General features: G+C 42.2%; 1 protein-coding gene across 13 annotated transcripts; it reads right to left on the bottom strand.

Moving 5' to 3' along the window:
• Positions 1-13,612: 13,612 nt before the first annotated feature.
• CD44 (CD44 molecule (Indian blood group)) lies at positions 13,613-111,388 on the bottom strand. 13 transcript variants are annotated; one of them, XM_049889396.1, is made up of 18 exons: positions 111,142-111,388; positions 72,481-72,646; positions 67,519-67,652; positions 61,480-61,551; positions 58,382-58,615; positions 54,298-54,417; positions 49,963-50,088; positions 46,923-47,036; positions 45,978-46,094; positions 42,971-43,099; positions 41,396-41,536; positions 38,364-38,465; positions 36,678-36,767; positions 35,280-35,471; positions 31,806-31,865; positions 28,028-28,099; positions 24,379-24,457; positions 13,613-17,229 (listed from the first exon to the last, which is right to left on the bottom strand). In XM_049889396.1, the coding sequence occupies exons 1-18, from the start codon at positions 111,209-111,211 to the stop codon at positions 17,025-17,027; spliced, it is 2,223 nt and encodes a 740-aa protein (XP_049745353.1). In that variant the 5' UTR covers positions 111,212-111,388; the 3' UTR covers positions 13,613-17,024. The 13 variants fall into 13 exon arrangements, with proteins under 13 accessions (XP_049745353.1, XP_049745354.1, XP_049745355.1 ...); XM_049889397.1 differs by lacking the exon at positions 45,978-46,094 and having other exon boundaries at positions 111,142-111,386; XM_049889398.1 differs by lacking the exon at positions 54,298-54,417 and having other exon boundaries at positions 111,142-111,386.
• Between the last annotated feature and the right edge of the window lie 10,508 nt (positions 111,389-121,896).

The following is a 121,896-nucleotide window of genomic DNA, read 5'->3' as shown; positions in this document are numbered from 1 at the left end:
ATGGGAGAAGCCATGGAATTTTCAAATAGCCTTTTGAATGAAAAGTTCAGTTGGAGCAGCCTCCCTTCTCCAGTTGCTTACTCTCCTGATCCTAAATTTTCCTCTCAGTTTATTGAAGAGGACAACTATTATTCCAAATTATAAGACTAGAAGGAAGGATCCAAGAAGGAGGTTATCTGAAGCTTGTTGTGTTCTAGTTGTTATTGTTAGCCACCATTAATCTGGCTCCGATTCATGGCAACCTAATGCACAATGGAACAAAACAAGGCCCAGTCCTGCACCATCCTTAAGATTGGTTGTGGACTGAACCATTGTGATCCACAGGGTTTTCACTGGCTGATCTTTGGAAGTAGATCTCCAGGCCTTTCTTTTTATTCCGTCTTAGTCTGGAAGCTCCACTGGAACCTGTTCAGCTTCATAGCAACACACGAGCCTCCAGTGACAGATAGGTGGTGGCTGTACACGAGGCACGTTGGCTAGGAGTTGAAGGGGAGAATTCTACAACCAAACCATCCACACCCTCGTGTCTGAAGCCTATCCAAGTCAACTGATATCCTCATATAAAATGAATTAGAGGTAAAACAGTGGCAAACCAAAGTTAATCCTGGTTCTGTCCTTTTCCCGGCTATGGGCCATTGGATTATTTACATAGCCTCAATTTCCTCATCTATCGAATAGGACTAATAGTGCCTATGATATAGGAGATTTGACAAGAGACCATCTACAAAGTAGTTAACAAAGTACTTGGCACACAGCAAGGGCTCAGTCAGTGGTGGCTATCATCACCACCATCATCATCACTATTATTATCCTTAGCATTATCAGTGACAAGTTCCTTGTGACTAAGCTGGAAGAAGGCAGGCCTCTTCTCCCCCAGTTTGGACTTTTTTCCCAATTGTACCACGTGGGCCCCAGCATGTTACTCAGAGCTCAGCTGACCCCCTGAGAATCCGAGCTGTGTTAATACACCATGACCTCCCCTGACCTAGCCTGGGGTGACCACTTCTTTAATCCTAGAGAAACTCCTTGGGCATCACGTGCTTATGCTAGTTAATGTTCCAGGTGCCCCGCTATACTTTCTTCTGTTTTTTGCCAAGGACCTGATGTTTGGCAGTGAGGAAAGGCACTGATTTCTTCAGGGAAAAGAAGTGAATCTCAGCCTGGCCAAAGTGGCCTCTTACTGGGATGGGAGCCTAGCTGTCCCTTCCAACAGGCAACAGAACATCCAGACATGAAGCAATTCTTTTCTTCACTTGAGAATTCCCCTCGGGGAGTCCCCAGCTCACAGCATTTTATGTACCAGGGACAGATATCACGAGAAAGGCTGGTTCTGTGGAATGTGCTCAGCCCACTAGGACCCTCCAGAGCTCCTTGGGTAGGTCTATTTCCAGTATCTTCCCTTCCCATCATCCCTTTCTCTTTTGCCCTGTCTTCATTCACAAATGAAGTTAGGTTTCTCACTCAACAGTTCCAAGAACACAACTTGTGAAAAACTTCGTCTAGCTTTTTGGTTTAGGGATCTTACCCATTGCTATATTAGAATCATCCCCAAATGATGTCCCTTCTTGGTTTTCAGTAGCCTCAGGGCACTACTGCTTTCTTAAAAAAAAAAAACTCATTGCCGTTGAGTTGATTCTGACTCATAGCAACCCTATAGGACAGAGTAGAACTGCCTCATAGGATTTCCAAGGAGCACCTGGTGGACTCGAACTGCTGACCTTTTGGTTAGCAGCCACAGCTCTTAACCTCTATTGCCACCGGGTTTCCAGTGCCATCTTAGGAGCCTGCTATTTATTATTAATAGTAGCTGTAGGGTTGCTATGAGTCAGAATCGACTCAACAGCAGTGGGTTTATTGTCTTAGATGGGGATTCTTAGAAACAGAGCCTGAGACAGGATTTAGGTTCATGTGGTTTTTTGAAGGAATACTTTTAGGGAACCCCATAAGGTCTTGAAGAAAACAGGATAGAGAAGAAGAAAAGCTGAGCAAGAACATAGTTTTAGGGAAATTCTAACTTTGAGTTGTCCCCCTTGAGGTAAGAGGACTTGCCTTGGAGGACTCATGTCAATCAATCATTGGCTGTGGGTCACTCGTGGGAGAAAGGCATAATCTCTGGAGAAGGAGATCAGTTATGGGCTGTTAGCCATAGATCCAACAGTTGAGGATGGGTGCATCAACCCAAGGAGGGGATTGAGCAGAACACCAAAAACATCTGCTAAAGCTTCCATTCACCACATGTCTACTATGTGCCAAGCTCTTATGTACCTTAGGTCATTCAGTTCTCACAACAACCCTGTGAGATAAGGGCTATTACCAACCCTATTTTATGGATAAGGAAATTGAGATTCAAAAAGGAAAGCTACATGTCTAGGAAAGAAGTATATTGCTTCATTATCATATTCTTGTGTTTTCGAACCTCTGTGCTGAGTATAACACCCCTTGATGTCTTATCTTGAAGTCCAATCATGCAGGAGATTTTAGGGTATTTGAAAGAGAGTGGCCATGCTTGTCATTCAATAAAGTAATGCATTACCTCCTTAACTGCCACCAGGAATCATGAAACTCATGTTTGGTGAAGAGGGGATCTCAAAGGGTACCTGACTCCGCTAGGCATACCTGTAATAGCTGGCCTAGCTAGTTGGCATAGATAATTCTCTTTCCTAAAACATTTCTAAATTAGGAGTGTCAACTGTGATTAAGTGAGAGTGAGGAAGTTTCTCAGACACTATCTGGGCTCACTAGAAAAGCATCCCAATTGATTATCAATGATTGTAAGGATGAGGGAAGGAAGAGTGACTTATGTTTGTCTTATATCACCATTCTTAATTGTATCAGTCAGGATGGGCTGAGTTCTCCTATAGTGACAACTCTCAAATCTCAATAACCCCAACAAAATTAGTTTATCATTTGCTCACATGATAGTTCTACTGCAGGTCTACAGAGGGGTTCTGCCCATTGAAGTCACTTAAGGACCCTAGAGGATGAAACAGCCTCTATGGTAAATAGGCTGATTGCCATGCCAGAGGGAAGAGAGTTTTAGAATGGTCCACACATGCTCAGTTAAATGTCATCTCAGCTCACAACCAGTTGGTGGCTTGCGTTCATTTTGAGAATTTAACAGCTACAGAATTTTTAGTCGAGATCCATGGTCTCTTTGGCAGTACAATTCTTAAAATCTTTGCTGGCTTTTATCTATTTGGATCCAATCAACCTCATATGTATGTATATACCACTTTTACACACTCTTGTATACACCACTGCTCCTCTAGCTAGGTCCACTTGGACAACTTGGTGACATTCTGGGGAATATATTCTCAGCTTCATTCTAGGTTTGGACTTGGTTCAGAAGTAACTAGACATCATGCTCCATTCAAATGCCCTGGATGAGCCCTCAAAATGTACCCTGTAGTTATGGTACTCTTTTTCTGCTACTCAGGATGCATCTCTTGGTATTATTTATTCGAGCATTTATTCAGTATACATAATTGAGCACCTACAATATGCCAGGCACTCTTCTAGGTGCAGAGGACACTGCAGGAAAGATGAAGCTTAGCAAGAAGGTTATATTTCTAGCTACTGGTGGTTTGACGGCCTTACATAATAGTAAGGGTGGATTGGGGGAAGGAGGATCAGGCATGGTGGACCTGATCCAGCTTCCTTATCCCCAAACCATAAGAGCTGGTGTGTGTGTGTGTGTGTGTGTGTGTGTGTGTGCATGTACCTCAGTGTATGTGCTTGCATGCTTGTGTGTGTTTACATGTTTGTGTATTTGCACATGTGTGTGTGTATATAATGTTTCCCTCTGGATTGGGCAAGTGTGAGTAGCACTGTTCCAAGAAAAGTTCATCTCCTTCTAATTCCTGCCCTTAATCTCTTTCTTTAATTGCATTCATCTTGAGTGTCCCCACAAACCTTCTTTTCTCCTAGTAGCCACCATCCCTTCCCACAGAAATAATCAAATATGGGACTATTGCAGCTCTTTCTGGAGGGCTCAAATTTCCCCACCTTCAATGTTGAATGTCTCTTGCTTTTCTCCTCCTCAAGTTAGAGTCATTTCCCAGAGAAGAGGGTGGGTTCTGTTTCAGTGTCCTCTGAATTCCCAAGGGTGAGCGCTTGTCTCTGGGACCTGGAACGATGGGAAGAGAAACATGGTGGGGAGATTGCAACCCTGCGTAGTGGCTTGGCTTGGGCTGGATTACCTGAAATCAAACATACCTCATCACTGCCAGGAATAATTTCTTTCAGAAATTCTCTGCTCTGATCTATATGACAAATACAATTTCTCTCACTAATCTTGATGCTCTTCCTAACAGAATTAATACCCTGGGCTTATTATGCTAAAAGAGCATTCACTCTTGCCTTGCCTCTGAGGTAATTCATCAGACCCACCAAAACCTCACTGCCGTTGCATTGACTCCGACTCACAGCGACCCTCTCGGACAGAGTAGAACTGCCTCATAGGCTCCCAAGGCTATAATCTTTATGGGAGCAGACTGCCACATCTTTCTTCTGCCCAATGGCTGGTGGGTTTGAACCAATGACCTTTAGATTAGCAGCTGAGTGATTTACCACTGCACCATCAATTGTCTCTAAACTCTGGAGGCTGGGGAGTTCATCCAGTCATACTGATATTTTTTGAAAATTAACTCATTTACGTACTGGTCAACAAGCTTAGAGGATATGTTTGGGAACAGAAAACGTTTCCTACCTCAATTTTCTAAGTATAAAGACTTTTCCAGAAAACAGATATTTAGTTGTCTATCTTTCTATAGAAATGAAGGCCATTGTTTTTAAATTATTAGTGTCGAATTCTTTTCAAGGAGCAATAAGAGACAGCAAATAAGCCAAAATCTTCTTTAAGTAACACTCGATTCTTTTACCAAGTTCATTAGCCAAAAGAATAATTCCAAAACTAAAACTGAGAGCCAAAAATTTTGGCGGAGAATCAGACTTTTCCCAAAACACCAAATGAACAAGTAATCTGTGTTTCATTTAGAAGAGGCTAAAAAATCCAAAAATGTTTGAGCATCCCAGATGACTTCAAAATTCATTTAATAGCTCATCAAGGCTGATGCCAGCTTCCTTTAGAAACCGTAATGAAAATCATTCCTGTTAAAAGTGATTTTCTTGAAATCGTTCCTGTTGAAAGGATCAGTATGTTCTCTGAAAATAGGCCAGTGAAAACCCTATAGATCACAATGGTTTAATCTGCAATTGATCATGGGGATGGCACAGGACCGGGCAGAGTTTTGTTCTGTTGTGCATGGTCACCATGACTCAGGGGCTGACTCAATGGCAGCTAACAACAACATGTTCAAGCAAAAGTATGGCCTAGGAGTTAACAGAGTGGGTTTTGATGTTGGGCTGCCCATGTTGACATCCTGGTTCTGCCATTTGCTAGCTCAGTGACTTGAGGGCAAGTTACTTAGTTCCCTGTGCCTTAGTTTTTCCATCTGTAAAATGAAAATAATAATGGTACTTCATTTCACAAGGTTGTGGTGAGGCACCCTCGTTTTTCTTATTTTAGTGCACACTTCCATAGTACTCTGGATCATGTACCGTTCTAAAGCCTTTCTAAAAATTAACTCATTTAGTTCAGATAATAACTCCATAACCTGCTGTTATTATTGTTAGGTACCGTCAAGTTGGTTCCAACTCATAGCTGTGTTCTATTATTATGCCCATTTTATAGATGAGGAACCTGGGGAATGGCAAGAGTAAACATTTAATTGAGTTAATACAGAGAACATATTTAAAGCAGTGCCTGTTAGGTAAGCCAATGTTAGCCCTCTCAAATAAACAGCCGCCTTTAATCCCTCCCTCACAGGACATACCCCTCTGCAGCTGTCTGTCCCCTCAGACAAAGGCGTGTAGCCTAACCACTTAACACAGCGCCTGGCACACAGTAGGTATTCAATAAATTATGATTGAATGACAACTAATTAATGTTTCCTTCTCCTCATGATCTTTGAATCCTTCTCACACAAGATATTGACTAGAAAGAAAATATGAACCATCAGTTGTACTCTGACCCTTTGTCACACCAGACGGACAACCCAGTTCCACTTTCACTCCACACTAAGCCTTTAGTGCAAGGATACCCACGTTCACCCTCTTCTTCCTGGTCTTATCTCTAGCATTCAAGGACTGAAGGCAGGCAGCAGGACCAATGGGATGTTCTGAAACATCCACTAGGGGGCCCATTATCAATCAATCAAGCAGAGAAGCCTTCAGGTTAGTTGCAAGTAATAGAAAACATTGGTTTCCGGAAAGGATATGAACCTTGATTTGCCAGATGAACCGATAGGTCTTTTCTTATTTAGTTCTACGCAGAGCTCTAAATTTTGTTCAAGGAGAAAGCGATCTCAATCAGGGGATGAGGTCCCAGTCTGGTACTCCGCCAAGAGAGAGCCTACTATTGCGCTGACTTCAGCCCAGCCAGACTTAGTGTTTCTGAAGCTGCTTTGCCTCAGAGCCCAATCAAAGTGACTTCAGAGGTATAAAGCATAAAGAAGGTGGGAGGGAAGGGAGGCTGAGCACAGCCTGTCCTAGAAATGCAGCCACTAAATCTCACTCCGAATTAGAGAAGAGGCATTGTCCTTATTATGACTTTTGTTAGATGATTTTATAACTATTAGGATTTCTATGCAGCCCTGGTGGCTCAGTGGTTAAGAGTTTGGCTGCTAATCAAAAGGTTGGCAGTCCGAATCCACCAGCCACTCCTTGGAAGCTGTATAGGGTAGTTCTACTCTGTCCTAGAGGGTGGCCATGAGTAGGAATCTACTCAACGGCAGCAGATTTATGGTTTTTATTCCTGCTGTCTGCATAGGAGAATCTCAATAAATAATGACTAATTTTATCTTTTTAGAATAATTGTTTAAGTCTTGCTCATCTTTGCATTCCTCTAACTCTATTCTTCTAACCCTCCTGACAGCTTTTTCCTAATGTTTCTTTCTTTGTCTCTTAGTGAGATTTAGAGAATCCTGGGAGAAGGAGAAGATAAAAAGTGAAGCTCTTACTGAACTCCAGTAACCTAGCCTGAAGTTTGGATTGCTCTTAAACCTTTATTGCTGAAAACCTGTCTTTCCACTTCTGCTGGAATAAGTTTGTGTCAGCTGAGGATCTCTGGAGTCAGGCCTGTGGATTTTGAACCCTCTTTCCTTTCTCCCTACATCCAGGAGCCACTTGGCTCTGGAAGGACCTTTGTGTAGTAGGGAGTTGGCAATAACAGGCCTGCCTATTCTACCTTTCTCCAGAGAACAAGAGAGGGAAGCTCTTTTCCTTATTGATGGCTATCTGGAAATCTTGGGACAGGAAGGGGTAGGTTTTTAGGACCCCGGCTCTTGAAAGGGTGTGAGAGGGGCTCAGAAATTCTTGGAATGCCTCTGACTTGCCCTGAACCATGGTACATATTCTATCTAGGCCCCTGCTATGTACTCAAACCAGAAAAGCATTGAAGATGGCAAGAACAAGGGAGGGAAAACTGTGTCTATAAGCTATGTTCTACGCATTTTATAAACACTATCTATTTTTTTAATCTTGTTTAGGCCCTCAGCAGTCTTTCTGGTAGAAATTATTATCCCCATTTTACAGATGAGGAAACTGAGGCACAGAACCATTACATAACTTTTATAAGGTCATACAGGTAGTAGGTGGCCATAGTGGAATTTGAATTCAGAGTCTTAGTTTAAAGACCACTCTTCTGGCTAAACTTTAGTTGCCTTTCTTGAGGTTTTTGCCATTCTTCTTTAGGGAGTAAACAAGGAGGAAGTGGTTTGGATTTGACTTCTGGAAAACAGTAGTCACCACATCATGAGGCAAACAGTCTGGAAGCCTAAGGGGGTGGGATTGTGGAGACAGTATGGGAGCCCTGACGGGCAAAATACTGGTGTTGCAGACACGATTTCAACAGAGGCAAGGAAGGGGACTTGAGGCTGGGGCTGCTGTTTATTGTGAGAGAAGAATGGATCAGCCAGACGTCCTGTTGCCCTGACCCTTTGCCAGTGGCAGCATGCAAAAATCATATTTACACATATGTCTACTTCTTCCTCTTCCAGCAAACACAACATGTATGAGGTTGTTTCTGGTTTCCTAAATTAATTCTGCAGAGCCCTGATGGTGCAGTGTTAAAGCACTTGGCTGCGCACTAAAAGGTGGGTGGAGTTCAAACCCACTAGCTGTTCCATGGAAGAGAGATGTGGCAGTCTGTTCCCATAAAGATTACAGCCTTCAAAGCCCTGTGCGGCAGTTCTATTCTGTTCTATAGTGTTGCTGTGAGTTGGAATTGACTCGATGGCAACGGATTTGTTTTTTTTTTTTTTTTTTTTTAAATTAATTCTATTGCCCATATGGTCTAAATGGTACCTTCACTTAGTCATCCCCAAACTCTTTCAGTGTTTTCTGGAACACCCAAAAGGCCAAAGGGCCCCACCAGACACAGATAGCTCAGGTATGATGATCTGGTTTGCAGCGTTTATAGATAATCCCTTAACCTCAACAAATTTAATTCTTCAAACTTGTGACAATAGGCAATAAAGTACAGAAGGCCAGAGACTTTGGACAGAGCTGAGCTCCGTTCCAGGTTCTACCACTAACTACCTGTATGGTTTAAGGGTCATAATTAATGTCTCTACACCCCCAGGTGCCTCATCTGTTAAAAATTGGATAAGAATACCCTCCTCATAGGGCATAAGGAAGGTTCCTGGCACCAGTAAGTGCTCAGTAGCTGGTAGCTTTTGAGGCCATTATTGAGCTGGGCCCTATGTGGGCATTGGAGAGACAACGCCAGACCTTGCCCCCAAGAGGAAGAAACAGACCCTTCTAGTGGAAGAGACAGACCCCATGGGCAAATGAATAAAACTGCAGAGTAAGCCCTACATCAATGACACATGGACAAGGTCAAGAGGTAGCATCAAGAAGGGGAAAACAAGCCTTATCTGGATGGGGTGTGATGGGACAATTTTCTGGAGATGGTGATCAAAACCACTGGTGAATCCCCAACCTTGGTCGAGCTGCATGCACAGTTTGGATGGCCAAGATTTACCAAAGGATGCCAGCTAATCTGTTTTCTGGACCCTTACTCTTTAGCCTTGCTTTGAAGCAAAGACCCTTAAAACAAAAGGCTTCTCTCATAAGAAGCTTTGGATTCTGAAATATTGTGGTTCATGTCACCCTAAGTTAATAACAATACACACTTAAGCTGGTTAGGAAATGTAAGTTCAGGAAACTGGAAGGGATGGTGAAGGGGGAAGTAAAGTACTTACTCTGTATATGTGAAAGATAGCAGGCAGGAATTAATATTTTTGATTTATATGAGGTGGTATAAACTGTTTATACTAGGTGGTATAAACAGTTAACACACTCAGCAGCTAACCAGGAGTTGGACTTGAACTCAGAGGATGGACTTGGACCTTAGAAGAAAGACCTGACAATCTACTTCTGAAAAATCAGCCATTGTAAACCCTATGGAGCTCTGTTCTACTGTGACACACATAGATTGCCATGAGTTGCTGGTGACATGAATGCAACTGGTTAATATATATCAGGCATTGCCATGTACTTAATAACTCATTAAATCCTCATAGCAACCTCATGAGGATTTTATTGCCCCTCTTTCACAGATAAGAAAACCGACACTCAAAGTAGCTATGTGACCAAGGTTGCACAGTTAAGTAAACGGTAGAGTCAGGACTGAAATCCAGGTTTGTCTGGTTCCAAATCTCATGCTCTTTCTACCATCTCATGCAATCTCCCAAGCATATATTTAAGCTTGGAAATATAAATGACTCTGTTCCTTCCTTTTCAAATAAACATAACATCTATGAAGTTGTTTATGGTTGTCTAAATTAATGCTATTGCCAACACGGCCAAAATGGTACCGCTTAAGCATAACATGAGAGGCACCTCTGAGCGCAAGAATCTTTCAACACGTCTCTTATAAATTTATTGCATTAATCCCTTCAATGATTGGCTTCTGTGTATCCAGATTATTTCCAGTGTTTCTCCCACCAGTGTTCCTCCATCAAGAGGTGGAATTATTTCTCTTCCCTTACACCTGAGCTAGTCTTTAGACTTGCTTTGGCCAATAGAACATGATGGAATGATGGTATGCAACTTCTGGATCTACACCTCAAGAAGCCCCGTGTGCATTTGTTCTCACTTGGAACTCTACCAGGGCTGGACTAGACAGCTGGGGACATGTGAATGATACATAGAAAGAGGTCCCAGTTACCCAGGCCATCTCAGATGAAGCTATCGTATATCAGCTAGTTTCTGGCTGAACTGTCTGCTGACCACAGGCACATGAATGAGTCCATCCATGATCAGCCTAGCCCTGCTCACATCAGCAGAAGTGCCTGGCCAACCTGTGGACTCATGTGAAATAATAAATGTTTGTTGTTTTAAGCTACTAAGTTTCAGGATAATTTTTAATGTATCAGTAGTTAGCTGATATAACTAAAAAGTAATTTTATTTTAAATTAGAAGTCAACAAAGCTAAAACATTTATTTGAATTATTAGTCACTACTTCAATCCGGACCAATTGTTCCCTAGACTTGCCATACAGTTGTCATCTTGGGATTTCCCTTTATCATTATTTTAGGAATTCCCTTTATTTTGTTTCATGACTCTCATGTCTTCCTCTTTCTTGGTAATTCCCTTTTTTTTATTTTATTTGTTGGAGCACATCCTTCAGGAGTTGCCTGAGAACAGGTGAATAGGTTTTGAGACCATGCATATCTGAAATATCTTCAGTCTACCCTTACATTTAACTTGTGGTTTAGCTAAAATTAGAGCTCTAGCTTGGAAACATTTCCCTCTGAATTTTTAAATATTGTTATTGTTTTTAAAATAGACCTTATTTCTTAGAGCAGTTTTAGGTTTACAGAAAGAATTTTCAGAAAGTACAGAGTTTCCATATACTCCCTCTTCACCCTGTTTACTGTTTCTCCTATTCTTAACATCTTACATTTACATAGTACATTTATTACAATTGATGAACAGTATTGATACATTATCATTAACTAAAGTCCATACTTTACATAAGGGTTCACTCCTTGTGTTGTATAGTCCTGTAGGTTTCGACAAATGCATAATGTCATGTGTCCACCATTACAATATCATACAAAACAGTTTTGTGCCCTAAAAGTGCCCTGAGCACCACCTATTCTTCCCCCCTTCTTCCTCCTGAACTCAGGATTTTGAAGGTACTGTTTCATGGTCTTCTATCTTCCAACATGGCTGTTGAGAAGTTCAATTCTGTTCTGATTCTTGATTCAATATATGATACCCATTTTTCCTCTTTAGACGTTTATAGGTTTATATTATGAATTGTTAAGATAAAACGCCTTAGTGTGGGTCTGTTTTAATTCACTGTGCTAAGCATTCTCTTGGTTCTTTTACTCTAGATATCTGTGTTCTTCAGCCCTGGGAAATTTTCTTGATTTGTTTCTTAGATGACTTCTTGCTTTCCATTTTCTCTTTCTGTGACTCCTATTATTTGTATGTTTGGTTTCCTATCTGGTTCTCTACATTTTTTCTCTTTTCCCCTCCATTTTGATTTGTCTTTATTTTCTGGGATATTCCTTCAACTTTATCCTTCAAGCTTTCTATTGAGTTTATTTTTTACTTTATGCTTTCCTCTTTAAATTTTAAAGAGCACCCTTTTTCATGTGTTCTCTGCATGTTCTTTTTTATCCTAGCATTGTATTCTTGCTTCATAAACACAGTTTCCTCTTATCTCACCGATGCTATGAGTGATCACTTTAAAAAAAATTTTCATCTCCCTGAATAGCCTCTCTTCCAAGTTGCTTTTTTCTGATTATTTTAGTCCCTGTCTTTAAAATCAGATAGTTTCATCAAATGTCTGGTGCTCCTTGGCTGCCATTCATGTTTGAGAGTGAGCCACAGAAAGCTAAGAGCTCTGTGTGCACGGTGGGACTTGAGATGTAACCTTCACTGAATCTTGATTTGCCATTTCTTTGGGGAACTACCATGTTAGTATCTGTTATGGTTTGAATCATGTCTCACAAAAAGATATGCTGAAGTTCTAACGTCCAATATGTAAGAGTGTGACTTTGTTTGGAAATAAGGTCTTAGCAGATATGATTAGTTAAGATGAGGTCACACTGAAGTAAGGTAGACTATAATCAAATATGACTGGTGTCCTTATAAAAAAGAAGCAGAGACACAGACTCAGGGTGAAGATGGCCATGTGAAGATGAAGTCGGAGACTAGAGTGATGCAGCTACCAGCCAAGAAACGCCAAGGATTGCCAGGAACCACCAGAAGCAAGGAAAAGGCAAGGGAGGTTCTTCTCCTAGAGCCTTCAGAGGGAACATGGCCCTGCCCACACCTTGATCTCAGACACCTAGGCTCCTGTCCATGAGACAATAGATTTCTGTTGTTTTAAGTCACTCAGTTTGTGGTACTTTGTTAGGGCAACTAACACAGGAAATTAATACAGTACCTTTAGGGTTTTCTCTCATGCTTCTCAGATTCCACAGAAAGACTGAACTTATGTCTGGAGGACATATGCTTGGCTGCCAGCATTCTGGAAGCTAGCCTGGGGAGAAAATCTAGGGGGTTTCAACATTCCTTATGTAAAATTTCACTTTTTCAGTCTTGTATTTATACTGTTAACTGTGTGTATCTTATGGCCAACTACAGGTTCCCTGTTTCACTCTCTCCAGAGAATAAACTTCCAATCCTTTGCCAAGGCTGGGAAAGGATAGTCACCTAGCTATGTAGAGTGTGGGAGGAGGTCTAGGGTTCTAACTGCTTCTTAAACAGACCTTTCAACCCATTCTTCTAATTTTGGCACAGTGGTTAAGCGCTCGGCTTCTAACCAAAGGGTCAGTGGTTTGAACAACCACCCATTCCATGGGAGAAAGACGTGGCAGTCTGCTTTTGTAAAGGTCTACAGGCTTGGAAACCCCATGGGGTAGTTCTACTCCATCTTACAGGGCCATTGTGAGTTGGAATGGACTCAACAGCAGTGTGTGTGTGTGTGTGTGTGTGTGTGTGTGTGTTTAATTCCACTTCCAGAGGTAGCTCATCCTGCCAATTCCTGAGCCTTTGGATGTTCTGCCCCATAAATCTGGTTGCTTCTTAATTGTCCCAACTGCTGGCTTAGGATTCAGCTTTTCCAAATTTGCTTAATCAATTACCAATTAACCATCACGTTCCAGTTTCACAATGTCGTTGTTATGTCACTTCTTCCATTCCCTTCGATCCCATTCATTTATGCCTTTTTGGAATATCTCTTTTACTGTCTTTTTAGAGGGCTTGCATGAAAGAATGGAGGTGAGTATGTTCATTCAAGTAGTTCAGCTACCTAGCTCCTGATTTTAAGAAACTAACACTTTCTGGTATCTCACTTAGTTTGAAAAATGTGGAGCACAAACCGCCTATGAAAAATCAAATTTTCTCCAAAGAAAGACTTTCAAGTGATGTAAACCCATGTAATTTTTCCTGTCAGAAAAAAAAATGAGTGTAAGGCTTCAGTCATTTCAGAAAACTTTGACCTCATGCTTCTAAATTACACAGAAAGTCAGATAATCACAGCTCTGCCCTTCCCAGTCTGCCATCTCCCTTAAATTAGAGACTCATCAATCCATTTCCATTAACCTTTTAATATTTTCCAATAAGTGCGTTCAACCTGGCAGTATACATATTATGCTTTCTTCATTGTTACTAGTCAATCAATAAATATACAAAAATCAGAGGGTGTGGTATAAAAAGGCAAAGTAACAGTGGTCATTGTACATGCATAAACTATAAGCTATTCTTTTAAAAGTCAACACAAGTGATTTGCAAAAAGACCTTCCTATGACACAAAGGTGAATGGACCATGTTATTTCTATTCTTAAGTACATTTTACTCTTCCAGAGAACATGGGGGCTTCTTCTCTTCCAGTCCTCTGTTTCAATATACTGGATGAACCTTGGCTACAGAATCAATTTTTGGTGTTATGGAGCTCAACATAAAAACTTTTTTGTAAGTTTCTGCTGGAGAAACCCATTCTGCCAGGCTGAAAATATGGAACGGACACAAAGGTGTCCTTTGTTCCGCTTGATTTTTCACCCAATGCTTATTTAAGGAACGTCCTCAGGAGTCAGAAATTATTTATAATTGCAGAAAAAATTACATCTTAAGCTCTCAGGTTGCTTTGCAAAACAGTTAAATGCTGAACCCTTACTTTTACAAACAAGGCCCAGGTGGTATAAATGGTTGGATAACTTGTTTGGCTCCTAACCAAAATGTTGTAGGTTTGAGTCTACCTAGAGGTGCCTTGGAAAGCCTGGTGGCGTAGCGGTTAAGAGATATGACTGCTAACCAGGAGGTCTGGCCGTTTGAACCTACCAGGTGTCCCTCGGAAACCCTTTGAGTCAGTTCTACTCTGTCCTATAGGGTCGCTATGAGTTGGAATCAGGTTTGGTTTTTTGGTTAGAGGTGCTTTGGAAAAAGGCCTTTGAAAACCCTATGGAGCATAGTTCTACTTTGACACACATGGGATCACGATGAATCAGAGTTGACGCAACAGCACCTGACTACTGATTAATGCCTAAGCCCAGGTTACCTGGCAAGTCACTGGTAGGAATGACATATAGTCAAGCTGTGCTTCCATAGCTATGCCATTATGTTACATGGGTGAGAATACACTAAATTCCCTGAACTTCATGGAATATTGCTGGGGTATTGCAAAGACTTGGGCAGTTCTCCACTAGAGGGTCAGAAGCTCTCCCCCTCCCTTATTCCTATCCTGTAAACACAAAAGTATATCCAAGTAAAAGATAACAATAACAACAAAAAGAAAGATCACATTCAATTTAAAAATAAAACCGAAAATAATCTCCTATCTTAATCTATTTCTTGGGGGATGCCTGGAAGGGGTGGAAAAGCATCCCTATTTGTGAGACTTATATATCCACGGCCCCAGAGAGAATTTAGGGGACAGGTAGAAAAGCCTCATGCAACCCTCCTGAACCTGGTCCTAGAGCAGCGTGTTGTATCTGGACCTACGAGCCAGAGTGAGCCTATCTGGTCTGCCAAAGACCCAGTAAAGCTCTTGGAAAGCTGGGGAGGGGGAGAGTTTTAACACTAATAGTAGTAACACAATTTAAGAATCAGAGGGACCTGATGTCTGTTTTCTTTTCATTCAGCCTGGGAAACAAAATAAGAAAGAGCTAGACAGATGATTATGAAATTGGTCACTAATGTTCACAGAGGAACAGATAGGAGTTTTTTCAAAGCCAGTGGAGTAGGTTAGAGAGGAGATAGGGGAGAGCAGATGTTGGGAGAAGGCAGAAAGGGAGCAGCTCTTCTTTAGATTGTGTCTTTCAGAATCAACTCTTTGTATAAGCCCTGCCCTAAGTTAGGGGTAGCTTTTTCTTCTTCTTCTCCTTCTCTTCCTTTTTTTCTTTTCTGGTCTGAGAAACAACTATCAGTTAATCGAATCAGTTTAGGCAACAGGTGGCGGCCTAAAGAAGAAGGTTCAGTTTTATCAGAACACTTTCTTTATAGATTCAACCTCCATAATCTCCAGAACCAATGGAGTCTGTTGACTGATGCGTGAAGACTACAAAGGACTTACCAAATGGGAGAAAATATGAGGTCAGAACATAAAGCTTTTATTCTCTTGTTTCGCCATAAAGCTGTCTATCTGGTGATAAGATTCCAATTGTGGGAAGCCCTGTAACGTTCTGAGGGATTCTTCAGGTACTTCATGTATCCTAAGTAGCAACTGCATCAGGGAGAGTGGAGACAACTGGCTTGTAAGTATAAATAAATAAATAGAGCCATACAAATACTTGAACAGGACCTACACTCCCCCCACCTCGCCCACCCATGCCAATCCGCTTGCCACCGACTACACTCTTTCATTTCCATTGGCTTCTACTTTTATTATAAGAGGTCCAAAGGCACTTTTGTTATTATTCTTGGACATGGCTAATAGGCCATCTTCTATGAAATGGGACCCTACAAATGGTAGGTCACGCAAATTTAATTTGATTTTTCAAATCCCTTCTGGGGGAGGCAACAGGTGGCCATTAAAACACAAAAGTGGCTTAAGCTCCTCCTCTCACAATGCTGGTTTTAGGGCGGGACAGAAAGTCTTTGGACAGCCTCAGAAATAAAATAGTGCTGTCTTGCTTCATCTTCTGTGAGATTTGGCTGAGCGAGCCTGAGTGGGGGCCTAGGGTCCCCAAGATGAAGACTTTCAAGAAGGATCATGCTTATATCTCTTTGATTGGCTGTGGGGCCCTAGACCTTGCTGGCTTAGAAACTGAAGGATCACAGCACAAAGAGTTAAGGTGGCAGAAGTACAGATGTTTATTATGAATCAGCTTAAGCCCTTTTATGCCTCTGACAAACTAATTAAAAAAAAAAACATACTGATCAAAGGACCTCCAGGGTTTAATATTTCAAAAACACAGATAAATAGCTTACTGCAGATAAATAGCTTCACCCTTTGGGTGTCTCCCAGAAGCATCTGAAAATTTTCCAGGGGGTCTATAGAAAGGGATGTGAAACCAGTATATCCCAATCTCCCAACCCAGTGGAAAGCAATGCCCAAGGATTGGACTAGTGGAAGGGCAATAGGGTCCCATTCAAATTTCTTCCCAGAGACTAATCCCTCTTAGACCTGGGGAATGTTCTTAGCAGGTAGCTGCTACCCGGAAGGTGGAGTGGGGGGGAAGGTTGGGGATCAGGAAGATGTATTTGTGGCTTTTGTTAGAAGCCATCCATTGAGGTGAGAGGCCTCTGGGTGGGAACTGGAACCATCAAATTCATACCAATTTTTAAATGGACCCTCATTTCAGAAAGCAATGCTGATTTTATAAATTGGACTTGTCTTTAAAAAAAACCCACAAAAACCAAAAAGGAGTAGAAAATTTTATGCTAAAAAAAAATCCCAAATAGAACAATCAGTAGCACACTGCATCTGTTAAGTGTCAGTCCCAGCTCCTTGTAATAGTGATATCTCTGATGGTTGTTTCTTTCCAAGATAGTGGGGTAGGTGTTACATTCCAATCTTCATGTCCACATTCTGTAGGTTCCGTGTCTCATCGGCTGTCATGAACTGGTCTGGGGTCTCTGATGGCTCCTTGTTCACCAAATGCACCATTTCCTGAGACTTGCTGGCTTCTCCGTTGAGTCCACTTGGCTTTCTGTCCTCCACAGCGCCGTTGCCATTGTTGATCACCAACTTTTTCTTCTGCCCACACCTAATAATAATAACAAAAATAATAAATCATATGAGAAAAGGGTGCAAAGACACAGTTATCATCATTGTCATCATCATTATCACCAATCACCATCATCTTCACTAAGGTTTATGATGGTCTTATTATCTGATCAGTGCTTTCTCTACTTCATCTTACTGATGTTTAAAAACCAGTGTTTCTCAAAGTAAGGCCCATGGACCAGCCACAAAAGCACCACCTGGAAACTTGTTAGACATGCAGATTCTCAGCCACACCCCAGATCTACTGAAGCAGAAAACTCTAGGGGTAGGGACCAGGATCTGCGTGTAACAAGCTCTCAGGAGGATTCTAAAGCACACTTAAGTTAGAGACTCGGTGATCACAACAACATTGGGAAGCCAGTGCTATTACTATTCACCTATTATAGGTGAGGAAACCCTGGTGGCATAGTGGTTAAGTGCTATAGCTGCTAACCATAAGGTTGGCAGTTCAAATCCACCAGGCGCTCCTTGGAAATTCTATGAGGCAGTTCTACTCTGTCCTACAGGATCGCTAGGAGCTGGAATCAACTTCATGGCAATGGGTATTACAGGTTAAAGGAGCCCAGGTGGCACAGTGCTTAAAGTGATTGTCTGCTAACTGAAAGCTCTGCGGTTTGAAACTACCAGGGGCTCTGTGGGAGAAAGACGTGGCAGTCTGCTTCCACAGGGATTTACAGCCTTGGAAACCCTATGGGGTTGCTATGAGTCAGAATCAACTCCACAGCAGTGGGTGGGATTATAGGTGAGGAAACCCCAGTGCTCAGAAAATTCAGTGACTTGCCCCAGGTCACTTAGTAAGAAATAAAAGAGTTGGGAATCAAGTCCTGGTCTGTCCGACTCCCAAGATCTAATTCTCCTTCCACCATACTAGGTAACAGAAATTTCCCTGCTTGTAAGAGCCTTAGCAGTTTCCACAGGTTTATTATATAAACCATCAACCCAATGACTATAAATCATTCTGATTTGTGCATTCAAGGAAGTCACAGTACTTCCTCTCCCAGTCAACACTTTGTTGGCCTGGTCAGGGTTATTACTCCACATAAAAAAAAAAAAAAAGGAGGAGAATAAACATCATTTTTCTACACGTATAAGGCCATATTGATTTTCCCCTAACATTGATTAACTTCCATGTCACCCCAAATAGGAGGTTTGAGTACATAAGACAGATTGCTCACTGTTACTTTAAGGCTTCTCAGTAACATTACTTAAGATTCAAATGCGGAAGAAAGTCTTCTCTGGAAGAGCACGACCTTGATCTTACTCCTGGGCACCATCTTGGCATTGCCTCATTCCACCCAGCCTGATGCAATGCTTCCTCTTTCCTGTAACATGATCACTGCTACACATACAGGGGTCAGACTGCTTTACGGAAGCAAAGTTGCAGAACCTTACAATTACAAAGCGGTGGGAGAGTGGAGAAATGAACAAGCATTTATTGGACATCTCCTGCATACCAGACACTTTACGTGTATTTTCACGCAATCCTTCCAATAATCCCAGAAAGCAGCGACTATCCCCATTGTACAGCAGTGGAAACTTGCTTGAGGTCACACAGCTAGTAAGAGTGACAGACTCAATATTCAGATTTAGGCTTTTATGACCAAGGCCTGGGTTCTGCTCAGCTCTATCAAAGCTGCCAACCATCTGGAGATTTAGAAACAGTATGAAGTCGGAATTGCTCACTTAGCTGCTGGATATTTGGAGCTGTTGAGACAAAGCCTGTATTATTCATGACCATGGGCCATTTCCTCTAGAACTGCCAAGGCCATAAACTTAATCTCTTGTTTGGGGAAATCGAAATTATACCTCCTTAACAGAAGGCATAAACTTTCTCCTCTGGCATGATGCTTGGTGAAGGGTGGAGAAGGATTCTTAAACCATGGAGCAGATTCAGGGGGGCTGGGAGTATGGATGGAGTCCACGTAGACAGTAGAACACACCAGGAAAACAGAGGCTTGAAAGGGCTGGTTGGAGTCCTGATTGCACACTTTACCTGCTGTGTGACCAGTGAAAACTCACTTAACCTCTCTGAGCCTTGGTTTTCTTATGTGTAACATTGGGTATTTAAGAGTATCAATCTCACAGGATTATGGAAAGTCCTTGAAACAGAGCCTGGCATTCAATAAATGAGTCTATTATTGTTATTATTTGGTTATTCTTATAAATGGTGTGGGGTGAGGAAACTAAGGCCTTGGACAGGCATCTAGGACAGTATCTGGAACATACTAAATGTTCAAGATGTGCTAGCTGTACTTGTTAATGCAAGAGCCATAGAAGATGGGTTTTCTTGTTTCTTCCAACTGCCCCACCTACCTTGCTATAATTATTATGAAGATGATTTAAAAGGCCAAAGGTGGAATGATGCTTGTATTATTACAAATTCTCAGGTGGTATCCTGTGTTCTTTGGAGAAAAGGTGTCTTACTAAAGTTAATCCTCATTTGCCTACCTAATAGGTGGTTGAGAGGTTAAATGAGATTTTGTGGGTAAGTGATTTATAATCATTAAAAAAAAATGTGCATGGGGAGGGGTGGGTAATTAACGTTATTAATCTAAATGAAGCTAGTTTTGCAAATGGGTAACGTTCAGCTTGTATTAAAGAGGAATATTGTACTTGGGCTTAGTCTTCTCCCCACTTCTCTTTGGATTTATTATCTGTGTTTTTTTTTTTTTTTTTTTCCAGGAGGGAAGGGTTATTTTCATAAATTACCCAGTGCCATGATTAGTGAGTGCTCCAGGCATTTAATAAGCACTTTTGAAAAACAAGTTGTAATTTTTTCATTCTTCTTAGTTATAGGAATTAAGAAAAGAATATCAGAACTAAAGGGATTTAGGAGATCATCCAGCTCAACCTCCTCATTATATAAACAGACACTGAGTGCCAAGGGGCCAATAGTCTGGTCTGAAGCCACACACCTACTCATGGCAGCGCCTCAACTACAACGGACTTTCTGACTGTTAGCATCACAGGTCTGGCCGAGCCACGTCCTGCCTTAATCTCTTTCCCCAGAAATCCCAGGCACACAGTGACCCACAATGTGGAAGAAGGCAGACTGGAGCCTCACTAGTACAAGGTGGGCAGTCTGGGTGGAGTTTAGGAACCGGGCAACATACATTTAGGACATGGAGGATTTATCTTGAAAGACTTAGCAGAGGAAGGAAACAACTGACCTTGTATCTCTTCTACCCGACAGTTCTTAGAGATATTTGGAGATTTATTTTACTTTGTTTTTAGAGCTGCGTCATCTAATAGGGCAACCACTAGCCACATTTGACGATTTAAATTTAAACTAAATAAAATTAAAATTTCAGTTCTCAGTCAAACTAACCACAAGTGCTTGATACTCACACGTGGCTAGTGGTTATCATATTGGACAGTGCAGGTATAGAACATTTATTTCTATTACTGCAGAAATTCTATTAGACAGTGATGTTCTAGAGGGCAGAACTAGTTTGGGTGAGCATAGAGTAAAGCAAATTAGACTATAGCTTAATAGAAGGAAGAAATTTCTAAATCATGGAGCTTGACAGATGGGGTTTGCCAAGCAATGGGTGACTGCCCCCTGGGGTTTCCAGAAAAGACATTTATTACCCTGAGGGTGAAGCTGGTGAAGTCCTTTTCTGCACAATCAGCGTGGAAACATCCTACCATTTCTGTTGTATGAAGCCTTCTCTGGTAAGGGCTTCATATTTTTTTATACTCCTCACATAATTCAGATAAATTATTTAAGGGAAAGGTGCCTAACTTTTCCTCTTGGAGCTCACTCAATATCTACCAACCCAACTGACTTCTGAAAGAGTTGCCTTTCTTAAGGAGAATGAATCAAGCATGGCTTCCATTGAAAAGCTGTGATTCAAGGACTGGTTACATAAAGCGGAACAGCAAGGCAAGATAATGTGAGTTATGGCAGAGGTGGAAAACGCAAAAGAAACAATAAAAGCCAGTTGTTCTTGAGTCATCTCTGAGTCATGGTGATGCCATGTGTGTCACAATAGAACTGTCCTCCATAGGGTTTTCAATGGCTGGTTTTTTGGAATTAGATTGCCAAGTCTCTCTTCTGAGGTCCCTCTGAGTGGACTTGAACCTCCAACCTTTTGGTTAGCTGTCAAGCACTTTAATCATTTGCACCATCCAGGGAAATAATACCAGAAAACCAAATGCAGTGCCATTGAGTCAATTCTGACTCATGGTGACCCATGTGTTACAGAGTAGAGCTGCTCCATAGGGTTTTCTTGGCTTTAATCTTTACAGAAGCAGATTGCCCGCCCTTTCGTTCATGGAGTTGCTGGGTGGGTTCGAACAGCCAACCTTTAGATTAGTAGTTGAGCACAAACCATTTGCACCACCATTTGCAGACCCCCCTAAATCAGGATCCTTAAAATGACATGACTTGCAGATTACCATGAAAGCCTTTGGTCAACCTTGTGTGTCAACTTCAGCGACTAACGTTTTTCTACTTTCATCTTTTAATCATAATTCATATAATAGTGCCTGTCATAGAGTATGGTCTCAAAAAATGTTAGCTGACTCAAATTCAATAGGCCAGCACTGCCACTGAACCTCAAGATTGTTTTGGGGGCAAGATGGCGTCCTTTTCATTTTTATCTTCTCTGTGCAGTGGTTAAGATTTTGGCTGTTAATCAAAATGTCAGCAGTATGAATCCACCAGCCACTCTTTGGAAGTCCTATAGGGGCAGTTCTACTATGTCCTATAGATTCGCTATGAGTCGGAATGGACTTGACAGCAATGGACCTTCCTCCTCGCCAATGCTGACGGTCCTAAGGTGCCACTCAAAAGATGTTTACTGAATAAATGAGCACCTCTTCCAGGCCCGTATTTTCAACCAAACTTCATTTGTTGAAAATAGGATTCTGCATCTTTCTTAAACGTGACTCTCAAAGTCTCCAGCTTTTTAAGAGGATTAGAAATGGGCTGGAGGCTTTAGAAAAAAAGTGAATTTAGAGGCCTGTGCAGTCCTTAACCACCCTTTAGCTGCACAGCAAATCTGTTTTCAATTAGCAAATCAGGACATAGTAATTTCCGGCGTCCAAGCAGCTACTTTCCTCATGAAACACTCGCTGTGTAGGATCCTCCATGTCCCGGTTTGCCTGTTGCTAGGGCAACTGCTGGTCTTTGTGGGTGTGTGTGGGGGGGCTGCAATGAGGCCCCTTCTCTGCTGCTGACATGATGGGCAGAGACATGAGAGCTAACTGGCCACCCTGTATGGATTACAGCTGCTCTCAGGGACAGCTGAGTTGCTTCTCTGAGGATCCCCCCTCCCCTAATATTGACAGGATCGGGGGGGCCAACGTTTCTATGGTGACAAAGGTTATGGAGCTGTATATGTGAGCAAAAGCGGTGCATGCTAGGGTCTGGAACAAAAGGGCTGGTTTCAAACAATGGGAAATTCATATTTAATTGAGCAAAATTAATCCAAGGGAAAACAAGGAGGCTGTGGGAAGTAAAAAGACTCTTTGTGAGGGCTCCTCAAGTCACACTATTTAAATTCAACAACAACAACAAAAAATCTTCCATTTAGTCATAGGCCTTCTAGGAGGTCTCTCAGTTTTTTTTTTTTTTTTCCACCCTAGTTTTTGTTCCTTATACAATCAGCTGGAAAAATTGGTGGTTCGAATCCACCCAGAGGTGCCTCCAAAGAAAGCCTGGTGAACTTCTTCCAAAACGCCACGGCCATTGAAAAACCTACGGAGCACAGTTGTACGCCGCATACATGGGTCAGCAATGGGACGTGACAACAACTGGTCAGTTATAAAGATCAGCTGACGACTAACTTTTTTTTAAATTATGATTTCAAAGGTACAGATAAGAACACAGCTATGTGTCATTAATATAGCACTTGTCTTAATTTGTACCAGTGTAAAATAGCATTATTTGATTTCTTCAGATAACTAGAGACGCTATACAGGCTTCCACAGCATTGGCATTAGCTATTCATTGTTTTTCCAAAAGCCAGCAGGAAACGTTGTAAAAATCTCGAATTGCCAGATCTTCACACAAACTGAGGGGCATTCTCTGACCTGTGTGGCTTTTACCTTAAAAAAAGCAACCTCAAGGGACATTTACAAAAGGTTTGATCTTCCTGTATATGCACTCTGAGAAAAATACTGCATCTCTAAAGCATCTTGGGTAGAAAATCTAGGCTTAAATGTTTGGAGTACTCCAGTTAATGTTCATTTCTTCTGTTACTAGAATTACTGTTTCTCTTTGCTTCACTCTAGGTAGAATTATTTCTGGGGCCTTGTCATGGCTCAACCAGGTATGGGTATCATGTACATAACTTCCAAACTATTGGCCTTGGTTGAGGTAGGGATAAAGGAGAATCTCTGAGGATGTGATAACATCCCACATGTCAGTTCTAGAAAGATGAGTGTCTGTTTTTTATTCAGACTTTCCTAAGGGAAAAAATCTAAATCCGCCACCAGTGCTCATAATTGTTTTCTAGATCTCACTGCTAGGGAGCTCTTCCTAAACCATAACCTGAATCTTTTCAACTATGGCTTCCAGAAAATAGTGTCATTACAGAAAAGAAAAAGAAAAAAAGCAACAGACAAAAGCAAAAATGTAATGCCCTCTTTACATAAGAGTTCCAGAAGATTCCATGGATTTCAGGCTATAGAGACTATGCACCCCTGAATCATTATATAATATTTGTGTGTGTTGTGAATGCACTTGATAAATATTTACTTAACGAATCAATAAATGAGGATATTCTTCTGTACACCCTTCTGGAGAGTTATCTCATAACTTTCATCAGGTAGAGGCTCCATGGGGTTTACCAGTAACCTTGAAAAAATTAACTACAACAGAAGATTTCATCAGTGTTTAAAAGCCGTGGTGTAAATAATCTAGGTGTCTCCTTTCTCTAAAGAACATACCAGAGCAGAGCTTTTCGAACTGTACTGTGCACATGAATCCCTGAGATCTTGTTAAAAATGCAGACTCTGATGCAGTCGTCCAGGTTAGAGCCTGAGAGTCTGTATTTCTAACAAGTCCTGGGTTGCCAAAGCTGCTGGTTCCAGAGACCACATTCTGAGCCTTGGAGCAGCAAGGACACAGAGACTAAGTTTAAATGTTCCAAGTCAAAAGTCACGAGGATCACTTCCTTACCTTCTCCGACTGTTGACAGCGATGCAAACTCCGAGAATCAAAGCCAAGGCCAAAAGGGATGCCAGGATGATCAGCCATTCTGGGTTGAGTGAACCAAAAGACATATATGAACTTTGGGAATATACTTTGCAGAAAAAAAAAGTACTTTATAAATTTAGTTGGTCCAAACAAGAATGATAGTCAATACTACAGATGGGCCTGGCCAAAATGCCTAGCCAACAGGCAGATAATACAGAAAAAACAATTTTGCTACAGATGTTTGTCTAATGGACCTCTTGTTTAGAAGGCTGATCCTCAGTCAGGATTTTCAAGTCCTCCAGGAGAAACTTGTTTCCAAAAAACTGTAGAATGAGCTATTGAAACTCATGGATACATTCTGTGCAGTATTATTAAAATAGACTAAAGGAAATTTATACTTCCCTTGAAAAGAACATTCCTTTCCTATATGACAGCATCAACCTTACATTTTACTAAGAAACAAAAATAGAGGCCAATTCTAGTGTACGGGGGGAAACCAAAAACCCACTGCCATCCAGTCAATTCCAACTCATAGCAACCCTATAGAGGACGCTCTTATGGAGTACTGAAGGATTGTGAACCTGAACATGCTCGTTGGGGAGTCATTTGGCAACATTTGCCAAAAAACTGTAAAATGTTCATATTTTTGATTCAGCAGTTGCATTTCCAGGTATTTGTAGGAGCTTGGAATTACCTATTTGGATGCTCATCACTGAGCTATTCGTAACAGGAAATATCCAATGGTAAGAACCCATAAAACCCGCTGCCATTGAGTCAATTCTGACTCATAGCGACCCTACAGGACAGAGTAGAACTGCCCCACAGGGTTTCCAAGGAGGGCCTGGTGGACTCGAACTGCCAACCTTTTGGTTAACAGTTGTAGCTCTTAACCACTGCACCAGCAGGGTTTCTGGTTAAATAAATTAGGATACGTCCACTGTACTGTGTACCACGATACAGCGGAAGAATATTTAATGACATGGAAATCTGTTCCCAGTGAGTAGGGAATGTTCGCTTACTAGAGAACCTGTATGGCATAAATACATTTTAAAATATAAGTTACATTGAAAAAATGACAGGCATTAAAACAATAATGAGATACTACTACACACATTTACCCAAAACCAGTGCTGACAAATGCTGCCAGAGCAACAGAAACTCTGATTCATTGCTGGTAGGAATGCGAAATGGTATAGCCTTTTGGAAGACAGCCTGGCAGTTTCTTACAAAGCTAAACACAGTCTTACCATACAATCAGCAGTCATACTCCTAGGTATTTACCCAAATGATCTAGAAACTTAACCTAACCATGAATGTTTATAGCAGCTCAATTCATAATTGCCAAAACTCGGAAGCAACCGGGATGTACTTCAATAAGTGAATGGATAAACAAATTGTGGTCCATCCATACAATGGGATATTATTCATGATAAAAAGAAATGAGCTATCAAGCCATGAAGAGACGTGGCGAAACCTTAAATGCATATTGCCATGTGAAAGAAATCAGTTTGAAAAGGCTACATATTGTATGATTCTAACTATATGACATTTTGGAAAAGGCAAAACTATGGAAAGAGTAAAAAGACGATTCGTTGCCAGGGGCTTGAGGCGTGGTAGGGAGGGATGAATAGGTGAAGCACAGGGCATTTTTAGGGCAGTGAAACTATTCTGTATGATACTGCAATGGTGGATACTTGACATTATGCATTTGTCAAAACCCATAGAATTGTACAACACAAAGAGCGAATCCTAATGAATATCATGGACTTGGATTAATAATAACACATCAATACTGGTTCCTCAATTGTAACAAATGTACCACACTAATGCAAGGTGCTAATAATAGGGAAAACTGTGTGGGTGGGGGAGAGCGGGGCATATGGGAACTCTGTATTTTCTGCTCAGTTTTTCTGTAAACCTAAAATTGCTCTAAAAAATAAAGTCTATTAATAAAAAAAAAGACAAGTCATACATCAAATTGGTAACCATGGTACTTCTGGATGGTGAGATAATAAGTAATTCATCTTTTTATTTAGCTGCATTTTCTAAAAATTCTTCAGTAACTCTATATCACTTATGAACTAATAAAATGTTATATACATGTTTTAAAATTAGATCGTAAAAGGACTTGCCAAATTGAATATATTCAGTTGAAAAGTGAATTGTACATCTGTGTAATGAACCAATGCTTGAGGAAAGAAGGAAGATGAAAAGTCATTCATTCTTGCCTGACAGACTGGAGAAACCCTGAGAGCGTATGGCCTCCAGACACCCTTTTAGCTCAGTAATGAAGTCACTCCCTGAGGTTCGCCCTTCAACCAAAGATTGGACAGGCCCATAAAACAAAACGAGACTAAAGGGCACACCAGCCCAGGGGCAGGGACTAGAAGGTAGGAGGGAACAGGAAAGCTGGTAATAGGGAACCCAAGGTTGAGAAGAGAGAGTGTTGACATGTCGTGGGGCTGTTAACCGATGTCATAAAACAATATGTGTACTGTTTAATGAGAAACTAGTTTGTTCTGTAAACCTTCATCTAAAGTACAATTAAAAAAAAATGTCATACATCTCTATTCCTCTTTTGGAGTCTTGGTTTTCCTCCAGTTTCCTGGTTAGCACTGCCTCTGCCTCACCTGTACCTGGTTAGGTGAGTCTGGGGAGGACAGTAGAGAGAGAGGAGTGGGGAACCCAACTAGAGGGTGTCATTTCTATTCCTTCCCCTGGTCAGCCATGGAGATGCCCCACACTCAGTCTCACTGGAGTTAAGAAGAGTCCTGCTCCTAGTTATAGCAAACTGCTTCCCTCCTCTCCCTGGAAACCCACTTCCTTCATCCATATTCTCTGCCTTCAGGTGTGCTCAGGCAAGTCAAGGCCATGGGGTGAAGCACATTTTATATTGTTCCTTTTCCTCAAGGGAGGATCAGGTTTGAGACCTCTAAAAACTCAGAAAGGAATTAAAAGGATAATTTACAACTCTAGGAAAACCCTTCCTTTTTTTTTTGTAATCACCCTTCACAAATGCTTAATCTTGAGCCCAAGCCAAACAAAGAATTTGCATCAAACGCCTTAAATGTTGATGCTCAGGAGAGTCAGGTGTTCTCAATTCCCTCACTGTATATGTAACACTTTCTGGAAGGTCTCTTCTGCGTGGATCAGGAAAAACTGTCACTTGAGGAAAAGTAGTTGGGGTACCAAAAAGATATTTTTGCTCCACTCACACAAATGGCCCTTGTATCTCTTCACTTTCTGCAGTGTGGAAGTTATACCCTTCGCCCTCAACCCCAGAAATAAACAGGAATCTGGACTGGGATGGGAAGGACCTGGGCATGACATGAAATCTTCTGGGTGGTCACTCATTTGGGAAGGATGCTTTAGTAACTAACATGGCAGTTCTGTGGGACAGGTCTAACATGAGTTCAATAGGTGGGACCCAGGAAGGCCAAAGAAAGAAGAGTTCTCCATCCTTTCCTATCAAAAGGCTATTGGGCTTTCATTCATCCTTTTACTAGTAAGGAAGAGAAGGTTCAAAGGTTGGCATTTAAGAGAATATGCTTTTGAGTTGGTCTCTTCCTTCTTTCTGGGACATTCAGAGGGGTTTGCTTTAAGCTTCTTATTCTGCTTCAAAGAAACTCACCTGGAATTTGGGCTTTCCTTATAGGACTGGCTGTCGTGTTGGCCCCATCTCTTTGACTCCCATTTGAATGTCCTAAGGAGAAAAACAACATCACTCGTCCAGAGTTTGGAATGCATAGCCATAAGCTCCTTACAGAGCAGCACACAGGTCAACCTGCATGTTCTATAGGCTGCAAAGCCACTTATGGATTCAAGCTACAGACATTTATAAAAATGTTACCAAAACCAAGAAACCAAACCAGCTGCTGTTGAGTCCATTCTGATTCATGGTGGCCCCATGTGTTGTAGAGTAAAACTGCTCCATAGGGTTTTATTGGTTGTAATCTTTACAGAGCAGATCTCCAGGACTTTCTTTTACAGCATTGCTGGGTGGATTCGAACTGCCAACCTTTCGGTCAGTAGTTGAACACAAACTGTGCCAGCAAGGGACCTATAAAATGCTATACAAAAGACATTTCCCCCCAAAAGTTTAGTTTGATTAAGGCTGAAGTTTGGAACTGTTACTGTTATTATTTATCAAGGAACAGGATAATTTCCAGTGGTGGTGTTGTGCAGTATTTAAGATCTTGGAATATAGAGGTGCAAAGACCTGGATTTGAGTCCTACCTCTGCCTCTTGCTAGCAGTATATGTGTGCTGGACCAAGTTACTCTTCCAAGTCTCACTTATGTAATGGGGATAATAATAAAATCTACTCCATAATTTTGCAGAGGTTTAAAGAAATACACAGTATTCATAGTTGTGTGCGTAGTTGTTATTTTCTATTTTTTCTTGAGGGTCTTGCTACTCAAAGTGTGGTCCTTGGACCATCAGCATAGACATCACTTGGGAGCATGCTAAGAATACAGAACCTCAGGCCTTACTACAGACCTATGGAAACAGAATCTTCATTTTAACAAGATCCCTATGGGATTCACATGCTTCAGAAAGACCAAAGCAAATCTAAAAACACATCTGATGTTTTTAGAGAAGCAAACATAAACATTTAAAAAACAAGAGTTTGCAGGGAAGGAGTGGTCCTTTTTGTCTACGATAAATCACCCTATTAGAGTCCCTGATATTAGTGAAACGTATCTTGTTTTTAGAAGAATGAACATCTTTTAGTGTTGAAAAACAAAATAACGAAACAAACAAAAACCTCAAACTAGGAGGTAGCATCACAAGACAGAGAGCCCACCAGTCAGAACTGGAAGTTCATCAAAACGAAGGCAACATCAGACTTTAAAAAGAAACTTCTAAGACAACTCGTGAAGCTTCAGTTTTTATGCTCCATCCCTCCAAAAACAAAATTTTAAAATTTCTCATTAAAATGAACTTTTTTCCCTACTAAATAGGAACCCACTGCAGAATCCTAAAGGCCTAAAAAAGATCAATTCTGACTCATAATGACCCTGTAGGACAGAATAGAACTGCCCTGTAGGGTTTCCAATGAGTGGCTGGTGGATTTGAATTGTTGACCTTTTGGTTAGCAGTTGAGCTCTTAACCACTTCACCAGGGAAGCTTGTTTGCCTAATAAACGGATTAAGATGGCCAGGCCTTCAATGAAACGTTTTCCTCAGAGAGTCAAACTTCAGACTCTGCGCAGAAGATACTAAAGCCTTGATGACAATGGTTATTTTGGGTAGGATGGCTCCTGTTCATGCAATTTGAGGTTTCTGTTAAACTCCAAATGGAGCAAAACAAATTCCTACCAGACGTCTGGCCTTTTCAACGCACCCCATCCCATTTTCGCAGTCTTTTACTTTCTAAACATCAGAAGGAGTCCAAGGCACTTTCCAGAGTCCTTGATGGCTGGCAGGTTTTCACCTGCATAAGTCATGGCGTTATGGCCATCTCAACAGATCTTTGGCCTTAAAAACCACCTAGGAGGCACAGTCATTTTTGCTGGTCTTTCTCTGACTCACATCAGCCTTTGATATTCGAAAGGGAGGCCATTGATGGATCATAATCTCTTTATTTTGATTTTCAAAAAAAGTGATCCCAGCAAGGAAAGATCTGGGTGTGTTGTACAACAAGATGAAACCTCCCCTTTCAACAATAGACACGTGCACCGGAGTCAAACAAAGGAGGCCAGCTCCCGCCCACCTGATTCTCACTTCAAGCAAAAGCCGAAGCGGATGGATGAGATACAGCAGGCCTCCCTTGTACCACTGAGGTCTGCAAATCCAGCCAGGGTAGGACTGGCTGGGAAAGCAGGTTCCACAAAGAGTGGCACTTGACTTTCCAGTTGAGAAGATGAGATCCAATCTGAGACGTGCACAGAGAGAATTCAACTGTGAGAAAAACAGCCTGGGACAGTGTTGTTCAAACCCTAATGTGAAGACAAACCCCTTGGGGTAGGGGAGGGGTAGTCTGGTTAAAATGGAGATCCTGATTCAGTGGGTCTGGGTCTGGGCAGAGAGTCTGCATTTCCAGCAAGCTCCTAGGTGATGCCCATGCTACTGGTCCAAGGACCACACTTGGAGTAACTGGGGTCTCCTGACTTTAGTGAGCATGACTTTTAATAATAATTCCCTTCCATTTCCAAAGGTGTCCCATGTTGGTGCAGACGGTTAAGCACTTGGCTACTAACTAAAAAGTTGGCAGTTTGCATCCACTCAGAGGTACGTTGGAAGAAAGACCTGTTGATCTACTTCTGAAAGGTCACAGCCATTGAAAATCCTATGGAGCACAGTTATACTCTGACATACATGGGGTCACTATGAGTTGGAATCTGGTAACCGGTACTGGTCCATTTTCAAATACCTTCACATTCCCATGTCTTTTTTTCCTCACAAGATCTCTAGGAGGTAACCTAGGCAGGCATTCAGGTTTCCTCTTACCAATCAAAATACTGAGGTTGAGAAAGGTTAAATGCCCTGTCCAAGGTCTCCGGCGAGCCCAAGACATCTGTCTCTTCCTTCAGAGCCATTTCTAATGAGCCCCTACTTCTCCAGGCTCTTACATAAAAGGTTATTACTAAAGCCATGTCATGTCAATTTCCATCTTAATATTTCCTTTAAGAGTGTAAATATTTAAAGCAGGAGGCACCCGTAGTCCCATATTAGGCATGTCGGGAGAGGACAACAATTCACATAGGCTTGCCTGAATTTGTGGGAGCCCATGGAGCTCTGGTGGTACAATGGTTAAGCATTTGGCTGCTAACCAAAAGGTCAGCAGTCGGATCCACTGGCTGCTCCTTGGAAGCCCTATGTGGCAGTTCTATTCTGTCCTATAGGGTTTCTATGAGTTGGAATTGACTCAATGGCAACTAGTTAGGGAGAACATAGTAAACCATTATCTCTGGCAGAGCGCTTCAGTAGCCCCAGCACTAGATGTCAGGAGTGATCCTTCATCATGTCAGACTTCTGCTGCCTGAAGTAATGTTTGAATCCGTTTAATAACGCATGCCTGGTGATAATTATGGTCATTGATAGAGTGCCTTTGGCAGATCATGCTTATGAGAGACAATGTAAGACCCCCTGTGCTTTAAACCTGCTGATCACCAAAAGTTTAGAGGTTCAGATCCACCCGAGGTACCTTGGAAGAAAGGCCTGGAGATCTACTTCCAAAAAACCAGCCATCAAAAACCCTATGGAGCACAGTTCTAATCCTATACACATTGGGTTGCCATGAGTTGAAGTCAACTTGACAGCAACTGGGACTGGCCCTGGTGATTCTGATGCATTCTTTAAAAGTTTGAGAACCACGGTTCTAGAGACACAAACTCATACTTCATTAATAGTCAGCAGGTTCAATGATTATTACGACAGTAAACATGTAAAATGGCTCAAACTCACCAGCAGACTCAGATCCGTGAGTAGTCTGGGACCTCCCATCGGTCTTGTTGTTTTGGTGTCCTGTAACGAACAATCAGGGAAGTTTAGTACCATATGTTTCCACTTAACACTGCCATCTGCATTGCCTCCTGTTGGAATTTTCATACCGCCCATCACAAAGTTGAGTCTTTAAAAGGTAACCAAAAAATGGCAAAGGAGCTTTGAATGGCTCCAGGATATTAATGACTACCCATTGCTAATAGACTGATGAGTGGGCTAAGTGCTCTAATCAAAATTAAGGAAACTGGGGCAGCACAGGCGATCAAGGGTGACCATAGGAAGTACAGTCTTGGTAGACATCCAAGAACTGTGGCTTTCAGGGGCCTAACTACAGAAAATACCTTCCAGGGCAACTAGTGTTAAATTGCTGAATGATCTCTCACAGCTGTCAGTGGAAATTGTGACAGCCAATAGAAACTGCTAATTGGCACGCCGCCTCAAGCCCTACCTGCCCTCTGTTAGGCCTCTGGTGGCAACGAACACCTTAACAAAAATATTACGATGTCTTTGCAGGTCACCGTGTCTTTGCAATAAGGGCCGTATGCTTTGTCTTATGAAAAGTGTGATCACCGGGAATGCAGCTTAGGGCATGAGACCTTTAAAAAAATTTCATTGAGACAGGTAATGAAAAGGTTTTGGGTCTGCAGCAAGGGATCTTGGCACTGAACAACGTAAAGACTCAAAGAGAAAAGCCAACTATATTTAGAGAAAAGGAATGAAAATAGGAATGGGGAGATGATAGATAACATGTGAACAATGTGTACCCGGGTATTAGGATAAATTTCAAATAATAATATTTTTCAAAAATTAAATTTGTATCTTCAACACCAGTAGTTAATATAACCCCATTCTCTCAGACATCCATTACCTAAGGGTTTTAGATTGAGATAAGCTCATGAATTGCTAAAACCTGAATCCATGGGTGAAACCTTGGGTTTAGTATATGGAAACTCCCTTCCTTCTCTCTCAACCCCTACCCTCACCCATGCACATTTTCCGAAACTATATTAAACCAAAAAAAAACACCACGCTTACTGCCGTCAAGTTGATTCTGACTCATAGTGACCCGAAAGGACACAGTAGAACTGCCCCATAAGGCTTCCAAGGAGCGCCTGGGGGATCTGAACTTTTGGTTAGCAGCCAGGGCTCTTAACCGCTCTGCCATTAGGGTTTCCAAAGCTATATTAGAGTCTTCAAAAAAAAAAAAAAAATCACAGAACAATGGTTTCATAAAATGGCTATCGTTATCCATATGAAAGTACCTATAAGGAATGTACGAAGTCCTGGTGGTGCAGTGGTTAAGTGCTCGGCTGCTAACCAAAAGGTCAACAGTTTGAATACACCAGCCACTCCTTAAAAACCCTGTGGGGCAGTTCTACTCTGTCCTAGAGGGTGGTTATGAGTTGGAATCGACTCGATGGCAGGTTTAGTTTTCGGTATAAAGAATGTACAGTAACCTGATCATCACTATTTCCTTGATTAGAGAGGATGGAGGTGAGTAACCTGTAATCTCTCACATAATTGCATTGAAGAGACAGATCTCTTTGTTCCTTGGCTAATAGTTAGAATAACTGAAAACAGCATTTGCTGGAATACCAACATCAATACCCAATTCCCAACATCACGACCACCACCACCATCACCATCACCAACTCCATCACCATCACCATCACTTATCACCATCACCACCACTGCCACCACAAGTCCAAATGTTTCAGTTCTTAGTGTTAAGCATAAAGACTGAGAGAAATGTACAGACAGAAACAAGCCTTATTTTATTTAATAATAACTAGCTTATGTATACCTTCTAGGATACTGGAACTATTAAAATTGTCATTTAAAATTTAACTTATTAGGTTGCACAACAGACCTTATTTTGCCAAGAGAAGCTAGGCAACATTCTAAAATTCATGTCTCCAGAAGAATACTAAAAAGGATACTTGGAATTTTTAATAACTGAGACAACCATGATGAATAAAAAACTAATAAGTGTAAGAGGCTTTGTGTTGCCAGTATTACCCGAATCAGTATTTTTTAAAACTGTTTTCCTCAGAGCCCTGGAGTGGGCAGCTCAGAGGCAGGATGCCAAGCATGGGACATTCTGTGTTTTCTGTCCCCCCATCAGCCACAGCATTATGACCGGCATCTGTCTTATATATTGGGTTCTTGTTAGAATTTTTTTTCTTTTTTTTCAGAAAATAGGGTTTCTGCTACAGAAAATATATATTTAAGGCCACTAATCTTTAATAGGAGACCCTGGTGGCATAATGGTTAAGAGCTCACAGATGCTAACCAAAAGGTTGGCAGTTCGAATCCACCAGGCACTCCTTGGAAACCCTGTGGGGCAGTTCTATCCCGACCTATAGGGTTGCTATGAGTCGAAGTGACTTGACGGCAATGGGCTTTTTTGTTTAGTCTTCAATATGTCTAAGTGATTGAATGGAAACCCTGTTGGTGCAGTGGTTAGGAGCTATGGCTGCTAACCAAAAGGTCAGCAGTTTGAATCCACCAGGTGCTCCTTGGAAACGCTATGGGACAGTTCTACTCTGTCTACAGGGTCGCTATGAGTCGGAATCAACTCAAAGGCAATGGGTAACGGGTTAGTGGTTGAGTGGTACGAAGCACCTGAAGAGCTAGCACTAGGAGGAGAGAATCGGTTTTTAGTTTCCCAGTCAGAGTGAGCATATTCCATTTCCCTCTTCTTCAATTTTAGTTTCTTAATGCCAATGGAGAAACAAAGAAAAGCAGAAGTAGAGAGGACTTATTGTTTGAGAAACAAAACGTCCTGTCCTCAGTCTACATGACAAACTCTTTGCCATAACAACAAGAAAAATTGTGCCCATTGATTAATAGCAGATCACATTAAAAAACTTTTAAATGTGCATAATAACTAGAATAGATTTACCCACCAGCCCTTCACCAAAAGTAAAATCCATCAATCACCAATAAAAGAAAATAATTTCAGCAAATGTTGTGTTATCTCTATTTTTTACAACAATAATACAAAAGATAATTTTAGAGGAAGAATATTAGAATATGGAAATTATTTACACACATTGGTAAAACTTTATTAAATAGGCAGCATGTATTAGTTGAATGAAATGAAATTGCCAATATTCAACTATTTTGACCTGCAAAAATACCCGTTTCATATGGTTCAACTTAATATACCACAAGATTGGGAACAAAACAAAGAATTTCCCTCACAAAAATCAAGTCACAAAAAGAAATGGAATTTATCCTGGCAAATGAAAGCATTATTTTATCTAAAATATCCCAGTCCAAGGTTACTTGTACTAGTGTTGATGATCAGTGGTGAAAGTCATTCCCGTATCAGTACTCACATCCTAGACAGTAAATGTTTCCTGTAATATGAAAGTATGTGTTCTTTGTTCCTCTAGAGAAAGCAAACCAGATAACAACTGTCCAAATTACCTGGAAATGAACCTGCTACATCGGGGTTGGAATCTCCAACAGTAACTCCAGGGGACCCAGTCTGAACAGGAGTCACTGGGGCGAGGGTCCTGTTTTCCTTTGTGTCTGGGAAATGAGGGGTGTAACCTTCCACTGATGTAGTTGAGTCTTCGAGGAGATTTTCACTGCTTCCACCGCTGTCATCATTTCTGTCTGCGTGGAGGTGGAATCGATGGTAAACCCACATTTATAAAGCCACTGCCTATCGTGTGTCTGTCTCCAGCACATGCAATTGCTGCAAAGGCCTTTCCTTTCCACATATTATCCATGAATGAGGAGCAAAAGACACCGAAGTTCATTACGTTGTTGAACATAATCAATTCTTTGTAACCGACACCACCTGGACAGCACTCAACAGAAGAGATTTTAGTGATGCTAATACCCAAGTGCTACGGTTGCTAACCAAAGAGTCAGCAGTTCGAATCCACCAGGTGCTCCTTGAAAACTCTATGGGGCAGTTCTACTCTGTCCTATAGGGTTGCTATGAGTTGGAATCAACTTGATGGCACTGGGTTTGGGTTTTTAATGCCCAGGAGAGACTTTTGTTGCAACTCCTGTCTGGGCTGTTAAGGTAAAGTTTGTGTCACTTCAACTGTGACCCTAAAGCCTGATCAGGTACTAGATAATCATGGCCTCTTTCTCAACTGGATCCACCTTTGATGAAGACATTGGGTTGGAGAGTAAAATTACGTTGCCTGCAATTGGAATGGCAAATGCAAGATTTCAAAGACCTTAGGCTACCAGTTTAGTTATTTTTTCTTTGTCGGAAGGGCACTACTTCTTTGTTACCAGCACCATGAATTTATGGGTCCTGAAGACAAATGAAAAATATTGTTAATTCAAGGAGTATAGGGAGCCCTGGTGGCGCAGTGGTTAAGAGCTCAGCTGCTAACCAAAATGTCAGCAGTTTGAATCTACCAGCTGCTCCTTGGAAACTTCTTGGGGCAATTCTACTCTGTCCTACAGAGTCGTTATGAGTTGAAATTGACTCGACCACAACGGGTTTAGTTTTGGTTTTTTAAGGAGTATAAACAGTGATATAATTCAGACTCTTAAACTAATCATAAATCATATATAAGCAATTCATTATATTTAAACCATTATATTTAAACACTAACTCTAGAGTTTAAGAAATCTGACCTTTAAGATATATAGTTTGCACTTAATGTACAATGACTACCAAGAGGTCTATGAAGTAGAAAAAGCAGAGGACCATCACCAGATGCACCTTCTAATCAAAAGTAACAGCATAACAGCAGTCAATCGATGCACCTCCACCAAAGACACTGCAGAAACACCCAAAATTTGTTGATTTTTTAAAATCGAGAGTTGCAACCAACTGGACTTCATAATTCTTACTGCTAGATGTTGGAGCAGGAGTTGTTGGGTGGTCTTTATCTTCTTCCAATTCTCCATGTTCTGTAGAGAGGCTCTGAGAATGACTTTGTTCTGTTTCAGTGAGGAATGAATCCAGCATTAATTTGGCGCCATGATACGATTTCTGCTATTTGCTAACAGGGAATATCTGCCTATAGAAGTGTCCAAGATGGGTAAGTGATCCAATTGTATTTCTCCCAGTCACTCAGGAAAACCAGAGAACATAGACACACAGGAAAAGAATGCTTGAATCAACAATCAAGAGCACCTGACTATGGGTCAAGAAGTGAGATTGTAATGAACATGAATGCCATGATAGCACGTAGTGCACCTATAACCACAAGAGAGGAAGGAGATCATCTAGAATAACCTGCTCAAGTAATTCAGATCCATTTTATACATGGGAACTCCTAACTTCCCTCTAAAGAGCATGAAATTGAAGTTTCCATTTTACTCTATTATTAGGTTTTTGATCTCATCTGTGGATGAGGTTCTCATCACTGCACCGAGGAAACGCTTGCCTGCGCAAACACAGGGACCTCAGGACGTATACCAATTTGAGGCTGAACCATTGCCATATCTGAAGTCACTTTGTTTTGAGTTCATTTCTTTTGTGTTCTTCCAAGAAAAGGTGCTGACCTTTGAGTTACAGGTGCAAGCACTCCATAAAGTGCACCCATGAGCCATGTCCACCACCAAATAAATTCTGCAACCAGGAGAGAAACATTCACCAAAGCCTAAACCCAGTATCAGAACAAAGTCAACAGTGATATTAAATGGAATAGCCCTCCAATGGCAGAGGCCATTCTTAGACTTATTTGGGTCTTCTTTGATACTTAACACTTTGCTGTTTACATTTTGTTGACAATCAACACATGCTTGCTGATTTTTTTTTTCATTTTTGCCTAAAACGGCTCCCGTGAAGGACTCTGCCCATTATGTGTAGCAAGTGGTGAAATGAGGCAGAGAGCCCCTTAATTCTGGATTCTTTTCATGTTCTGCCAAGAAATTATGAATGACTTTAGACTGATGTCTAGGATATCCTGGCACACAGAGTGGAAATTAAGGCTACTAGAAATTTAGCATTGATTCCTACCAGATATTTAGTGATAGACGTATTAGCAAATGTTTCTTTTTTATTCCAGGTTTCCTCCAGGGTCAAATGAAAACAAAATGCCTTGCTCCTTCCCTGTGGGCTGATCAGATTTCCTTACTCGTTATGAATAACTGGTCTCAAAATGTATTTTCACAACAACTAAAGTAATCCTACCCCTCTTTTGCCTTGATCAGGGGATAGATAAAAATCATAAGGAGATGGTCATTTAAAACATGAAGAAATCAACCACCACCCTAACAGTGGCTTTGGGTTTCACTGACATGATTACTTAGAGAAGGAAAATCAAGTTAAATGGAGTCTCACAACCTTTCCTTTTTTCTTAAACATAGAATCAGTGAATCTGGAAGACACCAACAATGAAGGTAAAATCAGGTTTAAAGAACCACCACCAAGAAAATATAGACAATAAAGACTGCTTTTACACTCTGAGCTGAACTGATCCACATAACACTCAGTGCACCATTCCACCACCAAGCTCTGGCATCTTGGCCAATCTAAAAGCAGAAGCAAGAATACAGGTCAGTAAAGGGGCTGGCTGTCATCATTCTTACGAGTTGTCATTGAAAGAGGTCTTGTCCTGTACAAGTCTTCCACCAAGCCTCTGTTTGGATCTGTAGTAGGCTGAAGCATTGTACTATGGCTGGAGTCCGCATCTGAAGGAATTAAATCAGTGTTATTGCTTGATTTCCTAAACAACTACCTGAGTTTTATAGCTGAATTATTTTATATTCAAGCCTGGGTAAGAGGAAAGAAAACACCTACTGTTTCATGTCTCCAGAATTATTGTTTTTTTGAAAGAGCATCACAAAAAGTAACTGCCTTTCATTGAAGGGATGAGTTGCATAAAATCTATGGTTTTTGTTTGTGTTTGCTCACTTTAAAGGGATGCCTTCATGACACTAACATGATCACATGAAGGGATTCCCCAGCCTTACAGAGAGACAGAAGTATGACCCACTTGTGACTTGCCCCATTCCATACACATTGCCTTCCATACAACCACATGTAATCTGATATATGAAGAAAACACAAAGTGCACTAGCTTATTAGACACCATTTTCTCACACCTCCTTTACCTGCCAGAGAAATTATTTACAGCCCTCTTCCCTCATTTAGTCCTTTTTCTCTTCACAAAGTGCACATGCAATAAAAACATAGAATTATCATCCAATGCTACCTAGGTGGTGACTACAGGAAGTGCACATGGGCAAGAAATAAAAAGCAATAAATGTCACTGAACCGTCCTAACACCTAAACACAACTATGAGGTGTCTTTGGAATTTTTAGCATGTACAATGTTGAATGGTGCAGAAATTTCACTGGAATATTCACAAATGCTGTTTTTAATAGTTATCATAGATCTATTCTGCTGAAATAGCAAGTCCTAAGTGAAGTAGAGGCCAAACAATCCATAAACACCATTAATATTGCTGACTCTCCAATTCAGTCAAAGCCTACTCACACTTCTGCCTCTGTGAAAATTTAATCAGCTCCAAACGACTCTAGAGGCAAGCACTGAATATTGGGCAGCCCCATCTGCTTTGCAGCTTTTACATGCAAAAAAAAAAGAGAATCTAAGTCTTTGCAGGCCAAAAACATGGCCTGTGACTCTACAATTCCAGATTTCAAAAAAGAGGAAGGGTCAGTGAACCCAAATAAAAATCCCAGCTGGATAGTCTTCCACAAAAATTCCTGCCCGTTGAAAGTATAATTCTTGTTCATCTTCCCTTCTACAAGTAGAATCCTATAAGAGGTGTCAAAACCATTTCATGGTCAAAGCCAATCATATTGTTCTTAACATGCTCATCAATTTAATGGAATCTCTCTCTCTTCACTGGTATGGAGACATAACATTGATCCTGAAGTTCTTTAACTGGCTTGGTTTCTTACCGGGATGTCATCACAGCCTCCAGCAGCTGTGTGCTTAACATACATGCTGAGTCTGCATGGGGCACTTTAGTCACTCAGCATAATGGCCCCAAGCCAGCCATTCAAACTTATCTTCTTTTATACAGTCAAAGAAAATCTGCCATATAAACCCACTCATTTCTGACAAATTCATTCCTTGGCTTTCCTTCCTTTATGACTCTCCTCACATGAGTCTCCTTCCTAGAAAAACGTCTCCCTTTCCTTCTCTACCTATCCAGGTTTCTTTTTCCTGTTTTTCAAAAACCAGATTTAATTCGCCTTTCCCTGACACTCTTTGGAGGCTTCTCTGAATTCCTTTTGTGCTTATTGTTGACAACATTCATTTGATACCTATTATTTACTGTCTCGTATTGGTAGATATATTTTCATGCTGTCTTCTTTTTCCAACTAGATTTTAAGTTTCTTAAGAGCATACCATGAATTGTGCATCTCTGTGTCTCCACTATGCTTTGCGTATTAGCAAATATTTACTACCCATTGTAGTTTAAGGAATATCTGATCACTAATATTTAGGTAAGGCACAGTTAGGTGTTCTAAAGAAATGCAACTATAGAAACTCTTGGATTCATTTTTGGAGCTAACTTTATAAAATACATACTCAATACTAAGAGACATAGTCACGGTGCTCTTAGAACACGTTTAAGTGAGTTTCATGTCATGCATACCCTTGGAAATTTGGATCCAGATAATATACGTAATGCTATAACTGAAAACTCACATCCCTATGTTGATTCTTTTGGTTTATCTCCTTTCTGGAATGCTACTTTTTGTGATGAGGACATCTTGTTAAGTAAAAAAAAAAAAAAAAATTGAGTAACTCTGTTCATGGGAATAGCGAGGAACATGGATTCTTAAATTAATTAAAGGCTGAGAAAAGAGGAGTACCACCTGCTACCAACTCTTGGAGACTCTCTCAGAAAAGATGTCATCTGTTAGGACAAGGCAGAATTCTTTTTAAATGTAAAAATTGGCCCAGTAAAATCACGATCTTCCATTTTTGCAGTGCTACTACTCTCTCTTTCTTTTAATTCTGTTTTTGAATTGCTCGCAGATAAGTAAGAAAGAATGGTATTTAAGGAAACAGGGATTCCATCCTGTGTAAAAGTTGCCCATTCACAAACATTTATTGAGGGCCTAGCGTGATCTAAATACGAAATGCTTCCCTTGGTACTGAATTATCTCTAAATGTGACCTGAGTAAATAAAGATGTTTTCTGAACCTTGTAGTTACCTGTTTGGAATGACTAGTCACCAGTTTTTGACCTCTCAGATTATTCTGCCAACAACAAGTTATATTTTGGGTTTACACGGGAAATAGCCACCGAATCCATCACTTTATTTAAACCCTGCACTTAGAAGTAAAAGGAAAGAAATCCTGGGAATGCCCCTTGCTCACAGGAAATAATTTCTGTTCCTGTCATCCTAGGACTAATTCTTCCTTAACCCTCCTGCCAAATTCTTCACTTTCAGCCCAGAAAGTCCCTTTCTGATAAATGTGTATGTCGCTCCCACCAAGAAAACTAGTTTTTGAAGAAACTTCCAGTTCCTACCTAGGAAAATAGCCTAGTCTAAAACCAAAGGCATATGTCTAAGAAAATAGCCATTTGGTGGATTTCATAAAAACACAATGTAGAAAAACGCTCAGACGCTATTACCCATCCTTCTTCCTGTTTGATGAACTTGTCCCGTTGGATGTGAGATCGGATTGAAGAAATTCGTCCAGGAACTACTGTCCTCTTGACTCTTCGTTGTTGTTCTTTGATTTGTGTGGCTGCCATGGGCTGAGGCTGTTGTGACTATGCAGTTTAAACAATTATCAAACTGTTAATTGACATTTGGTCTGGGAGATACTGATTTTTTTTTTTTTAAGGCTTTACTTTCTAGACAAGACAATGAAACCATCATCCCTGTATAGTGAGCAAGGAGGTTGTATAAATGCACATTTAGCGTGTTTGGGTTCATTCATGCTCATTTTCTTAGTCATCAGCATGTGAACCAATGAATACAGAAGCTTTAACAACTTCAGCAGTGGATAGAGGTTGAGTTATTGACATCAAGTGAAGATGAAGGAGAAGTAGTTCTTCATCCATGCCATGTTGCCACAGTCCCATAAAAGAGGAAGTATAAAAGCCAAGAGCGCATGATATCCTTCTGAGATAACCACATCCCAGAAAAATGCACACGAGGCGGGAAGTGAGGTAGAGAAGGAATCATGTAACAGCTTCCCATCTGATAAACGTGTAAGTAAAAGCCATTCATCTCAAAAGTATGAATGGAATCCATTATAGTATCAGTACATGCCTTTACTTCATTCTGAGTCAGTGGAGAAATATAGGTAGAAAAGATTATAATAGCAGCCCCTTAGCAACCACCACACCACAAAGCCAGTCAGTGAATCCACTGCTTTGCCTGGAATGCATTCAGAAGTTGCCACACACTGGAAGGACATTATGTGTTATATTCTATATTACAAATGGAAACACAGGAATACCTCTCACCGATAACAAGTGAGAATGTGGAGTTTACATTCTTTTACCAGACATGATGCGTTTCAATACATCTGTCACACAGACAAAAGAATCATGCATGTGAGCTTGCAGAGCCAAGGTATCTGGCATCGGTTAGAGACGATGACAAGACTTGAGTCCAGTTTCCATAATCCCACAACTCAAGAATAGAGAAGATGCTTTTTTTGTAAATCCAAGAAAAAAAGCATTGCACACTCAAAGAGAAATCACCAAACAGAGAGACAAACAAAGGACCAAGGAACAACAGACAGGTGGCATTTTTCTCAAAATGTCTGGCTCCATTTTTCAAACACGGGGGTCCTGACTAAATGCTTTCTCACCAGCCCAGTGCTTCATAGAACCATGTTGTCAATTCTGGACCCATATCATAGAGTAGATTCCTTTACTAAAAGGGAGCATTTTGCACGATCAGGGTTTCTGCTACAATCCACTAGGGGATGCTCCAAACTAGATCTGAAAGAGACAGACTCAAGGATACATGCCCAGTGTCTCCTTGACATGGTTATATCCATTTCTGCTCAGGTGATTTGTTATATAAGCATTTAGGATTAGGTTGGGATTGACTGCACCATAATTTATTAAGAAATCTTAATGTCTGTGACAATTCCTTCAAGACCGGCTTTTTGTTCTGTGTCCTCAAAGTCCAACATTTAACTCAAAAGGAAGTTTCCACCCAAGTTTGCTTATTAAACCGTCTATTACCAGCAGTCCCTGTTGTTGAATGAGAGTCTTCTTTTGGCATCTGGGAATGTTCCCCAGGCCCTTCAATCCAAAACCACTGTTCTTTCTCGGGAGCTGTTTCCTCAGTTGGACTACTAGGGATTACCTGGGCTGTGAGAAGAACGTCAACTGTGAGTCATAATTGTCCAATGTCCTCATCAACAGCTGTTACATCTTTCTGCTTTAAGAGTATATACGCAAGGAAGAGAAGGTAGGAAGGGAAGGCAGCAAGAAGAGAGGCCACTAGTATTCTGAAATGGATGTTAGAAATCATTTAATTTTTAAATTTTTCAGGCGGAAAATCTAGGGTCCAGAGAAGTTTTAATTTACTCAAAATTGTATAGCCATATTGGGGGAAAGTTAAAACAGACCACAGCCTGTGCATTCTCGGTCTTGTTCTTATTTTACTGTAGTCTATGGTTTCACATATCCTGTCTGAGAGAACCTTTTGTTTAAAGAGTTAACCTCTTCACTCCAGTGATTTTGGGTGCGGGATTGTATTACATAATAATTTATGACAAGGTCAGCATCGTAGGGGACCTTTTCAAATGGTGGCCATGTAACTCATAATCACATACATTGGAAATACATCAGTAATGAATTTGCCCAGCATGAAAGATGTTGGAATAACTGGGATACTGCTCCATTGACTCATTACATGTTTATGTCTATGTGGCATCTAAATTTGTTACCATTACTTTTTAAAAAATTAATTCAGTGGAAGAAAAATGATTCTGGCCAGTATATGACATTGTATAAACAACAGCAGCGCGTGACAGCCTTAAAATTTCAACCACTCAGTGTTTTAGTTGTCAATGTCTCTAGTTTTTTAAAGGACAAAATTAATGGACTAAAATTTTATCAAGGTGCCTTCAGGACAAATCACGAAGCCACTAACATGTTCATCTATAGCAACTAGAAGTAAATTTCTAGTTCATCAAGAAAATGAGAACCTATAAACTTGTCAAGCCAAAGTATGTTTTGCCCCTTGTAAAACTGTTTATATTTCATTACCTTAGAAAAAGATACAAGTGATTTAAAAGTAGCAAACACATTTAGAAAACAATACTGATTGTCCTCATTTTATTCTTGCATTGACCAAAACATCCCTAGGGTTAACTGATAACACAGTCAATTCTTAAGTTTTACCCCGCCACTGACTAAACCACTACCTCCTGACAAATAATGAAGTCATAAAAACTACTGAGTGCAATTAGAAAGAGAAAAATTGACTCAAATGTAGACTGCCACATTACTCAAATTGAGAAATAATAGAAAAACACACACAAGTGTGCACATACATGCACTCACACACACAACTCTACACTCCTTCTATCACTATCGTTATAAGCATAGTAATAGTCTTTTAAGCATTCAGTAACGCCCCAGTATTTTCCAGCATAAATCACCAGAATGGGTTAGAAGAGTACAGGATTCTCACTATAAAATATGGAGGTTGACTCTCTTCTAGAAGTTGTAATGTTCATTTGATAAAGCCCAAAGGTCACCAATTAGAAGCACACTATGTTTTGCAAGTATTGATAAGAGAATTGCTACAGTTGTTGCTGCTTTCTTCTGTCAGTTTCCATATGTCTGGTTATTTAACTATTCTCTGTTGTAATGATGGAGCCCTGGTGGTGCAGTGGTTAAGATCTACAGCTGCTAAGCAAAAGGTCAGCAGTTTGAATCCACCAGTCACTCCTTGGAAACCCTATGGGACAGTTCTATTCTGTCTTATAAGGTCGCTATGCACCAGGGCAGCAATGGGTTTTGTTTGGTTTATTGTAATGATGCCTCTCCCCTTGACAATAGACTCATTAATTCCAAGTCTCTTAAATGTCTTTTTAAGTACACACTATCTAAAATAATTTCTAAGATACATTGTTAAAACCCAAAGGGGACTGGTATAGAATCCTACTCTGAAGAGACTTCTGCTTCCTATTTCCTTCTTTTATGAGAAGACTCTTTTGTTAACTCAGTCCATAATCCTCATGCATATATTGAATCTCTTGGGGAAAGAAATGAGATATAGACCTGTTGGGTGTATTTAGTACAATGCCTAGGATTTACTGACATTGTCTGAAATGTTTTTGTTGTCTGACGACATCCCTCAAATCATGAATTCTCAAACTCCTTTAGCAACTCCCTTTGACTTCTAAGTGGCCATTTGTCACATTTTTTTTAGGAGTAGCCAAAGCTCTGAAAATGATGGTTGAACCATAGTTGTAAAAATGCCACAAGTTATTATCCCCAATAGAAGCTTCTTTTGCTCCAAATAAGACAGGCGTCTATCAGAGAGCTAGATGAAAGAAGGGTGCATACTTCTTACTTTTTTTGTCCTATCCTCACAGTCTAGTGGTGAGACTTGAGATTGTTTTAGAAAACCCGAGACGTTTGCATATACGTGGAAATAACAATAAAAGCACCAAAGCCTTTCCCAGTTATCCAATGTTTAAAGACAGAAAAGAGCAGTTATAGAATTAAAATATAGACCATCTGAGCCACCTACTTTTCTCTAAAGAGTACATGGAATGCCTTCATACAATGCAATGAAGACACAATGTGTAAAAGAAACTGGACTCATCAGAGATCTTTAGGGAAAATAAGGATTTCAAAGAACGTTTCACTTCACAAGGTCTCTTTCCAGATGCCACACTAAACACCAAAAGAACACACTCTTCACCATACATTTCCATAAACATACACAAATCACCAAAATGGAACCTCAAGGAATCTTTCACACAACAATCATATCCCAGATATACTTCTTAAACATTTTGGTCTTTTAGACAACCTGACGAGTTAGCATTTTCTTTCCAGTTTCTAAAAATCGTTTGTAGTCTTGGCAGTTCTTCATAGTCTAGGGATAAAAGAAATTACCGAGTGGAAGTATAAGATGCAGCCAATGTCTACATAAAATCTTCCCTACTCTATGGCATGACTTCACTATCTTGTCCGAACCAGAACTGTTGACCGCCATCCTTCTTACTTGTGCTGGTAGAATGCTGGGTCTCCTCATTGTTATGATGCTTATGGTGAATAAGAGGAGTTTCTGGTTCCTGGGTCCGGTTTTCTCCATGAGCACTGGTGTCACTTCTGTACACATCTGTTGTAATGTTGGTTACATACACTGTGACTTTTTATCAACCAACCTTTAATGTTGCTGTTCTTCCATTAAAGCATGTGCTATTTAACAGTTCTATGCCTATAATGGAAACCCTGGTGGCGTAGTGGTTAAGTGCTATGGCTGCTAACCAAGAGGTCGCAGTTCAAATTTGCCAGGAGCTCTTTGGAAACTCTATGGGGTAGTTTTACTCTGTCCTATATGGTCACTACGAGTCGGAATTGACTCGACAGCAGTGAGGTTTTTTTTATGCCTATAATGGAAACCCTGGTGGCATAGGGGTTAAGAGCTATGGCTGCTAACCTAAACGTTGGCAGTTTGAATCCACCAGGTGCTCCTTGGAAACCCTATGGGGCATTTCCACTCTGTCCTATAGGGTTGCTATGAGTAGAAATTGACTCGATTGCAACTTTTTTTTTTAATGGTCTGTTTTTATGTCTAAATAGTACTGCTACTATTCTCAATAATTTTTAGTGACTTCACTGATGTGTCCCAAGAAAAAAACCAATGGACATGGTACTGTACAATGATTACTTGTAATTCCACTATAACCACTTTGTCAAGGGCAGAACCTTAAATCATTTTAATGTATCCATTTTTATAATGAAGCAGCATAAAATACCTTGTGCCTAGACCATATGACTGATAAATGTCTCCTAAGTGGAACTGAGTATCTACATGAAAGCTCACTAGGAATTTGTGATGAGATATTAACTAAATTCCCATTATGTCCTGAAGACCGACCTTTGTGGCATCATAGGCTTTGAGGAAAAAAAAAAAATCTTTAATTAAGTATGCATAACCCATTACCAGTCATCGCTGTAGCTATCTCAAGTTGTAATCCTGAATGTGAAACGGTTGGCCTCCACTGCTTCCAATCCTCGTTCTGTCCTGGGTGGCGAAAAACTCGTTCTGTGGCTGAAACTGTGATAATGGTGATTGAAGCAATTAGAAAAATGTTATCTCTTGATTCTTCACCTCTTGTTTTCCATATTTTCCCCTTCTTTACTCTATAGAATGAATCATCTATATCAGGTTGTATAGATGGTTGAATGGAAATGGAGGGAAAGAAGAGAGTGTCTTCAGCTGATTCAGCCACAATGTTAAGCATCTCCATGTCCTTTGCATTCTGTCATAGAATACTTCTGCGTTCAGAACATGAGATCTTCCAGAGAAATCAGCCAAAGAAGCTGTAGCATAAGGAAGAACACCTTTGCAAACACCAGCCCTCCACCAAGGAAAACCAAAGACATCAGAGTTTTGCCCATCCATGCAGTCTGTGGTGGCCCTCCATCCTTGAAAACCCAAGGAATTTGCATCACTGGCAAGTGTGCTATGTGTAGATCCTCATACTTCCTCATACTGAAGAGGCAGATGCCTGCAAGTTACACCACGATGTTCACTTTATTTTGTTAGTAATTTTGTTGTGAGAAAAACACCCAGAGCAGCCAGAGTTTTCCTATAGATGATTCTAAGAACATCTACCTAGAGCAGCCATATGATTAAGGTATGCGTTTATGAATATTTATCAAACACCCATGGTATTCTCATCAAATACAAAACATATCATGAGAAAGACATTCATAGCCAATGAAAGAAAACAAGACACATTCAGTGGAAAATGAGCACAGATAACCAACCACCACCATAGCAGCACACCAAAAAAGAAAAAAAAAGCCATACATCCACCAGTGCCCTGATACTGTTACCCAAAACATTACAACTGGAATAGGAGATGCACCAGAGAGAAAGATCACGGAAAAATAAAGAATCAGTGTCTTTCGTGAAGAGATAATTGACAAATCCACCCCAACTCTTTTAAACTTTATTTTGGTACCCAAATAATACAAAACTCTTTTTCCAAACAGTAATACTATCAATTCTATTTCACAAGTTAAGAAAATCCTGCTTAGAATCATGAACCATATTTTCAATAAGCATGAGAAAGTGGCAGTCATCAGACCCCTCCAGAAGAGAGAATGCAGCCTGCTGAATCAAGTGCATAGGTGCCAAGTGGAAAAGTAAGTCAGAATTGGAAAATATGCCACAGAGATTAAAAATGTCAAAGTTTTCCCCTGGAGTTGGACCATGCAATTTATTTTCAAGTGTATCTATTTGGGTTGCCATCCATGGGAGTTTAGTTTCTTAGCTATCAAGACTATATCTTAACTGATGGCCTCATCTGGAAGGTGGGGACACATCTGAACCCAGGAGGCAGTGTAACAGTAAGTATCCAGTGTGTTTGGGCATTTGCTTTTCTTTCCTAAGTTGCTAAAAAGAGTTTCCTTTTCCCACAGGCTAAGCTCTGTGGAGAGTCCAGTCTAAGAAATACACCACGTAAAGGTTTAGATATAGAACAACTAGTTCATCTCGAGTATTTGCCGTATCAGCACCATGCACTCCAATTCCTTCCAGGCCTAAACTGTATTTTTTGGAATCTTCCCTGACCTTGGTAGTTGTCCATTTATGGGTGCTCCAAAAACTCTCTGGTTTCATTGGGATAATACCACTCTGGTCCATGACCAGAGGAAGCTCAGGTAGCATTCAAAAGCTCACCTGCTCTAAGGGAAAGCAGAGCCATGATGGAGTTAAGTTCAGGATTCTCATCTCTGTTGCAAAGTCTCAAGTCATTCATTATAGGTGTGTATAGGACACTCAGGAAACCCTGGTCATGTAGTGGTTAAGTGCTATGGCTGCTAACCAAAGGGTCAGCAGTTCGAATCCACCAGGCGCTCCTTGGAAACTCTACAGGGCAGTTCTACTCTGTCCTATAGGGTCGCTATGAGTCAGAATCAACTCAACGGCACTGGGTTTGGCTTGGTTTTTTATATGACAGTCAGCCTTCTGGCAGAATAATAGAATGAGCTTCGCATGTTTTAATTCTTTTAAAGGACATTTTCCAGCTCAATTTCTACCCCTTTATCCTCAAAAAAAATTATGATAATTTTCACAATTCTGATACTATTATGTAGTGGTGTCACCATTTGCTTTTAATAATTGGCACTGTTTTGTTAAAACTCAGGTTTATTTGCCCTCCCCTTCAATGTTACATTGGTGTCCAACTCATCTGTTAAAATCCGGGCTCCTTTAACCTGAATCAGTTTTGATTAACTCAGACAATTCTTGAGTTCTGTTTCTGTATTGTAAACCTTTCCAGGGTCTCCTATGCCTTCAATTTAGGGTCCTCTATACCTTTTAATTGGAGCCCTGGTGGTGCAGTGGTTAAAAGCCAGGATGCTAACAAAAGGTCAGCAGTTCGAATCCACCAGCTGCTCCTTGAAAGCCCTATGGGGCAGTTCTACTCGGTCCTATAGGGTCACTATGAGTCAGAATCCACTTGATGGCAGCAGGTTTTTTTTTTTTTTTTTTTTGCCTTACACCTTTTAATTAACACTCTCTTAATCACATTCTCCAAATCTATTGCTTCAATAGACTGTGAGCTCAATTAGGGCAAGGACTCTGACATTTTTCATCTCTGCGTTCCCAGCACCTAGCATAGTAGGCACACAATGAATATTTGTTGTAATGTTTTAATATGTCATTCTCTGACAAAGCTTGATAATTGAAAGTTTACTACAGTAGTTAAAAAGACAATTTGTAACGGCGGATCACAGAGGTAAAGAAATAAGAAGAATAAGAGGCATTAAAGATATTTTTTTCCCTTTTTCCTCCAAATATATTTCGGCTTCCATCCAAATCATTCTATTTCTTCCTCCATAACCTCATCAAGGTATAGGACCATATTCATTTTTCACATTAACTATTCCCCAAGATAGATACCAATTTGCTATCAATCAGATTAATCAGTAAGCCTTGCATAAATGGTCTGACCATAATTGATTTTCCTTACTGGTGCTGGAGATAAAATCCTCATCATCATCAATGCCTGATCCAGAATAACTGGGGGGTTTGTCTCTTTCATCTTCATTTTCTTCATTTGGGTCCCAGCCTGCTGACATGGTATTTGAATCCGTACCTGTTGTGGTGACTTGCGTTAGTGGCTGAGTTGGATGCCAAACAATCCATTTGACAAAAGAAAATCAAGTACAGAAGGTATAATGAAATGCCCAAAGTTATAAGAAGAAAGACAACTGGCTTGAAGACTCCAAACTCTTGTGTCCTGTTCTCTGGAGCTAATATATGAATTTAAAAAGATCTTTACAACTGAATATTCTCTTTAAAGAAGTTAAAAGAATAAATATGGTCTTAACCCCACCAAAGATGAAAAAGCCAATGAAAATTCCCCCACGGTTTCATTTGTATTTATTATTAACTCATTAAACATACGTCATTGTAGCTAGGATGACAAGAATTGAATGCAAAGGTTTCACCTATACCTACCTGGCAAGTCACCTTCAGAAAAACCTTGGACTGTAAACCTACGTCAGTCATTTTTTAAATCTCAGAGTTGTGTGTACAATATGCTAATTCATTTACCAAATCTCTCTAGTATGAAATCATTGTAGCTCTGACTATAAATGAAAACTACATTGGAGTTTCCAATGGTACATTAGCATAGAGCAAAAATGCTAGTCAATTAATAGGGAAATCATTCCTGCCATTTATTAGTCAACCAAAATGATTGACTATGGTGAGCTGTAGTTGACATTTTGAGAAATTCCCATGTTTTCGTTTTGAATGCAGTCATAGAAAAGGAGATGGAAATCCTTCACCTCTTCTCAGTGATTACTGAATAAGAAGTCTCTTTATGGAAAAGGGGTTTCCTACATTTTGAGCGGTATGCAGGCTATCTTTGGCTTTTAATCCTATTAGTGTCTACTCCAATAATAGTTCCATTTATGGAGATATTCTGTATTTTGTTACAGCTAGCTTTGTTATTTATTTTCTTATGAAAAGTCCAGAACTTTTTATGACTTAGCTTACTTTAGAAGATATATGAACTATCTTTCAGAGCTAAAATTTTGTTCTGTCATCAAGAAAGATCTGCTTCTTTTCACAGTTTCCCTATTAGCCTCCCCCTAAGTTATATTAACTCTATAGAATAGAAAGAAGAAGTCTGCTTATTAATATTATAAAGCCAAACATCTCAGAGCTCCTGTCCTTCTAAAATCATCACGTAGACTTGTGAGACCAGAATGGACTTTAGACTTTGGTAATATCCCCAGAGGTCAATGAGATTTATTGAAGACTATGAAGAAACCATATGAAGTGAGATATTCATAACTCCTTACAAGCCACTTCTGTTGTGGTGTGGAGATGATTCTTGGAATGTAATGGCTGAAACCACCATGAAAACCAGTCCTTCACTTCTTCCCTATTGGTTGTTATTTCAGGATTTGTACCACTAGTGCTGGTCAAAGCTGTTGTAACCATAATTGAATTGATTGATGAAAGGTTAATTATCAGTTCCTAAGTTTTTTTTTTTTTTTTAAGGAAGAACAGTGTATATTCTCTTACACTTTTACTAATCAAGAAAATTATCTATACTTGATATAGATAGTGGAAAGAAAGAGAAAGAGCAAAGAAGCACCATTTTTCTTCCAGTGGCCAAATCTGGAATTCATAGAATGTCAGAGATGGAAGGACCTGAAATATCATCTGGATCATACTCCTCATTTAAATACGCAAATTTGTGTTGGACAGACCTCCCGACTTGTCTGAAGTCAGAAGGCTAATTAGCAGCAGAAAGGTCTGAAGAAGAGAATGAGAGCTGTCTTTGGGTTTGTCATGGATTTAATTGTGTCCCCCCAAAATATCTGTCAACTTGGCTAGGTCATAAGTCCCAGTGTTGTATGACTGTCTACCATTTTGTCATCTGATGTGATTTCCCTATGTATTGTAAATCCTATCACTATGATGTAATGAGATGGATTACCAAAAAACAAAAACCAAACCCATTGTTGTCAAGATGTTTGCAACTCACAGCAACCCCAAAGGACAGAGTAGAACTGCCCCATAGGGTTTCCAAGGAATGCTGGTAGATTTGAACTGCCGACCTTTTGATTAGCAGATATAGTTTTAACCGCTACACAACCAGAGATGGATTAGTGGCAGTTATATTGATGAGATCTACAAGATTAGATAGTGTCTTAAGCCAATCTCTTTTGAGATATAAAAGAGAAAAGTGAGCAGAGAGACATGGAGACCTCATACCACCAAGAAAGCAGTGCTGGGAGCACAGTGTGTCCTTTTGAGCTGAGCTTCCTGTGAGGAGAAGCTCCTAGACCAAGGGAAGATTGATGACACAGACCTTTCTCCAGAGCTGACAGAGAAAACCTTCTTCTGGAGCTGACACCTTGAATTTGGACTCGACTGTGGGAGAATAAATTTCTCTTTGTTGAAGCCATCCACTTGTGATATTTTTGTTATAGCAACACTAGAATACTAAGACAGGATTTTTAAAAGGCTGTAATATAAAAGAAGGATTAATTTTTTTTTTGTCTGTGTTCCCAAGAGGCCAACCTAGGACCCATGGGGAAGAATTTCAGGGAGATATGCACTGGATTTAAAAAGTATTAATATGAACTACCCAATGATGGGTTTCTTCATAAAGTACTATGTTTCTACCACCAAGCAGAGACTGGAAAATCACATGAAAGTAAAGTTGTATTAAATAAATCAGAAGGTTTGATTGAACCAGACTGTTGAAAATCCTCTCCAAATCTGAGATTCCATGATTCTAAAACCTAGGTCTTTAGAATTCTAGCCTCTTGGTCTTCTACACAATCTCTCTTGGTCAACCAATATCATTCTCCTATAACTTAGGGTATATTTCTGCCAGCAATTCCAGACACATAATCACAGCAATCCCAAACATGGATGAAGAATGACACACAAAGTAGATTTATAAAAGATGCCTCTCCACTTTTCTCAGTTTAGAGTCTCAGTTTCCTACCAACCTCACCCACGGTCATTTTTTATATCAACACTATATTTTTCAAAGCAGAACAGGGCATTTTGAGATCAATTTTTTAAAATAGGATATTCAATCAGGAAAGACAGAGATGAAGCAATCCAAGGGTCCCATTAATAACAACAAAAGAGAATTGTCCATGAAATCGAAATTTGAAAACTTCCAAAGACTGTCATTTTTGCATTCATGATGTGCGTCAGAAGGATATCAGGTAAGAGTAGACCAAAAACTGAAAACAAGAGGCTGAAACCATCATTAAATCCCAAAACACAAAAGTCAGTATCGGTTTATTTTATCAAAATGTATTTCTTTTAACAGGAGAGCCCAAAAATGAGCAAAGAGGAAACACTGCCAGCAAGACATTTTCCTCTGCACCATTTGTTCTATAAAGATGAACAATGTAAACATTTAAAAATACATCATCACAATCTTTTTTCTACATCACTCTTCCTCTTGTCTCCTCTCCCTTTTCCTCACCCTCTACCTCTCTCTCTCTCCAGCATTATCTTAATCATTACAATATGGCAACCATAATATCAGCACTATTTTCCTTACTGGACTATTTGTAGAAGCAAAGGATTTATTTTATTCAATCTCTTGTAAGATAAGCACATGTAATGGACCACTGTTATTGCTCTCCTTCTGCAGAAAGAATGCATAATTATTTTGAAATATGGTCATATCCTCCATCAACGAAAGTCAATAAGTGAACTTATACTTGTAAACTCCCATTATTATAGGTTGTAAATCTTTTCCCCCTCAAAATCTTCCAAGTTAAAATGTTTTGCAGGGATTTAGAGCTAATAGTCAAACATCCAGGGAACTTGTTAGAGGTCTAGATGCTATCTTCGAGCAGGAAGTATCTCCTATACTTGACAGTTTAGGTTTTAGGTGTCCAAACCAGTGTTCAGGGCCTACACTTCTCATCCATAGATCAATGTTCCCTTTTATTATTATTAACTTTGATAATTAGATTAACAGAAAGCAAGAGTATGCATTTTCTAATAGACTTCTTTCTAGAAGACATGTTTTGAATGAATCTCATAATCAAAGCCTCTGAAGGAGAAATCATTCTGATTCTATACTCATGTTGCCAAAAGGAAAACAAGCAGTATAGTTAGGAGCATCCATTTATATCCCTGGACACACAGGCCTCTCTGGTAAACGAAATGGTTACCCGACCCTGTTCTCACTAAGGATAGCGAAGGAACATCAGTAGGCAATTTCGGGATGATAATGGGCGCCCTCTTTCTTCACACTGAATGGTCTGCCATTCAGGTCAACTGATAAGCAAAAGTTGTAACAATTTACCTGTTGTTGCTGCTGTTGTGACATCCTGAGTCTTAGGCTGTGAATTACCAAACCAGGACCATAGCCAACTATTTTCCTCCTGAGCTGCTGCATGGTTGTCTGAGTGCACAGTTGCGGTAACTGGATCAATTATGAAAATATCATTTAGTAAGATCCCTCTGCAAAACCTTTACTCTCAGTTTTATCTACATATAATATCAGTATTTATTCCAGAATGAAGATAAGAAAAGTTGAGACCTGGTTTTATCTTTCTAGCCTTCTAAAGTCTTCCAGAATCTTAGGGTAACACCAGAAATGCAAATTCTGTGTGGCTATCAACTCGATGCTACTAATTTTTCAAAGTGAGCCTCTTGAGTACATGCTCAGAGCAAAATCAACCAGAAACTTCAACCTGTGATGGAAGCGATTTTCTATCTACTTGATTTGATGACCCAGCAATCAACCGAAGGTCCTCCATGTAGCATTTCATAAAATTGCTTTCCTTCATTTATCCTTAGAGTATCATTGGGGATGTTTGCCTGTGTCTTTATGGTCTGTGCATCATTGAACCAGATAGCTTGCAATGACAACTGTCATGTCAAAGCTCCACCCACGCCAATCAACTTCAATTCAAGCTTTATAATTGAGCAGGAACTTTTCAAAGGGTGTGTGTCCAGAGTGTTGAATTCAGGTAAAGTTCTCTTGAGTGTCCATCTACCACTTTCTGTCACTTTAAATTCTAATTCAGAATGTGTTATCAGGAGAGAAACAAAGCTGCTAAGTCAGAGAAATTATAGACTCTCTAATCAAATTATAGAAAGGATAATCAATAAAATTTTGCAATTTATAATCTCTCATCTGACTCTCAAGTTGGACTTGAGTCAAGAATGTTTTCCTATAGAGGCAGAATGGCAAAAATCATCAGGATAAATATCTGAACCAGCTGGGATCTTTAAAATTCATTTTGAGTCATACATCCATTTGAAGGCCTGATATAAGTTATAGCCTCTCTCCTCAAAAAATGTGATACTACACATACACACTCTCAGAATTTTGCTAATATAATTTCAGGTGGTTCTTGGATACCTCATGTCCTGTCATTGAAATTCCTGAGGCTCCGTGAACTCCAGGTTTTCAATCCCAGATTGACTCTATACATGCCAAACATCAAAACCTACATAATATGTTCTATGCTATAAAGAACACATTAGCTCAGAATAGAGAGATAGGAGCCAATTTCACCAATGATGCCACCAGATCAACCTGAGTACCCCCAAGGAAAATCCACAGACACCCCCTTCTGATTTCAGAAACTTTATTAAAGATCCTGTTACTCTCACCCTATAGTATACCAGAAAGAGATCACCAGAAAATAAACACAAGATAGAAACAGACAATATTTCTATCTTCCTGAAAGGAGTTGTGTGAGAAGGAAAAATGGAAAAAGTTACCTTAGCTAGCAGAATTTCCAATTTTCCCACCCAAGTAGACCCTGTCAGATCAAGGGGGAAAAAAAAAAAGTATTCCTTTGACACCCAGAAGACAAGAAAATAGAGCATTTCAAGGCAGAGCCAGCTTCCTGGGTTAGTTTAAGTTTCTGAATCCAAAGAATTCCAGATCATCAATAGGAAAGAGGCTGATCACTGCCTCCAAGGCAGCTTTTCCAAGAATAACACTTATAATAAAAAGCCCACTGGAAGTTAGAACCTACCCAGATGGTTGTTCTTATTGGCTTTCCCTGTTGCCACCCACTAAGGACCCTTAAGGAAAGAATGAGGCAGCCAAGCTAAAGGCGGATCTCTGTGTTCTCAGCCAGCCCTCCTCTTGACCTCTGCCCTCCTGCATGCATTAGTGAGGCTTTGCAGTCACTCCCTCTTACTATAACCCAACTCAAAGCCCAACAGCCTGAAGGCTTTGGGCTTAGAACACAGGGTTCCATTCAGGAACTTATCAGTGTTAACTTTTTATAGTATGCCATATAGTACTTTTAAGTTTCCACCTGGTTGCTTTCTTTGACACTGTTGTTGGCATGGACTGATCTATTTGGAGCTGCCATTGACCTTATTGGATCCTACAGCAGCACTTCAATGACTATCAGGTTAACTATGGACTCATCCCTGATGGCAAATTAGTCTCTCTCTTCCTTAATTACTTTCAGAAACTTAGCTAAGTGTTCTAGAAGAAGGAAAGTACAACCCAAATCCTGAACTAGGTTCTAGTTAAGTCTCAAAGCACTCCCTTTCCTTTATTTCTGAAGTAGTACCTAGGCTCCGTGAGGGTAGGTTTTGATTGGTATTGTCCAGTAACTAGAATCTCCAGTAACTACTGTCTAGCATAGACATTGTTGAATGAATAAATATCTTACTAACCCTTACTCCTCTTCAATATTACTTTCAAATGGTGTCTTCCACTGATCCTCAACATCTAGGATAGGCCTGGTACATAGTAGATCCTCGAAATATATTTGTTGACTAAATAACTTCAGCAGGAAAGCCACAGTCCCTAAAAGATGTGCTATGACTGTTGATGGGATGCATTAATTGCCTTTTCTAAAGTACATGGAAATACTTTATTTTATACAGCCTCTTAGCAGTTTGAATGTTAAAATCATTTAGTCCCCACAAGATGTATTTTGTTGAGATCGTCTTCTTTGGTAGGAAATGATACTTTAAGAGTAGACCTGTTCTGCTTCATGGTGAGACCATTAATTGTCATTTTTTCCCAACATCTGCCAAAACTGCATGTTCTAATAATAACCATGTTCAACGTGGCTGCCTTAGAAAGGCCAGGAACCCAAGAAGCAGCAAGTAGCCTATGGCACAGAATCATGGGTTTACAGGAGCTTCTCTTAAGATGGATTGTCCACAAAATTGCAACTTTGAGGTGGTACAATATCTGAAGAGCCAGTAATTCTAGAAGTCATGGGCAGTGTGAAAAGATCTATTTTTTTAAATGCTTTAGGGAATCAGCAAGGAACGAGTATAACCCCAGGCCTCTTTGTATCATGCCTTCAGCAAGCTGCTAACAGAAATTTAAAACATGTTGAGCCAGGAAACTTAACTCAGAGCTCTTGAGGTTTCCCTGGCTTCTGGATGATATAAGGGATAGAAAAGGTCCCCATTGCAAACACTCACAAACCAGTAAATTTCTGCCACATGGTTTGGAGGGCCAGAATTCCACCCCTCAAGAGCCATAGCCAGGAAAAGAGAAAATTCAGACCATACTAGGAAAGAAGCTCAAGAAGCAGATGCCCGTTTGAGTTTGAATAATCCTCCACAGAAGGAACGTGGCCAATCTGGAAACTTGTTTCAAAATAAGCCACAAGGAAAAAGAAAAGAGGGAAGAGAAGAAGGAGACAAGAGGGAAATGTAAACACTTGCCAATGAAACTGAAGCACAAGGGGAAAAACCCACAGTCTAATGCAGTGTTTACATAGCTCCCCTCTTGTAGTTCCAAGGAATGAATAACCCACATAAACCCAAGGAGTATTAAGAGCTTACCCCAACAGGTTGGAATACAGAACTCTTAAGCTGATTTAATTTGACCTGATAAGTCCTCCAAATATGCTTACTTGAACCAAAAACAAGAGAATTGTTTAGTAAATCATGGCTCATGAGTACCACTGAATGTTATACAACTGATAGCATGAGTATAAATTAGATTGAAAACAAAAAAATACAAAGTTAAGCAAAAAGGGTAGCAGATGGAATAACATGTCTATTCTATGATCCCAACTTCCTGAAAACAATCTTATCCCTGAGTAGATAAGAACATGAAGGAAACACACAAAATGGAAATAGCCTCTATAGCAGACCTAGGTTGCCACCATATCTCCAGGGATAAGAGGAAAAGGGAGACTCTTCTATAAACTTCCAATATGACACTTCTTGTCCCAAGGTAAGAAAAAATGGAATTTTACACAGAAAAAAAAAATGTAGGCAGTAGCATATGGAGCACTATAACCAAATAGCCTACCTCCCCAAATGATGTCATCTATATCTAGAGACAGGAGAAAATCAATATATGAGTACATATCACTCCGGAAGGTCAGGGACAGTCTGCAGAGGAATGGCTATTAGAAAGCACAGTGGTTCATTTTCCTTACTGGTAGTTGGTGTGTCCCCTGTGTTGTCTGTGACCCAAGGACCAGCTTTGTCTTGAGTCGGGTCTGCAGTTGGAAGATGGGTATGGAAGATGCTGTAACCTCCTGAAGTGGTTCGCTCACTGGATGATCCACTGCTCACGTCATCGTCAGTAGGGTTGCTGGGATTGATGTCTTCAGGGTTGGTTCTGTATTCTCCTCTTTTGGTGTAGCGAGTGCCGTCACGATTAACAATAGCTGAGAGAAAGAAAAGGAACTTTCAGAACTTCACAGCTTACATTTTCTGAGTACAGGGAAGACTGTGGATTATCACATAAGAGAACCCCGCTGCCTGGAGTTGATTCCGACTCATAGAGACCCCATAGGGTTTCCAAGGCTATAAATCTCTACGGAAGCAGACTGCCACATCTTTTCTCTCACAGAGCTGCGGGTGGTTTTGAATCGCTGACCTTCCAGTTACCAGTCAATAGCCTTACCCATGGTGCCACCAGGGCTCCTTATCACATAAGAGAGTGACTTCAATTCTATTTTCTTTTCTACTAAGAAAAACAACACCTAGATACGTATCCCATGGGGGGATAAAGTGACTGATGCATTAAGGGAGTGTATCCTCCTGACATTGGTCTGGGAAGGGAAAAAGGGGATGTATTTGAGAATACCCAAGTTGGAATCCCAGCTCCACCATTTACTAGCTGTGCAGCTCTAGACGAGATAACTGTCTCAGCTCGTCCCCTCATTTATAAGATGCAGATAATAATACTTTCTGAATGGGGTTGTTTTAAGCATTATATGATACGCTGTACATAAAGTATTCAGCCCAGTATTCAATAAATGGTAATTCTCTAGCCTGGCTCCCTACTCTCCCTTCTTAAGTACACATAAAACTTTTTGCTATTAATTCCATCTCATTCCAGAAAGGATTTGAAGTTGCAGTTGAGAAGGATATTAGCCTCAACAGGGAAGATACATTTACAAATCCATGAAGAATTGAGTTTTCTTTCTAAGGGACAAATTCCGTCCATTTAAGCGAACCCCTATGCCTGGCTAGGAAATTGGCATGTCTAAATACTGACAGAGCCTCTGCCATCCTCTGTGAAACTCAATCTCGAAAATGAATGTATATAAAGAAGATCAAAAGCTTTGGTTTGAACAAGCAAATGATTAAAGTGGAAAGCAGGAGAAAAAGCACAGATGAATTTGTTCATTGCTCCTCCCTAAAAGGATTTGCTGCCTTCAAGTCTTAGGCCACTCACTCTACAAGTGTCCATTTAGCTGAAATTATCATCTGCTATATTGCATTGGCGGCATAGTGGTTAAGTGCTACAGCTGCTAACCAAAGGGTCAGCAGTTCGAATCCGCCAAGTGCTCCTTGGAAACTCTATGGGGCAGTTCTACTCTGTCCTATAGGGTTGCTATGAGTCAGGCTCAACTCGACGGCACTGGGTTTGGTTTTGGTTTATATTGCATTGGTAGGACCAAAGATTCCTTTTGTCCACCTATCTAGCTTTCCCAAATGGAATGATTAATCAAACATAAATGCAAATAAATAAATAAATAAATAAAAATTCCAAAGTCTCAATCACCTTGATAATCTCTGCAAATGAAGACCGGATAAGGAAATATCATTGACCAAACTCATATGGGTCTGAGCTTTTAATGAGATCTGTGGGGACCAAGGAAATGGGACACTTATTGAGTATCTACCCTGGGTGAGACTTTGTCTTGCTTACTTTGGACATGTTATCAGGAAAGATCAACCACTAGAAGAGGATATCATGTATAGTAGAGTGGAGGGTCAGCAAAAATGAGGAAAACCTTCCATGAGATGGATTGACAACGTGGCTGAAACAATGGGCTGAGCCAAGCATAGGAATGACTGTAAGGACGGCAGAGGACTGGGCAATGCTTCGTTCTGTTATCCAGAAGGTCTGCTATACATGAGCGGGAGCCAACTCCATGGCACCTAACAACAACAACAACTCCAGGGAAGGCATGCCTTAGACCTATTTTCTCTCAGTTTTCATAACAATTTCCATATGTTGTTCCACAAACATGTTAGAAAACTGAAGCTCAAAAAGACTAACCCATTCCTCTGAGATCACTCAGATGGTAAGTAAAGAGAATTTCCCATCAGGCCTGCATGAGACAGCATATCCCCCATGGTAGACATTGTGGCATGAGGCTTCCCCTTCCTACTGCATGACACAGACCAGGGACAGTACCTTCTCTAACAGTGGGGGGATGAATTTGTGTGGTCCAGGAAGATTCTCCTCCACCTTCCACTACCAGCACAGTTACGGGTAACCACACTGAACAGATCTGGCTCAGTGGCAGAAATCAGGCCTCCTCAACACTGTGACACTTGTCAGAGAAATGGATTCGAAGGCAGCGAGATCAGGGTTGATAGGTGTACGTTTTAAGGTTCTGGTTGGGATTTTCTGCTTTTCAAAGTACCAGGTACATACTTCCATAGGTAGCCCAGATGGCTTTAAGTGAGCACGGTATGAATAACGTGGAAACACATACAAGGAAGCTTACACCCTTCATAATTACCTTGCAATACTTCAGTTATCTCAAACAGAAAATCTTTGCTTGGGGCCAGAGTGTTCTCACCCCGAACACTTGTTAATCCCCCCTCTGTAAGAGAGAGCATGGCTTTGACTCAGAGCCTTCAGCAACTAGAATTTGAGAACATTCCTTAATTTTTCTTAATTGTATTTTTAAGGTTACTTCCTATTTGTGACAGCTAATGTCGGCTTTCCACTTGCAATTTCTTTTTTAAAATAAATGTATTTTAAGTAGAAAAAAATGAGTCAACTAGAAGAAAATATCAAGTAAATGATAGTGCTGTGTACATGGATATGAAAAAAAATGTGAAAGTGGTTTTCAAATGACCGAAATTTGAGGAACAATGTATTAGGGTAAACCAGAGAGCAGTCTCAATCCATAGCAGAGAAAGGGGAAGAGATATTGAATCACAACTAACAATCTCTAGCCTTAGAGAAAGACTGCTATTCTATTAAAATGTAAAACATAGCAAATGCACCTGGTCCCTTTCCCAAGAATGGGAAAACTCAATGAAGATTAGAAGAAGTACTTACTTAAGGTAACGTCTCCTAGAAAGGTATTGGGCAGGTCTGTGACTGAAGTACAATCTTCTGTGTCTGCTGGAGCTATGGGTAGAAAAAAAAGGGGGGGGGCATAAGAACTGTAAAAAATATGAGCAGAATCCATCCCATTTCTATCAGTTAATTAGGATAGAATTTTATTATAATTTGTCCCAAATAAGTTTCTTTTTCTGAAACTTGGTGATGTGCTAAGAACTTTTGTGACTTCTGTGATGCATTTCCCATTTTTATTTAGCTTCATAAATTTCTAGAAACTTCCTTGATTCCCTACCTGCCTCAACAAATGCATTCATTAACAACCATATACATTATATACCAGGTACTGTGGAAGATTGGGGTACAATGGTGAATAAGATAAACATGATCCTTCTCTAATGAACCTTACATTGGAAATGGTTTTAAAAGTTTATTATTATAAAATTAATGTAGGAACACTGTAAAAATGAAAAAATTAAGAAATGTATGAACTATAACGAAAAAATTATTTGTAATCCCAGAAACCATGGAAAAACATTGCAGACATACCCAATCAAATGTTTATCAAAATGAACTCCATGACAATCTGAAGATTAAAATAAAATAATCAACAAAGAATTTACTTGATAGAAATATTTAAAAAAAACAAATCAATTTTAGTTTTTTCATTAATGAATTAATTTATTTATTTAACTAATGTATTTTAAGTGTCTACTCTGTACTGACTGCTTCTCAACCCTGAGGCTGGCAACCTTTTGTCCAGGTACCCAGAAAATTTTCTGAGACTACATTACTGGTAGTCCTCTGTGCAGCTGTTTGAAGCCCTCTGAAAATAGGCTCTGAAAGTTCCATTCTGCATGCCATCCCTTGGGATCCTCAAAGAAAACTTCGGAGTATCTTAACCAACAATTCCATTCATGCCAAAATGCTCCATGCAGTCACTAAACTTTGTGTTATGCTCTAAAAACTCAGAGAGCTTTAAGCTGACTTTGCTGTTATATGAAGGTGGTACCCATTTTTGTGTTGTTTCTTTTACACCAAACTCGTGTGTGTGTGTTTAAATTTAAAATGGCAATTTAGTTGATAAGTTGATTTCTCCCAGAGTTGCTTCTTGTCAAAAAAGAAGAACAAAAAGGATGGATGGGTGGACGGATGAATGGATGGGTGTAGGTAGGCAGATTGCTATCACAAAGAAGGCTGTTGTCACAAGTGTTTCAAGCATCCCACCATAAATTGTTGGCTACTCACAACACTGGGCAAAAAAAATAGAGCAAAACAGGTTTCATTTGGTTCCTAGTCCCTGGGAGCATCCTTTTCCACAGATAAAGGGGATGTCTTCTACCTGCCTATCTGTTTGGCCTCATAGTGAAACTAACTGGCAGCTCTACATGTTCAAATGGGGACAAGCAGGCTTTAGAAAAAGCCATTCTTGCAAAAGTTGATCTAAAAGATTTCTCAGAAGGGCGACTCTTCAGAGAAGGGTCACCTCCTTGGTAAGGCCATTCCTCACCATCTAATCCAATTTAGACCCTCATCACTTCCCCCACACCCATCACCATCACATATCACCCTGCTGTCATTTCGTCTCTGTATTTCCCACATAAGATATCTAAAATTTTCTCATTCATTTTACCTGTTGGCTATTAATGGCACATCTCCCAACTCCTACTCTCTACTACACCCCCCACCCCAGCATAACAAGATGTAAACACCATCAAGATGGGTGACCTTATCTGTCTTGTCCAACACATTTATGTGTGATGGGGACAGAGAAGTACTCGACAAATACTTGCTGAAAGAATGAAAAGGGGGAAAATAGTACTAATATAATTAATTGGCTAAGACTCCGTTCTTCCAGTAAGCATAACTAAGATGTTAAATTCCAAAGTGTTCTGCATATACAAACAGGTTCAAGGGGGTTTAGATAAAGAATGGCAATACCATAAGAAACAATTAAAGGAAGTTACAGATATGGCAGTTAATTTATTCATTCGAAAAACCTCCCCCAAATTCAAACATAACTGCAAGTAACAGTCTATTGGGAATCTCCAGAAATTAAGTTTTAATAGAACAGGGCACAGTTTCAAAAACTAAGACAGTTTTCTAAATGTTTAGAGCATTTGTTCAAAAGGACCCCTTCATGCTCCAGTTCACCTTCACCTTTCTAAAGAACATCAAATCTGGCAAGCACACTAAGATGGATGGTGACCCAAATGTGCAATTAATACACTCACACTCCTGTGTCAGATAACAGGGCCTCATTAGACAGGCTTTTACTCCATTTAATGAGCACTGTCCTGCTCGGAGAATTAGGGCTGGTAAGGCTTTCCTGAACCTAAGGAATTGTTAGAAAGACTCTGAGGTCTGGTGGGCTGCATTCTCAGAACCCTTGACTCCATCCCACCAAAATAGCCAACAGAAACATTAATTATTCAGTCTGGCCAATCATCCGGTGCATATACAAAGGCACCTTCCTCAATGCTTGATACAAATAAATAGTTGTTGAATAACTGAGGGAATCAACAAAGGCAGGAATGTAGAACTCTCCCTAAATTTTACCTTCAAAAGAGGATGAGGTGATGGTTGCACAACGTGTTTGTTGTAATTGGTTATACTGAACTGTACATGCGTAAAATGTTGAAAGGGCAAATGTTGTGTCCTTTGTATTTTTACAATAATAAAATTAAAAGAGAGAGAGAATGAGTTGTTTCACTGAAAGCAAACTTAAAAAATAAACTAATTCAACTCAGTCCTCTGGGTTGTTAACACGGAGGTCACTGGGCTCATGCTGGACCGTAAGGCTGAGAGGTAAAGCAATACAAATTGCGAAGCCTTTTCAAGGATCTGACTTATTGCCATTTGTAAATCAAATGCCATGTTTCACAAAAATACTGCTGAAATTTTAAGCCTACACAAGCTATGTGCCAAGACCAAGCTGCTTTACTACCTGTGGCTAGTTTATGGAGGATCACACCACTGGGACCTGGCCACCTGCTTGAAGTTTTCAGGTTCAAGGTCTTTCCAATGAGATTGTTTTCATGGAGCAAAAGGTTATCAAGGTCTTCAATTCACTTACCATGTCTGTCATCTGCCTCTAAGTCAAGATATTTAGAATTTATAATCCTCAGACATATACTCTTCTCCCCTCCCTTCATGTGTTTTTTGTCTTATTGCTTCAACAAGATTGCTAACACCTTTAAGACAAGAAATATGGCCCCTGGTTCTTTCCTTACCCAACTCTGCATACCATGGTGCTGAGAACATATGGTTGATCAAAGAATACTCTTTTTAAAATTTCAAGAATTTATAAAATAAGCCTAACCACATTGACTAAATACGTGAAAAACAGAGAAAAAGAAAAACATTACTCGTAACTCCACTACCTTAGTTCAGTCATTTTGGTATACGATAAAAAAAAAAAAAAAATTTTGCCAAGTTGATTCCAGCTCATGATGACCCCACGTGTGTCAGAGTAGAACTGTGCTCCACAGGGTTTCCAATGGCTGATTTTTTGCAAATAGGTCTCCAGGCCTGTCTTCCAAGGCACCTCTGGGTGGAATGAGACACACCCCTAGCAACTCCCAGTTTTCCACTGAGCTAGTTTTTCTCTCTCCAAAACTAGGAGAAAGCTAATAAATACTGTTGACTCTCTGCTCCATGGACAAATCCAACCTCTTGGCCAAAGATAAGAACAGAGGGAGGAACATCTCAGTAGCAGCCTGCCTAGATGGCTTCAATTTCAGGCAATAAAACAGTGTGAGCTTCTACATTATTGAGTTAAGGTTCTTTCTGGCAAGTAATGCTAACTTGCAAAACAGGTGAGACAGTGTAAATACACAGCTACATAATTTAATCACATATACTCATTTGACAAGATTCAATGGGAGAAGCAACAAGCAGTGCCCAGAGATTCTTGGGGGTCTACAGTCTCACACTAGCCCCTTCCCACATGACTGATCCCTTTATCTAAAGCACCAAAACAAAAAACCAAACCCAGTGCCGTCGAGTCGATTCCGACTCATAGCGACCCTGTAGGACAGAGTAGAACTGCCCCATAGAGTTTCCAAGGAGCGTCTGGCAGATTCGAACTGCTGACCCTTTGGTTAGTAGCCAAAGCACTTAACCACTACACCACCAGGGTGTCCAACACACAGTCTTCCCAAAATCTTCCCCTGATCTTTTACGCCAAGGTGGAGCTAACTAGACCTGTATTCCTCTGTGTCTATGTCCTCTTCACTGTACTTGCATGTGATTTTTCTCATGATAATGTGATTAGAATGAGGAACTGGGTCTGAGCCATATACTATTCAACCTCAGTTGGATTCTCTCCTTTTGGTCAAACTCCATTTGTGTTCTTTGCTCACCTAACAGAGAGAAGTAAACATTCTACAGTTGCCTCCTCCTTCTTTTGCACGTCTCCTCCACAGGTTTGGTGACCTCTGTATATATTTGTCATAATTTACGGGCTTCACACACTTCAACTAATTAGCCTTGATACTTTCCCTTTCTCCTAAACTCTAGATTTCCTTCTCTGAATTCCCACTCTGATCTCCATTGCTCACCCAACAATGGGTGGGTGGTGTAGCCTAAAGCCACTGATGTCATCTCACAATTTCCATGTAAATTTTATATTAACTACCATATATAACATCTGTTTGTCTTGTACAAATAATGTCTTAAGTCATTTTCCAGCTAACTTAACATTCCCCTCCCATCTTCAAAGAAGATTGATCTTCCAAGAAGGTGTACCAAGTTTATCTTGTGGCTTCATCCTCTCCTTCACACAATCTTGAATCTTCAGTGAGAATAGAAGGCCCAGTGTGAGAAGTAAGATGCTTGACTGTTGACATCAAAAATCTGACGTTTATGGTTTTGACCCTTCTTAAAAGATGCTGAAGAGCCATGATGCAGAGAGTTCTTTAATTTTGCTGGGACCCAAATTTGAATTGTAAGCATGTGCTTCTCGGCTAGTGATTGAAAGCAAGTTCCATAGACAGAAGGGAGCCTGGCCAGCTGCCTTTAACTTGGTTTTCTTATTCTCTAGTTTCTGGGCTCTGCAATAGTTGGATAAGGAACACTCAAGAAAGTCAAGAGCTTACTGTATATTCTCCCAGCCTTCTCTCCCACCTCCAAATACACTAAATACCTCTCAGCTAAGCCATCTGGCTTTCATTCAATGCTATCATTCGATTCATGTCACTCCCGTATTCAAAGCCCTGAAGTGACTTCCTACCACACTGAGAACTGAGTACAAACTCTTTACAATGGTCTAAAAGGCCCTATGTGATCTGGCCCTTGCTTACCTCTCTGACCTCATTACTTGGCATTCTCCCCCCTGGTCACCATGCTTTAGCCACCCTGGCCTACCTGCTGTTGTGGAAACAAGTCAAGATGCTCCCACTTGACTGACTTTGCACTAGCTGTCCACTCTGCCCATGGGCTCACTCCCTTACTTCAGTCAGGGCTCTCCTGAAGGCTCTCTTCAATGGTGCTTTCCTTGATCACCTTCTCCAAAACAGCATTCCCAGCACTCTTTAGCTTCTTACTCTGCTTTATTTCTGATTTTTGTGCCAACCAAACTTTGTTTTTTTTTTTTTTTGCATTTGCCTTTTTATATTGTTGTAAAAGTATGGATAACACAACATTTGCCCTTTCAACATTTTTCGCATGTACAATTCAACAAAACCAATGACGTTAATCATGTTGTGCAACCATCACTAATATTCTTTGCCAGATTTCCCATCTCCATAAATAAAAACTTGATGCTACCTCAATAATGACCCTCCCTCCTTCCCCATCCTTCCTGTCCCTAGTATCACTCTCTGACTTTATACAAGATATTTATTGTTTGACTCCCCAGACTTGCCCAGAAGCACGATGGAGGCAGGGATCTTGTCTCTGCTGGAGAGATTTTCAGTGAATATTTGTTATATAATGAAAGTTACTCAAGCCCTAAGATCAAACCATTGTCAGTAACGCTGCCAAAGGGTTGCAAAAAGCCACCCACAAAATAAGGGCAATCCATTTGGAACCAACCTGAAGAGTTGAAGCAATACGTGTCGTACTGGGAGGTGTTGGATGTGAGGATGTACACCCCTGTGTTGTTGGCGGCACAGATGGAGACAGGGGTGATCCGGGGGATCACCACATGCCCTTTTATGAACCCGTACCTGCCAAAGAAAAATAAGGGGTTACTAACGTGCAAGGCTGTGACAGGGATTTCATAATACCCATGGAATGACATTTAAGGCAGTGCAACACTTTACTCAATTCACCCTTAGGGGTGTTAGGGGTTTCAATAATTGAGCTGTGTGAAATCCAAAAATAACAGCAGAGAGGCAGAGGGAAAGAGATCAACAAAGCTGACATAATGACAAGGTGATTTTATTTACAGACCTAGGAAGAGATTTCTTCTTCTTCTTCTTTTTTTTTTAATAGAAAAGAGTCATGAAAGAAAAAATTGATTTCAAATAAAATTTGTGGTCAGTGGTATCAAGTAGGTTTGAATGAACAGAGGAAAGCCCCGGGGCACGGGAGAGAGAAGAATGACCACTTTATGATGTGAGAGCCACTCTGGCTCTAGACGGCCTTCACATTTTCCAGAAAGTACATTTTTAATGATCAGCTCCCGTAAGATAGGAAATAAGTGGCTCTTCATTTCAGTCTATAAATTTCAAACTTGGGGTATGGGGAAGGCGAGGCTTGGAGTGGTTTCACCTGCCTTACCGTCCACCTCTCCCTCCCCCCACTCTTCTTTCCTGGCCTCCTCTTTTCCTTCTATTTCCTTACTCCATGCACCATTATTCCAAAGATGAAGGCTTGCTTATATGCTGAGTACACAGCACATGTAGTCTCATGAGATCCCAGGCATAATTCTTTTGCCAGTGGAAATAAATTGGCTGTCATTATGGGAGTAATAGCAATTACGTAAGTAGACAGTAGAGTCCCTGAGTGGTGCAAACAGTTAATGCTAAGCTGTTAACCAAAAGTTTGCAAGTTTGAGTCCACACAGATGCACTTTAGAAGAAAGGTCAGGTGATCCACTTCCAAAAAACCAGCCATTGAAAGCCTTATGGAACAGTTCTACTCTGACACACATGGGGTCACCATGGTTGGAATCAACTTGATGGCAGCTGGTATACGTAGGCCGCAATGTCTCCTCAAAGCTGTGATTTTCCAGAAGCAGCACAGCCAGAGAAGCACTGAAGCCCCTCTGCCCCACCAAGGAGTTCCTGTTATGGCTGGAAGCCATTTTCAGATACAATGTTCAGCATCTCAGCTTGTTTGCATCATCATACTCACTAAATACTTATTCTGCAATTTCTTCTGAATATAAAATGCCTCAAAATATGAGATGTGGACTGAGAAAACACCATTTGTAAGGGAAGAGGTGGTGGCACGGGGAGGACAGAGAAGGAGAAGCTAAATACAGCACGTTTTTGAAAACGCAATGCTGGCTGAAACGTACAGCACAGATCCTTTTAATGTCTCCTGCCAGGGGCAAGAGTGCAGTGCCCATAAGACCCGTGAAAATGTCTAAGTTTGAAGTTTCTAAGCATATAGAACTCATTATGTCTATGTTGCAACTTTAGCTCACATGACTAATGCCTCATCCTAATGGACAGACTGGTTTTCCTGAAATGTCATCAGCTTTGTGGGGGGAAGGGTTAATACGTTTCCATATATCTGAGAACTGCTACTAATCAGGGTGGGGCAGACAAAAAAGAAAAGCTGCTAAGGTTTTATCCTAGCCTGGGAGACTACGCCATCTCTTCTCTGGCAGACATCTGATTCACAGCTACTGGAGTGAAACTATGGAAATGAGTTTTGCAACACTTAATACTAGCCATGGGTGGAACGATAGATTTCTTTGGCACAGTATATATATATATATATATATATATAAATTTTGGGGGGGGTAATAATAATCCTTGGTGAGTTTATGCACCTCTCCTTAACTTCATCATGTTGACAAGTATAGATAACACTGACATGCTAGAATCTAATACATTTCCTTTGTAAGTTTTATTGCATTTTCACCATATCACATCAACTGCAGGTTTTACATCCCACACTACAAATGAGTTGGAGATATTAAAATTCATATGTGAGTATATGGCATGAATAATTTCCTGTTCACGGGGAGGAAAGAACATGCAGCAAATACTTCCATTTCACTGTTGCTCTTGGTTCTTCAGGATGCCTTCATCATTAAAATCTGGGTTCTGGGATCAGAAGAAGCAGAGCCTTCTTGACTTCTCCAACTACAACTGACGTGGTCCAGGGCAAGCTGCAGAATGGCTCTAAACCTCAGTTTCTTCATCCATAAAATGGGGTAATAACACCCACCTTAAGGATCCCAGGCGGTGCAGTGGTTAAAGTGCTCGGCTGCTAAACAAAAAGGTTGGCAGTTCAAACCCACCAGCTGTTTTGTGGGAGAAAGTTGTGGCAGTCTGCTTCTGTAAAGATTTACTGCCTTGGAAGCCCTATGGGGCAGTTCTACTCTGTCGTATACGGTCACTATGAGTCGGAATCGATTTGATGGCAATGGGTTTGGTTTTGGTTTAATGCCCATCTCCAGTATAGTTTGAGGACTAAGTGAGGGATGTCGTCACTGGGCAGCAGGGCTCCTAGGACTTAAGCGTTCAATGTTTAGCCAGTGGCAATAGTAAGAACTTCCCTGATTCTCACCACATGAAAACATTTCTGTATTTTGCAAGTAGGTCTTGTCTGTAGCTTACAATCAAAATTTAGCTTACTAAGTCTACTTTCTTAGGCTAGTGGCCTACTCAGGGCCATACTTAAAAAATTAGCCTTGGGAAGAGAAGAAAAGGATTTGCTAATTGACCTTCCTTCAATGCATCATACAGTCCAGGTTCAGTAGCTGCCAGAGCTATCTCTCTTTCCCTGCCCTTGTATATTCCCACAGACCAAGCTCTGAACATGTATAAAAACCCATTGCCGTGGAGTCGATTCAGACTCATGGTAACCCCTGTGTTACAGAGGAGAACTGTGCCATAGGGTTTTCTTGGTTGTAATTTCCAGGTCTTTCTTACGCAGTGCCACTGGGTGAGTTCCAACCTCCAACTTTAGGTTGGTAGTCAAGTACAAACCGTTTGCACCACCCAGGGACCTTCTGAACACATATGTTGTTGTTGTTGTGTACCATTGAGTCGATTCCAACTCATAGCACCCTATAGGACAGGGTAAAACTGCCCCACAGAGTTTTCCAATCTTTACAGGAGCAGATTGCCAGGCCTTTTCTCCCATGGAGTGACTGGTGGGTTCGAAGTGCTGACTTTCAGTGAGCAACTGAGCGCTTAACGATTGTGCCACCAGGGTTCCTCTGAACACACATAAACCAAACCAAACTTGTTGCTGTCAATTCAATTCCGACTCACAGTTACCATATATGACAGAGTACAACTGCCCCATGGGGTTTCCCAGGCTGTAATCTTTACAGAAGTAGACTGCCCCATCTTTCTGCCAAGGAACAGCCAGTGGGTTCACTAGCCAATCTTTCGGTAAGCAGCCCAGGGCTTAACAAATGCATGACCAGGGCTCCTCTGAACATACATTAAAAAAAAAAAAAATTTTTTTTTTTTTATACATAGGTGCCTATAATCATCTACCTTCTTTATTTCAAAGCAGTGCTGCCCAATAGAACTCTCTGTGACGACAGAATTGTCCAGTACAGTAGCCACTAGATGCTTGAAGCTAACTGAGCACTTGGAATGCAGTTCATGCCACTGAAGAATTGAAGTTTTAATTGTATTTAATTTTAATTAATTTGGATGTAAATAATCGCATGTGGCTAGTGGCTACTATATTTGGACAGTACAATTTTAAAGATTCTCCTTTACCTTTTCAGCAAAAGAGTCTCAACTACCATGCATAGTGCGGTATATGTGTTTACCTTATATTTAATGGTTTCTATAAACGGTCCTGCAGCATGACTTTTAAAAAACCATCTGTGTGTGAGAATGTGCATGCATTGTAGAGAAAAGGGAACCACATTACCTAATTACATTGCAACAGCAGAAGAGGCAGCTGCAGGTGGGGTGGAAACTTCAGAGCAGTTGTTAAGATTACCCAGACCTTTTATAAACCGGTTGCTATGGAGCTGACTCATGGCTACCTCGTGTGTGTCAATTTGGCTGTTTTTTTGAAAGTAGATCACTAGACCTTTCTTCCAAGGCACCTCTGGGTGGACTCAAACGACCAAACTTCAGTTAGTAGCCAAGCAGTTAACTGTTTGCACCACCCAGGGTCTCCCATACTCTTACAGTGAAAACAAAATAAACCAAAACCCTTCACCGTGGTCATCGCCACTGCTCACTGTGCACCACTGGCCACAAAACCATCAGAAATTCGACAATAAAGCCATTGCCTGTTGCAACTATCCTGAAGCTAAATGGCTTAAGCCCTTCTCTGTGGAGAGTTGTGATACCTGGTAGAGGCCTTGAAGGGTCCTCTGACCCTTTTCAATCAGTTTTTATAAAATAAATTAATAACTTTCAAGCCTTTTACTTTCTCTCTCCAGCCAGAACAACATATAAGAAAAACAGAAACAGACAGAGAGAGTTGTTTGAAAAATCTGCTTTGAGCAAAGTCTGTAGGGCCAGGACTACCAGCCACATATTTATTTTAAACACTGTTATTTGGTGTACATTTTCTTGTGGTTCCGACAATGATACTGCACACGTACGCCTTCAAAGCCAGAAGAGCGCTGTGGAAGCAGTTTAGGCAAGGGGATTCCAACAGATGACCCGTAACGCCTCCTCTGGGCTTCCCCACTATGATTCACAAAGGTGTCTTTAACTGACTTTAAATTTCAGTTGTCATACAGGTTCCAGATCAACCTGGCCAAGTTAATAGGTGGGGCTGGCTCTCCACGCAACAGTTCATTCACTATCGGGGAGCAGCTTCCCGAGGCGTGAGCTCTGCCCCGGCCTTGGGCAGTTGGGTTTACCCAGCGGGCAGATGCTGCCCTCTTACCTGCAGGTCTCAAACCCAATGCTCAGGGCTTTCTCCATCTGTGCCATTGTAGGCAGGGTGGTATTGAAAGCCTCGCAGAGGTCAGGCGCCTCGGTTGATGAGATGCTGTAGCGGCCATTTTTCTCCACGTGGAATACACCGGCATATCGGCAGGTTATATTCAAATCTGTGGGATGGAAGAGAAAGGTTAGATTCTTTTGCGTAAATAATTTGGAGAGGCTAAGAAGTTCATCCTAGGGTACACTTATTAAAAAGTCAAATAAACTTCTCTACTGGCCAGTCTTTAAAATTCACTCCAGCATCCCAAAGCACCACTACTTTAAGCTCAAATCTGAGATTAGACAGATGGAGTATCACTCTTAAATTCTCCCCATCAGTTTGCTCCACAACAACATTTTTAAAAACATATGATTTATTTCTGATTATTTAAGCAATCCAAAGTCCTGGAAAACTCACAAGAAGTGGGGAAGTGATAAAAGTCCTGGGTGGTGAAAATGGTTTGTTCTTGACTACTAACTGAATGGCTGGTGGTTCAAATCCACCCAGCTGCAGCATGGAAGAAAGCCTTGGTGATCTGCTTCTGTATAGATTACTGCCAAGAAAAGCCTATGGAGCTCAGTTCTACTTTGTAACACATGGGGTCACCGTGAGTCAAAATCAACTCAGCATAGTGTCTGGGGTCTTAAAAGCTTGTGAGTGGCCATCTAAGATACTCCACTGGTCCCACCCCATTTGGAGCAAGGAAGAATGAAGAAAATCAAAGACATATGGAAAAGATTAGTCCAAAGGACTAATGGACCACAACTACCACAGCCTCCACCAGACTGAATCCAGTACAACTAGATGGTGCCTGACTATGACCACTGACTGCTCTGACAGGGATCACAATAGTGGGTTCCGGACAGAGCAAGAGAAAAATGTAGAGCGAAACTCAAATTCACTAAAAAAAAAAAAGACCAGGATTGCTGGCCTGACAGAGACTGGACATACCCCAAGAATATGGCTCTGGACACCCTTTTAACTGAGTACTGAAGTCACTCCTGAGGTTCACCCTTCAGGCAAAAATTAGATAGGCCCATAAAACAAGCAATAATACACGTAGCTCAACCATGTATACGAGACTAAATGGGCACACCAGTCCAGCGGCAATGACGAGAAGCCAGGAGGGGACAGGAAAGCTGGACAAATGGAAATAGGGAACTCAGGGTTGAGAAAGGGAGAGTGTTGACATGTAGCGGGGTTGGCAACCAATGTCACAAAACAATATGTATATTCATTTTTTAATGAGAAACTAATTTGTTCTGTAAACCTTCATCTAAAGCACACATACACACACACAAAGAGATTAAAAAAAAAATCACAGCAATGGGTTTGGTTTTTTGGTTTAATGAAAGAAAAGCAAGTCCACCACTCACAAAAATGTAGCAAATATTTTGCTGTATCTTATTCCAATTTATTTTCTGGAGATAAACGTTGTTTTTGTTAGCTGCCATCAAGTTAGCCCCCAACTCATAGTGACCCCATGCAAACAGAATGAAACACTGCTCGGTCCTGTGCCATTCCCATGACAAGTTGTGGATAGAACCATTGTGAACCACAGGGTTTTCACTGGCTCAATTTTGGAAGTAGATCACCAGGCTTTTCTTCCTAGGTTGTCTTACTTTGCCAAAACCTGTTCAGCATCTTAGCAACATGCAAACCAGATGGGTGGTGCCTGCATGTGAGGAGCACTGGCTGGAATCAAACCTAGGTCTTTTGCATGGATGGCAAGAATTCTACCACTGAATCATCAATGCCTCAATGGATATATATACAGTATATATCCAGGGATCTGTCCACCCTCATGGAAAGAGGTCGATAGTGTCTTGTCATGAAGATTAGAAAAAGGAGCTAGCCCTCCAAGAGTTTCTTTATAATGTACATATATATAAAAAATAGTTAAAAGAGCACTGAATATACAGTTTTAAATCTGAGAGTACTTCTTGCATTTAATATTGGGTTATGTGCAGTTTCCCAAAATCAGGTGGTGTTGCTCCCTTGCTTATAACCTCCAATGGCTTCTGGTGGCACCCAGAATAAATTTCTTTATGATGGCCAGTGAGACCTAACATGACCTGGTTCCTGTCTTCCTCTCTAACCTCCAAGTAGCTCACTCTGCTCCAGGCACGAATTTTTTCTTCAGCTCCTTCAGACGCTCTGAGTTCTTGCTGGTCTTACCCAAAACCCATTGCCGCCGAGTTGATTCTGATTCACAGCGACCCTGTAAGACAGAGTAGAGCCGCCCCATACGGTTTCCAAGGCTGAATTCTTTACGGAAAACAGATTGCCATGTCTTTCTCCCGTGGATCGACTGGCGGGACCGGATCGCCGACCTTTAGGTTAGCACCCGAGTGCTTAACCACTGCACCAGGAGGGCACCTATATCTGCCTTCCGCCTCTGTCTGAAATGTTCCGTCCTCGGGTCTTCACAGGGGTGGTTCATTTCTGCCATTCGGAATTTCACCTCCACAGCCCCTTATCTTAGAGCCCTGCCCTGAGTACCCTGGTCCAACTCCCAGCCTCTCCCTCAACACACCCTGCTTTTGTGTCTTCATAGCAACTTGTTTATTTGTGCATTTGGTTATTATCTCTCTCCTCTTTCTGTAATATAAGCAAAGTCTTTTAAGTCATTTATGGCTCTATCTCTAACACCTACAAGAGTGCCTGGCATAAAGTAGATCCTCAACAAATATTGAGTAAATGAACGGCTCATGAAAATTTCCTTCAAAAGACACTTTTGTGTCTTTATGACGTACTGATATATCCAAGGAAACCCTGGTGGTGTAGTGGTTAAGTGCTACGGCTACTAACCAAAAGGTCGGCAGTTCGAATCCGCCAGGTGCTCCTTGGAAACTCTATGGAGCAATTCTACTCTGTCCTATAGGGTTGCTATGAGTCGGAATCCACTCGACGGCCCTGGGTTTGGTTTTTTGGTTTGATATATCCAAGACATGTGGTTTGCTACCCAGAGCGCATGTCACTGACAGTGAAAGGCCAACTGCTATCAACTGCTTACAGGATTATTTAAGACAAGGACTTTTGTACACAAACTTTTGCAGATGGTAATCAGAAATTTCAACAGGGAGCCGAAAACTACCCTGTCATGCCTGATCCTGTGTCACAATCTCAAAAGACTTCAAGGACCTTAACTGCAACTTGTTCTTCTTCTGGGGCTATATTATCCCTGGTTTACACTTGAGACCCTGACACAGGACAGTTAAGTCATTGAAACTGTCCTAGTATAGCATGACTTCTCTCGAGCACTTCCTCGAGCCTTAAAGACAGTCCTTCTCTAAGAAAACACACCACCAGCATGGACTCTGGGTCTACCTTGTGGCCCCAGGCGCCTGGCCCAGCCCCACTGTGTGTCACTTAAAAGCCAGGTCTGGATTCAGACAGAACTGACTTGAGCCCAAACTTCGTCTCTTACTTGGGCAGGTCTGGCGTGAAGTAAGTCAAAAACAGAGGAACAAATATTACATGATTCCGTTTATTTGAAATACCATGATTAAGAACTATGGCTGCTATCCAAAAGGTCAGCTGTTTGAATCCACCAGCTGCTCCTTGGAAACCCTATGAGGCGGTTCCACTCTGTTCTATAGGGTGACTATGAGTCAGAATCAACTCAATGGCAACAGGTTTGGTATTTTTGGTATTATAGAGACCAAAGTTTTTTAGAGACCAAAGTTCATTAGTAGTTGCCAGGGGAGGATGGGAGCAGAAAACAGAAGGGTATTGCTTAAGGGGTACAGGATTTCTGTTAAAGGTGATGAAAAAATCTAATGGTGTACTGTGAAGAGGCTCATGCAACACTTGGCTGATGAGGCAAGAGCACAGAAGAGGAAAATGCACAAGGCCCTTTTGAAATACTACTTGTTTTTTTATTGACCTGTCCAGCTTTGGCCTTGGTTGGCCATCTTAGCAAAGGGAAATTGTCACTCTGGGTGACAGCCCTTCTGGTGATTTTCCCTGTTCAGCATACAAAAGAAAAAGAGTCTCTAAACCAGCCCCTTGGAAGGTGAGGCTGATGGGGTGACTTCGGCCGGATGCCAGTACAGACAAACTGCCTGACAGGACAACGCATTGATCAGTCCTGATACTTCATGAAGATGTTCCAGCAGCCTGGCCCAGGTTTTCTGTCTGAGGCACAGACAGTGGTTTGGAGCCGAGTGGCAGATTCTCCTGTATTCAATTAATCCTAGTTTGCCACCTGGCCAACAGAATATGCAAATATGAAGGGAACTAAAGCAGGCTGAGGCTTTTGACTAAAACCCCTGGAGCTTCATGTGTAGCAGCCAAAGTAACTTTATAGATGATACACGTACATGTTGTGTGAGTGTGTACATACGTGTGTGCCAGTGAGTGTGTAGGTGTGTCAGCCAAGACAGGATGAGACAGTAAACTCAATCTTCAGCCTGCCTACACTGCCGGGCTTCAACAGGGCTGACAGAGTAGTGGTTCAGCAAAGGGCTGCCAAGCAAACGAAGAAATTCTATTCAATCTTAACACTCTAGTTTATGTTTATCTTAATCTCACGGAAAAGATCAGGCTCACAACTCTGATGGCATTGAGGTAGTTAGGAATGCAAAGATGGTGCCAAATACTTCCTTTCAAGTCAACTGTCCCATAAGTGCTCACAATTTCTCTCCTCCGGACTGTTTTTGCTTTAAAAGGGACCAAGCCTTCAGGTCGGTGTATCATTTAAGTTCTGATAATTCATGAAGCTATTCCAACAGGCTTCCTCAACACTTCTACAAACCCAAATTATTACCTCTAAGGGTATTAATAATACCATCAACAGTAACAGTAGCTAAGACTTCTTGTGCACTTTATACATATATAATATATATCCTTATGAGGTACTCATTTGAAAAAAAAAAAAAAAAAAACACCATTGCCGTAGAGTTGATTCTGACTCATAGTGACCCTATAGGGCAGAATAAAACTGGCCTTTTGGTAAGCAGCCGTAGCTCTTAACCACTGTGCCACCAGGGCTCCACCCTATGAGGTAGGTAATACTATTATCCCCATTTTCCAGATACAGAAACTGAGGCACAAAGAGGGGAAGAAACATGCCCAGCTTCACAGAGCTAGTAGTGGTGGAGCTGGGATTCAAACCCAGCCAGTTTGGATATCAAGAGTTCACAGGCTTAATTAACTACTAGGCTACCATTCCTAACCCCAATTTAAGTAACTGTTTATGATCTCTTTACCTCTTGAGTTCATGGCTGAGGATATTGCCAAGGTTTAAGTAAATTTAGATTGAGGTGTGAGTAGGCATGGACCACAGAAAAACCAATGGGCAGAGCACCAGTGTCTGCAGTGATGGTGCTGGCCAGACTGCAAATCCCGGCAGGGAGGTGGGACTCCTGAGATGTATGCCCGTCCTTCCTGAGAAACAGAAACTTCTGGATTCAGGACCTATTGTGATTCAGAGGCTAATATTAAATAGCCAATTGCACCTCTCAAATAAGCCTTTCCAACTGGCTATAAATCAAGAATGTTCTCCATTGAGTCCTCGGGTCTCCCATAAATCTGTATCACGTAATAGACATAACGGACCAAGGCCCTCCCTCAGAGAGGCCAAACGGGCAGAGATTCAAAGTTAACTGTTCCAGATCACTTTCAGATGTTTAAGGAGGAGCCACTGACATAAGGACACAGCCAGGGCAGAGGGGAAAAGGGGTCAAGTGCCCAGGAATCCGTCCACCCACCCAGGAAGAGGTTGGCTAGTGTCCTATCACAAAGACTAAAAAAAAGGAGAACAGCTGGCTCACTGAGAGAGTTTCTTTATCTTATAAACCTACTATCTGGCACCAAACTCACACAAAGGTGTTAATTCAGCCTAGTTTGATGATGTACAAAAAAAGCACAAAACTGGGTTCAAATCCTGACACGCCACTCACTCCAGGATACACAGCTAATTAGTGTAGTGTAGTGAGTCTCAGGTTCCTCCCCAATGGAATAACAATACCAATTCTGTGTGGATGTTTAAATGAAATTAAAAAAAAAAAAAAAAACAATGCTGCCATCAAGTCAATTCTGACTCACGGTGACCCTATAGGATGAATAGAACTGCCCCATAGGGTATCCAAGGCTGTAGTCTTCACAGAAGCAGACTGCCACATTTTTCTCCCATTGAACAGCTGGTGAGTTCAAACTGCTGACCTTTTGGTTAACAGCCGAGCATTTAACCACTGCGCCACCAGGGCTCCTTTTATTAAATGAGGTAATGTATGTTAAACACTTGATACAGCGATTAGCACTTACTAACAAATACCAATGGTATTGTGCACTAACTAGGTGTTTATGTACTTCAGCTAATTTAATTCTCCTAAATGCTACAAGGAAGGACCATTTCGGAGTGCTGGTGGATCTTTTTGGTTAGCAGCCAAGTGCTTTAACCACTGCACCACCAGGGATTCTTCTATTATGCAGGGTCCTGGGTAAATCCATCCTCACGTAGAATATCAAAACCAAAACCAAACCCATTGCCATCGATTCGATTCCAACTCATAGCAACCCTATAGGACAGAGAACAGCCCCACAGGGTTCCAAACAGCAGCTGGTGAATTCGAACTGCCAACCTTTTGGTTAGCAGACAAACTCCTAACCACTGTGACACCAGGGCTCTATAGTGCCATCCATTTTCCCTTAAGCCTCAGATCAAGGAAAATAGATCTTTCTGAACAAATTGCCCCAGCCTGTGTTAAGGCTTTGACTCGACTGTAGGACCTGAGAGTAATAGTTTCTTGGTTTGCCCCAGTCATTTCTCAGGTGGTAGAAAATCACAGCATCTGCTGGCAGTAAAGTACTGTGTAATTTTCACCCAGCTTCCCATTATCTACACTTCTCAAACCTTCCTGAGAAGTGAGTGGAGCTGCTTCACACAGCTGGCTACTGATGGAGCTGGGTGACTACAGGTTTTCAACCTCAAATCCAGGAGTGGTCTTCGGAAGGTCTGTGAACCTGTGAAGTTGTATGCAAGACTGTGTGTGTATGTGTATGTATGTGTGCATGCATGTGTGTGTGTGTGTGTGTGCGTGTATGCATTTTGAAGGAGAGAATTCATGGTTTCATTAGTTTTTCAAAGAAGAAATTAATCACAACGCTTTATTATCTCCACGGTCTCTTCAATAATCAGAAATTCTAGGATTCTGGAATTTTCCCACTTCCCTGTGGATTTCATGACAACAGGAGCTGTTTCTCTACTTATCCTTAGCACCAAATAGTGTTGGACACATAGTAGGCACATAGTCATGTGTTGAATGAATGAATGAATGGATGGAGATTCTCTTTCTGGCTTCCCCACAGGACATGCAGACTTGTGGGGTGCAAAAAGAGCCTCTATCAGGCCCACTCCCCACATTGTGTCTAAAGACTCATCACCTGAGCATTGTTGTGAATTCCCTATTGGACACTTAAAATGTCTTTAACCTAAAGCTTTGCTTCTGTGAACACCTGCTATTTGCCCTGAAAACAAATGTTTCAGAGACCAAGGTTGAGCTTTGTAACTGGCTTTCTCTGTCTGAACTTTTGAGCCATCCTGTCACCGGGCCATTTTTCAGGCCAGATCTGCTGAGGAAAGACAAGCATAGTGCCTTCCTGTAGAGACCACCAGAAGATGACCGACAGCCACACGGGGCCCTCTGAGAGGACATTCTCAGTTCTCCAAACTAGACTTCTCCAGATGACCCAAGACTGATTCATTTATTTTCTAACCCGAGCCACCCAGCTGTGCCAGGTCCCTATCTGTTGTCTCCTCAGTAGAAAAAATTTGAGTTTTTCTACTAATTTGGTCCCACAATAGGCCCTGTGTCTGGGGAAGCTGCTTTTTCTTGAAAATGGGAATAAAGCTGGTTTTTGCAATTCAGTTTCTTTCCTAATTCCCAAGACTCATTCATCATGGGCCATGATAACAACTGTGACACTTACTGAGAGCTTACAAGATTTTCAGTGTTTTACATTTAATGATTCATTGACTTCTCACAAAAACCCTATCTGGTAGGCATTTTTACTATCCCCATGTCTTACATGAGGTACCTGATTCATTGAGCAGATGTTAAGTGCCTTGAGCTTGTAACTGGTGGATGTGGGTTTCAGACTGGGCAGTCTGTCTGACCACTTTGCTGTGTTAAGTTACACCTTATGCATAGGTCAGACACTAAATCTACAGGAAACCCACTTACACTCTCTGTGGTTTTTAAAGTGTGGAGAGGACAGCATTAAAAGAGGTCTCTGGAGAGAGGAATTTCAGCTTATTGAATATTATTTTAAGACCACAGCTCCCTTGATTCTGGGTTGTAATGCTTAAAAAGGTCAGGGTCCTTTGCCCAAGGGCTTGGTAAGGACTCAGTGGAAAAGCCTCCTTAATAGTGCGTCCATCCTCTCCCAGAGAGAAAATTCCAAAGTCTCAGCACTCACAGGCTTCCCCAACAGTCAGCTGGCTACCTCCTTCTGATTCCACCCATTGTTCTTCTCATGATCCACTTGGGAACATAGAGAGTCCAACCCTAGCTGCAGCCCTCAGGCCTCCTCTGCCCTTTACAGCCTGAGTGCTCTGGTCACGGCTAGGCAGGGCTAACGAGGACAGGACCCCAGGGCTCAGGCTTGGTCCAGGGCCAAGACACCAGACCACAGGCTTTCTTGTGACATTTTGAGATGTCTGCAGCCCAACTTGAAGATCTAGACAGACCATGTTTAGACGGCAGGTCAATGTAACTAGAACATGGCACTCCAGGCTGACTGTATCAGACTTGATCCAGTTCCTAGGATTTGGTCATGCATAAACCTCTTGGGCAGTGGCCCCAAAAGCATTGGCGAGTTCTCTAAATTTTTTTAATTTTTATAGTGTTTATCATTAAAAAGCCAGGATTCTATTTTCATCCTCTAATTTGCTGAGCTCATATCCCCAAATAAAGATTACACAACTCACAACCCTAACTGAGCTGATTTTGAGCAGAAGTAAGGAGAGAAAAGATCAATGTTTGAAGAAAAAAAAAAAAAAAAAGCAGTGTGATTGCTAATAAGATCATCCACGTTTAAAGCCAGGAGGGACAATACAGAGCTTCTAAGCAAATTCTGTTGTGACACAAGACAAAAAGAAATCCCAAATGACTGAGCATGGTCCTCCAGGCAGTTATGAGAAAAGCAGAATCTCGGGGGTCCACAATTACCAGATTCTGACTCCTAGTCTAGTGCTCTTGCTAATAAACTGTCCTTTTTAGAGGTCTGAACAACCTGTTCCCAATAAAGCTGTAATCCACTGTCTTAACAGTACATGAAGAAGTCATTCTGCTCTTCATTTGTTTAATGTCTTCAAAGCCCAGAAGTTTCCATCTGGGAGCCTTCCTAGCTGTTACTGCCCCTGCTGCCACCCAGGCCTGCCAGTCCCAAAAGCTGGCAGCCTTCCCACTACCCCCACATCACTTGCCCCCATCCCCTGATGCCCATGTGATGGGCCCTGGTGAAAGGATGCATTGTTCAGCATCCACTTCTGAATGAGGCCAAAATCACACTCAGTGGCTGAATCGCCTTTGGCTGCCCAGTGCAGACCATGAGTCTTGAGTGACTCAGTCTCTCCCGGAATTGCCCTGGAGGCGGGTGAGGGTTTAATAAGCAAACAATCATGCACAATCATACCCGCAGAATTTCCTCCAGAATGTGTTCTGGGTTGCTTTCAACTAAGCTATTCATCTCTTGGCACTTAGAAAGGAAATACACCCCAACTTCTTGGCGGTTGACTACACTTCGTTACCTCTCAGCCTCTTGCCCACAGAGCATAGAGCTGTCATGGCAGCCAATGCTGAACCAACAGGGTCCTGTCATATCCACTCTTGTCGGAAGAGAACCCAAAGGGTTCTCTCATCCATTACCCTAGCCCTTCAGTCAAGGCCTCCAAATAACTGACCCAATATGAAGTCTGGGAAGCTCTTTGGTTCTTTTCACAAGGTCTGAAGGGAGATCCTGTCCCTGCCTTCCAGTGATGGGAACTGAGAGTGGGGATGAGGAACACCCTGTTTAGGTCTCCACTCCAGAGCCCGGGTCCAACAGAGTTTATTTGGCTTAGGGAAAGCACACACCCCAGCACTATTGCCTCGCTCTGCACATAGATTCTGTAAAGCCAAGTGGTCTTGGGTGAGCAAGTCTCCAGGAAGGCAGCTGGGGGAGCAAACCACAGAGTGCACCTTTGCAGGTTGCCATGGAGACCAGGAAATGCTTCTTAACGTTTGTTTTCTTCTTTTTTGGGTCTTATTGATTTACCATACTGACTACCACAAACCCAGGATGTGGTAAATGAAATGCAAAAGCATCTTGGGGGCCGAAATAGGGTTTTTCCTGTTGCAGGTGGGAAAAGAGAGGGTCTCACTTCTTTTGGTTTGTTTGTTTTCTGGCTGTAGTTACAATTACAGCCACATTACCTAATTTTGTCTCAGGCCTGCAGCTGGTGCTTTGAGGAACTGGGTTACTTTAGTTTGAGGAAAGTACCTTGTGAGAGGAATCCCTGAGCGGTGCAAACACTTAACACACTTTGCTGCTAACCAAAAGGTTGGAGGTTCAAGTCCATCAGAAGACAAGCCTGAAAGCTACTTCCAAAAAATCAGTCACTGAAAACCCTATGGAATAGTTCTACTCTGACACACATGAGGTCGCCATGAGTTGGAATCAACTTCAAGGCAACTTTTTTTGTTTTGTTTTGTTTTACCTTGTGAGAGTTGAGGTAAGCTGAGAGTCTGTCAGGGACAGGTACCATCTGCATTTTTAGTGGTGGTTAAAGGGTCACGGACACTTGACAACCCAGGGACCCCCATTTGGCAGTCGGATGAACTGGTTCTAGCCTAAATTATGTTAATTATAAGCTGTGCAACCTTGAACAACTCGTTCTAATTCCTTGGGTCACACCAAGCCTTCCTATATCCTAGGATGAAATGGGGAGTTTGAAATGCTTGGAGTTTGTGGGATAAAAGGGGAGGGGAATATGCACACCTGTGGCACTAAGAAAATTTCAGAAAGCTGCTCGAAAATCCCATGTTTATTAAGACATATTTGGGCTTTACCTCCTACAGGAAAGAATGGCTCAAATACAAGTTGCCTTTACCAATTGGGATGCACTCTCACATCCAAAAGCAGCCGTCATAGAGGACTCACACAGCAGGTACTAAAACCAAACTCACTGTTGTTGAGTTGATTTTGACTCATAGTGACCCTATAGGACAGAGTAGAACTGCCCCATGTGGTTTCCAAGGAGCACCTGGTGGATTCAAACTGCCAAACTTTTGTTTAGCAGGTGAGTTCTTAACCACCGTACCACCAGGGCTTCAGAGCACTTTAGAGAGGTGGAATTATCATCTCATTTTGCAGATGAAATAAGTGAGGATCCTAGCACATCTGGCCCAACATCCCACTGCAGAAGTGGCAGAGGCAGGAGTCAAAACCCTGGAATGACTCTTAGTCTCTGACATAACAGCCAAGAGCCAGTTTACCAAAGCCACACCTCTCTCCCTGGGCCTTGCAGCTTCTGACATTGAGGGCTGGGCTTCCCGGTAATATTAATATGGCACCTGTTATGTGGTTGGCTCTGTGCTCAGTGCTTCTCACAAGTGATCTCATTTAGTCTGCATAATAATCATAGGAAATACGTACTATTACTATCATCAAGCTTTCTTACAGATGAGAAAACTGAGGTTTAGAGAAGTTAAGAAAGCCGGCCAAGGTTGTACCAGTAGGGGGTGGGGAGCTGGAATGTCCATCAGGCAGCCTGACCCCAGAGCCTGCTCTCTTCGCTGCCACACGCAGTCCCTCCCTCATCCATGTGCTTTGATTTCAGGAGGCTTCAGATGAGGAGAAGCAGAATAATGCTACTTCCCAAAATGGTGGATTCCCTTGGATCCAATAAAAAACAAAAAACCCAGCTGCTATCAGGTGAAATCCACTTGTGTGGGCGACTCCGTGTATGTCAGAGTAGAACTGTAACCCATAGGGTTTTCAATGGTTGATTTTTTGGAAGTAGGTTGCCAGGCCTTTCTTTGAAGGCATATCTAGGTGGACTCGAACATCCAACCTTTTGGTTAGCAGTGAGCATGTTCACTGTTTGCACCACCAAGGGATTCCCCCCCTTGAATTAACATTTGTCAATGACATGCTGGTAAATGGGAGCTATTTACTATTCTCTCCTGCCTCTGAGGCAGCTGAAAGACCAAAGGAGATAGGGAGAACATCATAGGAAAATCAGCCCTGCACTGTGAGTAAAGAGCCTATGACCAGGGCAGGCCTGAGCCTCTGGGGACCACAGTAAGAGGAATAGGTTGATGAATGGATTGGATTTCTGCCTGGTTGGGTGGTAAACAGGTAACCACCTCTGTGTTACTCATAACAGACGCCCGAAAGACTTCTGGTTCAGATACTGCTTAGAATTGATGGCTTTTAATCCCCTTCTTCTCCCCTCTCCCTGCCCCCCACATACACATACCACCACCTCAGTCCATGGGAGTCACACTCAGATGGGTGCCAGTGCCTTTCAATTCCTAGTGGTCTCTTTGCCTGCCACTCAAAAAAGCTTATCTGAATGCGAGTGAGCGAGCATTCAGACTTTTCTGAGGATTCCCGTGGGTCTGCTGCAGTTTATCAGAAAAGCAAACCATTTGTAAACCCTGGCACCTTGTTGCTTACAATTCACCTGACTACCAACCCTGACCTATATATAGGTGGACTGAGACACAAGAACCATGCCTTTAGGTTATCCCTTTTCTCTTCAAATATATCAGCAGCAAAGTTGATGTGGCTGCAGAAGCATTTATCTGATCTGCAACAAGAAAGCATTAAAAGTGACTAAGTTGAGGTCCTGATTGGATCCCACTGATTCCAGATTTGGAGGGCTCAGAAATCACCAGGTCACATTTTGCTAACTCAATTGCTGTCACATTTTGTTCTCTTTCTCTATGAGGCGATACAGGGCAAAGGGGTGAGTGTGTGTGTGGGCATGTCTGTGTGTGTGTGTGGGAGTGTACATATGTGAGTATGTGTGTGCGTATATGTGTGTGAGTGTGTGTGTGTGTCTGCCAGAGACAGGGTTTCCTTCCCAGTCCAAGAACCCCATCACTGTTCATTCTTCAGATGCTTTTAAGAATTACACGAATGTTTTAAGACAGGAAACCTACAGAAGAGGCTGGATTGTGGGGTATTTTTAAAATTGGGGCCAAAAGATTTCCAGGATCAGTATAGTTCCAATTGCTCTGTGAGCTAATACCGTGTAATTCACACCTCTGCCAGAGCTTTTACCCTGTGAAATCTCATCTGTAATAGCAGATGCCAGTCTCAAATGCCGGGCTCCAGAGAACTCGTTCCTGACAAGCTTTTAAATCCTTCTCAAGCCACAGGGTTGGACTGAAATCTTTACCATTTCATGTTCAGCTGGAATGAGCCAAGCATAACTTCCTGTTTTAAGGAATGTGACCCATGCAAAGATGCAGGAGGCTTGGAAATGGAGGAAGTTACAAATGACTTTTCTGTGAAGTTGTCAAAGAAAACAAGATCTTGGTTTTCCTTCAAATAAATGGCCATCATACATGGCAAGAGGCCACATCTGGAGAAGGCTCAGTTCTTTTCACCACCAACATTTAAAAGGCACTTTAAAAAAAAAAAAATTTTTTTTTTTTTTTAGAAATGTCGGGGTGCAAACAGTGAACATGCTTGCTGCTAACCAAAAGGTTGGTGGTTTGAGTCCCCCCAGGGGCACCTTGAAAGAAAGACTTGGCGATCTACTTCTGAAAAACCAGCCCTTGAAAACTCTATGGAGCAATTCTACTCTGACACACATGGGGTCACCAGGAGTTGAAATTGACTCGACGACAACAAGTTAGGTTTTTGGTTTTTAGGAACATCAAGGTGAGCACAACTAGGTCTTTTCATATGAATTCTGTGCCACCCAAAGCACTATTGATTCCAGTAAGACATGGAGCAAGATGTCAATTACAAGCACCTCCTATCAGATACAGATATTATGGACCAGATATGCTCCTGGGTGCTGGGGAGATAGGCAAGGCCCCAGCCCTCAAAGAGCTTACCTTCTAGTGTGGGGAGACAACACACAAATAGGTGATTAACATATTAATAAAGTAGTTTCAGGCACCAATAGAGCTATACAGAAAATAAAAGAGGATATTATAGTAAAGAATGACAGGGCTGCTTTGACAGGTAGTCATCACAGTCTGACGTTCACTCCTCTATGCGTTTATGGACATATTTTAATTCTTATTTATTATGGGGCTTTTGGTACAATCAGGTACCCTGCAAAGGGAAATCCATCCCTACATACACAGATTAAATCTGATTTGGGATTTATCTTTGCCTTCCATAAGGAGATATCCCTGGAATTTGTACTTAGTAGGTTAGACAAAGGAGGCATATGGAAGGCAAAAATCACGGCAATAAACAACCTGGCTTTGGGCACAAGAGTTTCATTTGGGTCAAAGTCAGGTTGCAGAGTTGGTACAAGTGGGTCTGTGTCTGCCCCTTCTGGGTCTTGGCCAGAATTTCAAGGAGGCAAGTCAAGCAGACGTAAAGAGCAGCTCATGTGAGCGTAAGTGTGATGTGTCCCACTTACAAGCCCTTTGAAGGCTTACAAGAATCTCTGGGCCACCCAACATCTTTGCCCTCCATTACTTCACCAACCAAGGAACCAGTTGCCATTGAGTTAACTGTGACTCATGGTGACTACCTGTGTGTCAGAATAGAATTGTGCTCCATAGGGCTTCCAATGATTGATTTTTCAAAAGTAGATTGCCAGGTCTTTCTTCCAAAGCACCTCTGGTGGACTCAAATTACCAACCTTTAAGTTAGCAGTTGAGCATATTAACCATTTTCAACACCCAGGGACTCCCTGATTATTTCACAGTTATTGGTAAGTGATCACCGCAGTGACCTACCTACAGGATGGTGCAGTGGCCCTGCTCATCATCTTTGATGTCAGAAGGACTTGGGTCCACATTCCAGTTTGGGCTCTTGTGGAATGTTAGGTACACCACGTTTTCTTCATCAGTAAAGTGAAGGTACTGCCCCCTTTCTCACTGGGTGCTTTTAAGGATTAAATGAGGAAATGTACCTAAGGCATGTATCACATGAACAGTACACCAAAGTGGTACTTGATAAATATTAAGCCAATCATTTCAAAGATTGAGGTGTATTCAAGGCAGTTTCAATGTAAAGTGCCTCTTACTAGAACTTAATTCTTGATTAACTGGTTGGCTACTTGCTGTATCCTTGGTAACAGCCACTCAAGACCTCCAGTTGATGGTTACTGTTGTGTGCTGTCAAGTCGATTCTGACTCATAGCAACCCTATAGGACAGGGTAGAACTGCCCCATAGGGTTTCCTAGACTGTAATCTTTACAGGAGCAGATCACCAGGTCTTTTCTCCTGCTGAATAGCTGGTGGGTTCAAACCACCAACTTTTTGGTTAGCAACCAAGTGTTTAATCACTGGGCCACCAGGGTTCTTCTCCAATTAATTAGGAGCCCATAATCCAGATATGTGGGCTTTTACTGTACATAATATTCTCTTTCTCTGGATAGGGAGCTACATAGATAGAAAGAAATGATAGAGAGAAAGAGATACAGAGACTATATCTGTATCTATCTATGTATCTATAAAACCTATCATCCTAGACAGGAGCCTGCCTCAAGTGGTACTAACACATATAACCAAAGGGGATTCTATTGGGATTATCCCTTGTTCACCTTTACATTCCCGGTGTCTACTATACAGTAAAAAAAAAAAAAAAATTTTAAGAGGCCCAATAAATATATCTTTGGGTTGGTGGGAAAAGCATGAGGTTGCGAGTCAGGTGACCTGGGGTCCAGTTCCAGGCTTCTTACTGATAAGCTGTGAGCACTTGGAGAAGTCACTTCATCTCCCTAGGCCTCAGCCTCTGTTAGACAAGGAAGAGGTTGGATCTTATGGTCTCTAGATCCCCAGCCAATCCAGTCCTCTGTCTCTACAAGTAGAAATCTACATTTCTTCCTGCCTGCTCTCCAAGTACTCCAGGAACCAGAGCGGCTCCCTCTTGCCTGCAGTGTTGCAGCATTTCACTCTGGTATCAAGGTGGTGGTGGTGTCGTGAATGTGTTAGGCCTGGATGGACTGGCCAACAAAAAGAAACAACAGACAAAACAAGAAAGAGAGTTACCAGCATCCTGCTCTCCGATTATATCAAATAAACGCCTTCCAGGCCACAGAGACTAGAACCTGCCCCATTGAAGCCAGAGGAAAAGAATGGTTTCAATTAATAGAAACAGGGCAGAATTACTGATTTCCTTAGAGAAGTTTCTCCTAAATTACTACAAACAGCCCAGTGCTCTCTGCAGTGGCTTTTGGCATCACAGGTCAATTCAAACAATTCTTCAGTCGTGAGACAATCCTGGTGTGGGGAAAAGCAGAGCAGCCCCCATCTGGGCAACTGGGGCTGCGCCCCGCACCTCAACCTATCTCCCTAGTCTTTACTGTCTTGTAGGGCCCACTGCTACTGGGGAGAGGAGGCAGAGGGAATTTCCACCACCTCCTTTCCCAAAGATGCTTCCCACACACACGTACAAAACATTGCTGTCTAGTCAATGACAACGCATGACTTACAGAGTAGAACTGAGCTCCATAGGGTGCCCCTGGCTGTAATCTTTATGGAAGCAGATCACCAGGCCTTTCTCTGGCAGCAGCACTGGGTGGGTTTGAATTACCAGCTTTTTGGTTCGTAAAGACCATTGCCGTCAAGTCAATTCCCACTCATAGATGAGTGCAAACTGTTTGCACCACCCAGGGACCAATGCTTCCCAGTAGTTCCGAGTTTCTCAAGACCCTTAATTTTCAAGAAGCCAGGAAAATCAAGATCTTAGGAAAAGGAGATGCCTTTAATTGTCAAGGCCTCCAGTTCTGGGGCTGGAAGAACAGGATTAACGCCATAAAGCTGATTGGGAACTCATGGTGTAGTGTTAAAAAAGAAATAAAGAGAGAGAGAGCTCTGAATTGAATTCCAGCTCCACCACATGAGAGCCGAGCCACTTTGCGCAAGTTGGTTCTCCTTTATGAACTTCAGTTTCTCAGTCTGTAAAGTGGCTCTGATGAAATTCAGTCATTTGTTCAGTCAATAGATTATTTGCCAAGTACCTCAAAGAGAACTTGATGGGAGTTAGATAATAAATGTACATAAAGTACCAGCATAGTCTGATTTACAACAAGTGCTTAGTAAATGTTAACCCTTCCTCTTCTTTCGACAGGAACATAAAGCTTTGGGCAGTTTGTCACTGCTCTCCCTGATACCAATGGAACCCTTAAGGTCTAATTTACGATTTTTTTTACACTCCAAAAAATCATTTGTGCTTTGATAATCTTCTGTTCCAGCCCAAACAACAGTCTGCAGCCATGCTCTATAACCTCCGACAGCCTTGCAAACCATAAAGATCATGAAATTAAAAGCCAGATGAGAACTTGACACAAATGCAAACACTCCTGTTAAAGGCAGAAGCCTTACTCACTCCTGAGGTGTGGCTGGGAGTGGCCAGGTCTTCCTTTCTTTATATGGAGAGCAGAACTGAGCAGTCAAAGGCAATAAAAGGTATGTTTAGGAGTCCCTGGGTGGTGCAAATGGCTAAAGCCCTTGGCTGCTAATCAAAAGGTTGGAGGTTCGAGTCCACCCAGAGGCATCTCAGAAGAAGGCCCTCGTGATCTACTTCCAAAAAATCAGTCACTGAAAACCCCACGGATCACAGTTCTACTCTTTCACACATGGGATCGCCATGAGTCGGAGCCGGCTTGATGGCAACTGGTTGGTTAAAGATATTTTTGGAGATGAGGAAATGGAGCATTTCAATGATGAGAGGTGGGTACTTTTCCTGTCCCCTTCCCCCCACCAGGTCTACAAGCAAGAAATTCCAAACATGGGCTTCTGGGAAGGAAGTATGCTCTGGGAAACTCCAAAATTCCCAGAATGGGAAGAAAGCTACTGCATTAAGCTGATTTAGGCAACTAAGTGCCTCCTGTACTCTGAGGCCGGGGAACAGCCCTGTAAAGAAACACTTCCACCAAAAGGGAGGAAAACATCATCACCTCCCCCAGCCCTACCACCAACCACTGGGGCCCAGGCAGGAAGAGACCGATCCTGCTGAGACAAGCAGCCTGGGAGATGGATTGTAATTGTGCAAGTAAAGACAGGACCCAAGATGTGTTTCCGCGTTCTCTTTCAGGAAAAAAAAAAAAAAAAAACACTGCAATAACCAAGGTTCCTGGAATATCCAACGCTGCTTTATCTGCTCAGCAACAGTTGTTGCTGTAAGTACATGTGGCTGTCAGCACTCTGGTCTGCCCCCAACACCGCTAATTAAATGACATTTCATTGGCTAATGTTTTGCCCAGAAATAGAATGAAAATCTTCCAATGGCAGCTGGAAGCATTTCTGGAGTGCAGCAGCAACCAAGCGAGGGCTGAATGGTGAAGGGAGAGGTTCCAGATCTAATACTGTGGTTGTTGTTAACTGCCATCAAGTCGGCCCCAATTCATGGAGAGACCCCATGTGCAACAGAATGAAACGCTGCCCACTCCTGCACCATTCCCATGATCTGTTGTGGATAGGACCATTGTGATCCACAGTCTTCACTGGCTGATTTTCAGAAGTAGATCACCAGGCTTTTCTTCCCACCCTATCTTAGTCTGGAATCTCTGCTGAAACCTGTTCAACATCATAAAGACATGTAAGCCACCACAGATAGACAGGTGGTGGTTCTACATGAGGTGCATTGACTAGGAATTGAACCCAGGTCTCCAGGATGGGAGGCGAGAATTCTACTATTGAACTACCAATGTCTCTAGAGCCAATAATAACAGTTATAATTATTATTATTGACTGCTTACGTCCTGCCAGTCATTCTGCCAAGGGCTTCATGGACACCATCACATTAGTCCTTACAATGACCCTAGGCGGTAGGTATTACCACCCTATTTTAAAGATGAGAAAATTGAGGCTCAGGGAAGTTAAGTATACTTAAGGCCACATAATTGATGAGTGGCAGGACTTGAACCAAGGTCTACCTCCAGGGCCCACACTGTCTTCTGAGCACACAAGACACCAGACTTCAATATTCCTCATGTAGCCCTGACAGCCTGTGCTTGACCCAGAGACTGAACTATGTGGGCTGGAATAAACATACTCAATTCTAGCTTCTAGAGAAAGATGGGAAACCTGGCTTTAAGAGGCACTGTTTCCTGCCAGCCTATTTGAAGTGAGGCCTGTTTGAATGTCTTCTAGGGGACCTGGGATGCTCATTTGGAAAAATGACAAGATGAATTTTCCAAAGTTTTAAACAATGCACACAATGCCAAATACAAAAGTGGCTATTGGCTTTAGCCTTCCAAACCATAAAGAACAGGAAGCTCAAACAAATAATAGAGTGCCTTTCCTTTACCTTGAGAAATAATGCCTAAGGAATCCTGGGTATTATCTGATGATGCTTGTTTGCAAGGAAAGAGTGCTGCCCCAAACACCTCCCAGAAGGGAACCCTAGGGAGTCCCTCCTTGTGCCCCCAGCAAGAATGAATCAAAGTATACAAGGCTTGCTTCCCCAAAGCTTGCCCCATCTTTCTTATTCCTTTAAAAAAAAAAAAAAAAAGGTGTTTCCTCTCTGTCTTTCTTACCGATCCTGAATGGTCAGACACTTCACAAATTCCTTCGTGGTGCTCTTGCAGGAAACAGTGCAAGAGACAAATTCTTAGATGATGCCACCAAGCAAGGAAGGTGGAGTAGTTGGGGTGGTTCACAGCCATAAATAGGGAGGTCGAAGGAGAAAAGACATGGCTTGTTTGTTGGTCCTCCTTTGTTTTATAGACACATGTCCCATAACCAATAGAAAAAAAAAGGAAAGAAAGATAGGACGGTAAGGTAGGTAGGTAGACAGATAGACAGATAGACAGACTTTATTTATTAGCTGAATTTGGAGTCCATAGCCTGAATTTACAATGGTAAGCCTCTATCATACCAAAACCATCTCAACATTGCAGCAGGTACAGGCCTTCAGAAAAGGAAATCCCAACCTCATTCATTCAGCAATAGTTTTCATTCAGTGCCTCCATGTGTTGGGCACTATGTTAGGCATGGGGACTAGGGTGCTGAACAAGGCAGATTAGGTCACTGTCCCAAAGGAGGTATGACCCAGTGGAGAAGACAGACATTAGTTAAGTAAAACACACAATGTGGTAAATGTTGTCACAGAAGCACAAGGTTGACTGGGAGCTGAGAGCTTAGTCTAAAGGGAAGCCTTTCCTCTCCAAGGCCTTTGATGTCCCGAAGGGAAGCCTCCTTGAGGAAATGATATTTCAGCTGAGAACTGAATGATGAATTAAGAGATAGCAGGTCATTCTAATGCTCAGCAAGCCTTGTGCTCTGGAAATTCACCCTCAAAATAAAGTATAAATTATTTTGGTTTAATAGAATGCATTTCCTCTTGCTCTATCATCATTAGAAACTAGAAAGAGCTGGCCCCTTTCTGTAAGAAATAATCACACCCTTGAAGTCCATCTTTAAACATCCCTCAGTCTTCTCTTCTGGGCTGCAGTCATCATAATCCTTTTACTATGATTCTGTGATGCTAGATTCATGAGCTGACTGCACAGAGTCAGGGGACTGGCCCAGAATACCCTCCTGTATACCCTTGGGATTATTAAAATCATGAGATGTTGGCTCCTTGAACTTTGGACTCAAAGAAATTGTTAGGAAGGAGTTTTTCTGATTATGAAAGAGTCAATTATTTATATAAAATTTAATAGTCAATTCCAGACTCCTTGGAAGCAAACCAGGTCCATAGGGAGCCAGTGTTGTGTAGAGGCATGAACATCAGCCCTTGGGGTGGAAAACTAGGGTTCAAATCCTGCATCTACACTAATCAGCTATATGACCTTGGAAAGTCATTAAACTTATCTCCTGTACAAGAGGGTAATAACGTCAACTGCTTTACCTACTTTACAAGGTTAATGTGAGGACTGGATTAGATAGTGGAGCTGAGAACACTTTGCACACATTAAAACACTCTAGGAGCTTAGTTATAGAAAAAGGAAGATGGCATCTCCCTTGGGTGTCATCATCTCATGATTTACAGGAAGAGAAAATTGTCCAAGGTCATAGTAGCTCCTTTTTAATGGATCACTACAGGATAGTGGTCCTCATGCACGGCGCAGCTCCAGCAGTGCTCAGAAGGGTTGCAAATAATGAGCTTCTAATAATAAATGCTCAAGTGCACAAGAGATTGACTGTTCCTTATACATTATATTAGATTTAAGTTATTCCCTAATATGCTTTTTTGAGAAGAGAAAGAAGTTATAGCTATTATGCTTGAGTATAAGCCATCAACTATCTAAGCTTCAGACTGTAGTATGTCCCCCATGTGAACTCTATCCATGAGGTGTGTCTTCTCAGGAAAAGATTGAGGGTGTGGCTTAGCTACACGAGAACGTAGCTTGGCCTTTTTTCTTTAGCCCACGTAGAGTCTCAAACCACACCCCTAGGCAGGTAGGTGGGTGAACACACTTTGGGGCTTTGCTCAATGTAATAGACATTGTTGCCTATGCAACAGAATTCTTCTAACTGAGCCCTCCCAGCCCCCATGATTGGTCTAAGTCAAGCACTGTGGTCTTAGTTCTCCTTGCCAGTGATTTAATTAGGTATGGGCAGTGACCTTGTTATTCCAACAAAAAGTAAAGAGAAATCAATTAAAGACTTCTGGAAAAGCCATTCCTCCATTTTAAGAAGAAATGTTTGGGAATAAGCACTTCTGCTGCTGCTGAGTTTTGCATGGGAACTATGGGATTCAATTTGGGAGCAAGAGGGGTGCTAAACTCCAGGAAGACACTGGGAGTGGCAGAGTAGAAAGTTGGAAGAAATCTGGGTCCTTGACAACATCACTGAGTTCCTGGAATTGTCCTAATTTCAGAATTCTAGTTGTGGGACATGCTATTTTATAAGAGTTGAACATTCTGTTACTTTGCAGAGATATTCAGCTGGCATGCACCGATATGGATATACTGAGACACGTGTGCTGGATAGCAATATGGTGGTGATGTGTAGATGAGCTGCTGTAGCTTATGTTCAATCGTGATAGCTATAACTCCATCCCTATCTCTCCTACCCAAGAAAGCACATCTGAATAAAAGACAGTGAGAGGAATGCTATCACCATCATTGGGGGGATGACCTTGATTCTGTTCTAATTTGTAAGACACAGTTGTTTTTTGGATTGGCTGGTACCTATGCACTACCAATTTTTAAACAGTTTGCTTACTACCTGTGCTTGGATCTGAAAGCATCTTAAGTGATGCTTTTGTTTTTTTTCTCACCATATCTAACTCATTTGCCTGAAAGAGTCCACTTGTCATCTCCAAAAAGTCACCCAGCAACAAAGGAGATAGAAGAATGAGTTCATTGTAGTTAAATGGCTGGGTGTATATATCCCAGAGCCCTTGCTTGTTCCTCCTGCCTGGACCCAAGAGATTCACCTGCATTAGTGCTGTAAGTCATCTTCCACACCCCACCCCACCCTAGACACTATTCCAAACCTGGACCCGGGCTCCAGCCACTATAGTGCTCAAAAGAAAACCAAGAAACTTCCAGCAAAATGAATGAGATTTGACCATAAGCTAAGGCTTAATGCTCAAGAGTCCTAAGCAGATTATGAATTTTTCCTCATTGCTTAAAATAAAATAATTTCTATGCCATAGACCACTTTTTGTTTCCCCAGAGTTTAGGTTCTTCTCTCCCCCAAACATGTGCTTTTAAAAGCACAGGTCACCTTGGGGGTTTCCATGTTCTCTTCCCACCACTGTTTATTGCAAGGCAGACAAGATAAACCAGTTGCTTTCAAAATTTCAGGGGTAGAACTAGAACTTACTTTTCTTGCTCTCTTACTCAGTTGGAGGCAGTTAAAGGAGAGGTTGCTCCAGCTGGGGTTGCTATGGGGAGCTTGGAGCCCTTCCACTGGGTTATCCCTTGTTCCTGAGAGAGAAGTCCAACAAGTACACTCCCCAGGGAACTGTGGGGATCCTGCATTGCTGCTATTTATCCTGCACATCTCTGGGGGCCTTCCCTGATACTCCAAGTTAGATGAGGTCTCCCTGTTATATGCTCTCATAATACCCTTTCCTTCTCCTCATAGCACTTATCATACTGTAATTAAATAAGGGCATAATTAGTTGTTTACTATCTGTCTTCCCTGATAGACTGTAAGCTCCATGAAAGCAGGAACAGGTGGTACCTCTCTTGTTTATGTTGTATCCCCAGAGCCTAACAGAGCACCTGGCACAATGGAAACAGTACTGAACCAGAAGTCAGGAGACCAGGGTTTTGTACTAAGGAGTTGCATGACCTTGGGCAAGTCACTTCCAATCTTTGAGGCTTCCTTCCCTTATCTGTCCGATAAGATAATTGGACTAGATAATTTCTAACACCCTTTCCCACTCTGACATACCAAGCCCATGATAACGTTTCACTTAGGGTTCTTTCTCTCTTTCTCCTCATCTTCCTCTTTGGGTCCATTCCTTGGTGATACCAGCTCGGTCTGTACCTTCTAAGCAGACCCACTAGCCCAAGCAAAGCATCTGAAAACCTCCCATTATTAAATTACACCAACAAAGGCATTGAGACCCAACTTGCTAGTGCACCCTAGCCTTATGCATCTGCGTACCTTAGGGAATGGCACAACCAAGAAGCCTGAGCAAATGCTGGGTCCTCCTTCTAGATAAGCTCACCCAGGAGAGGATGACAGCTCCAAGGGGAATGGTGAGCATTCCAAAGAATAAAATTTCAATGATTTTGGTGTCAACCAGCAACAGGAGACAAAGATAAGGGGGAATGCTACCTCAGGTAATAATAGAACCTTGTAGTTTGACATTATGTGCTCCTGCCTACCAGCACAAAACACTTTCACACCAGCAGGCAAAGGTGGAGAGATCTAGGGGAGGCAGAGGGATTATTGTCCCCAGGTAGTTCACACAGCATATTGAAGCATTAGACAGATAAAGCCAATAGCCCAAGGTCATACAATTAGGCTTTGACAGGGTGGGAATTAGAGCAGAGTGGCCTAATCCCGCCCGAGGGCTATTTCTAGTAGACTCTTGATGGAGCCTTTTGTTTATACCTTGGTTCTACCTTATCTCACCTGCCCAGGTCTGCTTTTTCCCTTGGGGATGAGTGGTGGGAAACTTGAGCGACCCAGAATGAGCTGGCCAGCTGAGTTCAGAATTCAGCTGTCTTGACTTGGACTCCAGGAGCAGGACCTAGTGGGGCCAGTCCGTGGAATGCAGCCACTATTTGCATTTGGGAGGCACAGAAGAGCCCCAAGTGGCAGCTGAGAATGTAGATGCTCCAGGGCTAATAAAAGTGGTAATTAATGTGTGCACAACCCTTTCATCTTCAAAGGCTTTGCTCACATTAGCTAGTTATTCTTCCTATCACCCTCATGAGTGAGGCATCATTTTTGTCTTCACAGTTTGCAGATGGAGAAGCTGATGTGCAGAAGGGGCTCTTTGCCAGGAAGTCTGGCCCTTACTCAAACAGAGAAGATTCCCGGCTCCCAGCATCTAACTTCACTTGGGGTGATGGGAAAACAGAGTGGGAATGAATCATAAGAGAAGGCTCAAAACGGAAGAAGGCTCAAATGACTAAACTCGTCCTCTAGCTAAGAGATTGCCTTTATGCTGTTCTGGGAGGAGGTAGAGTTTATGGTGTGGCTAGCAGGCTGAATTCAAGAGTGGCTAAACTCCTAAAACACTCTACACATAGCCATCAGAAACTTAAAAAATTGAGCCTACTGCTCTACTATTGTGACACCCATGTGATACACAGGAGGCAAATGCTCCATAGTGTGCCCATGGCAGACATCACCAATGGATCACAGCACTCTCTGAGCTAGGGCTTAGCTTCCAAATCCTTCTCAGCACAGCACTCCAGGCAGCCTCTTCTAATGAATGGGAAATGTTACAAGAACTGAAATCTACTTGCTATTGCAGCTTTAGGGATTGATTGGGATTCACTTAAATTGCCACCCTCCGACCTAGGCAAAGTTGCCGATGTTCTATCTTAGTGAATATTGGAGCTGGCCTGCTTCTGAACAGAGTGAGTCATGAGAACTTCAGAATCCACAGAGAAGAACTGGATCTTATAGATGGTGTCACTGTTAGTTGGTCTGTTGAGATTTGTCCAACCTCATCCTTCACTATTCTTCAACATGAACTCTTTTGTCCAAGAGGGCTGACCCCTCTTCTGACTCCAATTAAGCCATATTTATTTCCCCCTCTTTAAACTTTTGGCTCATGCTTTACCTTCCATGGATTGCTCTCATCTTCCCTCTCTCTGTCCATCTTCTTTTCCACACCCAGCTCATCTCAAATTCCACTTCCTCCAGGAAGCTTTCCCATTCAATTGCAGCTCATGGAGATGTCTGCTTTCTTGATTTTCTGGCAGTCAATTATATGCTGTCTTGTATAATTCTTTCACCCATTTAATTTTCTCCCACCAAACTGTAAGCTCTCTGAAGATAAGGACTAGATCTTCTACTTCCTTCACTTCTTTCCACAGTACCAACCACACAATATATATTTAATAAACTGAATTGTTGAGTTTGTCACCATTTTACAGCTGGGGAAACAGAGGCAGCCAATAAGAGAAGGGCCTTGCCTATAGTTATCCTGTGACTAAAAGGGAGAAACACTAAACCTTTGCTGGCTACATTAGGGTTCTTACTTCTAGAATGCTGGGTCTATGCAATTGGTTGGAGATATAGAACATTGAACCATATTCAGCAATCACTGAGAGCACTGCATATGACATGAGAATTGAACTCATTTGGTATTTTATTTCAAATTCTGGCCAGTGGCTTCCAGGTGAGTATGAAATGGGCATGCCCAGGATGGGCTGTGATCTGACCAAGAATTTGCAGTGCTTGATAGAAGGTCAGAACCCAGACAGGGGATTTAGCCTCTGACCCACCTTGGCAAACTACTCAGTACTGCAGTCTTAATAACTTCCTGTTTTTTCTCAAGCGAGCAAAAGCATCTCTGATTTTACGAAAAATATACTAGTGGGAGTCTGAAGGTTCTCAGTAGAAGCAGCAACTCGCCATCTCAAAGGTACACCTTGCTCGGTGTCTTGGCTGGATTGTTATTATTATTTTGTACGTTTGCGTGTTCCTCTTTGTTTCTTTTTTATTCCCATGGCTAGCCTAGTCTTCCGTAAGATACTAAAGCTCACCCTCTAGGTACTGCTTTGGCTGAATGCTGTGCTTCATTCTGCACTAATGTGTTTCAGGGTTCCCTTGAGGAAAGCTGAGAAATCCAAGGTGCTCATGGAGCTTGGAAAATGAAAGATACCATCTTTTATCTTCTTCAGGTGTTGACTTTTATGTTTGCTTAAAGCAATGTTTTTTAAAGTGCTGTTTAAAGTAAAGGGTATTTCATTCAGACCCTGCAGATAATCCCAGGACCGGACTCCTGCAGTGTTAGCTGCATGACTGAGACACATTTCTAACTTCCCTGACCTGAGCTTCTGCACCTAAGCACCTCCTAGGTGATTGAGAGGATTCAGTGGAGTACTATGGACAGAGCTTCTTGTTGCTAGGAGTCACTCTTGCCTATTGGAGTTTATAGTATAACTGGGTCCATATGTTTGTTATTGGCATGAATTAATAATTCACTTCTGACATTTAATAAAAACCAGGCATTTATCTGGCACTGCATTATAGTAATGTTATTTTTTCCATTACGTTTATGAGGCTTAAGAGTTAGTGGGCCCACAGAGTGGTAGATTTACAGAATATGAGGCCTAGGAAGAACATTATAGATTAACTAGAATCCAATCCTCTCATTTCACAGATGGAATAATGGAGGCTGATGGGGTGAAATGGTTTGTTCAGCATCACATAGTGAGCCAATGGTAGCAAGGAGCTAAATTATAATACTTTCTGTTCTTGGGTACCTTCTATGTGCTAGACATTTAGCTGTAGGGACTATGTGCTAACGATTGTTCTAGACACTTAATATGTACAACTTCCCAAGTGCACACTGCTTGTAAGTGCCAGAGAGGGGGATCAAACAGAGTCTGTCTTGTTTAATAACCCTTTACACCTTCCACGCTTCCTTCCTACAAAGCCAAACCTCCTCACTCCCATTACACCACACTGAATTTCTGGCTATGTGGATGTCATCTTTGGTCTAGAACATTTTTTAACTGTTAACTGAAAGAAACAAACTTTTTTTTTTTTTTTTAATGTACTGGCCAAGAAGTCAACATTATTTCTGTTGAGAACATCATTTTGAGGCTTGGGTTCTTTATACATAAGGCCAGGTTTGGAAATAAGTGCTGAATAGAGGCAGACAGAGGTATAGGAAAATAAGAACCCAGGGTTTCTAAAAAAAAATTAAGAGAGCTCTAGGAGCTCCAAACCTACAAACCTTGCCTGACATATGGGAATCTCAGGAAAGATACACTTGAACTGAAGAGAGTGAAGGGAAAGTTTCAGGGAGGTTTGAGGATCGATACAGAGAAGGACTGTCCCTGGGTGGTGCCAATAGGTAAGTGCCTGACTGCTAAGTGAAAGGTTGAAGGTTTGAGTTCAGCCAGAGGTGCCTCCAAAGAAGGGCATGGCAATCTACTTCTTGAAAAATCAGCTATTGAAAACCCTATGGAGCACAGCTCTACTCTAAAGCAAATGGAGTTGCCATGAGTCAAGTTGACTCGATGACAGTTAGCTTTGGTTTTACAGAGAGGCACTAGAAAAAGATCAGGTTTTTATACACCAGAAGGAAAAAAAGGATGAAAAAGAATTAGCCAGAGCTTATAAAAACCACAAAAGGTAGGTAGTGAAAATGGCATTGCTAGCTAGATCTGGCTATTCCATTCATTTAGTCAGCCATTCAATTTTTTATTGAGCACCTACTAAAACTGGGGAACTGAGAGCTGAGACCTGGATACGAAAATGTTCACAAGGCATGTACTTTTCCCTAAGGAGCTTATATGCTCACCAGAGAAAGAGAACAAATAACTGTAACACATTCCTTGAACTTTCTCTTTGTAAATGGAGATATTCCTGCAAGTTCTCTCTCTCTCTTTTTTTTTTTTTTAATGAATTATCAGGAGAAAAAACTAATAAACAATAGGAGAAGTAAAAGTCATTTAGAGAAGTCTAGACCTGACCACTAAGGCTGGTATTATAAAAACAGCCAACGCCCCTCAGAGAATCGATGCCAAAGACAAAATTTGGAGCAGAAGATTTCTATGGCAGCTCGACTTCCTTCTTCAAATGCCAGTCTGTGTCCATACGACCAGGACTTTTGTGGGCTACCTGAACCCATGTCGGCCTCTGGCAGGGAAGCAAGAGCCCTGTAAGTCACTGGGGGGCTGCAGTGCTGACTCAGTGACATCGGCTGTGCTCCTTCAGGCTGTAAGACAGTGCTCAGCATTGCTGGACTCTATTTTTTGACCTGGACATGCTCGGTAATGGCAACACTGTCACTGGCATATTGTAGATACTCATTAATATTTTTGGAGTGTTTGAATACCGGGGTCAAGAACCTGAGCAGAAACAACCTTCTAGGCCAAAGGCAGTAGATCAGGAACTGGGTACATGGAACTGTTAGTTTCTCCCTGGAATCCTAATTTGCATAATAGTAAGCATTTGTAAGGAGGCTTTACAATCATCACTCTAACATCTTGGCTGGTTCTGCCGGAGAAAAAAAAGTAGAAGATGCTGCCTACTTCCATGACTGGTGTGTGAGTCCTTCTATGAGGCACTGCAGACCTGAGCTAAGTGCAAAGGGGTGCACTGAGGTGGAATCAGATGGGGAATTTGTGATGACCCCACCTCAAGGCCACATGCCTGGATCTTTCCAGTACAGACTGAGTGAGATGTCTCCAGGGGGCTTAACCTCTTCCCTTCTGTGGGTGGCTTGTTTCTCAGCCAGGGGCACCTAGAGGAAACTTTCGTGATGTGACAGTCACCTGCTGGGCCAGAAGCCTGGTCATCTGGTTTGGGCTCAGGCTGGAAGAATGGCTGCACTGGTTTTACTAAATTCCTTGTGCCTGGGATGAGGGTAGACTGACTGTCAGTGGCTTCCTCTCTCACCCATTCTAGCTGGTACAGGCAAGGCCCTGGAATCAAGGACGCTTCCCAGAACCAGAACTAATTGTCATTGAGTCAATTCTAGCTCATGACAACCCCATGTGTGTCCGAGTAGAACTGTGTTCCACTGAGTTTTCAATAGCTGATTATTTAGAAGTAACTCTCCAAGCTTTTCTTCTGAGGTGACTCTGGGTGAACTCCAACCTCCAATCTTTGTGTTACCAGCCAAGCACATTAACTATTGGCACCACCCAGGGACTGTTAGCTGAAGGCAAATATTGTGCTGCTAGTTGATTGGCTCATTTCTCAGGTTCGTCTAATCACAAGCCAGAATCCAAGATAATGACAAAATACCAGTCAGAACTCTTCACCTTTCACTTCACAAACGATGAAGTGATGATAAACAATCAACTCAATTCACCATCCCTTTCAGTCCTATCCTTCCCCAACTTCCTATCACACAGAAAAGAGCAGAGCTTCCATTCAGGGTTGGAATGAATGAGCTGCTTAGGGTATGACTGGGAAGAAGTTTCAGTTACAACTTCTTTCTCCTTCATTTTTACAATTCCATACCCCTCCTATGATGTAATATTTAAAAAGGGGAGACAGAAGCAGCTCTGTGGGTGTTATGACTCTACCCACAACCAGACGGCATTTATGAAAACAACCAGAGCACTAAGAAGCATAATCATTAGGGTTTCCGGGTATTTTGACACCTTAATGTACCAAAATAAGCACTGGAATGTAGTGATGAAGACTATGGACTCTCGAGGCAGACTTTCTGGGTTCGAATCCCAGATCCATCACTTACAAGATGTGTGGCCTTGGCAGGTTACTTTAATTCTCTGTGGCTCAGTTTCCTCATATGTAAAAGAGGGAAAATTCATAGCAGTTCCTTCCTAAGGTTAATGTATGGATGAAATGACTTAATGCAGAACAATTAGAACAGTGCTGGCCCATAGCACTATGTAAGTATTTGCGATTATTACTAACAGTGGTAATGGTATCTCAAAAACATGTAACTAGCTGCCAAAAACGCAAGAAAAATAGGCACATGAGCTCTAACTCTCAAAAATCCTTGTGGGGAAGAAAAACCAACTTTCAGGCCCCTCCAAAGGAGGTTTGTAATGACACCACAGAAAATGCTTGAAATTACAGCCCTGTGTAAATAATCTCTCTTTCCCCTTGAGTTTTGCAATTAACCTTTACTCTTAAAAACTGAAGATTCTAGGAAGGTTTTTGGAGCCTGAATTTTGCAAATCACCTCCTTGGGTGACTCAGCCCCTCTCCACCCACCTGGGATCTGAGCAGAAATGCCATGACCTATCTGCCTATACTTGCACTAAGGAGGGACATTTGCCTGAGGAGGACACACCCAGACAGCCAGTGCACCCCAAAATCAGGGAGCTCTGGCTCTGTGAGATTTGGTCACCTCCACAACACCCATCCCCTCATTCTTTGTCTGACTCCCTGTCTTCGGGTCCCACAGGAGAGAAGACGCAGGGGAAGGTGGTATCTGCCCCAGTTGTGGGCAATTTCAGACTTGGCAAGTGAACTCTGTGGAGAAGTGACACAGTTTGCAGCTGCCAATACTCCTGGTCAGTTGTCCGGCTGCCCTGGAGACTTGCCCCTTTAGGAGCTACAGAAGCACCTGGTTGATGGTAACTTGCTAATGACCCAAATAGACCCATGGGGAAGGCAAGAGTATTCTGGGAAGAGCCTCTGCTTCTCTACCGGGGGCAGCCCTTCCAGAGGCAGGTGTGGGAGAGGCGGGGTATGGGCCTCTCACCTCAGGATTCCAACCTCAGATCACATCTTCAAAATAACTAGACCTCCAAGCAGAATGCTGCTGGGGAAGATTTTATTTCGAGGCTTAAATTTGAGGGTTGGTATCAGCATCCCACCTGGCTCCCACTCCCTTCTCAGCCCAAGTGTCTAGTAACCCTGTCCTTAGACAAACATCCCCGGCCACAGCAAGCAGCCGCCAAAGCCACAAACTGACTGGTGAACTCTCTGTTTGGGCAGACCAAACATCAGCCCTGTGGTGGGCAGCTGGTCAACCAAGCACTCTCCTCAGCCCTGCTCCAACCAAAACAACTATCACCACTGTTTTTCTGAATGCGTCAAGGTGTTTGCATCTTAGCTACACTGTCCAGCATGCTTCCATATATGTAAATATAGTTATCTCTATATTCAGGATATTTATGTTAGTTCAACAAACAGCTACTAGTAATGACTATGGGCCAACGCTAGAATCTGGAACCACAGAAATGAGTAAGATACGATCTCTGACGTCCGGGGGCTGCCACGGTGTTGCATAAGATAGATAAGAGATGTTGTTGTAGTTGTTTCCTTTGAGGGATGTGAAAGTCCTTAGCACTCCTTGGCACCACCAGCTTGCAACAAAAGAGGGAAAGACCTACCTGCATGATTTTACTGTGAAGCACTAAGGCTGGTTAGCTGGGACTTACAGGAACTAATGCCACAGTGCCAGGGATGAAGTTATGGGGAGGGCAAAAATCTACTAGACCTGGAATTCTTAATTGGGGCTGATTTTGTCCCACAGAGGACACTTGGCAATGTCTGAAGTCCTCTTTGATTGTCACAACTGGAGAGGGGACTGCTACTGGCATCCAGTGGGTGGAGACCAGGGATGCTGCTAAATATCTCACAACACACAAGACAGACTTTCCCCACTTCCTGCCAACAAAGAATTATCCAGTCCAAATGTCCATCATGCCAAGGTTGAGAAACCTTATATTCGGGGGCAAGGACTGTGTCCTCCTGATAATTGACTTTCTAGTGCCTATCTACTGGTGCCCTGAGTAGGCAGTATGAATAAATTGTCTAGTTGGTTAACTTGTCAGAGAGAGGGTAAATGAATAGCAGGGCTAACAGAAATATACACATCCCTTTCTCATTCCTCTTCTTCCTGGATTCCAATCCTAGCTCATCTGCACTTCCACCTCCTCTTTGATGCCCTCATTGATTGTTCCAGTTCTTCTTGCTTCTCCTCGGCTCTGCAATGGTATTGTATTGCCTTACGGTCTAAGTTGGCCAGGCTGTCTCTCAAATGCACTGTGCTATGCTTGTAGAGCCACAAGTTGCTTGAATATAAGGCCCACATCTCATACTTTTAATCCCCCTGTAGTACCCAACAGAGTGTGGGGCCCACAGAAGTTATAAATGCTTGGTGATTGACGGCAATATTTATGTTATGTATAGATACACGCATTTAGATGCATATTTACTCACAAACTCACAACTTGTCTATGTCCACATCTAACAGGCAACGATCATATATACAGCTTTTCCTGATACTTCATGTATGGGAATGATCAAGAATTAGAAAGCCAAGGAATATAGGATATTTCCCCCTACAGTACATGTTTTCTGAGCCAAACATCAATTTAGTCTGACACTAAGCTTTTGACTTCTAATCACACGAAGTCATGCGATTGATTTGTAGAAAATACATACACATTTAGTCAACATATATGCTGTGTGCCCATTGGTACAGTATTTGCTGGCTTTCCCAGAAAATCCAGAATGCACAATCAGTATATCCATGCTAAGCCAGGCTTCAAGACACCCCTTCCATTACACTGGCAAATCTGGCTGGCTTCCCAAACCCCCGTTAGCCAGATTTCGGGTGAGGTGTGTGAGCACATTTTAAGAAAAAATTCATACTGTCAAGTGAGTAGACCATGAGGTTCAAATATAAGGTAGAAAGCACTAGCTTGCCCTAGTAATTCTAAAGAACACTTGCGTCCTTCACATTCAAGCAAGGGCACAAAGGAAATTGAGTCATTGGCTTTTCACTGTGCAAATCCCCAGAATTTCTCGCTGAGGCAGAAAAGATCCCCTTTGAAAACTACCCTTTGCCAGGCACCATCAGCCACCTGCTTCGGCTCATTCTTTCACAAGTGTCACTTCCCCTTCCGGCTCTGCGTGGAGTTGGCTCCAACGGAGGGGCTGGGGAAACACAACTGTAGCCGGTATCTCAGTATCTCTGCCTGGCCCCAGCCCAGATGAACTGCTGGGGAGGCCCAGCTTAACTCCCACCAGCTCCTCTCTGTCAGGGGAACCCAGCCTGGTGCCTTCGGACACCACAGGCTGATATGAAACCTCACTTGAGTGGCCACGTTTCCCCTAGAGTTCCACATTAAGTTTCATTTCAAGATCTTTGACTTTTGTCGAGACCTCACTGGGGGCACAAACACTCTGCTAAATACTACGTGACTCCCATAAGCACTTGATGAGGGGGGTTTTCGGCGTGGATGCACCTGAAATGCCTGCAGGGTCAGTGTGAGAGACTCGGCAGGACCCATTTCCTAATTTTCAGGCAGAGGGCACTGCCCTGACTTGTCTGTTAGACAAGGAACAGCCTCTCCCTTTTCTCCAAACTTGCAAATGAGAGCATGTCTGCAAGGGCAGCGGGAGTCTGATAAGGGAATTGACTTATTTTAGTCACAAATAACTAGGTTGGCATCTCGGACAGCTGCGACCACGCCTGGGAGAGATAGCTCAGGGCAGAGCGGGACAGCTAAGAATCCACAGCCTGCCTGGGGGAGAAAGAAGCCACTCACATCTGGCTTCACCTTTGCTGGATGCAGGGGACAGGGAGAGGTGGGAGAATGACCAGCAGTTTCTAAATAGGCAGAGTAATGAATTGAAGGGCTGTAGACATTGGAGTCTGACAGACATAGGTGGGGACCCCAGCTCCACCACTTACTAGCTATGTGCCCTTGGGCAAATTATGCCACTGCTCTAACATTTCATTTCTTTATCTACAAAAATGGAATTAAAAGAGCACTAAAGGTCTGCCCCCTTTGCTATAAGACTAGAACTGGATGGTGCCTGGCTACCATTTCTGAACATTTTGATCAAAGGTTCTATGAAAGAATCCTCATCAAAAGGGGGGAAATACAGAACAGAATTTCAAATTCTTATAGAATCCAGACTTCCTAGAGCCATGGGGGCTGCATGAACCCCTGAAACTATTGCCCTGAGAGCATCTTTAAACATTAAATCAAAAATATCCCCTGAAGTCTTCTTAAAACCAAATAATAATTTAGCTCAACTACTAGAGAATTTTTTTTTTTTTTTACTAGAGAATGTCTGCCTTGAGCATTGTGCTTTTTTAAGACCCATCTATACGGGATCAAACTGACAACAGCAACTTGAAAGATTAGACAGGAACCTTAGGGGGCAGTGAGTTTATGTTAATAGGAGAGGAAGAAATTCAGAAATTGAGGGTGAGGAATGGTTGCACAACTTGATGAATATAATCAGCTTCACTGAGTTGTACCTGCAGAAATTGCTGAATTGATACATGTGCTGCTGTGTATATTCTCAACGACAACAACCACGAATAAATTATATAAAAAAGAAAAAAGAATATTAAAGGCATATGGCTGTTGTGAGGCTTATATAACTTATGCTAACCCTTTGGCCTAATGTCTGGCATATACCAGGTGCTGAGTAAGTGGTATTTACCATCTCCCAGGAACAGAGGACCCTGCTGTGGCACATAAACATGATGGTGCAGTGGTAAAGAGTTGAGCTTCTAGAATGGGGGTATTCCTAATTTCAAGGAACTCAGTAATGTCCCAGGAGGCACTGAAAGCCCCAGAACAACACAGAGAAATCTTCCTCAAGCTTAATGGCAAGCTCAGTGCTTAATGGTAGGAAATATATATCCTTATTCTTATACTGAGGACAGTGGCGACTCAGTGGTAGAATTCGCACCTTCCACGAGGGAGACCAGATTTTGAGTCCTGGCCAATGCACCTCATTCCAAGCCACCACCTGCCTGTCAGCGGAGGCTTGCGTGTCGCTATGATGCTGGACAGGTTTCAGAGGGGCTTCCAGGCTAAGATGGACTAGGAAAAGAGGCCCGATGATCTAAACCAAAACCAAAACCAAACCCAGTACCGTCGAGTCGATTCTGACTCATAGTGACCCTATAAGACAAGGTAGAACTGCGCCATAGAGTTTCCAAGGAGCGCCTGGAGGATTTGAACTGCCGGCACTTTGGTTAGCAGCTGTAGCACTTAACCACTACACCACTAGGGTTTCCGCCTGAGGATCTACTTCTGAGAAATCAGCCAATGAAAGCCCTGTGGATCACAACAATCCGATTCCATTGAACATTGAGTCACCATGAGTCAGCTAACAACATTAAATCCAAACTGGCTATATTGTGGAGTAAAATGCTTGTGTGTTATGAGGGCTTAGGGTAATACTTAAGATGTGAAACAGACCTTGTTACACTGGTAGACCACACCCTCCCTACCTACTGCAGAAGTTGAGGGTAGGGGCTCATTACCATCCTTCTGACTGAGAGGGCTATTTCAGAGACTCAGCGTATAGAAAGAGCCCTGCCCTCAAATCAGGAGATGTGGGTCTCCTCTCTGAGAGAGAGGAAGTGCTTCTCCCTCTCTTTCAGTACCTCTTTCCTCCTCAGTAAAAAGAAGAGGGTTTTCTAACTGATCTTTGGACTCCTCTCTGAGTTTGATAATGAGTCAGGAAATATTTCTTGAATGACTAGAAGAGGATCGATCATAAGCTAATAATTTCATGCTGTCCAGCATCCCTTCCTATGTAGGTTGACTTGCAAGAAAATAGAACCATTCCCTACTGGCTGCCAGCCTCAAACACACCTACACGGCACAGTGCCTTGGCAGGAAATAGATGCCCAATGTGTGTCTGGGGAAAAACCGAATTACTTAACGCTAACCTCAGCAGTGATGGAAATGTGCCTCCTTGCTTCTTCACCTGGGAAAATACATTCAAAGTTCTAATGTCCAGCAAGACAAGGAGTCTTTAAGGGTCAATGGGAGCAAAAGATTCATACTAGCCTCACTGCCCAGGACTCTCAGCTGCACCCCTCTTTCTCAACACCAAGGGGCGCAATTTCCAGCAATGGCCTCATGCTCACAGAGGGAAGGAGACATGCGCAGGGAGGGCCTATGTCTAACTCCAGGACAGCTCAACCCCTGCCCTCTTCCCAGGGCAACTTTCCTCCCCCCGAATAGGACACCTGGTTCAAGACACCTGCTCTCCAACTGTCAGAGTTTCTGCGTCCAATGTTGCTTAACAACAGTTGGCCACTTCTCCACATTTTACTTTCCAATAAGGAGATTGGACCCTTTATTCCCCCTTAAAGCCAGCCTTGCCCTTTCCAACATTTCCTCATTGTCTTCTATAGCTCACTATTCCCCATGATGGGGCAACAACAGCACCTTTCCTTCCTCCCTCCTCTTTCTCTTTTCCCCTCTACCTGCCTAGCCCCAAGCCCTGGCTTAAAGCATGTCTCCTTGCCAAGTCTCAGTTCCTTCCAAACAACTTCACAAGCACGTGACAGTCAGGGCAGAGGCAGTTATTGCTACTAGCACGTCATTGTGCTTCCAAATGACGCTGCCCAAAGAGACCACGGAAACCCAGGACAGGAGGAGCCTGCTGATCCCTGGGAGAACCTCTAGGGTCAGGCTGGTTCCAAATATTTGGAAGTAGGCCCTTTAGAAATATCATAGAGACAGGGTGAAAGAGTCAGAATCTTCAGAGACAAAGCCCAAGACTTCACTGGTAGTTAACCTGTAAACAAGCTTCCCTGGAGGCCATGGGGAGACCACCAGGGTGGTCGTCTTTGCAGCCAGGCCCAGGACCCTCCCCGCAGTCTCCCCTCTTCTTTCCCATCTTGAACATTCCTCCCTCTCAAGGGCTGAGTGGTGCTCTAGTTCCCTTCTGAAACCTGCTGTAAGGCTTCTAGTCCAATACAACCTCTCCTTCCCCCAAATCCTTTCCAAGTTGTCCTTCTCACACAACCTAACATATTCCAGCTAAGCACAGCCTTTGGAACTCAATGGACCTGAGTTCAAATCCAGACCACTACTTGTGGCTGTGTGAATGCCCACGAGTCACTTAACCTTTCTGAGCCTCGGTTTCCTCCAAGCATTAAAAACTTCTCATCGGGTCATTGTGAGGCCTGCTGTTACCTCTGCTACCATTACATATTTCTGTTTCAGGAAACTGAATCCTGACTCCCCACCTATCTTCAGTCTAAAGTACCCAGGCGAGACTATGTCTTTTACCTTCTTGGTACTCCTAGAACTGGGTTTAATAAATGCTTGCTGAGTAGAATTAGCCATAGGCTGAGCTGTCTCAATGACCCAGCTGGCACTTCTTAAAAGAAAAATTAATTTTGCTAGCGATAAGCAAATCAGCCATATAATTATCTGTACATACACAGACAAAGAAAGGGAACGCTTGCTTCGAGTTCAGCTGGGCTGGGCTACCTCACATGCGCAGCACCTCCCCTCCACACCCCTGAAAGGCACAGCCCCTGTTTGGACGGGACATTGGCAGCCCCAGCTCCAGGGTCACAGATGTCATCCTGAGGTCCAGGCTCCCCTCTGGCCCACTGAGGCTCATATCCCTGGCCTGGGAATGCGAGCCATATTTCTGTTTGGATTTCCCCAAACTGTCTGCCAGTAACAGGAGGCTGCAAGGATTGAATAGCTCCAGGCTTTCAGTCTATGTCTCTCCTACTCACACTCCCTGCCCCAGGCTGGCACCACTATCCAGAACCTCTTTGCGAAGCTAGTTCAAGTTCCCACAAGCACTAGACATGCACTGACTGGAGCTGACTGTAAGAGCTTTGGAGCCCAGGCACAGTCATGAGTGATAGAGACCCAGGACCCTTTTCTGGAAAGCTCATTGCCAGCAGCTCTCACAGGCGTGACTGGGACCACCTTGCCAACAGCCCCTGCTTCTGACCCAGCCCCTAAACTGTCTTTGCCTCAGTCTCTGCCCCCAACTTGCCTCTAACCCAGTCCCTGCCCCTGCCTCAGCCCCTGCCCCACCCAGCCCTTGTCCTGCCTTTGCCTCAATCTCTGCCCCGGCCTACTCCAGCCCCTGCCCTGCCCCAGCCCCTGCCCCAGCCCCTGCCCCAGACCCTGCCTCAGCCCCTGCCTCAGCCCCTACCCCAGCCCCTAGCCCTGCCCCTACCCCTACCCCTGCCCCAGCCCTTGCCCCAGCCCCATCCCTGCCCCTGCCCCTGCCCCAGCCCCTGCCCCTGCCGCTACCCCAGTCCCTGCTCTGCCCCAGCCAGGTCTGGGCTTCCAGCGCCCTTGGGCACAGAAGCCTGTTAGTCCAGACACCGGCTGCGCGTCCAAGACTACAGTTACTTTCTGCCATGTGCTCCGCGCTCTAGAGACCTCACCCAAAACTGCGCGCCGGCAGCCTGCCCGGCCAACTTTCTTCTTTCTTTCCCTTTTCCCTCCAACAAAACTATGCTTCCCACCAACAAATTCGCCAACCAATAGTTTAGCGCAAATTTCAGCCCAGTTTATCTTAACCAAACCCAAGTCGCTCGCCGCCCACTTGACTCAGGTTCCCAGGGCCAACTCTGCCAGTGGGGCTGCTGTGCGTCCCGGGCACTCCTGGCACCCCTTCCCGCAGTCCCACTCAACGGGCACTCACCGATGTGCTGCGCTAGGCTTAGCTGCACGAGGCAGAGTCCCCAGGCTGCGCGCCACCAAAGCTTGTCCATGGTATCCGGGCAAAGGGGAGAGCGAGTGAGCAGAGCTGGAGGGTCCCGGGGCGAAGGGCGGGGGCCGGCGCAGGACAGGGCAAGGAGGGCGGCCGGAACCTGTCAGAGGCTGGGGTCTGGCTGGGCAATGAGGCCGCCTCGCAAATTGGCTGCAGTTTTTATTCGAGGGTTGAAAGAATGACCTAAGAGGGAGGGAGCGAGAGAAGGACACACCCAAGGGGGCTGTGACTAAGCAGCCGGCAAAGGTTTAAAGTCATACCAGCCCTCCTCTGAGCTACCCCCTTGCCCCCGCGGCGTTCTTTACAGAGACTGTCAACCAGGGCTCCTTCGGCCCTGGGGGTCCAGGCCCTCCCAGCGCCCGCCAGCCCGCTTGCCCCCGGGTCACCCTTTCTTCTCCCAGCCAGCTGGATTGGCTGCCTAAGCAAGTAGGATGACTGAGTCCTGAAACCTAGACCGTTAGGTCCAGCCTCCGGCCTCTCTTGCTGTCCACAAAGCTTCATTTGAATTCAGCTGGGGAATGGCTCTTTCTGGGTTTCACAGGCAGCTGGATATCCTGGGAGAGGAGGGAGGGCAGAGGTGAGGTCCTGCACTGGATGGTGCTTCCCTGCCGAGGGCACTGGGTACTGGGTTTCCCTGCCCGGGAAGAGAGATGGGAGGGGCTTGCGATTCTCTCTGGGGGAGGAGGGAGAGCACGTCCCTCTTCCCCTCAAGGAGAAACAAAGTCCACAGCGCTCAGGTGGATTTTTGGTTCTTGCCAGAACTGCCGGAAACCAGCTGCCCAGGGAAAGCTAGAGATGGCCATTCATGGGCTATTTGCCTCCACTAACCCATGTGTTTTATTTAAACCCATGTGTTCACCGTCCAATCCATCCATCCACCCATCCATCCACTCACCCGCACACTCATTCATCCTCCCAAACATCCCTCCATCCACCCATTCATCTATCCACCTACCTTTCATTACAACCTGCCAGCACTTATCCATCCCTCCATCTTACTGTCCACCCACTCACACATCCCTCCATGCTCTCACCCATCCATTTATCCACCCCCACATCCATTCATCATTTCCACATTCTTTCAACTATTCACACATTTATTCAGCCATCTTTCTTCCAATCATTTATCCAGTCACACAACTTTTCATCTATCCATCTATCCAATCACATATTCTTCCACCCACCCTACCAGACATCTTCTCATCCATCCTTTTATCTATTCTTTTTCATGTCTCTGCATAAACTCGCTCTGATCCATCCACCACCCTCTTCTTCATCCATATATCCACATATCTCTTCCTCCATTGTCCTTCTATCATTCACATATCCATTTTTATTTATCTTCCCATCCACCCATCCACTCATCCCTTCTTTTTTGCTCCCATTCATACAAACATTATGCTTTTCTTGCTCCCATTCTATGCAAACATTAATCTACTTTCCCCCATCTAACCTACCCAGTAAATATCAAAGAGAGGAGGGGATTGTCATATTCTTCAGGAGAGACATTTTGAGTCTGAAAACTTATATTTCACATCATAGTTCATTTATATAACAGTTGCCATGGAGTCAATTCCGATTCATGGCAACCCCATGTGTGTCAGAGTAAAACTGTGCTCCATAAGGTTTTCAGAAGTAGATCACCAGGCCTGTCTTCCAAGGTGCCTCTGGGTGAACTAGAACTTCTAAACTTTCAGTTAGCAGCCAAGAGTATTAACTGTTTATAATATACCACGATATAACATTTGGAAATCAAAAGCAGTATTTGTTTTGAATGTGAACTGCTGAAAGTAAAGTTGAATGGGTGCCTTGCCTGGTGAGATACACAAAATATGATAGTGGCATTCAGTGGCTGGGGCATGATGCTGAAGGAGCCATGCCAGAATTTCTGACAGAAGATCAGATTTTGTTATTTATTCAAATAACTTGAGAAGTTGAGAGAAAATGCACCCAGCCATTAACTCATCCATTCACTCATCAAGCATGTACTGAGTACCCAAGGATATCAAGATAAATAAGACCTGGCCCTGTCAGGGATCTCATGCTCATGTAGGGAATCAGACTCACAAGTAAGCTATTACCACATAATATGATATGGGCTGCAAAATACCTGTGTGCAGACTGGTATCAATCCCTGAGAAGGGAGCCCCAATCTCTCCTGGGGAACACCAGAGAGGCTTCATGGTGGAAGTGATATTTGAACCAGGTATAGAAGAGGTAAGAATTCTTCATAGGAACCTACAGGGGCAAGACATTCACAGACAATATTCTGTAGTGATTAACAGTAAGGATTCAGAACCCAGAATGCCTTGGTTCAAACCCTAGCCTGGATGCTTTTGAGTTGTGTGACCTTGGACAAGTCAATTAGCCTTTCTGTGCTTCAATTTCCTTCTGTAAAAAATAGAGTTAATAAAAAAAAAAAAACACGCAAAACCAAATCTTCTGCCGTGGAGTCAATTCCGACTCACAGCAACCCTACAGGACAGAGTAGAACTGCCTCATAGAGTTTCTGAGGAGCACCTGGTGGATTCAAACTGCTGACCTGTTGTTTAGCAGCCATAGCTCTTAATCCCTACTCCATCTGGGGATTAATAATAGTATCTATGAAATAAGATTGTTAGGAAGATTATGAATGAGTCAAAAGTGCTGTATATAATAATCATTCAACAATATAAGGGTTTAAGTCCCTGGGTGGCAAAAGAAATTAATGCTTAACTGCTAACCAAAGTGCTGGAGGTTTGAGTTCACCCAGAGATGCCTTGGAAGAAAGATCTGGCAATCTACTTCTGAAAAATTCGTCATTGAAAATCCTGTGGACCACACTTCTACTCTGACACACAAGGAGTCGCCATGAGTCAGAATCAAATCCATGGCAACTGTTTTATATATATATGTGTGTGTGTGTGCTTGCTATAATTATTAACAGTAAAATTATGTATGAGCATGGAAAGGTGAAAGAACATGGCTTGTTTAGGGAGTGGAGAGCAGTTTTGAATGACTAGAGCATTAGATCAGATGAAGAATTTGGGAGGGAGACAGCAAGACAGGAGGCTAAAGAGGTAGGAGAGGCCAGGTTGTAAGCTATGCCAGAGAGTTTGAACTTGACCATGTAGGAAAGAGGGAGCCAATGCAAGTTTTGAAGGTAGGGAGAGCCTGTATGACTACAGACTGATCTAGTTGCATTTTCAGAGAGAGTTTGGGCTCAGAATCATTGTCTGCTGGGACAACTCCCTATCTACTTGGTAGCTGGCATTCCATGACTCAAGGTGTCACCTATCTGAAATGAAGACAGTGCCTCTGAGCCCCTACCTGAAGAGCAAGCGCTTTGAAAAGTGTTTGCCAATAGCAGAAAAGAGTTGGTCCCATTGCTTGAGACAAACTGGCTCCCAGGTAGAGCTTAAAGCTCTACCCACCTGAGAAACCAGCCCTGGTGGGTTCCAGGGGCAAGTGCAATGGACCACAATTAAAAAAAAAAAAACCTTTGCGAAAGTGCTTTGCAAATTCTAAAGAGGCATGTAAATTTTAGGGATTATAATTAGGATTATTCTCCCAGGGGGGAATATTTAGCTGGCCTGCTTCCCGATAATTTAGTGAGGGACTGAAGCTTTTGCCCCAATGCCACAAATGACTCATTTCAAATAACTGACCTGGTGACTTACTGAGTCAGTGCCAGCCTTTGGGAATTCCTGGATCACCTCTCTGAGCTCCTCTCTCATCCTCTTTCCACTCCAAGTACCTCCACCCCCACCACTGGTCACACAGACTCTCCCCTGCTCTTCTTTAAGCCTCTCAAAAGATTAAAACCCTTAAAGTTATTCATCATATGCTAGATACCTGTTGTGTCGTTGCATCAGATACCTTTCTAAGCCAAATTATGGGATGTGGGAAACTGGAAAAGAGAACTTGACATGATATGGGTTGACATGAGATCACACCGTTTGGAAAGAATCCAGAATGCAGTCAGCAGGCCTTGGACTGAGAAAGTCCCACTTTGAGCTTGGACACCCTCTTCCCCGCTCCCCCCCCCGCCCCGCCCCTTCTCAGCCGGGTGACTTTACTCAGGTCACTGAACCTGTGGGAGTTTCATTTATTCCATCCCCACTATAAGGTTAATAAGGCCTTTCTCCCAGTTTGTTATGAATAGTAAGTGAAAGAAGGCATCAAGACATTTTACTAGGGTGGCTGCCTCATGGTAGGGACTCAGTGACTCAACAATGTGTAAGCTCCAAGAGGACAGGGTCATGTGTGTCTTAGGCAGCAGTCCATTCTCAGCTCTCAGTGCCTGGCATATCCCAGTGCCTGGCATATGTTGGGCACTCAATACATATGCATTATATAAATGCATGAAAGGTCATTGTTCTTTTTCCTCCTGCCACGCTATGCAAGGTTTTTTCAGGAATTACATGAGCTAATAAATGGACTACTTAACAAATGGAAGCACTTAGAGAACGTGGTGATTTCCAGATACAAGCAGCAATATCGTATATCTGGGGTAACTAGTTTGGGAAGACTGCTGAGGAACCAGACTATGGTTCACTCTGGTAAACTTTTTTTTTTTTTTTTCTTTTGCACTGTAGTATTGGGGCCTGAGGACTTCTGACTGGTAATAAGTCTTGCTCCTCTTAAGCAAACCAAAATCAAACCTAAACCAAACGTAAGCTGGAGCGTGTGGATCAAGGCTGGGAGACGTGTGGCTGAATCATGAAATGTGAGGATTATAAATACAGCAGACCATGGACTCTTCTAAAGGGACAATATCCAATTCCTTCAGGGTGCTGCTTCCCAGAAAAGGGGCAATCCAGCAGAGTAAAGAAAAAGTGCCAATCCAGTTAAACTTTAACTCTTAAAAAAAATCATCCTCGGTTCCCACTCGTATGTGAAAGGTTCACATGTAAATGAGCAGTTGTGGAAAAGCTCTCATGAAATAATTATTAGTGAAGTCTAAATAAACTGGTAATTTGGGAAGCAATCTTCAAGGTAAATGATTTTGAATGACTAATCAGTTTCAAGTTAACCAAATGTGATTACAGAGCCAAGCCTTTGGGATTACTAAGGCTCTCAAACTACGTCAAATAAACTAGGTGGTGGGACTGTTGCACTTTGGAAATGCCAAGGGGACAAGGTGTCTCTAGATTCTAGACATTTCCATGTCAGTCACAAAGTGGGTTTTACACACCTTTAGAAGTTAAAATGGCACATGAATCAGACGAAATCCCACATCTGGCGGGGAACCAATTTAGAAATGTGAAGTTTTAAATACAAAATTTTTAAAAAATGATTTTCATTGTACTATAAGTGAAAGTTTACAAATCAAGTCAGTCTCTCACATAAAAACTTATATACATCTTACTACATACTCCCAATTACTCTCCCCTCAATGAGACAGCCCGCTCCCTCCTTCCACTCTTTTTGTGTCTATTTTGCCAGTTTCTAACCCCCTCTACCCTCCCATCTCCCCTCCAGGCAGGAGATGCCAACATAGTCTCAAGTGTCCACCTGATTCAAGTAGCTCACTCCTCATCAGCATCCCTCTCCAACCCATTGTCCAGTCTAATCCATGTCTGATGAGTTGGCTTTAGGAATGGTTCCTGTTCTGGGCCAACAACAGAAGGTTTGGGGGCCATGACCACCAGGGTCCTTCTAGTCTCAGTCAGACCATTAAGTCTGGTCTTTTTATGAGAATTTGGGGTCTGCATCCCACTCTTCTCCTGCTCCCTCAGGGGTTCTCTGTTGTGTTCCCTGTCAGGGCAGTCATTGGCTGTAGCCGGGCACCATCTGGTTCCTCTGGTCTCAGGATGATGTAGTCGCTGGTTCATGTAGCATTTTCTGTCTCTTGGGCTCGTAATTACCTTGTGGTTTTGGTGTTCTTCATTCTCCTTTCATTCAGGTGGGTTGAGACCAATTGATGCACCTTAGATGGCTGCTTGCTAGCATTTAAGACCCCAGATGCCACTCTTCAAAGTGGGATGCAGAATGTTTTCTTAATAGATTTTGTTATGCCAATTGGCTTAGATCTCCCCTGAAACCCTGGTCCCCAAACCCCTGCCCTGCTTTGCTAACCATTGAAGCATTCAGTTTATTCAGGAAACTTCTTTGCTTTTGGTTTAGTGCAGTTATGCTGACCTCCCCTATATTGAGTGTTGTCCTTCCCGTCACCTAAAGTAGTTCTTATCTACTATCTAATTAGTAAGTACCCCTCTCCCACCTTCCCTCCCTCCCCACCTCGTAACCACAAAAGAATGTGTTCTTCTCAGCTTAAACTATTTTTCAAGATCTTATAATAGTGGTTGAAGATGAAATTTTTAAAAATTTGTTTTAATTTTTGTTGTTGATAATATACACAGCAGAACATACACCAATTCGACAATTCCTACATGTAGGATTCAGTGACAATGATTATAGTTTTGAAGCTGAAATTTAAATTAATGGTGTGTGACTTTATTTAGCCAGCTAATTGGAAGGAAGACAAGAATCATTGTGAAACAGTCTGTATTTTTATATACCATCACTTAAAAGTAGTGGAATTGTAAACCAGAGACTACATCAGCCTGAGACCAGAAGAACTAGATGGTGCCTGGCTCCAACTGATGACTGCCCTGACAGGGAACACAACAGAGAACCTCTGAGGGAGCAGGAGAGCAGTGGGATGCAGACCCCAGATTCTCATAAAAAGACCAGACTGAATGGTCTGACTGAGACCAGAAGGACCTGGGAGGTCATGGTCCCCAGATCTTCTGTTAGCCCAAGATAGGAACCATTCCCAAAGCCAACTCTTCAGACAGGGATTGGACTGGACTATGGGATATAAAATGATACTGGGGAGGAATGAGCTTCTTGGATCAAGTAGACACTTGAGACTATGTTGGCATCTCCTGTCTGGAGAGGAGATGAGAGGGTGAAGAGGGTCAGAAGCTGGCCGAATGGACACGAAAATAGAGAGTGGAGGGAAGGAGTGTGCTGTCTCATCGGGGGAGAGCAATTAGGAGTATATAGCAAGGTATATATAAATTTTTGTATGAGAGACTGACTTGATTTGTAAACTTTCACTTAAAGCACAATAAAAATTAAAAAAAAGTAATGGAATTGTATTCTTTTTAAGTACATGACGTGGCTGAAGTTCATATTTATTCATCTTCTCTGAGTCATACAAAGTTGTTAGCTAGACATTTACTGGAAGGCCTTAAGGGATCTGCTTTAATGAATATTTAAGCATGTTTGCGTTGGTCATAACCATGGTCGGTATGCAAATATTGACTAATACTCTGGGGTTGTTTGGAAATTATTTTTATCATTTATTTACTATGTGCCTAGTAAGTGCTAAGCATAATTAGACATTCTTGATTCTGTTGCAATTACCACCACCTCACCCCTGGTACCATCACTACCACCACCATTATCATCACTACCATCACCGTTACCACCTTCATCATCATTACAACTACCACCATCATCACCACCACCATCACCACCACAATAATCATCAATACCATTAACACTACCACAACCACCATGACTACCATGAACACCATCACCATCACCACCACGACCACCACCATCATCACCATTGTAGCCAACAGTCACTACTATGTGGCAGACCTAATGTCATTTAATTGTCACAGCAATCCTATGAAGACTTACATCCTGTTTCACAGACAAAGAAGCTGAGGCTTAGAAAGGTTAGGTGACTTGTCTCAAGTCACATCCTCATTTTACTTAGCAATCTTTTCCTGTCATTAAGAGATATAAAGAGAAAATTTGGATCCCTTCTTGACTCTTGATTTAGCAAAAATTCTTGATCAATGAAGTTCTAATGATGTGCTTTCACCAAGCTTTATTCCAGTCAGTTTCTATTAAGAAAGAAAATCTTTTTTGAATGCTTTTATTAAAATTGGGGAAGTGGAGAAGGGGTTGCTAAGGTAGAAGGTGGAGAATGTTGAATCTCGCCACTCACTAAAAAAATTAGACCCCTCGAATGAGGCAGCTTTAACTGCATAGACTCACACCTTGCATACTTACTAGAATATTTTAGGTTTGCATAGGATTATACCTTAACTCCTTGTATGTGAATTAGCTGTATGTCCTGCCCAGAAGTGGACATTATTCTTTGTTTACAGCACCTGACAGTTTATACAGTCACTGTTCTCATTTACTCCTCACAAGACACATTTTACATGTTGACCACAAGTTATACCCCCCCCCCCCGAAGATTGCATCCAGATCCTCAGGTAGCAGCTGTATTTATGCTACATGACCCCTACCTCCCATGACCCTGACTGATTGGACCCAAGGGTAGACACCTGAGGCGAGTCAGGCCAATCAGAATCCTGTTCTAGAAATTTGGAATTAGAGTGTGGCTGAATCTGTACGCTGCAAAAGGGGAATCTGTTGGGTGGCCATATACCTCCATGTAAATGGAGAATCAGGAGAGAGAAGGATAAGACACAGAGAAAAGCAGGAAATACTTCTTGTGTTTCTGACACTTTTCAGGTTCCTTGTTCTAGTCCATTCTTGACACCTGACTGTACTCTCGTCATTAGGTTCTGTGAGGCACCTTTACATCCTTACAATAAATCCCTTTTATTCTGCTTATGGTACCTTTAACTGGTTTTTGTTCCTTGAAATCAAAATAACTTCATGAATATAAGATTACATCACTCCATTTTACAAAATATTAAACTAAGTGATGTTCCTACTACTGGGTCTTGAATTCAGGACTTCTGACTCTAAATCTCAGATCTTTTGATCCCAAGTTCTGTGCCTGTTTCACGTATCCTCCCCCTACATCTCCTCATTATACCCAAAGAATGCTACTATGTCCCCTTTACTGTGATAGAAACCACACCCTAGACATCCCAGATGATTTGCCAACAGTTGCATGGCAATTCAAATAAATGGCAGGTCTTCGAAATCCTGTCTTCCCAGGCCTTCTTCAGTGAGCCCCTTTCTGCCTGAACATGCCCAATAGTCTATCTGAAAGGCAAAGCCTTTCGGCTGGCAGATGGTAACAGCTGCTTCTTTTCAAAACACCCAAAGGGTAAAACTCCTGGGCTCCAATGTGCAGGCATAAGGCTCCAGCCAAGTCCTGACTGGGTTTAGCATCAACTCCCTCTGCAAAGGAAATAAGTACAGGATACGGATGTGAAGCCAGGCAAAAACCCATTTGATTACTGGACACTGTTCCTCAGCCACTGTAGACTGCTGCTTGAGAAGGCATTCTATGGGTGAGAAAGAGATTTGCAGAACTGAACTTCATTGGGAGAGGACGTGGTGAGGGTGGTTCTGGGTAGTGAGGGTGACGGAAGAAGAGAGAAAGGAAGATACATCTTGAGAGAGCTTAAGAGAGGTACCACCAAAAAAACCTGTTGCCTTCGAGTCAATTCTGACTCATAGTGACCCCACAGGTCAGAGTAGAACTGCCCCATAGAGTTTCCAAGGAGAGTCTGCTGGACTCAAGCTGCTGACCTTTTGGTTAGCAACCATGGCACTTTACCACTGCGCCACCAGGGTTTCCAGGGACAGAAGGCACAGACATGAATCCACCATGACATGAAATGAAATAAAAGTCTTCTAATCACCAAACAAGAATTTAACGCTATGTTAAGTTAAATGGATACATTATTACTTATATACTTTAATTTTTACCTTCTGTTTAGCAGCCAAATGCTTTAACCGGTATGTCACCAGGGTTTCTTTTAATTTTCACAATAACTATGTAAAGCATTAAATAAGGAGTTTAAGTTCAGAGAGTAAATTCCTCAGGTTTACAAACAAATAAGTAATGCCCTTTACCCTCTTTCTTGAGGGCTTTTCTATCACAGTTTTGCAAGTTTGGCTCAAATGTCACCTCAGACAGACCTTCCCTAGTCACCTCAGTAGAGCGACCCCTGTACCCTCTACCTGCTTCCTCAATGACAATAAAATATTAGTTTGATTTTTCACTGTTGTATTCCTAGTACTTAGAGTAATGTGTGGCACATAGGGGTGCTAGATAAAAATTCCTTGAACTAACGAAGGCAGCTTGTCCGCTAACCCTGATCTACCCTATAATCTCTTTGAGAAGAGAAGGCAAATTCTGTTCATCTCTGACTTTTCCTCAGTGCTTTGTCCATGCAGGGTGTACAGTAAAACCCATTGCCATTGAGTTGATTCTGACTCATAGCGAACCTATAGGACAGTGTAGAACTGCCCCATAGAGTTTCCAAGTCTGTAAATCTTCACAGAAGCAGAATGCCACATCTTTCTCCCAAGGAGCAGCTGGTGAGTTAGAACTGCCAATCTTTTGGTTAGCAGCTGAGTGCTTAACCACCACATCACCAGTGTATAAAGTAGGTGTCCATCAAATTCCTGTTTGATGATTAGAAGACTTTTATCTCACTTCATATCATGGTGAATTCATAACTGTGCCTTTTGTCCTTTTACTGTCTTAGACTGGGTTCTGTAGAGAAGCAAAACCACTAAAGCATATAAATACATATATAGAGAGACTTATATCAAGGAAACGGTTCACGCAGTTATAGAGGCTGGAACTTCCCAAGTCTGTGGGTCAGGATACAGGCTTCTCCTGATTCCCATGGCCACAGCGGCTGGCAAACCCAAGATCGGCAGGTCAGATGGCAGGGCTCTTGCTCACAGGCTGCAAAGTTCAATAAATCCCAAGATCAGCAGGCAAGACTGCAGGTAAATTGC

The sequence above is a fragment of the Elephas maximus genome, chromosome 7, assembly GCF_024166365.1.
Source record: "Elephas maximus indicus isolate mEleMax1 chromosome 7, mEleMax1 primary haplotype, whole genome shotgun sequence".
In the NCBI taxonomy this organism is placed as follows: domain Eukaryota; kingdom Metazoa; phylum Chordata; class Mammalia; order Proboscidea; family Elephantidae; genus Elephas; species Elephas maximus.
This window is presented reverse-complemented; position numbering and strand designations above follow the sequence as displayed.

What these genes read in the sequence shown, in the direction of transcription:
- CD44 (XM_049889396.1), bottom strand. Translation starts at nt 111,211, where the DNA reads ATGGACAAGCTTTGGTGGCGCGCAGCCTGGGGACTCTGCCTCGTGCAG. An exon ending in GTATTGCTTCAACTCTTCAG is followed by an intron (nt 61,552 to 67,518) that starts GTTGGTTCCAAA and finishes TTCTACCCATAG; the next exon opens with CTCCAGCAGACACAGAAGAT. An exon ending in CCAGCATTCTACCAGCACAA is followed by an intron (nt 43,100 to 45,977) that starts GTAAGAAGGATG and finishes TTCTTCTCACAG; the next exon opens with CCCAGGTAATCCCTAGTAGT.